General features: G+C 36.8%; 4 protein-coding genes, 1 long non-coding RNA gene, 1 other non-coding gene and 1 pseudogene across 8 annotated transcripts; 3 read left to right on the top strand and 4 right to left on the bottom strand.

Moving 5' to 3' along the window:
• The first annotated feature begins 5,629 nt into the window (after positions 1 to 5,629).
• LOC149046281 (uncharacterized) lies at positions 5,630 to 104,417 on the top strand. The gene is made up of 4 exons (XR_016186792.1): positions 5,630 to 5,776; positions 102,410 to 102,454; positions 103,462 to 103,525; positions 104,155 to 104,417. It is a non-coding gene; the product is annotated as an uncharacterized LOC149046281 (long non-coding RNA).
• On the top strand, positions 49,131 to 63,451 carry LOC149046287 (fibroblast growth factor receptor 1-like). Its single transcript, XM_089206090.1, has 16 exons — positions 49,131 to 49,530; positions 49,798 to 49,839; positions 50,945 to 51,193; positions 52,146 to 52,418; positions 54,241 to 54,522; positions 54,956 to 55,063; positions 55,436 to 55,463; positions 56,285 to 56,472; positions 57,979 to 58,095; positions 58,590 to 58,774; positions 59,021 to 59,140; positions 59,614 to 59,690; positions 60,087 to 60,127; positions 60,552 to 60,648; positions 60,990 to 61,086; positions 61,576 to 63,451. Exons 1-16 carry the CDS (start codon positions 49,434 to 49,436, stop codon positions 63,163 to 63,165), a joined length of 3,591 nt encoding a protein of 1,196 aa, XP_089062216.1. The 5' UTR covers positions 49,131 to 49,433; the 3' UTR covers positions 63,166 to 63,451.
• On the bottom strand, positions 66,020 to 69,089 carry LOC149046286 (uncharacterized). The gene has a single exon (XM_089207021.1). It carries the CDS (start codon positions 67,564 to 67,566, stop codon positions 66,517 to 66,519), a length of 1,050 nt encoding a protein of 349 aa, XP_089063147.1. The 5' UTR covers positions 67,567 to 69,089; the 3' UTR covers positions 66,020 to 66,516.
• LOC149046285 (DDB1- and CUL4-associated factor 1-like) lies at positions 69,242 to 85,206 on the bottom strand. 2 transcript variants are annotated; one of them, XM_089207015.1, is made up of 25 exons: positions 85,026 to 85,206; positions 84,075 to 84,281; positions 83,495 to 83,584; positions 82,446 to 82,525; positions 82,050 to 82,190; positions 81,749 to 81,851; positions 80,934 to 81,198; positions 80,226 to 80,368; positions 79,538 to 79,619; positions 78,966 to 79,060; positions 78,127 to 78,240; positions 77,717 to 77,859; positions 76,760 to 76,835; positions 76,515 to 76,576; positions 75,983 to 76,049; positions 74,930 to 75,001; positions 74,632 to 74,691; positions 74,112 to 74,194; positions 73,517 to 73,601; positions 72,694 to 72,927; positions 72,128 to 72,221; positions 71,494 to 71,598; positions 71,287 to 71,360; positions 69,936 to 70,016; positions 69,242 to 69,648 (listed from the first exon to the last, which is right to left on the bottom strand). In XM_089207015.1, exons 2-25 carry the CDS (start codon positions 84,186 to 84,188, stop codon positions 69,490 to 69,492), a joined length of 2,622 nt encoding a protein of 873 aa, XP_089063141.1. In that variant the 5' UTR covers positions 84,189 to 84,281; positions 85,026 to 85,206; the 3' UTR covers positions 69,242 to 69,489. The 2 variants fall into 2 exon arrangements, with proteins under 2 accessions (XP_089063141.1, XP_089063140.1); XM_089207014.1 differs by lacking the exon at positions 83,495 to 83,584 and having other exon boundaries at positions 85,026 to 85,150.
• Positions 85,630 to 89,891, bottom strand: LOC149046283 (DDB1- and CUL4-associated factor 1-like; annotated as a pseudogene). The gene is made up of 6 exons (XR_016186787.1): positions 89,828 to 89,891; positions 89,142 to 89,209; positions 88,340 to 88,593; positions 87,410 to 87,606; positions 86,714 to 86,815; positions 85,630 to 85,893 (listed from the first exon to the last, which is right to left on the bottom strand). The product of XR_016186787.1 is annotated as a DDB1- and CUL4-associated factor 1-like (transcript).
• On the top strand, positions 88,927 to 88,999 carry Trnak-uuu (transfer RNA lysine (anticodon UUU)). The gene has a single exon. It is a non-coding gene; the product is annotated as a tRNA-Lys (tRNA).
• On the bottom strand, positions 90,613 to 93,480 carry LOC149046282 (DDB1- and CUL4-associated factor 1-like). The gene is made up of 4 exons (XM_089207837.1): positions 93,459 to 93,480; positions 92,597 to 92,696; positions 91,944 to 92,020; positions 90,613 to 90,932 (listed from the first exon to the last, which is right to left on the bottom strand). Exons 1-4 carry the CDS (start codon positions 93,478 to 93,480, stop codon positions 90,718 to 90,720), a joined length of 414 nt encoding a protein of 137 aa, XP_089063963.1. The 3' UTR covers positions 90,613 to 90,717.
• Positions 104,418 to 110,409: the final 5,992 nt, after the last annotated feature.

The following is a 110,409-nucleotide window of genomic DNA, read 5'->3' as shown; positions in this document are numbered from 1 at the left end:
CTCTGATACTTGTCTTCCGAATTTTTCAAACGGTTCATTAACAGAACAAACCTGCAAAAATTTTCCCTGACATCTGAACCTTGGAATATATTGACCGATCAGCTTGACAGGTATGAAACCATCGTTTGGATTCTGCTATATTTACTCCCCTGGTCTGGGAACCAAATGATCTTTACGTAAGGATATTAAAACGGTTTTCAAATGAGGTCCGCCAAAACAAAGCAAAGTACTCATTACCAGCCACAAAATCAACAAATAGCTAATCACACAAGTAAACAGACAATTAGGCAATCGAGCAATCAGAATTATGGACAATTCCATACCGTTAAACGTGGAAGTCGTTATTGGTATTTTACTTAGTTCTCGGGGCAAGTTTTGTTTGCCAATCGCACTGCAAAGCAATGCAAAACCAAACAAATAATTCCAATCAATTTTTTGGTTTCTCCACTGTTTTCCATTCTGCTGGTAATAGGTTGGATCAACAGCTAAAGAACCTTGAGGGCGGCCGGCCAACCCCGATGGTCTCCTGACAGCAGAATGTATATTGCCTACCTCTGCGATTTGCAAGAGAAGCGTCGAGAAGACTTGCAATTATCCATGCATGTCAAGTGCTAAGAACGGTCGTTTCTCTTACAACTAATGAAGAAATATGCAGGTAATTCATTGATCTGTTTGAGTACTAACAGTCGTCGATAAGACGCCCGATTAGAGCTAACCAACATATCGTAATGAAATGATTGTGGTGTAGGCTTTCTACGGTATCATTTTGACTCATGTCGTGTTAATCATTCTTTAGATGGACAAGCCATTGCAAAACGGTTTTGTGCGCAAATCACGAACGCAACGGGGGCCATTGAACGGCTGTTCAAGGAGTACACAGGACAAAACGTTGACATGGTGGGTTGTAAATACCCCTCTATAATTGCGGTTGAAGACGCGTTAAGCATCGACAGTCCACTGTGGAGTGTACTAAACGATGATATCCAACCGCAGTCTGCTGTTCCCTATTGTTCAAAGAGGCAACTCATTGATTCGGTTCACACACGCAAAAGATGCTCAGAGGAAATAGTCAGCACCTAAGAAGAAAGGGCTCGGATGTTCAGTCATTTCGAGGGAAAGTTGAAGGTATTGGACACCTGGATGTACTTCCTTCTCGCGTTGCTCTTCGCTAGATATTCGTCTTTTTACTTATGTCTTTTCTTGTTCTCTTTCGCGTTCCTTTCACCGTATTCTGCATATTTTGGTGTCCTCTCTAACTTTTTTGGGCGTTTTTCTCGACTTGCTTTACGTAATTACTTCTTGTTTTTTTTTGGTCTCTCAGTCTCTTTCTTTTCATCCTGTTTTCACACAAAACCCTCTCTCCACAAACTTGAATCATAACAATTTCCTCTCGTTGACAAAGCTTTAGCTCTGCCGGTATTGTTGCGTTGCAAGTTGATCAGAAAATGTAAAATATTGAGAATTACTGTTCAACTTCAACCTCACCAGTTTGATTTGGCGCTCAAAACGCGGGTTGCAAATTATTTGCTTACGCGGCTTCACAGCTATCAGCCCACGTGAAGCCCTCGTGCAATGCCTAGTTGTGTGCCCGCGGTACGCTACACTGAAGCTCGACACTCGGATATGCGCACTTCATTGTCATCTGCCGGTGTTTCCTTACGCACACCTCGATGATCGAGGTCTATTACGAAGTTCTATCCACAAACATTACGCTATTGACATTGTTAATCCTCACAGTATGCAGGACGCGTGTCATATGAACTTCGTAAGAGACTTCACTCACCATGGAGTCTCTGTGGCTCGGTAGTAGAGCATCGGAGAGCAGAATCCGAAGGTCTAAAGTTCGATTCCTCATGGGAACTCAGAAGTTTTCTTTGTCCCACGCTCGTCACAAGACTAAAATCATCTTCATTTCTTAACCGAGCTCAAAACTTACCATCTCTCTTATTTCTCGCTAACTGCTTGTTTATGAAATTGCAACTCTTCGTAAGCGCTTATATGAATGCATTATGAATTCACTTGAAAAATTGTTGTAAATTAATCACACATACATATGCATGCATAGGGAGCCCTGAACGAAAAAAAATCGACATATATATGTATATAATTTATTCGCCCGTCGGGAGGTCCGTATTGGGAAAAACTGTGCCCTCCGTCTTGATTACTCAAGGAAGAGGGCACAGTTTTTCCCAATACGGACCGACCCCAGGCTGGTGAATAACATTTTACATTTTACTACATAAATGAGTCCTCACATACATTCATAAAGTAGTCTGGAACATACCAGAAGCTTACAAAAGAACTATTTTAGTAGTATTACTTAATAACTGTGTCATCAACTGCGTCACTTGATGTCAACATGAATAAGCAGTCTGGGGATTTCTAGAAGCTCATATTTACAAAAACAATTACTCATAACAATAGATTCTTGCCGAACGAAGTCGAAAGTCGCTAAATATAAGTATTCCTTTCGCGATGACAAAAACCGAAAAAAGGAAGAAGGTGCCGTTAACTTTGCATAAAGATGCATTTCTGAATCAAAAAGTCATTCTCTTTGAATGTTGACGACCTCACCTCGAATCGAGCCAGTAAGAGGGCAAGAAAATTAGGAGCTTGCAACCATCTGGAGAATTCAATTGACTTCTGAATAAACGGGTTCCTATAATTAGAAATTTATTATCACTTTGTTCCGTAATGATACTCAGTCCAACACGTTCGAAAATTCAGATCGAGAGTAATTAAGGCATCTTATGTTTATTATGAAATTTTTTATAAGACTGGTAGGCATGAAACGTTCAAGGCGTTTTAAATGAGCAAACACGTTTGACGCTGAATAATTCTGAGGAGAAACCCTAAATAAAAACATAGATAGTTATCAGATAGGTAAACACTGTTCTGTTGGGATAGAAATGGCGGGAATGACAATAACAATTGCAGTAATGACGATGATGATACATGTAAATAATAAAAATACTCATAACCATACTAATAAAATGATTCATGATAATCTCTAGATGGGTAAATTCTCGTGTAGCTTTAATGTTTCCGAATACCGTTGCTGATCGGCAAATTAGCATACTATTCTTCCTGTTGATCAAAGATTAGCATCATGACATCATTATTCTTTTGAATCAGCCAATCATGTGAGAGACCCGGAGACAGAGTGAATTGTTTGGGAGCCTTTCCTTCTTCGAAAGACCCTGGGAGAAGAGGGAGGACGAAAAATGAAAAACAGACTTCGGTGAAGTTTCTTTCTTTAATTTGCATTACCTCTATTGTAACCACCATTTACTCGCTCAAATATTTTTAGGTTTATGAAAAATCTTGTTGTAATTACAGCCCTAAATCTTTCGGGCTCTTTGGAAAGAATTTGGTTAAGTTTAAGGGAAAAGAAGTAAAATGTTATTTACCAGCCTAGGGTCGGTCCGTATTGGGAAAAACTGTGCCCTCCGTCTTGAGTCCTCCCCCCTTCTCCCACGGTCTTTCGAAGAAGGAAAGGCTCCCAAACAATGCACTCTGTCTCCGTCACCCCTATCTACCAACCTTGTGAACAAGGCGTAAGTTCATTTTGTTTTCTTAGTCTTTTGGGGTTTTTGGGTTTTTTTTTTTTTTTTGGGGGGGGGAGAGAGTGGTGCGAAGGGGAAAAGGGAGATCGATGTCATTTGACTTCCGTTATTTTTCCCTAAAGTTATCTAGTACATTATTCCATATGTTCGAGCCTTTCTACTAATCTAGCGTTTCTTCAACTGAGTGTTTTTCTATCTTTGCAAGATGTTCCCTAAACCATCGACATGCGTCACTCGGTGGGCGTTTAGATTAAACTTATCGCCAAGAGATATTGCTTTTCTTATCTTTTCATTATTATTATTCATTTTAAAAATTGTTCTCAGGGGAAGAGGGATTGGTTAGCCTTTCACTCCCAGTGGTGATCACTATGAATCTTCTTCCTATGATATCCATACATCATTCAGCAGACAGGTAATGAGAATATTCAAACTTATCAGGTAGAGGTTGTTATCTTGATCTAACATCAAATTCTTGTATCCAATTAAAAAGGAAATGTGTAGAACAAAGAGGGGAGAATTAACAGTCAGATCTTGAAAGTTAAAGGTTTAACCTCCCCCCAGCCCACCCCCGTTTGCCTATTATCTTTCCTGAGAGTAAGCCAGCCAACATATAACATCCGCACGCTCACGCGATTCTCTTCTCGAAAAAAAAATAGAAACGAAGGAAGCATTTTTGTCTTAAAACACAGTACATCATAAGAAAATAGAAACAATGAAAAAAAAGTGAAAATAAAATAAGAGACATTTTTCAATCCTGCGGTGTCCCTTTTTATCTCCAAGGTGTAGAAACAAACAGTGCCTTAGTACACATATTTATAGGAGACTATATCTGTTGGACATTTTTCTTCTCGGCGCCTGTCGGTGGAGTGAACTTTTTATCTATTTTGGCTCATTTGCATTTTGGGCGTTAAAATTTAAATTTTTTGTCGGCCGCTTGATCGCAAATAAACGCTTGCCAATTACTGATAATTGTCAAAAAATATACAAAAACGTTATAGAAAAAAGCAAGACGAATCAATATACACTTGTAAAAGCAAAAGGAGACCAAACTAAAACAAGAAACGAAAACGAAGAAAGAAAAAGCAAAAGGAAATTAGAAACTGTTGGAAATGGGATAATGTCTTGACAGCTGACAGTTGAAACAGTCTGATGACGTCACTAAACTTTGTTATCTGTAACCAGATGGCTTCAAGCTTCAAGGATCTCTCACTTGATTGGCTGATTCAAAACAATGATGATGTCATGATTCTAATCTTTGATCAACAGGAAGAATATCATGCTAATTTGCCGATCAGCAACGGTGTTCCAAAACATTAAAGCTACACGAGAATTTACCCATCTACAGATTATCATTATTCATTTTATTAGTATGGTTATTAGTATTTTTATTATTTACATGTATCATCAACTTCATTATTGCAATTGTTATTGTCATTCTCGCCATTTCTATCCCAACAGAACAGTGTTTACCTATCTGATAACTATCTATGTTTTTACGGAGGGTTTCTCCTCAGAATTATTCAGCGTCAAAGGTGTTTGCTCATTTGAAACGCCTCGAACGTTTCATGCTTAACAGTCTTATAAAAAAAATTCATGATAAACATAAGATGCCTCAATTACTCTCGATCTAAATTTTCGAACGTGTTGGATTGAGTATCAATATGGAACCAAGTGATGATAAATTTCTTATTATAGGAACCCGTTTATTCAGAAGTTAATTGAATTCTCCAGATGGTTGCAAGCTCCGAATTTTAAGAGAGAGAATGATTCTTGGATTCAGAAATACATCTTTATGCAAAGTTAACGGCACCTTCTTCCTTTTTTCGGTTTCTGTCATCGCGAAAGGAATATTTATAGGTAGCGACTTTCGACCTTGTTCGGCAAAAATCTATTGTTATGAGTAATTGTTGTTGAAAATATAAGCTTCTAGAAATCTCCAGACTGCTTATTCATGCTGACATCAAGCGAAGCCGTTGATGACGCATTTAATACGTAACACTACTAAAATAGTTCTTTTTTAAGCCTCTGGAATGTTCCGGAACACTTTGTGAATGTATATAAGGACTCATTTATGTAGTGGTAGTTGTTGTTATTGTCGGGAGTGACCGACTGTGAAAGAAGCTACACCTTGAGAGAGATCTATGGTGGAAGATTGCTAATTTCAAGAAACGTTGGAGGAAAATATGAGTTTGGCTCAGTAGCGAACTAAGGTATAGACTGTAGTGGGCTTAAGTAAGTTTATCGAGGATAATTATTGAACTGCCTCAGTCAGGAGTCACCCTTATTAAGTTTATTAGTCGTTGTTTAATAAAGTAGTTGAGTAGGACTGCAGTATTTTTCTGTCGGTAAGATTATACGGTAATACTATTCATTCTCAGAGAGACTCCTTAGAGAAAGGTATTTTTTTGGCTATTTTTGTGCCGTTTGAAACATTGAAAACACGGTTATTCTATATAAAATTCAGTTGTTACCTGCTGATGATGTGCCGTCCATAATTAATCATCGCCGATGATCATTATCTCCACTATTTGGATTTCGTTGTTAAACAATTATTTTAAAGCTTATTATTACCATTATCTTGGTATATTAAGCATTTTTGGGTCAACATATTTTTAGAGTACTTTGCTTCTGTATGTTTTATCTCTGATAAAGTGCTTGTTAAATAAGCTTTGCTTTTACAGTTCTAGATCTAAGTGGTCGTTATGCGTCACTCGGTGGACGTTTAGATTAAGTTTATTGCAAAGAGATGTTGCTTTTCTTCTCTTGTCATTATTACTATTCCTTTTAAAAATTGTTCTCAGGGGAAGTGGGATTGGTTAGCCTTTCACTCCCAGTGGTGATCACTATGGATCTTCTTCCTATGATATCCATACATAATTCAGCAGACAGGTAATGAGAATATTCAAACTTATCAGGTAGAGGTTATTATCTTGATCTAACATCAAATTCTTGTATCCAATTAAAAAGGAAATGTGTGGAACAAAGAGGGGAGAATTAACAGTCAGATCTTGAAAGTTAAAGGTTTAACCTCCCCCCAGTCATCCCTGTTTGCCTTCCTGAGAGTGAGCCAGCCAACATATTACATCCCACGCTCACGCGATTCTCTTCTTGAAGAAAAAAAAAATAAAAGAAGGAAGCACTTTTGTCTTAAAAGACCGTACATAAAAAGAAAATAGAAACAATGAAAAAAAAGTGAAAATAAAATAAGAGACATTTTTCAATCCTGCGGTGTCCCTTTTTATTTCCAAGGTGTAGAAACAAACAGTGCCTTAGTATATATATTTATAGGAGACTATATATGTTGGACATTTTTCTTCTCGGCGCCTGTCGGTGGAGTGAACTTTTTATCTATTTTGGCTCATTTGCATTTTGGGCGTTAAAATTTAAATTTTTTGTCGGCCGCTTGATCGCAAATAAACGCTTGCCAATTACTGATAGTTGTCAAAAAATATACAAAAACGTTATAGAAAAAAGCAAGACGAATCAATATACACTTGCAAAAGCAAAAGGAGACTAAACTAAAACAAGAAACGAAAACGAAGAAAGAAAAAGCAAAAGGAAATTAGAAACTGTTGGAAATGGGATAATGTCTTGACAGCTGACGGTTGAAACAGTCTGATGACGTCACTAAACTTTGTTATCTGTAACCAGATGGCTTCAAGCTTTAAGGATCTCTTACTTGATTGGTTGATTCAAAACAATGATGATGTCATGATTCTAATCTTTGACCAACAAAGAGAATATTATGCTAATTTGCCGATCAGCAACGGTATTCCAAATCATTAAAGCTACACGAGAATTTACCCTTCTATAGATTATCGTTGTTTATTTTATCGGTATGGTTATTAGTATTTTTATTATTTACATGTATCATCATCGTCATTATTGCAATTGTTATTGTTATTCTCGCCATTTCTATCCCAACAGAACAGTGCTTACCTTTCTAATAACTATCTATTTTTTACGGAGGGTTTCTCCTTAGAATTATTCAGCGGCAAAGGTGTTTGCTCATTTAAAACGCCTTGAACGTTTTATTCTTAACAGTGTTATAAAAAATTTCATAATAACCATAAGATGCCTCAGTTGCTCTCGATTTGAATTTTCTAACGTGTTGGATTGATTATCATGACAGAACCAAGTGATAATAAAATTCTAGTTATATAAACCTGTTTATTCAGAAGTTAATTGCTTTCTCCAGATGGTGGCAAGCTTATAATTTTTTTGCGCTCTGACTTGCTCTGTTCGAGGTGAGGTCATCAACTTTTAAGAGAATGATTATTGGATTCTGAAATACATCTTTATGCAAAGTTGACGGCACCGTCTTCCTTTTTTTTGGTTTTTGACATCACGGAAGGAATATTTATATTCGGCGACTTCCGACTTTGTTCGGCAGGAATCTATTCATTCTCAGAGAGACATCTTAGAGAAAGGTAATTTTTTCCAGGCAATATTTGTACCGCGTGGAACATTGAAAATTTAGTTATTCTAAATATTATATAGTTCAGTTGTTACCTGCTGATGATGTGCCGTGTATAATTGATCATCGTCGATGATCATCATCTCTATTATTTCGACTCGGTTGTTAAATAATTATTTTAAAGCTCGCTGATGGTTTTTAGTACCATACAAGTACTGATTCTAATTCTGATCGAGGCGACTTCGACGGACATAAGAGTGTTATTGTGTTAATATCATTATCTCGGTATATTTAGCATTTTGGGCCAATTTTTTTTAGAGTACTTTGCTTCTGTATGCTTTATCTCTGATAAAGTGTTTGTTAGATAAGCTTTGCTTATATAGTTCTAGATCTAGGTGGTCGTTATAGCTGAATTATATTCACACATTTACCTGTTTTCCTCTTGACAAAAAAAGGAAAAACTGCTGAAATATTTTGTCTTAAAATAGTACATTAAATAGGAAGAAAACAAGACAACATTGGAGGGAAAAAAAACCCGTGGGAGAGATCATGCAATTCTGAGTTAATCCACTTATTGTTATCAACGGACGGGAAACGCACCGCGCGCTAGAATGTATAAAAAAAAGATTTGTTGGACATTTTTCTTCACGGCACCTATCGGTTAAATTAGCTATTATATTTTGTTTAATTTACATTATTTGTTCTTGGCCGCTCGTTCTAAAGAAAACGGCTAACTACTAATAACTTAAAGAAAAATAAAAGGTAAAATGATGGTGATAATAGATAATTGATGTTCGGCATTAAAGAAAACATAATAATATTATTACTGTTTATTTATTTATTTTTTTTATTATTATTATTTTTTTTGGTATTTATTTTTTCCTTCATTTCAACAGATTAGAGTCTAATGAATAATTACAAGTAAGATAAGAGGATGGAGAAGGGCACAATATGGCAAGCTAATTAGATGCCCTTTACCTTAAATTACATTTTTTCATACAGTAAAAGGAAGCGATACAATAATATAAGATATAAGATACAAATATAAGATACAAATATAATAACTACAACAACAACAACAATAACAAGTCTTTATTTCTCACAAAAATGGAATTACAGTGAAATAAGAAAATTGATTATAATGAACAGGAAAAATAAACATAGCTGTATCATTTTGGAGCCTAGAGGCTGGGGGAACCGTTAGGTTTTCGAGCTAGCCCTCTATGAATTATTATAACTATTGCTATCATTGTTATTATTTATATGATTATTTGTTACCTTTGAATTATTGGTTGAAAGTCAATTGGTCACTGTGCTGTATCAGTAGCTTTATCAGTAGCCACATGCAGTCTCAGACTGCCTATCGTTCCTTTATCGGTGGGAGAACTTAACTAGGCAGCACAACAATCAGCGGATTGCTTATTTTCCTACCAAAAAAGGAACGATTTGACTCATTACATTCGATTTTGATTATTTTTTATCGTTTTTTTGTTTCCGCAAAGATTGTCATGAATCCCCAGGTTGTTCTGTTGCTCATGCTGGTAGCCGTCCCCAGCACATCTGCGAGTATGTTGCTACTGCCATTTTGTAATGTTTAACTTCTAGTCAACCGAGTGATTCCCTATGAAACCTTATAACCAAAAGAAGTTTAGCATGATAGATGCATTACAAATTCCAACCCTATTCTGAACAGGCTTTTCTGTATCTGAAGGAGACCTTGAAGGAGTTAACCCGTTACTCCAAATTTTGACAGAAATGATACACTAAGTACTTGTAACAACCGGTCTAAACCATTCAACGAGTCAGTTAACTTCTGAATTGTGTATGATGCAGGAAATTTAATTTGTACTCCAATCGTTTTGTGAGAGTTTCAGTAAATTGGAAGGCTTTATCTCTCATCGAGAACAAAGGGAAACTAACCTTTGCTACTGCTATCATTGTTATTATTTATATGATTATTTGTTACCTTTGAATTACTGGTTGAAACTCAGTTGGTCACTGTGCTGTATCAGTAGCTATATCAGTAGCGACATGCAGTCTCAGACTACCTATCGTTCCTGTATCGGTGGGAGAACTTAACTAGGCAGCACAACAATCGTGTTTGTTGCTATCAAGAAATTGTGTTCGGCTACGTTCGGGACGGAGTCAGACCTTCTTAGGCGCCCTCCGGAGAAAAAAATTCACACGGGCTGTTTTTAAGTAAACTTTCAGAAACTATGAATCAACGAATAGGTTATTAAATACAGAACTCGATAAAATCACAACCATAAACTGAAAAAATATAAAGTGGAAGTTGATGGTTATCAAACTTTGTCTTTGATGAAAAGTCACTGCAAAATCTCAATCGCAAAAGATCAATCACTAAAAGTAAGCTGCTCAAGTCGTGAAGTAGCCCCTAATATTCATTATATATTTTTTTCATGTGTTTCTTTTAATCATCTGCTAGTAATTTGTCCAGGCTATCTGTTTACTTGTGCAAATCAACAAAAGTGTATCCCAGAGTTTTACCGCTGCGATGGGAACACTGACTGTAGTGATGGATCAGACGAACAATGCAGTAAGTACTGATGTTGATAGGTAACTTCTACTTCTGTACATCTTCTTATTCTTTATATGGGCTTAGCGTAAAATGCTATTCTCAAAAGTAATATTAAATTGGAAGACTAACTCTCTTTTCAAAAATATAGAATAAAAAAAATACATTTTCCAAGAACCCCTCATTTGCAAGAACACCTCCAAGACGGCGAAATAAAGCTTTGACGTAAATAATATGCAGAGGTAGTTTTACAAAACTGAAATGGCTATTGGTTGAATGCCGTCACATTGGGCCATCTTTAGAATAAGAACTTTAATGGCATGAAGACGGTTCTTGTAATGGCCAAAGTCACTTCCAGATTTCTCGAGTATATTGGGTTCCCCAAGCATTAGCATATTAATTTGAAAAGAGCTTTTCTAGAAATATAGTCATGCACCCATCGGCATTGCCTTAATTAACTGTATGAATTGACCGCGAAAAGGCGAAAACGCGAACGGTCTCCAAGGGATATTAAATTGCTCATGTAGAGTTTACGAATAAATTTTTCATCTACACGTAAACTTTTGTCGCCAGTGCGCCATAACCAAAATTTCATAGAGCTTAACAATATTGTAATGATGCTAATAGACCAATTGAGTAACTTTTCCTTTTCTTTCATGTTCTACCTACGCCAATCAGCTAACGGTAAGTATCATAAATCCAAATCTATCTCTATGTCGTCTCCTTGTAATACTGCTCGGATAACCGCATTAAAGGAATGGCATATTTTGAACACGTCGCTTGTATTTATTTGATTTACATGTAACTATCGATAGAAAATCTAAGGTTGAGGATCTTTGAAGTATCAAAAAAATGATTTTAAGAGATGGATTGAAACAACAAAAACGGAACACAAACCAAGGTTAGCTGGTCACCTCCTGCTTGATAGTGAGGCTGTATAAGATATGGAGTAAAGAAACTGATTTCAGTTTATCTTTTTTTCATATATGTTTACAAAGCCTTTCTGTCAAGACAACTAAAATTCACAGATATTCAAAAACTATGAATCGACGAAAAGGTTATTAAATATAGAGCTCGATAAAATCTTAACCACAAACTGAAAAAATATAAAGTGGAAGTTGACGGTTATCAAACTTTGTCTTTGATGAAAAGTTACTACAAAATCTCTATCACAAAAGATCAATCACTAAAAGTAAGCTGCTCAAGTCGTTAAGTAGCCCTTTATATTCATTATATATTTTTGGTAAGAAATGTACAAGAAGTGCCAACGTTTTGTCACGGTTCATGCGTTTCTTTTAATCATCTGCTAGTAACTTGTCGAGACGATCAGTTTACTTGTGCAGATCAACAACAGTGTATCCACGCGTCTGTACGCTGCAATGAGTACAATAACTGTAGAGATGGATCAGACGAAGAATGCAGTAAGTACTGTGGTTGATAGGTAACTTCTACGTCTGTACATCTTCTTATTCTTTATATGGGCTTAGCGTAAAAATGCTATTCTCAAAAAGTAATATTAAATTGGAAGGCTCACTCTCGTTTCAAAAATATAGAAAAAAAGCTATATTTTCCAAGAACCCCTCATTTGCAAGAACACCTCCAAGACGGCGAAATAAAGCTTTGATGTAAATAATATGCAGAGGTAGTTTTACAAAACTGAAATGGCTATTGGTTGAATGCCGTCACATTGGGCCATCTTTAGAATAAGAACTTTAATGGCATGAAGACGGTTCTTGTAATGGCCAAAGTCACTTTAAAATCGAATGAAATAAACTGCAACTAGTTGAATGAGATAGCGGCGATTTCATATACGAGATGAACTCCTTTTGTATCTTACCGTTGGAAAAAATCAAATGCATTAATTGGGAGACCAGAAATGATGATTTGTAATTTGCGACGTAAAATGCTTCACATGATAAATTTTTAAAGCAACCATTATTACACATGCATGCAGTGAATAAACACTTCGAGATTTCTCGAGTATATTGAGTTCCCCAAGCGTTAGCATATTAATTTGAAAAAAGCTTTTCTAGAAATATAGTCATGCACCCATCGGCATTGCCTTAATTGACTGTAAGAATTGACCGCGAAAAGGCGAAAACGCGAACGGTCGCAACAGAGGGGATATTAAATTGCTAAGGTAGAGCTTATGAATAGATTTTTCTTTCTCACGTAAACATTTGTCGCCAGTGCGCCATACACAACATTTCATAGAGCTTAGCGGTACTGTAATAATACTAATAGACCAATTGAGTAACTTTTCCTTTTCTTTCATGTTTTACCTGCGCCTATCAGCTGGCCGTAAGTATCATAAATCTAAATCTATCTTTGTGTCGTCTCCTTGTAATATTGCTCGGATAACCGCATTAAAGCAATGGCATATTTTGAACACGTCGCTTGTATTAATTTGATTTACATGTAACTATCAATAGAAAATCTAAGGTTGAGGATCCATATCAAACTCATGGGGTACAAATAGTCTTAACATGAATGTGGTGACCGCGCCCACTTCAACACCCCACTCAAATCGAGTGTAATTTTCGAATGTTTTACCATCGTGCGAATTCTCGACTGAAAAAGCACTCAATGTACCTCTGAAATATTAAACTATAATATTGCGGCTTTCTATTTCGCTAATTTTCTAACTTGAAGGTAAAGTTTTTCCCTTTTTTTTTAACTTTTCTCCGAGCGGTTGCGTAAAATTAACAAGGCGTTTTTGATCAAAACACGACCGAGCGAAGGGTCTCGGGCGATATCTCTTTTACGCAGGCGCATGTTAAAAATGTACCGCCAGAATCAAAAAGAGGAACAAATTTCCTTTGTTTTGATGTGTAAAGTGTCGAACAAAAAGCAGATTTACCCTCGTCAAATGGCGTTTTAAAACAGCTGTATCTTCCTCCGTTTGATTTTTCCTCTTTTGTAAGCGCCGGTGAAAGCAGTAGGAGAGGGATCGGGAAACTCAGAAAGCGCACAAGTAAGATTTGCGAAGGTCGTGAAAGTATGAAGTCTAAATAAATACCTTTTTTAAGCTTGTTTTCTGGATTTTTCGTAAACTTCCCTGATTAATTTTTCGTTTCAGCTTACTAATCTATTCTATTTCAAAGCAATGTAAAGACGAGGACGGAGAACCATGTTCGGTCCTTTCAACAATCGTAAACAAAGTGTTTGAGCAATCAGCTATATGAGGTGTAATAATCAATAGCCGCATATCAGAAGTCTTCAGAAAGAAAGTATTCTGTCTTCAGAAAGCTGTTAAGAAAGTTAGTAATCGTGGCGGAAGGCAATTAAATGCACTTCTTAGCAAGTTGGAAACGGGCCCTCGGTATCGATTTAATATCATATCGATCTCAATATCATACAGTTTGTATCTTTCTTCCGTGGATTCGCCTTTCTAACGAGGGTGTATGTTGAGTATTCATTGCAAAGTCGCTTTGTTTTTTTTATTTCCCTCTTTGGCCTGTCCGCCATTTTGAAAATTCGTCACGGAGAGCATCCGCATTACGTGAGGTTAGTGGTTGCGTACACCTGGAACTGAGAAAAACAAATGTTCGTTGTACTGAGGAAAGAGTTTGATATGTTGAAGTATTAAAAGATGATTTCAAGAAGTGGATTGAAACAACAAAAACGGAACAAAAACGGAACAAAAACCAAAGTCAGCTGGTCACCTCTTGCTTGATAGTTAGGCTGTATGAGATATAGAGGAAAGGAACTGATCAAACATGTTCACCGATTTCAGTTTATCTTTTTTTCATATATATTTAAAAAGCCTTTCTGTCAAGACAGCTAAAATTCACGGATATTCATGATATCAAAAATAGTATAATGCCGAGTCCTTGTCTTCCTTTTTTCAAAATCAGTCTAAAAGTCAAAGAACAAAAAAATGACACAGAGAGACCAAGGGTCAGCGGCAACTCTCTCCTTTCTGTAGACGACAGAGATTAAAATTTAGAAAGGGTATCTGTGTTAGCAAGAGCTTGCGAGTTGCTCGTTTGTCTGCTTATCGGTTCAAACATATTTAGCGCAGGAGAATTTTTAGGCAAAGGCATAACCTCGGAAATAACTGTCCTACAGTTTTTGACTTCAGAGCTAAGAAGTATGTCTAAATTGTTAGGATTATTTCAGGTTTTGTTTGTTCTTTTTCTTCTCTTAAATACACAGGCTCAATATTTTGTCTTTGAATTGAAGTTATTTGTATTATAATACAGGAAGTTGTACAAACTACGAGTTCACTTGTGCTAATGGAAAGTGTCTTGGTAAATGGAATCGTTGCGATGGCACAGATAACTGTGGCGATGGTTCAGATGAACAGCACTGTCGTAAGTTTGTTATCACTGTCACCGTTGTCCAAATAGTGCAGTCGCCTTTCCTGGAGGCTGATGGCTAACTTGTCAAGTTGTGCTGTAGTAATCAGGTCGAGATACAAACAAATATTGAGAGCTGTCTCTCCGCCTTCTCTCTCTATCTCTATCTTTTCCTTTATTTAATAAATCGAATAATTAATAACAATTACTATAGCATAGACCGAATAGGCAGAATTAGGCTTGTTCTTATTGTTGTTACTACTGACAATGTGGTATGCTTTTCTTCAGTTTCCATTTCAGTTTCTTTAAAGTTACTTAGTTGTTTGTTTTTGCTATTGTTTCTGTTTTTTCCAATTGCAAATGCAATAAACAAATCCTGGTTACTACATAATTTGAGACTGTTTTCTTTTCTCTCAATGTACGAAACATTCTTATGGAAATAATAGCTCAACGTAAGTAATCTTTTGGATATTTTATTAATTTGTTAACTTTTAAGTGAAAGACAATATGTTCGCTTATTTAATCACATATTTATTCTATGTCATTTATATTTTTCTGTAATTATTTCAATGCATTGGTAATCACACTTTTATCACAGAAAAGCGTATCAGCCACCTGATTGAGGCATTCATGCTTGTGGGCGTGGAATTTTTTTAGAAAGTTTTTTTATATTTTTTTAACAAAACTAACTGTTGAAAGTCTCTAATAAACAAAAACAATTAACTAAAAAAACTCAATGTGTTTTATGTTTTCCCATTAAGTTTTGAAATGAGGATAGTTTGACGTCCTTAATTTCACGTTTCCAGGGCGAGGACCCTTGTTTCTGTATATGACGGCTTTGTTTTATTTGCCCTGGCGAACGTGCTCACAGGTCACCAAGTATTTGCAACACGACTATCAATAGCTCTTCCTTTTCAGGAGGAGAATGAAAAATAAAACAGTGCGTACCTTTGCTGTCAGGGCGTTGATATAGATCTTTTGGGAATTTTTAAAAAGTACAGGGGAGGATTAAGTCGGCTGCATCATTCACTATGATAATAAAACCTACATGTCCAAAAGAAAAGCATTTAAATATTTTGATTAAATTTCTGGCACTGTATGGGAAATATCTCATTACTCTTCCCACTTTGCTATGCTTTGTTAACGAGGGGATATGATAGCAGGTAATTTTCTTTTCTTTCCTTTCTCTATGTTTTTCATGGACTGCACTTCGGAAACATCAGGAAGTAAGTGCTACTTCAATTTCTTAATGTAGATGTTACTCCTAACATGTCACATGACCAAAAAGCTGCTAACCACTCCCATTCTGTACCCTTTCTACCAGCCGAAAACTAATAACGACAAAAGAAATGATCAGGAGGCGTTGTACTTCATCCAGAAATCGAGATTTGCGTTTCGGCCTGGAAAATAACCCATGTTTCAAGGTCACACACTGAATCCTAAACCTTAATGAATAATTTTACTTTAGCCTCCCTTCAGGACTCACTTAATTTTGCTTTTGCATTGTTTTGAACAACAGATGATTGTTAAAATTAGAAAAATAACTTTATCTCGTGACATCATATTTAACTTTGAATGCACTGGTTAGCGTGGATTTGAGTCCATTCAATGTTAAGGATTTTTTTCCCTCTTATTCTCTGCAAAGGAAATATCAAAACGTCACCATCTTAAACTTTACGAAACTTCTATTTGGTAAAGGTCTTGAAGAAAGACTTTTCCATACTTCTGTTCCACCGAAAGAAAATCAAAATCGTTTAAAAACAATATACCTTCTTTTTTTTTTCAGTTACACCACATTGCATTAAAGACGTTTCAATACTAAATGGCTTCGCTTTTCTTTCAGTTATTGATTAATGGGCCGATCAATTCAAAGCTTTAACATTCCCCCGTAAGGGAACTGTCGTTCGTGCCTGGGGTTGGGGAATGCCGTGAGCCTCGCCTGGCTGGGGTGGGAATTTGAACCGGAAGTGTCGAATAAAAGTGCTTTAACTTATAATGTGGTGTTTTAAGATAAAGAGTTCACTTTTGGGTACGAATGGCTCCGGAGAAAGGTCTACAAGGTCTAGCTTATAAGGCTCGGCAAAAGTATAGAATGTCAGGATCACTCATTTTACCTTTAAAAAAAAATTGACCATTAAGTCCAGTACTTGGGTAGGGTATTGAAACACAATTTTGGCCCCGGGGGCTGAAATTTGAACGGATCAATTTTCAAAAGTTTAAACGCCTGGGGGTTTCCCGTGGGGGATGTTGAAGCTTCAAATTAATCGATGCATAATTCATTTATTGGCTTACTTATTTTTCATCTAATCTCCCTAACTTAATTGTCATTCTGTGCTTTCTCTTCTCATGTGCGGCCTTTGTGAAATACATCAGTGTGTAAGTGATTAATTATGATTAGATTACTGAAGTTAATAATTTAGTTGTGACATCTGTTTCTGCTCCACTTTCCATAACATTCCTAAATACCGCAAACGTGCATGAGTAGCAAAACACAGGATGAGAGGATGAGGATGAGAATTTGATGTTCTAATACCAGTCGTTGTAATAGCAAAATAAATGATATATCTCGAAAACAGTTGATGAAGAATAACCGAGGCCAGCCTTCAGTCCCATATGATGATTGATGGGAAGTGTGTTAGTATTGCCTACTTTCACTATAAATGTTAGTTGAACTAAACAATTTTTATAATACTTGAATTCTGCTTATCCCTATCGTTTTCTTTGCTCTAAATATCGTCTTCGGTGGATCAAATACATGTAAATATATCAGGCGGTAAGTTAAAGCTTAGAACTAATTACTTTAAGGATAATGATACGTTGTCATCTCCGTTTGTTTGTTTTTGCTTGTTTGTTCGTTTGTTTGTTTGTTCAAGATTATTCTTATGATTAAAGCATGAATAAGCAGTTGCGTTGCGAGCACATCTGCGCCGCTGCCTTTCTTGCGTTTAGTGGACAACTAAGAACAACAGGTGCGGAAGATTTTCATAAGAGAGAGAGAGGGGGAGAGAGCGGGACGGGGGGGGTGGGGAAAGAGCGAGAGACTGAGACCATAATGTCAGCAGAAGAATGTCAGCAGAAGATAATGCATCAAATACAACTTTCAGGGAACTGGTTTTAAGTAAACAGAGTCGGAAAACTGAGAAAATTGAAATATCGATGTAGAAAGGGATGATCAAAATACAACATCGACAGTACACCAGAATATTTTTTTTTAAATTGGCATTTTCCTCTGCTCATGCTGACATTAAGGAAACTTCTAGGCAGAAAAAGAAACAAATTAGATAAAAATCAATAACTTGCAATAACTGCAAGCTTCCTCCTTATTAAGCAAAAATGCCATTGTTGACAAGTCCGCTTATAAGATCGAAAACCAATTTCTGGCAAACAACTTTGTCCCTCAATAAACAAGCGGAAAGACACGTATCAAACAGTTGCCCATAAATATTATCATATTGTTACCTATAATTGTTGGTTATTCATCCTCTAAGTCTCCAGCCCAATAAACCTTCAAAAGTGTGAAACGAGTTCTTATCCCATGTGTTTAACCTAGTTTCATTGATTAGTTTTTAACATTACTGCATTCTTTTCCTAAATTACTCTCCTCACTTAAACTAACTTTTATTGTTTCTTTTCTGCCCTGGTTACTGCTCATTACAGCATGTGAGTATGATTTTAATCGTCTATTCGAATTGTGAACTATTGAACTAAAACGATTGTTGATTTAGACACAATTTGCTGGTTTATGATTTTACTGTCTTTTCTATTCTCTTTTATTATCTTACCTGACCTTGTGACAATAAGGCGGTAAGTAACCATTATTTTTTTATTAACCCTCTTTGGCATATTTGGTTTGACCGCTTACATAAGTCAAGTAAAATTTTTATTCTTTTTTTTTTTTATTCATTCAATTTGATTTAATCGAATGCATATATATTCGTTCATCTTCACCATTGAAACATAATAAACTATAGGCGATTTTTTGTTGAAATGTAAACGTAATGTACCTAAAGTGCGGATTAATTTTTTGGAGCGTGCGCATCCCGTTTTTGGTTGTGAGTTTTATTGGTGTTTTGGCAAACAGCATAACTTTGAAAGAGGAAAAAATTACGTAAAATGTACTTATCGACCGGATGGAAGGGCCGGACAGGTAAACTTTTGGCTCGAGGTCATACTAGTGCTTATTATCCGGTCCGGCCCGACCAAACTCAGTCAATGAACATTTTACCACTTAGTGTTCGAGATTTCGAAATTTTTGTCTCAACCTAGATAGGATGTACTTGCATATAAAAGAAGGGTGCGCGGGTCCATACGGGTCATATGATGATTAAAGTTACAATACATGTCTCTAGATGAGTTTCGGGTGCAATTCAGGTAAAGCGTCCGCTTTGAAGGGTCTCAATGGGTTTAACTGTCAGCCATCAAGCAGCTTAAAGTTTGATCATCACCCGTCGAAAAAAAAAGTTCATGACAAGAGATTATATTTTCGTGCTTCGTAATCATTTCCATCTTTAACTTGGTAGTTCAATATTTAAAAATATCTTTCTAATCGATAACTTGTTGCCGGCTATGTCACGCCACGCCTTGTCTTGCTTGAAGAACCGGCGTAATTTTTTTGCGTCTCATCGGCGAACGGAGACAAGCGTTAGGTGAGCGCGAGGGAGGAGCGCAAAAAAATAAAAACCTCCCACACTTCCACTGTTCGTATCAAATTGATTAGTGAATATCATGTGATAAACGAATATCGTTCAACAAAAGCATAGCGTATCATGTTTTATGGACGAAGCTATTCGAGAAGCCCTTTGTTTAATTCCGTACAAGCCAACTGTAAAGGATAAGCAAAGGTATTGCATCGCTGATGTATTTACAAGCACATAGAGAAGTAAATTGGGAATACGAACAGAATTGAACTTAAAAAATAAGCAACAAAAACTGTAAACAATGGGATGGGATAAATGTCATTTATGAGATTTATCCTCCGAAGGTAGCGGACGCACTAGGTTTACAAAACTTGTCCACATACGCATTTGAAACACCAAAATAACTGTAAAGATTTATTTACGTTCAAATATATCACCTTCTTATAGGTTTCGCTCGCATAGAAACATGTGTTTACTTGTAACCGTCATTTCTTTGGAGAAAATGTTGCCTCGACATAAAACCATGTTTGTTGTAGTCTCCGCCAGTGTCTGGGGGAAAAATAGCTTGAAAAATTGGTATAGGTACAAGGTACAGCTGGTTTTGCCTTCCTTTTTTTGTACTCCTCCTTCCGTGCGTGACTCACTCTTCGTGTTCGCTTCCTTCTTGCCTCTGTTTGTCGGAAAAACACAGAACATTGCGCCTGTTCTGCGGGTTACAGGTGTTTTTTCGTGTATTTTTTTTTCACTCCTCCTCGAGCGTGACTCGCACTTCATGGTCGCTTCACGCTTGCCTCCGTTTGACCGAAAAACGCTGAAAAATTGCGCCTGTTCTGCAGATCCAGGCCTCCTCAATGAAACAGCGGGTTCGTGGTTTCTTCTTTCTTGTTTTTCTTCATACCAAAACAAATGGTAAAAACATACTTTTTTTTATAATGACATCATTATAGGAGGTTTTTCTCGGAGTTAGTCGAGAGTAAAAGCTGTGGAAAATCTTGCCTGATATTAATCCGAATTGGAGCGAACACAGCTTTACTGGCCTATTCTTTGGGGATGTAAGTTAGTGATTACTAAGCTAAAGTTATTAACAACACTTCACTGAACAATTGTTGTTTTCTTTCTTTCATGTCAACTGATGCTCAACAGGGTGTAAGTATCTATTTATTGTGATACGAATGTCTATCCATTCCCTGATCTTGTTGTTTAAGATCAATCCTATTTCTTTTAAAATAGGCCTTTGACTAGTAATTGCATAAAATCCAATTTGATTACTTATCATTTCTTTTAAAACTGATATGTAATTAAAATTAGATTAATCTGTGTTGTGTTTGTTACTTGTCACATAACTTTCGGGCAGCTGAGTAATTTTGTTGGAGCTAGCTTGGAAGTTACAAGAACAATAAGAAATAATAAGCTACATTATACATGAGGGTGTTCCATTTTGTTATTAAAAAAAGGAAAAGGACCCTGAGACCGGATTCCTTTTTTTTTCAATGATTCTGACATTTTTTAAAATATTTTAATTCCAATCATAACCTCCCAAGCTATTCTTCATTCTCAAAATGTTTTTCGTGTTTTTTTTTTTCACTCCTCCTCTCGCGCGTGACTCGCCCTCGCGCTCGCTTCGTGCTTGCCTCCGTTTGACCGAGAAACGCTGAAAAGGCTCGCCTGTTCTGCAGATCTAAGCCTCCTCAATTAAACAACAGGTTCATGGTTTCCTCTTTCTTGTCTTTCTTCATATCAGAACGGATGGTACAAACAAACTTTTTTTTTATAACGACAACAACATTCAGATAAGGAGGTTTTTCTCGGAGTTAGTCGAGAGTAAAAGCTGTGGAAAACCTTGTCTGATAATAATCCAAATTGAAACGAACACAGCCTTATTGGCCTTTTCTCTGGGGATCTAAGTTTATAATTACTATGCTAAAATTATTAATAACACTTCACTGAACACAATTGTTGTTTTCTTTCTTACATGTCAACTGATGCTCAACAGGGTGTAAGTATCTATTTATTGTGCTACGTATGTTTATCCATTCCCTGATCTTGTTGTTTAAGATCAATCCTATTTCTTTTAAAATAGGCCTTTGACTAGTATTTGCATAAAATCCAATTTGATTACTTATCATTTTTTTAAAACTGATATGTAATTAAAATTAGATTAATCGGTGTTGTGTTTGTTACTTGTCACATAACTTTCGGGCAGCTGAGTAATTTTGTTGGAGCTAGCTTGGAAGTAACAAGAACAATAAGAAATAATAAGCTACATTTTACATGAGGGTGTTCCATTTTGTTATTAAAAAAAGGAAAAGGGCCCTGAGACCGGATTCCTTTTTTTTTAATGATTCTGGCATTTTTAAAGTATTTTAATTCCAATCATATCTTCCCAAGCTATTCACTATTCTTAAAATGTTTTTGGTGGTTTTTCTATTTTGGTGTGCATAGGGGTACAGGTGTGTTTTCGTGGTTTTTTTTTTAACTCCTCCTCTCGCGCGTGACTCGAACTCGCGCTCGCTTCGCGCTTGCCTCCGTTTGACCGAAAAACGCTGAAAAATTGCGCCTGTTCTGCAGATCCAGGCCTCCTCAATGAAACTAAGGATTCATGGTTTCCTCTTTCTTGTCTTTCTTCATATCAAAACAATGCTCAAAACAAACTTTTTTATAACGACATCAACATTTAGATAATGAGGTTTTTCTCGTAGTTAGTCGAGAGTAAAAGCTGTGAAAAATATTGCCTGAAAATAATCTGAATTGGAACGAACACAGCTTTACTGGCCTTTTTCCTGGGGATGTAAGTTAATGATTACTTAGCTAAAGTTATTAACAACACTTCACTGAACAACTGTTTGTTTTCTTTCTTTCATGTCAACTGATGCTCAACAGTCAGTAAGTATCTATTTATTGTGCTACGTATGTTTATCCATTCCCTGATCTTGTTGTTTAAGATCAATCCTATTTCTTTTAAAATAGGCCTTTGACTAGTATTTGCATAAAATCCAATTTGATTACTTATCATTTTTTTAAAACTGATATGTAATTTAAATTAGATTAATCTGTGTTGTGTTTGTTACTTGTCACATAACTTACGGGCAGCTGAGTAATTTTGTTGGAGCTAGCTTGGAAGTTACAAGAACAATAAGAAATAATAAGCTACATTTTACATGAGGGTGTTCCATTTTGTTATTAAAAAAAGGAAAAGGGCCCTGAGACCGGATTCCTTTTTTTTTCAATGATTCTGGCATTTTTAAAGTATTTTAATTCCAATCATATCTTCCCAAGCTATTCACTATTCTTAAAATGTTTTTGGTGGTTTTTCTATCTTGGTGTGCATAGGGGTACAGGTGTGTTTTCGTGGTTTTTTTTTTCACTCCTCCTCTAGCGCGTGACTCGACCTCGCGCTTGCTTCGCGCTTGCCTCCGTTTGACCGAAAAACGCTGAAAAATTGCGCCTGTTCTGCAGATCCAGGCCTCTTCAATGAAACTAAGGATTCGTGGTTTCCCCTTTCTTGTCTTTCTTCATATCAAAACAAATGCTCAAAACAAACTTTTTTTATAATGACATCAACATTTAGATAATGAGGTTTTTCTCGAAGTTAGTCGAGAGTATAAGCTGTGAAAAATATTGCCTGAAAATAATCTGAATTGGAACGAAAACAGCTCTACTTGCCTTTTTCCAGGGGATGTAAGTTAATGATTACTGAGCTAAAATTATTAACAACACTTCACTGAACAATTGTTGTTTTCTTTCTTTCATGTCAACTGATGCTCAACAGTCGGTAAGTATCTATTTATTAAGCTACGTATGTTTATCCATTCCCTGATCTTGTTGTTTAAGATCAATCTTATTTCTTTTAAAATAGGCCTTTGACTGGTATTTGCATAAACTCCAATTTGAATACTTATCATTTTTTTTAAACTGATATGTAATTAAAATTAGATTAATCTTACATTGTGTTCGTCACTTGTCACATAACTTTCGGGCAGCCGAGTAATTTTGTTGGAGCTAGCTTGGAAGTTACAAGAACAATAAGAAATAATAAGCTACATTTTACAGGAGGGTGTTCCATTTTGTTATTAAAAAAAGGAAAAGGGCCCTGAGACCGGATTCCTTTTTTTTCAATGATTCTGGCATTTTTAAAGTATTTTAATTCCAATCATATCTTCCCAAGCTATTCACTATTCTTAAAATGTTTTTGGTGGTTTTTCTATCTTGGTGTGCATAGGGGTACAGGTGTGTTTTCGTGGTTTTTTTTTCACTCCTCCTCTAGCGCGTGACTCGCCCTCGCGCTCGCCTCGCCTTGCCCCGTTTGACCGAAAAACGCTGAAAAATTACGCCTGTTCTGCAGATCCACGCCTCCTCAATGAAACTAAGGGTTCATGGTTTCCCCTTTCTTGTCTTTCTTCATATCAAAACAAATGGTCAAAACAAACTTTTTTTATAACGACATCAACATTTAGATAAAGAGGCTTTTCGGTAAGTAAGTCGAGAGTAAAAGCTGTGGAAAATATTGCCTGATAATAATCCGAATTGGAACGAAAACAGCTTTACTGGCCTTTTTTCTGGGGATGTAAGTTAATGATTACTAAGCAAAAGTTATTAACAACACTTTACCGAACAATTGTTGTTTTCTTTCTTTCATCTCATCTGATGATCAACAGACGGTAGGTATCTACTTATTGTGGTACGTATGTTTATCCATTCCCTGATCTTGTTGTTTAAGATCAATCTTATTTCTTTTAAAATAGGCCTTTGACTGGTATTTGCATAAACTCCAATTTGAATACTTATCATTTTTTTTAAACTGATATGTAATTAAAATTAGATTAATCTTACATTGTGTTCGTCACTTGTCACATAACTTTCGGGCAGCCGAGTAATTGTGTTGGAGCTAGCTTGGAAGTTACAAGAACAATAAGAAATAATAAGCTACATTTTACAGGAGGGTGTTCCATTTTGTTTTTAAAACAAGGAGAAGGGCCCTGAGACCGGATTCCTTTTTTTTTCAATGATTCTGACATTTTTAAAAATATTTTAATTCTTATCATAACCTCCCTAGCTATTCACTATTCTCAAAATGTTTTTGGTGGTTTTTCTATCTTGGTGTGCATAAGGGAACAGGGGTTTTTTTTTTCACTCCTCCTCTTGCGCGTGACTCGCTCTCGCGCTCGCTTCGCGCTTGCCTCCGTTTGACCAAAAAACGCTGAAAAATTACGCCTGTTCTGCAGATCCAGGCCTCCTCAATGAAAATAAGGGTTCATGCTTTCCTCTTTCTTGTCTTTTTTCTTATCACAAGAAATGGTCAAAACAAACTTTTTTTTATAACGATATCAATATTTAGATAAAGAGGTTTTTCTGCAAGTTAGTCGAGAGTAAAAGCTGTGGAAATTATTGCCTGATAATAATCCGAATTGGAACGAACACAGCTTTCCTGGCCTTTTTCCTTGGGATGTAAGTCAATGATTACTAAGCTAAAATTATTAGCCACACTTCACTGAACAATTGTTGTTTTCTTTCTTTCATGTCAACTGATGCTCAACAGACGGTAAGTATCTACTTATTGTGCTATGCATGTTTATCCATTCCCTGATCTTGTTGTTTAAGATCAATCTTATTTCTTTTAAAATAGGCCTTTGACTAGTATTTGCATAAAATCCAATTTGGATACTTATTATTTTTTTTTATACTGATATGTAATTAAAATTAGATTAGCCTTACGTTGTGTTCATCAAGAACAATAAGAAATAATAAGCTGCATGTTAGATGATGGTGTTCCATTTTGCTATTAAAAAAAGGAAAAGGACCCTGAGACCGGATTCCTTTTTTTTTTTTCAATGATTCTGACATTTTTAAAAATATTTTAATTCTAATCATAACCTCCCTAGCTACTCACTATTCTCAAAATGGTTTTGGTGGTTTTTCTATCTCGGTGTGCATAGGGGTACAGGTGTGTTTTCGTAGTTGTGTTTTTCACTCTTCTTCTCGCACGTGACTCGCTCTCGCGTTCGCTTCGCACTTGCCTCCGTTTGACCGAAAAACGCTGAAAAATTACGCCTGTTCTGCAGATCCAGGCCTCCTCAATGAAACTAAGGGTTCATGCTTTCCTCTTTCTTGTCTTTCTTCATATCAAAACAAATGGTCAAAACAAACTTTTTTTAAAAACGACATCAACATTTAGATAATGAGGTTATTCCCGAAGTTTGCCGAGAGTAAATGCTGTGGAAAATATTGCCTGAAAATAATCCGAATTGGAACGAACACAGCTTTCCTGGCCTTTTTCCTGGGGATGTAACTTAATGATTACTAAGCTAAAATTATAAACAACACTTCACTGAACAATTGTTGTTTTCTTTCTTTCATGTCAACTGATGCTCAACAGTGCGTAAGTATCTACTCATTCTACCACGTATGCTTATCCATTCCCTGATCTTGTTGTTTAAGATCAATCCTATTTCTTTTAAAATAGGCCTTTGACTGGTATTTGTATAAAATCCAATTTGAGTACTCATCATTTTTTTTTTTAAATGATATGTTATTCAAATTAGATTAATCTTACGTTATGTTTGTCACTTCTCACATAACTTTTGGGCAGCCGAGTAATTTTGTTGGAGCTAGCTTGGAAGTTACAAGAACAATAAGAAATAATAAGCTACATTTTACATGAGGGTGTTCCATTTTGTTATTAAAAAAAGGAAAAGGGCCCTGAGACCGGATTCCTTTTTTTTTTTCAATGATTCTGACATTTCTTAAGATATTTTAATTCTAATCATTGTCTTTCTTCATATCAAAACCGGTGGTAAAAGCAAACTTTTCTTTAAAATAGACATCAAGATTCAAATAAGGTGGCTTTTCTCGAATTTAGTCGAGAGTTAATCCTTTGGAAAATATTGCCAGATAATAATCCGAATTGGAACGAACACAGCTCTCCTGGCCTTTTTCTTGGGGATGTAAGGTAATGATTACTAAGCTAAAATTATTAACAACACTTCACTGAACAATTGTTGTTTTCTTTTTTTCATGTCAACTGATGCTCAACAGGGAGTAAGTATCTATTTATTGTGCTACGTATGTTTATCCATTCCCTGATCTTGTTGTTTAAGATCAATCCTATTTCTTTTAAAATAGGCCTTTGACTAATATTTGCATAAAATCCAATTTGAATACTTATCATTTTTTTAAAAATGATATGTTATTTTCATGAGATTAATCTTACGTTGTGTTCGTCACTTGTCACATAACTTTCGGGCAGCCGAGTAATTTTGTTGGAGCTAGCTTGGAAGTTACAAGAACAATATGAAATAATAAGCTACCTTTTACATGAGGGTGTTCCATTTTGTTATTAAAAAAAGGAAAAGGGCCCTGAGACCGGATTCTTTTTTTTTTAAAATGATTCTGACATCTTTTTAAGTAATTAAATTCTAATCATAACCTCCCTAGCTATTCTCTATTTTCAAAATGTTTTTGGTGGTTTTTCTATGTAGGTGTGCATAGGAATACAGGTGTTTTGTGTTTTTTTTTTTCACTCCTCCTCTCGCGCGTGACTCACACTCCCGCTCGCTTCGCGCTTGCCTCCGTTTGACCGAAAAACGCTGAAAAATTACGCCTGTTCTGCAGATCCACGCCTCCTCAATGAAACTAATGGTTCATGCTTTCCTCTTTCTTGTCTTTCTTCATATCAATACAAATGGTCAAAACAAACTTTTTTTAATAACGACATCAACATTTAGATAAAGAGGTTATTCCCGAAGTTAGTCGAGAGTAAAAGCTGTGGAAAATATTGCCTGATAATAATCCGAATTGGAACGAACACAGCTTTACTGGCCTTTTTCCTGGGGATGTAAGTTTATGGTTACTAAGCTAAAATTATAAACAACACTTCACTGAACAATTGTTGTTTTCTTTCTTTCATGTCAACTGATGCTCAACAGCGCGTAAGTATCTACTTATTGCACTACGTATGTTTATCCATTCCCTGATCTTGTTGTTTAAGAACAATCCTATTTCTTTTAAAATAGGCCTTTGACTGGTATTTGCATAAAATCCAATTTGAATACTTATCATTTTTTTTTTAAATGATATGTTATTCAAATTAAATTAATCTTACGAATGGTGAAACAGAGAATTAACTCTGAAGTGTAAATTAAAGTGCTATTTAACACATTCATAAATTAATCTTACGTTGTGTTGGTCACTTGTCACATAACTTTCGGGCAGCTGCGTAATTTTGTTGGAGCTAGCTTGGAAGTTACAAGAACAATAAGAAATAATAAGCTACATTTTACAGGAGGGTGTTCTATTTTGTTTTTGAAGCAAGGAGAAGGGCCCTGAGACCGGATTCCTTTTTTTTCAATGATTCTAACATTTTTTTAAGTAATTTAATTCTAATCATAACCTCCCTAGCTATTCACCATTCTCAAAATGTTTTTGGTGGTTTTTCTATCTTGGTGTGCATAGGGGTACAGGTGTGTTTTCGTAGCTGTATTTTTCACTCCTCCTCTCGCGCGTGACTCGCTTTCGCGGCCGCTTCGCGCTTGCCTCCGTTTGACCGATAAACGCCAAAAAAGTGCGCCTGTTCTGCAGATCCAGGCCTCCTCAATGAAACTAAGGGTTCATGGTTTCCTCTTTCTTGTCTTTCTTCATATCAAAACGGATGGTAGAAACAAACTTTTCTTTTAAATAGATATTAAGATTCAAATAAGGAGGCTTTTCTCGAAGTTAGTCGAGAGTAAATGCTGTGGAAAATATTGCCTGATAATAATCCGAATTGGAACGGAACACAGATTTCCTGGCCTTTTTCCTGGGGATGTAGGGTAATGATTACTAAGCTAAAATTGTTAGCAGCACTTCACTGAAGAATTTTTTTTTCTTTCTTTCATGTCAACTGATGCTCAACAGGGTGTAAGTATCTACTTATTGTGCTACGTATGTTTATCCATTCCCTGATCTTTTAAGATCAATCCTATTTCTTTTAAAATAGGCCTTTGACTAATATTTGCATAAAATCCAATTTGAATGCTTATCATTTTTTTTAAAAATGATATGTTAATCCAATTTGATTAATCTTACGTTGTGTTCGTCATTTGTCACATAACTTTCGGGCAGCCGAGTAATTTTGTTGGAGCTAGCTTAGAAGTTACAAGAACAATAAGAAATAATAAGCTACATTTTACAAGAGGGTGTTCCATTTTGTTTTTAAAACAAGAAGGGCCCTGATTAATTTAAGTAATTTAATTTGAGTAATTTAATTCTAATCATAATCTCTCTAGCTATTCACTATTCTTAAAATGTTTTTGGTGGTTTTTCTATCTTGGTGTGCATAGGGGTACAAGTGTGTTTTCGTAGTTGTATTTTTCACTCCTCGTCTCGCGCGTGACTCGCTCTCCCGCCCGCTTCGCGCTTGCCTCCGTTTGACCGAAAAACGCTAAAAAAAGGGACCTGTTTTGCAGATCCAGGCCTCCTCAATGAAAGTAAGGGTTCATGCTTTTCTCTCTCTTGTCTTTGTTCTTATCAAAAGAAATGTTCAAAACAAACTATAACGATATCAACATTTAGATAAAGAGGTTTTTCTGGAAGTTAGTCGAGAGTAAAAGCTGTGGAAAATATTGCCTGATAATAATCCAAATTGGAACGAACACAGCTTTCTTGGCCTTTTTCCTTGGGATGTAAGTCAATGATTACTAAGCTAAAATTATTAACAACACTTTACTGAACAATTGTTGTTTTCTTTCTTTCATGTCAATTGATGCTCAACAGCGAGTAAGTATCTACTTATTGTGCTACGTATGTTTATCCATTCCCTGATCTTGTTGTTTTTCAATCCTATTTCTTTTAAAATAGGCCTTTGACTAGTATTTGCATAAAATCCAATTTGATTACTTATCATTTTTTTTAAAACTGATATGTAATAAAAATTAGATTAATCTTACGTTGTCACTTGTCACATAACTTTCTGGCAGCTGAGTAATTTTGTTGGAGCTAGCTTGGAAGAAAGAACAATAAGAAACAATAAGCTACATTTTACATGAGGGTGTTCCATTTTGTTATTAAAAAAAAAAAAAAAAGGGAAAAGGGCCCTGAGAGCGGATTCCTTTTTTTTTCAATGATTCTGACATTTTTTAAAGTATGGTAATTCTAATCATAACCTCAGAGTCCCTGGCTATTCACTATTCTCAAAATGTTTTCGTGGTTTTTCTATCTTGGTGTGCATAGGGGTACAGGTGTTATGTCGTGTTTTTTATATTTGCACTCCTCCTCTCGCGCGTGACTCACGCTCGCGCTCGCTTGGCGCTTGCCTCCGTTTGGCCGCAAAACGCTGAAAAATTGCGCCTGTTCTGCAGATCCAGGCTTTCTCAATGAAACTAAGGGTTCATGGTTTCCTCTTTCTTGTCTTTCTTCACATCACGACGGATGGTTAAAACTAGACCGTAACGCAGCTTTCCTGGTTCCCTCACGAAAAAGTGATATATTCACTCATTTAGATTTGGAGATTATTTAGACAACTAACTGAGGATCATAATTGTGAAGAAAAAAAATTATCCATTCATCGATCTTGCTGTTCAGTTCAATTCAAGGTTTTAATGGGCAAAGTTTGAGGTCTTAGACCGCTCTTAGAGAGATCGCTACTTAAATGTTTCCCCTCTCCCCCCTCCCCCCCCCCCCGCCTCCTAAGAAAGAAAACATACAAACAAATTAACAAACCTATAGGTCCTTTCTCACTTTAGAAATAAGAAAATAGCTAACGGTTTATTTCATAATTTTGATCTTTTAAGGAGCAGGTGTATTACACCTTAGTACCAAATGAAGGAGATAATTAATTGAGTGTAAACACTATAAAATCAAAAAAAAAAAAAAAACGAGCAAGACTCGCAATAAAGCAAGATAGCATTAATTTACTTTTGAATCTTTTCTTTCATTTCACCTGATGCTCAACAGTGTGTAAGTATCTATTTATTGTGTTACGTACGTTTATCCACTCGTTGATCTTGCTGTTCAGCTCCAATTCAATTTTATCTAAAATAGGCATTTGGTTAGTATGTTCTTAGAGTTTAACTTGGATATATACATTTTAATTACTTGATTTGAAGAACCTGACGCTACACAAACTTATCAGTGTGAAAGAACCCATTTATTGTTCTACTCAATTTTATTTCATACTTGGTCTTGCTGTAAGTTGAGCTCAATCCAACTAAATTTCTTTTCCTCCGAGCCATGTCTTCAGAAATTTGAATGTATAGATATAAAATTGAATTTCATTGACTTTCTGTACCGTTTTTCACTTGTGATGTTACATTTAGTTGAGCAAAAGAAAATTGCTGAGCATATCAAGGAATTCTTTGCAATGAAGTCTTTAAATAAAGGTTTTAGTTAATCATTATGCAATGTTTCACTGATAAGTCATTAAGCTATGTTATGATTAATAATAGAGTAGTAACACCTACAAATGGCTCTTATCACTTAAATTTGTATCATTAATGAATCATTTTAAAGTTTTCCCAATCAATGAAACTATTGGCAGCTTTATTAAAACAACGAAGCGTACTTCTCAAATGCGGGAAACTAGGTAACTCTAAGAATAGGCCGTGTTGTTCTAAATGGTGGACAAGAAACTTTCATTCGTTAAAATTTAGATAAAGCGGTAGTTAGAAAAATGTATTAGCTCATAAGCTTTTGCATTCAATACTAACAATATTTTCTTCTATCATTATTTCTCTCTATTTTCCAAAATGAAATTAATCTCCAGGCTGTAAGTACCCACCATTTTAATTATATACGCGTATCACAGACATTCTGACTAACGTACATGTCAAAAATGTTTTAAAGTAAGCTGTAACCTTGAAACACTAATTCTGCTTCTTTTATTTCCTTTTTCTCCCTCAATCTTACCGGATCGATCAAGGGGGTAAGTGGTTTAACGTTCATTATCAAAACGAGTTTTTATCGATAACACTTTTTATTCGGGCGCTCCGTGATAGGGTCGGTTCATTTAGAAATCGCTGTCAAGAACATTAAGGAACAAGCGTGAGTGCAAGAATTTCACATTTAGGGTTCAAGAACCACTTGAGTAACGTGTGAAATTACTGTGCTGTGTAGAAGGGATAACTCTTTCACATACCTTCCACACGTTTTTCACTTGCCTTATGCAAGTTATACATGTGCAATAAATGATGGTAATAGGACTGAGTAGAGTTCAATTCGGTCTGTAACCATACATGTGATTATAACAATCGGACGACCGCGCAGTGGGAGTTGCATTTGTTCATTACGAGTATGATTACAGATAGATTGGACGACTTGAGGTCCTGTTATCAATTAACCAGAACTACGACAAAACTTGAGAAGGAAAATAGACATCAGTTGTACATTTTCATTAAAAAAAAAACAACTATTAACTCGGCGAAATGCGCGACAACATCGCTTACTGTCCACTTACACAGGCACAACGTATCTACTGTCCTATTACACTGTCCAATTACAGGCATGACACGTACACTGTCCTATTAGTGCTCTAATCGGTCTGGTGATAACCAATTACGTTCGAGAATTTTGGTATAATTTTGTGTGAAGATAGTGATCATAACTCCCCGTTACGAGCGCCTGAGTACACGCACAAATGCGTCTAGTGGGGTAACCTCCTTTTTAGAGGTTAAGAGAGTGAGACTGATAAGAACTGTGTCATCTGAATTGAAAAAGTACGGGGTGGAAATGGTATTAAAGTAAACTGTTTGGAAATGGGATCAGAATATCCCCCTCCCTAATACTAATACTAATCTAAGTTGTGTAAATTATCACTGGTTTTAATTTCTGGCATTCCGCAAAAAATATACATATTTCAATATTTCACATAATGATTATTCTTGATACACTCTCGGCCGTCTGGACATCAGGGAATAACACAATTTTTAATGCGAGCACTGTAATTCCTTAAAAATTCGTAGGCACTAAATAGGACGCTAAGGGTATTTAGATTATTCTTGAAGTGCACGAAATTGTTTTGCGTAAATATTTAGCTTATCATATGTATAAACCAATCCCGATTAGAAGAGAAATTTCGGAAAACTTAAAACTCAGTTTTTTCGGGCCCTAAAGTGCTCTTATTTTGGCTTAAAAGTATTCCTTGGTAACGAATTAGCGGGTCATGACGTAGAAAACTGTAAAAACTCTCCGTTGACACTTACACTCTTACATCTCTTATAATTTTGTATCGGTGAGCGTTGAAATACTCTTTAAGTAATGTTCGATAGCTGTCTACCTACCTTCAGGAAGCTCTACCGAGAGTTGTCATACATCGCACTCAAGTAATAAAGAAGAAATGGACGTTGCGACTACGGTTCAGCTCTACCAAGGAGAACCGCGTGCATCAAACGCAGATTTCGATGAAGACTGACAAAGACGATTTCTCGCCTGTGGTGTTCAAGTCAAGATTAGACCAAAAAAATCCCGTTATTCAGTGTTTAGTTTGTTGCTTTTGTGTTTTGTTTCTTATGGCGAAATCTATGGAAAGAATGGCTATCTTTGTTCGTTCCTGTTGCCTCAAATTTTATTTCTTCGAATTAAGTGCGGCGAAGGTTCCCCTTGGTCGGTGCTATAGGGTTTCGTTCCCGTGGAGTAATTCCCTTAGCTAACCAAAAGCTAACTTTTGACGAAAGAATCAGCTGTATCGTGAAGTACGACTATTTTTGGCCGAGAAGTCACCGGGCAGTCTCACAGCAAGTTACTCCTTTCCTCGTACATTGCAAAGGCAGAGGCGATCGTTGTCGAGCCGGTCAAATGGAAAACGAGTGCGTTTAGAGTCATCTGATTCAAGTTCATCTCAAAAAGGGATTTCAATGGAGAAAACATCGACTTTCACACAGCATTAGGATTCGCTACCATTTAATTCAATAATATTTGTGTTTCTTTATTTATTTTGTTGCAGTGCTATTATCTCAATGAAATTGCTCTTGTTGAGAATTTTCTTTTTTGAGGGCAGGGGGGAATTGATGGCTCGTGGAATAGATTTTTGGAAACCTAGGTTAGGAGAATACACGGCCCCTTCGAGCTTGTGTTTATGCCAGTATCTGCTAGAGCTTTCGCACCTTTCAGGCAACAGGATAACGGTTAGCTCAGGAAAGAGCTTGACCTTTATTACAAATAAGATGTTTCTGTTATTGAGATACGATGGAAACTGCAATTGGTAGGGTTTTCATATGATAAGGAAAGCGCAAATGTAGTCATGTGGAAAGACAAGGAGTATGAGTACATCTCAAGCGCGTGAAATAAACAACATTAAGGAGCTCACCGTTCTCCGCTCGCGAAATGTCAGCCGAAAAGAATGTTTAATCGTGTACGGTGTGGGAACAGGCCCCTTAATCAGCGCTCTCTTAAGCTGAATTCATTGGTTATCTTCCTGTGATTTGACCAGTGATATGTGTCGTAACAACCGTCTTCGAAGCCGGTACGGAGGATAAGGCCGATCGGCGATCGAAGATCGAAACGCGTCCATTTTGGCCTTACAGCTACATCCTTTGGAAAGTATTGTATGGAAATACCCACTGTATGTGTATTGTTATTGTAGCTAACATCATTTGGTGCTTCAGCCGCGCAGTACGTTCGCCCTTTCTTCTAGATTTCTCCTTCCTCCACCATAGTTGCCGACGTGTCTTTACAGTTTTCTACGTCACAGCTGTGATGGTAGCATAAACGTTTTGGCAGCGCGCTTAATGGAGACACTTTTTGACCGCCAAATGGTACCTCCAATGCGCAAAAAAACTGTTCAAGGAGAACTTACTAGGCAGTAATTATTTTAAACAGCTATCAACCAGAAAATAAAAAAAAATCGTGTCATAGGCACTTTAAGGTCAATTTCATCAAAATGATTTGCCTAGTGGAGTCCTTCACTTAGTTTATCTCGTTGATTTTCCTCATTTAGTAATTTTAGTACCTCTTTCGCACTAATTAGCCTCCTTGGAAATATTTCTTCCTACAGCTCGTCTGAATGCCTGCCATGTTGATAAATACGTTTTAGATTATCTCTAAGGACTACTCGATAATGATAAATTTCTCTTGATAGTTGTAAGTGTACTCAGCATGTCATAAAATATCGAAATTGTTTCAATTTGCACAATGATAAAACCAAAAGGTGCCCCTTGGCAGCTGAAAATTTTTTGGTGGGCTAAAATTAATCAAATGACCACAATTTTTTTATGTTGGCTTTTTGGTAACGGTTAAATTATGAATTCGTTTTCTTTAGCAACAGTAACAATTTACGATCCTCACTGCATATCATATTTGTTAGTGTCTTTCTTATTGTTATGGTTCCGAATCAGGCGAAAATATTAAGCAAGCAATAAAATAAACAGTATTTTTAAGCAGAAAGTAACTTCGTCAAAATATTTCTTGTCATCTTTTTTCTCCTTCGAAATCTGCGTTGGACTACAGCACGTAAGTAAATAAAGTATTTCACTTTTTCCATTACTTTTGAGTCTCTCCGTCTGAGAATTCCAGCTCATTACTCGATTACAAGCGTTCTCCAGTAAGCAGCACAATTTGACTCCACGCTTGGTGTGGGAGCAGTACGGGTTTGGGATATAGAATTGATTCAGTTGATCTTTTTAATAATAAATAATTTCTTCGTCCCTGTGAAGTCAATGTCCAATATCAGTTTCACCGACTCTAATGCATTTTAGCCTTTTCAGTAATAAAATTACGTTGAGCCCTTCGTGATGAATCCAATGAGTTGAATTAAATGCCAAGGCGTTGTTTTTCATTTTTGTGTATGTGAAGTTGGCAAAACTTGATATTCGTCATTTTTCTATTTTTTTTTCTCGAAGTGGGTGGCACAGTCTAAGCATCCAAGGCGATTTTATTCTCCCTTTTCCTCGTAATTTGAAAAAATATTAGAAGGAATTATTTCTGCCTTAGTTTTTTGCTGTTGTTGTTTTTGTTTATTTATTCATTCTTTTTTGTTTTCTTTCTTGTACTTTCATGTAAATGATGGAATGATTAGGAAAGGGTAAGTGCCAATCATTAGCAGTGTTAATATAATTTCGAAGTGAAGCTGATGTCCAGTCTTGAGATGCTTTGTACAAAATAAGTTATTTGAACTCGACGGTTCGTCATGTTTCTCTTTTATTTCTCGAGGTGGGTGGTACAGTCTTATGCGTCCAAGAAGATTTCATTCTCACTTTTTCTAGGATATTGAGTGAATTATTAGGAATTCCGATTCAGTTAGTTTGCTTTGTTTCTATTTATCTATTCTTTTTTTTCTCATTCCTGTACAACCATGAACAACACTTTACCGAACAATTGTTGTTTCCTTTCTTTCATCTCATCTGATGCTCAACAGACGGTAGGTATCTACTTATTGTGGTACGTATGTTTATCCATTCCCTGATCTTGTTGTTTAAGATCAATCTTATTTCTTTTAAAATAGGCCTTTGACTGGTATTTGCATAAACTCCAATTTGAATACTTATCATTTTTTTTAAACTGATATGTAATTAAAATTAGATTAATCTTACATTGTGTTCGTCACTTGTCACATAACTTTCGGGCAGCCGAGTAATTGTGTTGGAGCTAGCTTGGAAGTTACAAGAACAATAAGAAATAATAAGCTACATTTTACAGGAGGGTGTTCCATTTTGTTTTTAAAACAAGGAGAAGTGCCCTGAGACCGGATTCCTTTTTTTTTAATGATTCTGACATTTTTAAAAATATTTTAATTCTTATCATAACCTCCCTAGCTATTCACTATTCTCAAAATGTTTTTGGTGGTTTTTCTATCTTGGTGTGCATAAGGGAACAGGGGTTTTTTTTTTCACTCCTCCTCTTGCGCGTGACTCGCCCTCGCGCTCGCTTCGCGCTTGCCTCCGTTTGACCGAAAAACGCTGAAAAATTACGCCTGTTCTGCAGATCCAGGCCTCCTCAATGAAAATAAGGGTTCATGCTTTCCCCTTTCTTGTCTTTTTTCTTATCACAAGAAATGGTCAAAACAAACTTTTTTTTATAACGATATCAACATTTAGATAAAGAGGTTTTTCTGCAAGTTAGTCGAGAGTAAAAGCTGTGGAAAATATTGCCTGATAATAATCCGAATTGGAACGAACACAGCTTTCCTGGCCTTTTTCCTTGGGATGTAAGTCAATGATTACTAAGCTAAAATTATTAACAACACTTCACTGAACAATTGTTGTTTTCTTTCTTTCATGTCAACTGATGCTCAACAGGGGGTAGGTATCTACTTATTGTGCTATGTATGCTTATCCATTCCCTGATCTTGTTGTTTAAGATCAATCCTATTTCTTTTAAAATAGGCCTTTGACTAGTATTTGCATAAAATCCAATTTGAATACTTATTTTTTTTTAACTGATATGTAATTAAAATTAGATTAATCTTACGTTGTGTTCGTCACTTGTCACATAACTTTCGGGCAGCCGAGTAATTTTGTCGGAGCTAGCTTGGAAGTTACAAGAACAATAAGAAATAATAAGCTGCATTTTACATGATGGTGTTCCAATTTGCTATTAAAAAAAGGAAAAGGACCCTGAGACCGGATTCCTTTTTTTTTTTTCAATGATTCTGACATTTTTTAAAATATTTTAATTCTAATCATAACCTGCCTAGCTACTCACTATTCTCAAAATGATTTTGGTGGTTTTTCTATCTTGGTGTGCATAGGGGTACAGGTGTGTTTTCGTAGTTGTGTTTTTCACTCCTCCTCTCACGCGTGACTCGCTCTCGCGCTCGCTTCGCACTTGCCTCCGTTTGACCGAAAAACGCTGAAAAATTACGCCTGTTCTGCAGATCCAGGCCTCCTCAATGAAACTAAGGGTTCATGCTTTACCCTTTCTTGTCTTTCTTCATATCAAAACAAATGGTCAAAACAAACTTTTTTTAAAAACGACATCAACATTTAGATAATGAGGTTATTCCCGAAGTTTGCCGAGAGTAAATGCTGTGGAAAATATTGCCTGAAAATAATCCGAATTGGAACGAACACAGCTTTCCTGGCCTTTTTCCTGGGGATGTAACTTAATGATTACTAAGCTAAAATTATAAACAACACTTCACTGAACAATTGTTGTTTTCTTTCTTTCATGTCAACTGATGCTCAACAGTGCGTAAGTATCTACTTATTGTACTACGTATGTTTATCCATTCCCTGATCTTGTTGTTTAAGATCAATCCTATTTCTTTTAAAATAGGCCTTTGACTGGTATTTGTATAAAATCCAATTTGAGTACTTATCATTTTTTTTTTAAATGATATGTTATTCAAATTAGATTAATCTTACGTTATGTTTGTCACTTCTCACATAACTTTCGGGCAGCCAAGTAATTTTGTTGGAGCTAGCTTGGAAGTTACAAGAACAATAAGAAATAATAAGCTACATTTTACAGGAGGGTGTTCCATTTTGTTATTAAAAAGAAAGGAAAAGGGCCCTGAGACCGGATTCCTTTTTTTTTTCAATGATTCTGACATTTTTTAAAATATTTTAAATCTAATCATTGTCTTTCTTCATATCAAAACGGATGGTAAAAACAAACTTTTCTTTTAAATAGACATCAAGATTCAAATAAGGAGGCTTTTCTCGAAGTTAGTCGAGAGTAAATCGTGTGGAAAATATTGCCAGATAATAATCCGAATTGGATCGAAACAGCTCTCCTGGCCTTTTTCTTGGGGATGTAGGGTAATGTTTACTAAGCTAAAATTATTAACAACACTTCACTGAACAATTGTTGTTTTCTTTCTTTCATGTCAACTGATGCTCAACAGGGAGTAAGTATCTACTTATTGTGCTACGTATGTTTATCCATTCCCTGATCTTGTTGTTTAAGATCAATCCTATTTCTTTTAAAATAGGTCTTTGACTAATATTTGCATAAAATCCAATTTGAATACTTATTATTTTTTTAAAAATGATATGTAATTAAAATTAGATTAATCTTACGTTATGTTCGTCACTTGCCACATAACTTTCGGGCAGCTGAGTAATTTTGTTGGAGCTAGCTTGGAAGTTACAAGAACAATAAGAAATAATAAGCTACATTTTACATGAGGGTGTTCCATTTTGTTATTAAAAAAAGGAAAAAGGCCCTGAGACCGGATTCCTTTTTTTTAAAATGATTCTGACATCTTTTTAAGTAATTAAATTCTAATCATAACCTCCCTAGCTATTCACTATTCTTAAAATGTTTTTGGTGGTTTTTCTATCTTGGTGTGCATAGGGGTACAGGTGTTTTGTTTTTTTGTTTTTTTTCACTCTTCCTCTCATGCGTGACTCGCTCTCGCGCTCGTCTCGCGCTTGCCTCCGTTTGACCGAAAAACGCTGAAAAATTACGCCTGTTCTGCAGATCCAGGCCTCCTCAATGAAACTAATGGTTCATGCTTTCCTCTTTCTTGTCTTTTTTCTTGGAGCTAGCTTGGAAGTTACAAGAACAATAAGAAATAATAAGCTACATTTTACATGAGGGTGTTCCATTTTGTTATTAAAAAAAGGAAAAGGGCCCTGAGACCGGATACCTTTTTTTTTTCAATGATTCTGACATTTTTTAAAATATTTTAATTCTAATCATAACCTCCCTAGCTATTCACTATTCTTAAAATGTTTTTGGTGGTTTTTCTATCTTGGTGTGCATAGGGGTACAGGTGTGTTTTCGTAGTTGCATTTTTCACTCCTCCTCTCGCGCGTGACTCGACCTCGCGCCCGCTTCGCGCTTGCCTCCGTTTGACCGAAAAACGCTAAAAAAGTGCGCCTGTTTTGCAGATCCAGGCCTCCTCAATGAAACTAAGGGTTCATGCTTTCCTCTTTCCAGTCTTTGTTCTTATCAGAAGAAATGGTCAAAACAAACTATAACGATATCAACATTTAGATAAAGAGGTTTTTCTGGAAGTTAGTCGAGAGTGAAAGCTGTGGAAAATATTGCCTGATAATAATCCGAATTGGAACGAACACAGCTTTCCTGGCCTTTTTCCTTGGGATGTAAGTCAATGATTACTAAGCTAAAATTATTAACAACACTTCACTGAACAATTGTTGTTTTCTTTCTTTCATGTCAATTGATGCTCAACAGCGAGTAAGTATCTACTTATTGTGCTACGTATGTTTATCCATTCCCTGATCTTGTGGTTTTTTAATCCTATTTCTTTTAAAATAGGCCTTTGACTAGTATTTGCATAAAATCCAATTTGATTACTTATCATTTTTTTTAAAACTGATATGTAATAAAAATTAGATTAATCTTACGTTGTGTTTGTCACTTGTCAAATAACTTTCTGGCAGCTGAGTAATTTTGTTGGAGCTAGCTTGGAAGAAAGAACAATAAGAAACAATAACCTACATTTTACATGAGGGTGTTCCATTTTGTTATTAAAAAAAAAAAAAAAAGGAAAAGGGCCCTGAGAGCGGATTCCTTTTTTTTCAATGATTGTGACATTTTTCAAAGTATTGTAATTCTAATCATAAGCTCGGAGTCCCTAGCTATATTCTCAAAATGTTTTCATGGTTTTTCTATCTTAATGTGTGCATAGGGGTAGAGGTGTTTTGTGGTGTTTTTTATATTTGCACTTCTCCTCTCGCGCGTAACTCACGCTCGCGCTCGCTTCGCGCTTGCCTCCGTTTGGCCGCGAAACGCTGAAAAATTGCGCCTGTTCTGCAGATCCAGGCTTTCTCAATGAAACTAAGGGTTCATGGTTTCCTCTTTCTTGTCTTTCTTCACATCACGACGGATGGTTAAAACTAGACCGTAACGCAGCTTTCCTGGTTCCCTCACGAAAAGTGATATATTCACTCATTTAGATTTGGAGATTATTTAGACAACTAACTGAGGATCATAATTGTGAAAAAAAAAAATTATCCATTCATCGATCTTGCTGTTCAGTTCAATTCAAGGTTTTAATGGGAGTGAAAGCAACGTTTAGATGAACAACTATTATTTCCTTTCTCACGATGTTGTCACTGCGACTATCTGTTAGCGAATTGATCTGCTACAGTGAAAGTATTTAGATCTCCAAGCTAAAGAGGTCCGCGATCTGACCTGGTGCTAGTGCCACGAAGTTGTGTACTAGGGTCGTTCTCCAGTTCCTGTAAAGCTATTTGTACAGCTGCCTCTATCGAAAAGTTTGTCAACAGTTCCATAGATCCCGAAACGTATAATTGTGCTTATTTTGGAGCCATTTTATAACTGCGGCAACAGTCACAGCAGAAACACTGTCGGACTATCTCTTGCAAGATCTGTATTTTGAAAGGAAAATGGCTGAGTTCAGTGAGCCCTGGGCAATTTAGTCTTTGTTTCGCTTTTTTACCTTCCACCTTCCGTTTCTTTTTCCTTTTTATTTGATTGAGGGTACCACGTCTCAATTATTAAAGAGTGCTTTGCGATAAAAAACACATAAATAGTGAGATATATCTTCTTCGTGTTTTGTTTGATAATTCTTTGTTAGAAACTAATTGTAGTTTTTGTTTTAGAGTGTTTACTTTCTTAATTGGTTTTCTTCTTTTTCCTTTTAATCTGGTGCATTCAAATCAGAGTGTAAGTAACGTTTTCGTTGTCTAATAGTTTTATCTTGTCATCAATAAAGATAATGGCTTATGTCTAAGTAAATTAGTATAAATGGTTTCTATTACATTTAAATTGCGCGAGACAAGTGGAATATCTAGATTGACACTGCTCAACAAGTGAAATGAGGCACGAGATTTTTTTGCCTGTTCGTGATTGATAATTGAGTTTCATTGACTACTTGTAGTTTGTGGTTGATACATACTTTAGTGCTTTTATTTTCTTTAATATTTTTTTCTTCATTTTGGTTTTAATCTGGTGCAATATCCCTCATTTGACAAATCAGAAAGAAAGTAATCTTTTCTTTGCTTAATAGTTATTAATTGAAATAATTGTTACTGACTAAACAACATTGCTACAAACAAGTCGAGTCGAGTAATTGTATTTAGAAAAGAGTAAATATTTCAAGGTTTTTACCATTCATTACGTAAGAAACAATTCAAGTTGTGTTTACTTTGTTGCTCTCACAGTAGCACAGACACAGACAATGTTAAACATTATGCTAAAAAGTATACGTTTTGATTGCTATCATGCAACTTACTTCACAAACATCCGAAGATTAAAATTTCCTTTTTTGGGGTTGTATTTAATGATGATAGGTATTTATCAAATTGCGTTTGTACTCTAGTGTACTTACTTCCTTTTCTTTCTTTCTGCATTTTCCTTTAAATCTTCCGCATTGACCCAACTTTGGGAAATTAGGGAGTAAGTAACATTTTCATTCCTTCTAAATAGCTATTAGTTAAGATAATGTTTTCTACAGGATTGGAATTGCTTGAGGCAAGTTGAATATCTACGTTGATATTCAATGTAATTAACAAGTGAAATATAGTGCCGAATTTGCTCTCTGCCTGTTCGTAACTACTAGTTGAGTTTCATTGACTAATTGTAATTCGTGTTCTAGTTTTTTTACTGTCTCTCTAATTTTCGCGAAAAAAAATTTTTGCGACATTTTCTGACCAGTTCAGATCTTCTTTTCAGTGAGTTGAAATTTGAGGTGCTTAAGACGCATAGTTTCTTCTCGTGACCATTAAAAGAAAGCGCAGTTCGAACTGTTACTGAATTTTTTAATTTGAAACTTGAGTGTTAAATTCTGCTCGCGCAGAAAATTTCACAGTTTGATGATCGCTTAGTATGTAAAAACCAGTTACAATTCACCTTATCTAGAATTTATATTTCGCTTAGCTTAGAGTACTTCAGGGTGAGTTAAACAACCTACCCACAGCAAGTTCAATCTTTTAGTTATAAAAGTAGAAAACCACTCACGTAGAAAAGTTTCATTTTGTAGCGGTATTTGCCTTTTTCCTTTTGCGATCATTGGCCTTTCGGTACATTGAATATCTAAGCAACTCATAAACTAGGTCATACAATACAGTGAAAGATATCTGGGTTTTATTAATTAAATTTAGTCTTTGTTTCGCTTTTTTACTTTCCATTTTCCGTTTCTTTTTCCCTTTTATTTGATTGAGGGTACCACGTCTCAATTATTATAGAGCACTTTGCGATACAAAACACATAAATAGTGAGATATATCTTCTTCGTGTTGCATTTGATAATTCTATGTTATAAACTAATTGTGGTTTTTGCTTTAGAGTGTTTACTCTCTTAATTGGTTTTCTTCACTTTCTTTTTAAACTGGTGCATTGGCCTTCACTTGTCAAATCAGTTGGTGAGTACCGTTTTCGTTGTGTAATAATTTTCTCTTGTCATTAATAAAGATAATGGTTAATGTCTAAGTAAATCGGTGTTCATGGCTTCTATTACATTTAAATTGCGCGAGACAAGTGGAATATCTAGATTGACACTGCTCAACAAGTGAAATGAGGCACGAGATTTGCCTGCCTGTTCGTAATTGATAATTGAGTTTCATTGACTACTTGTAGTTTGTGGTTGATACATACTTTAGTGCTTTTATTTTCTTTAATATTTTTTTCTTCATTTTGGTTTTAATCTGGTGCAATATCCCCATTTGACAAATCAGAAAGAAAGTAATCTTTTCTTTGCTTAATAGTTATTAATTGAAATAACTGTTACTGACTAAACAACATTGCTACAAACAAGTCGAGTCGAATAATTGTATTTCGAAAAGAGTAAATATTTCAAGGTTTTTACCATTCATTACATTGAGAAAAAATTAAAGTTGTGTTTACTTTGTTGCTCTCACAGTAGCACAGACACAGACAGTGTTAAACATTATGCAAAAAAGTTTAAGTTTTGATTACTATAATGCACTTTACTTCACAAAACATCGGAAGATTAAAATTTCCTTTTTTGAGGGTTGTATTTAGTGATTATAGGTATTTATCAAATTGCGTTTGTACTCTAGTGTACTTACTTCCTTTTCTTTCTTTCTGCATTTTCCTTTAAATCTTGCGTATTGACCCAACTTTGGGAAATTAGACGGTAAGTAACATTTTCATTCCTCTTAAATAGCTATTAGTTAAGATAATGTTTTCTATAGGATTGGAATTACTTGAGGCAAGTTGAATATTTAGATTGATATTCAATGTAATTAACAAGTGAAATGTAGTGCCGAATTTGCTCTCTGCCTGTTCGTAACTGCTAATTGAGTTTCATTGACTAATTGTAATCCGTTTTCTAGTTTGTTTACTGTCTCTTTAATTTTCGCGAAAAAAACTGTGCGACATTTTCTGACCAGTTCAGATATTCTTTTCAGTAAGTTGAAATTTGGGGTGCTTAAGACGCATAGTTTATTCTCGTGATCAGTAAAAGAAAGCGTAGTTCGAACCGTCACTGAATTTTTTAATTTGAAACTTGAGTGTTAAATTCTGCTCGCGCAGAAAATTCCATAGTCTAATGATTGCTTAGTATGTGAAAATCCAGTTACAATTCACCTTATCTAGAATTTATAGTTTGCTTAGCATATCTTTGCTTAGAGCATTTCAGGGTGAATTAAACAACCTACGCACAGCATTTTCAATCTTTTAGTTAGAAAAGTAGAAAATCACTCACGCAGGAAAGTTTCATTCTGTAGTGGTATTTGCCTTTTTCCCTTTGCGATCATTAGCCTTTCAGTACGTTGAATCTCTAAGCAACCCATAAACTAGGTCATACATTACGGTAAAAGAAAACAAAATTCTATAATTGATAGAATTTTGTTTTCTTTCACCATATCAAGTATCTGAAAGTATCAGTTTGTTGCCTTAACATTATTATTTTGTATGAAACCCTTAAATTAAGCTAACAATTTATTTCTGTTGCTGTTGCTCTTTCCTCTGTAAAATCATGGATCGTGGACAATTTAGTGGGTAAGAAATTATTTTAGTTCATACGTAGATCATATTATTAAGCAAAATGTCGAAAAAAGTGAAAATTAAACAACCCTTCTCGAAGCCCTTTTCTTTTATTCTGTTCAATTCAAAATGCTTTGACTCTCTTACCTTCGCGAGGTATATCAAACATTATTATAAGTTCTTTTTCCTTTAAAAGTTAGTTAGTATTTGTTGTTATCTTTTGCTTCCTTTTTTAGCAGCGAAAGCAGTATCACTTTATTATTTTATTATAGAACATCAATCGTTTTCGCATACCTCAAAGTGGTTCATTTGTTGGTGTCCGCATGCGATTATAAAACCAATTATTATATCTTGTGTCCAGCTTATAACCTCTCGTGTCTGCAAGATTACAATCTCTTGATGTCCGAAAGTATGCTCAAAGGCATAAATTAATTCGCATTAATTGATTTTAGCATATGGCCCGCCTGGCCCCCCCTCGTGCAATTCCATAGAAAAGCTGACGTAGGAGGGGCCGGACGGGTTGATGTGAAATGCCTGGTAACTTAACAGGCTCGAGGCAATACTTTAAAATCAAAATTTTAGGAAGAGAGAAGCAGCCTGGCAACCTAAGTATTCCATTTTGTTTCTTTAGCTAATAGTTTTATTGTAGAATTTTTAAGCTTTTGAAACCATCTTGAAGGAAAGCAGAACAGCTTTACGGGCCCGTTAAGTTACCAGAACCCCGAGAAACGGGCTCCCGGTCTGGAAAAAGCCGCCCGGCCCTTATGCACTTGGGCAAAAAATATTAAAATGAAAAACATTGTCCGCTTTTGTGGCTAAAAATGAGTGACAGCAGAGAGTACAAATGGAAACAAATGCTACGTTTTCCGATGAAATGTGAGTTTCCTGTTCTAACTCGAAAACAGAAAGGAAAAGTATTAATTGTAGAATAGTTTTTGTGGTTATTCCGCGCGCGCCGGTTTATCGCGTGGTATTTAAGAAAAAAAAAATCAAAAATTCCAACACTAAAAAGTCATACAATAAAATGCGTAATGACTGAGTTAGGTCGGGCTGGATGGGAAATATTTGACTTTCGATCGTGGCTCTCGGACCTCTGTGCTATGCTCGGTCCGTACGTCATGACCTCGAGCCAAATACTTTCCCGTCCGGCCCTCCCACTCAGTCAATTAGTACACAGTATCTCACAACGGCTTTAAACTGATAGTAAATTTCAGTTGATTCATTTTCTCTTCTTCTCCATCGGGTTCACCAACGTCTCATTGACATAACAGATCGTAAGTAGCTTTTTCTTTACCTTTCCTCATTTTTACATTTCTAACAAACTAGGTACTATTCGACAGTCATCATGTGTTAGACTCCCTTCTGAGTAATCATCATTTTTGCGAAAGAGTAGATTTGTAAAAGGAAACGCTTTACCTACAATGAACCGGTATAGTTTTCTCCCCAATCATCATTTTTGATTGCGGCCAAGAGTTATATTTTGCAAAATGTCTTTTTTACAATTGCTGGGTGACAGCATGTTAAAGACTGTTATACGGTCAGACTTCCCCATTGAATGCCAACATGTTAACCATTTGAAATACCCAACCGGTGTGGCAAGTGTAATAAGACACGTAGTCATACTACCGGCTATTCCATTAAAAAGACGCTTTTACTTCACGATACCAAACTGAAGGACAATGTAGGCAATAACAAATGTGCCTCACTAACTAGCATATCTCTTTTTCTTATTTCCTACCTTAACGGGCAAACAGATCGTAAGTATGTTTTCTTTTTACAGTTATTTGGCGGATTTCACATGTCTTTTCACTACTACAGTAACAGTCATGTAACATATTTGTATCACTGTCGCTTACTTTTGTAATAATGAAAGCTACAATTTTCGTTTTATTAATATTATTATTATGATCATCAATAAACATGGCATTCTGATATTCGCCTTGCTTCCTAAGTTATGGTTGGAAACTTGTTGAAACCGTTTTGAATTAGGCTCTTGTGGAAATATTTATTCAGTGTGAACCATAAGTAGATAAGGATTCGATTTTGATTCAGTGGCTCAGTTTACGAAAAGATTTAATGTTATCTGTAGTAGACTGTGAAATTGAGGTGTTAGTTACTTGAAACTAATTATGAGAATTAAAGTCATAATCATGAAAATGGTTTCACATCAGAACTATTTGTTGAGCAGAGGTCTTAGCCGACTGATTAATGAATATCAACTCTCTTAGCAGTTAATTACTTTCATTTTATTTATTTTTCTGTTCTTGATGTATTTTTTTTTTGTTATTCCTTGGCCTTGGCAATTGTGGAAAACGATTAGAACGTAAGTACATGTTTCTCTGTCATTTAAAGCATATCTATTTGCATGGCACCTTCACAGTGCGTATACGTTAACATATTTCACTAAAGTACAGGTGATAAACGAAAGAAAAAGTGCATAGCACTTCTCAATAAACAAATGAATGTTTTGAGAAACAGATGCACGTTTTAATTTTATTTCTTTTATAACTTTTATTCACATGCCACTTCTGCAATCGCTCAGCTGGTAAGTTGAATTTAGTTTATCTCGCGCAATTCTTATTCTTGATAATCATGCTCAAGACAATTATATTTTCCTTTAGTGCCTAAGATCCTATTTACAACCGGTCCGCGTATGAATTGTTTACTCTTTTCGGAGTGCATGTCGATTAAGTGTTGTAAAAACAGAGTTAGGTTATCATCACAGCGAAGCAGAACAACGAAAAATCATTGGAGCCTCAATAATCTCATGTTCAAAGCAAACATTTGGCATCCAGAACTGGAAAACACACGAGAGCATGTGAAATCAAATTTGCTGAGAAGCTGTAGTGCAGGACGAGGCGTAGCAAAACTCCGATGTTATGAAGGAGTACTTCTGAAATCCCCATCGAAAATCGCTTTCTCTCACAATAATACAGTTTCAACCCATGAAATTTACGCTGACATCCATGTCATCATTGTGTTTTAAGTCTACTTTTATGCTTTATTTTGAATTTTGAGCTCAACTCGTGCTTTCGGTACAATTTTATTAGTAAAGACTTCCATAACTGGCCCCTCATCCTGTGATCTGCTGGTTACAGCTGACAAGGAACATTCAATTTAGCAATGCTAACTTTCTCCACTTCCTGATCGCGACTGAATCTCGTACAAGACCGCAAACAAAAAAAATTAACGGCGTCTACCATAGGATCATTATAAGGCCTGATAAACGCGGAACAGAAGTAAAACAAAGTTTAACACTAGTAATTGAAGGGCTGGTCATACCACGCATAAAATCAGTCAAACCCTTAACGCGAAACCGGCGTGAACGAGGTTAAACAGAAATTTAGAAATGCAACCCATCCTTGATAATTTTCTCTTAAGTTTCTGGAGATTCTTTTTCTAACATCACGTTCTTCTCTGGGAAATGTAAATTTAGGCGTTAATACTCGCTTTCCATTTGTTGAGAAAGTACTGGAACCTAATTCCTTTCCTAAGGAAAAAGGGGGGGGGGGGAGGTAGAACTTTACGATGAATTGTTATTTCATAACTTAAGCTATGTTATTTAGATCATTAACTGTTCCTCCTTTCTTATCTTATCTTTTCTGTCTAGCCAAAAGGGAAGGTAACTATCAATATCATCCGTTCCTATAGATAAATAACTCTCCTGTGGCTTAATATACATTATTGACTCTCTGCACCGGCTGATTACTGATCAGCAAATTACAATCGTAAATAGCAAAGAATTATCTAAGTGTATATCAGTGACAGTTAATGATAGCTGTTAATGTTATAATGTTACTATCCAAACGATTTTACCGATATGGACAGTATTAGTATAAAATCAATACCTAAGTTCTGTAATAAATGATATTTGTATAATAAGAATACATGAAAGTCATATATTTGTACTGCGTAAAATACATTTTAAGCAAATGAAGATCATCGCAGTATACTCACTTACTGCGATGATCTTCATTTGCTTAAAATGTATTTTCCGCAGTACAAATATATGACTTTCATGTATTCTTATCACACCTTCTCCATCTACGGGTATATAACGAACTCACAATTGACCAGCTCCCAGTTGGCTTGATAGCTTAGTTGGTTAGAGCGCTGCACCGGTATCGCAGAGGTCATGGGTTCGATTCCCGTTCAGGCCTGAAGTTTTTCTCAGGCCTTATTTCTCAACTGCTTAAGTTGAGTATATACTGCGATGATCTTCATTTGCTTAAAAAGATATTTGTATAATTATCATCAGATAACAGTCACATGTGGCTGATTGTTTGTTTGATGTAACAAGTTATCGATTTCAATGTAATATATTGACGTACCAAACAAACTGGTTTGTTCAAATAAACAAATGAATAGATAAATGGATTAACAGCTTTTCAAAATTGTTTTTCTCTTTCACGGCGTTCTTTCCGGATCCATAAGCGGGTGAGTGCGACGAGTTCAGTTTGTTTGTTAACCTTATGATGTGTTAGTCAAGTATTCCAAGGCTATATTGAGCCACTAATTTACTCATCGAATGTGAATCTTTCTTTTCATGTTCACCTAACATCCTCATCCTAACTGATATAACAGATTGTAAGTAGCCATGCTTGAACTATCATTTATCAGTAGGCAGGATAAAGGGTCGATAAAGATGGTTGAACAAATAAATGGATCTCAATAGAGGGATTCAGACAGGATACTCTTCTCTGTTGATCAGAGGATGTGTGGACAAAGATGTTGCATAGAAATAAAACTTTTAATTGTTACAACAATTGAATTTCAACGTTTCAGGCCTCTGCCATATACTGGTGGAACTTTTACAGAAAAGTTGAAAATTAAAAATTGAAAACGTTAAAATCCTAGTTTGTTTGTTTTTTTTTTAACATTTTTGCACATTCATCCATTTGAGCAATAGAAAACAGTGTTACTCTCCCTGGCTTATAACATGATAAATCCTTGACAGATGTTGAGACAACACCAATGATGCTTTTAAATAGGGAACTGTAAGTTGGGGTGATTTATAAGCTTCAAGCCATCAATCTTTTTAACTTGGAGATGTTAGTTCGATTTCCCCTTTGGAAATTAGAAACTGAGAATATCGACGATAATAATTAGGTATTTTGGTATCCTTTATGGCAAGCAGCAGATTAATGCAGCAAAGGAAGTAAAGAGCATAGGTAGAGTGATAATATAACATATGACTCTTTGCGCACAACTTATTGTTTTCAAAGGTTGTATGGCGTGGTCGTCTTGGAGTGTCTGCAAAGAGTGCAACGAGTACCGGGAAAGATTCGGTAAGTGACAAGAGGGAGTTTTGGTGAATTTGTGACACACAAGTGCAATGGCGGGTTTTCGCCATTGTTTTACAACTTCGAAAAACTATGCAGCATTTATAAACTTTTATTCAAATGGATAAACTCTTATGTATAGATTGTAATGATAGTTAGGCAGGAACCTTCACCAGTTATTTTCAAGGGATTTTTTCTTTAAAATAAATAAGATGACTTAATCTCCAACCGTTTATTACTTTTAAAAGATTATTTGGATAACCTTACTTCTAGAATTTAACTGCTCAAGAACTCGGGAATCACGGCCTTGTAAATGTAAGTGGTTTTATGTATGAGGAGAAAGTCAAGGATTCATGCTGCACTGATATCCTTCAACTGTCCTTTAATTAAACGTCAAACTCTTTATTTAATATACTTTGGTTTTACCAACAGGGTTGGTAATTTAGATTGGCCACCGTAAAAAGTATCAAAGCTGACCTTTAGAGCGTTAGCTCTGACGAAGCGCTAACGGTCGAAACGTTGGCTAAGAAAATCTTTACGGTGGCCATCTTACATTTTCAACTTAGTTGATAAGACCCAAGAGCCGTGACCCATGGAAGCTTACCCCCCGTTTTCTCTGTAAAAAAAAAACATGATTCGCACTTAATTAAAAACATTTTATTTTTTCTGCCGGAGTTTAGACGCTATATTTATATTTTGTCACAAACAACAAAGGCAATTTTTCCTTAGTAAAAAAAGAAAGATCATTACAGTTTCATGTAGAACAGGCGTGATTTTCGTGAGCGGGTGCTAAGTATTTTTCCTTGGTGAAAATCATGGTTGCAAGCTTTGATTTTTACAGCAGGGGAGAGCTGGGGAGAGAAAGACAGTTGCAATAAGATTGTAAACGACGATTAAAAAGAAGTAGAGGGGGAGGGGATGGGGATCAAGTTTTATATAAATTATTATTTTTCTTCTTAAAATTAAAAAGGTCCTCCTGAAATAAATTCTTGGCGAGAGAAGTCTGTCAAATTAAATTCAACACTTCAAATTCAATGTTTCGTGAGGGGTTTTCCTAAACCAGAGGTGAAGTGGACAAAAGATGGAAAGTTAGTTAATACCAGGAACATGCTCACGATTAATCGAGTGACTTATGGCGATGCTGGTCAATACACATGCAGCGCTAAAAATAGTGAAGGAAAAAATGAAGCAGCTTTTCATATTACAGTCACAGTAAAACGTTGACTTACTTTTGTTTCTTTCAGTTTCTATTCTCATTTTCTAATTTTTTTCATACTTTCACCTTTTTTGAATTGTACTTTTGTTGTTGTACTAATGTTGTTTCCTTCAGTTGCTCTTCTTATTTTCTGAGGTTTTTTTTTTCTTCTTTTTTGTCATACCTTCACCTTTTTTGAATTGTACTTTTGAATTCTATGCTCAGGTCCTCCTGAAATTAATCCTGAGCTCAAGAATCAGTCGGTTGCCTATAACTCGTCGCTTCAGTTCATTTGCTCTCTAAGCGGTTTCCCTACACCTGAGATACTCTGGACTAAGGATGGGGTGAATCTCGGTAACAACAACACTCTTACGATTCGCCAAGCGAGATTTGAAGACTCTGGTCAATACACCTGCAGCGCCAACAACAGCGAAGGAAGCAAAAACTCAACTTTCTGGATCGAAGTGGTGGGAGGTACGGTTCTTATTTACATATTGAAAGAACTTGAGTCGATAATCAATTTAGATATCTTTGGTTGGATGAGGATAAAATCTTTTCTATGATACCATATGCAATTTAAGGACTTGAAACCCCAAAAGTTTCAAAATTGATTAAAAATATTAAAAAAAGGACTTAATTGATAATAACATTTAAAGAGCGAAAACATGCCGACTTATATGACAAATGACAAATGTAAATGAATTTCGTGATCAGACACATGTAATTAATTTTTGGGCAGTTTAAAACTGATTGTCTTTTGGAGCGTCGAGCAATTTTGACTTTATAGATATCACCATATTTTGTCACGGCATTTATCATAAAAGTCCGTTTAAATTTTTGAATTACCTTTCTTTCTGCTTCTTAAATAACAATGGCTGACAAGTCATGATTTCATGTACATTTTTAGAAGTGCAAAAATGTCAAATTGGCTATCAGTGCATTATTATTTAAGTATTTATTACTGAAGTTGGAAAGCGAAACATCCATGTAAACTTTTCATTGATGCAAACCTTTTAACCATTACTATTTGGCTATTCTTCAAAGTAAATGTGTAGTTTGAACTTAGAGAAACTGGTACTCTTGACCATAATGTTGATATTACACCTAACAACCAGTAAGAAAAGAATGAATAAATCAATAAATAGGTAGCTAAGTTGTTAACTCCTGGGTTGTTGCTAAAATAGGAAATCTTTTAAGGAAATGAAAGAATGTTTTGATGTCACATTGGGCTGACTTATACCTTCCTATATCAAAAGTGAAGAAAACTAATTTCAAAATAACCTTGGATTAAAAATAGACTTGGCAATAATGTAATTTGTTTTTATTTTCAAACTAGTTCATTTCGGGTTGGATAAGGAAGGGGGCAGAGGGGGTTGAAATGAACAATGCGGCCCTTTGTTGAGCTTGGTGATCTTTTTACTTCAAGTCTCTCCTCAGATCATTGAGCCTCCGAAAAACAAATTTCTTACGGAAGGATACTCCGTAAACCTTGGTTGCGTAGCCTCAGGTATTCCAACACCAACTTTCGTCTGGACTTTTAATAATGGTGACCTGCCATCTGGTATCAATCAAACCGATTACGAAGGAGAATCATTTCTAGTTTCGCCAAGAGTCACCGAAGGGATGAATGGGACTTACAAGTGTACAGCAAAAAACAAAGCAAATACAACTAGTTCCTCAGCAACACTGCGTGTTTATGGTGAGTTCAGTTGTAATGCTATTGATGATGATGATGATGATGATGATAATGATGACGACGACGATAATGATGACGATGATGATGATAATGAAGAAGAGAAATAGAGAAAGAGTAGATTGAGACATTCAAGTGAACTTGTAAGTCCAAGGGCAATAGCGACGGAGAAAAGGAATAGCGCGAAGAAAATTTAGGCAAGCTGAGCCCAATTGTAGTAAGGCGGATAGTGAAACGTAAAGCGTTATCCACCAGATAGAGTTTTATCCAGTGGATGGTGTTATCTACCCTTCGAACGACCGGGGCCTGATCTTCAAAAAACGGTTGATATGAATGCTTAATACTAATGTCCTTGGATCTTTATGATTACAAACGCAAAGAACTGCGTAGATCTGGGTAGGAAAGTAACGCTAAGGAAAAATTACAAGTGGTGGCGCTATAGAGAGTTGATTGATTCGAAATACTTGACTATATGCAATGCACTCCCAAACTGGAAAAATCTAAATAGACTTTCGAGATGGAGAGATTCAGAATCTCAGAAGAGAGCAAAAAGGAAGCGAGACGCAAAAGCCAATTTTACATACGACACATAATTGGCGTTCTCTACATTGAACAAGGAAACTAGAACAGACGGAAATACTTAAAACGAAGACGCTTCCACCCGTGACCGAAATCGGAGGTCGAATAGCGATTACGCGTTCGAAAGAATTCCTCCACAAAGTTGATTTATGGCTTTTGTAACTCGTAACGAGACTTAGCTAATGAGGATGGAGAATATCACAGATTTAGGATTTACGGATTTACACGCTGAAAAGGCACGAAATAAGTTGTTATTCGTAAGCTGGTCCAAGAAGCCGGGAACCAATCAAATGGCACGTATCGCTTTTTTACTTGTGAGGAAAACGATACATCTAATCGGGAAGTATTGTGCTTTTTGACGCGCGGAGCGTACCAACGTCATTCTAATTAATCCTTTTATGGAATAGTTCCGCTTTTCAAACCACTCGTAAATTATAAAAATCCGCTCTCAGGACTGTTTAACGAGTCAAACTACTTTCAAACGATGACTGACGAACTTCTGTGAAGAATCATGCGGAACACAAGGAAAACAGCGAGTCGGTTTGTACCAGAAATCTCACTCGTTCACTGCGCACACCTGTTCGATTTCCGATATTACCAACTCGTGCGTAAAATATATATACGGACAGACTTTTCATGAAGTATTCTCTATCGATTGAATTGTCATAAGAGGTCTTGATTCTAATTGCGTTCATGATTTCCACAATTTATCCACGGAAATTTAACCGCGTCAGCTTGAGAAAATGTAGTAAGTCCACTCTCCTCAGGAAGTGATGAAAACGACCTAATGAGGTTGTTGTGGACCTGTAGAATTTAGACGGACGATCATCTACTTGAAATCAGACCAGCTACCATACTGGTGGAAAAAAAAAACTTCGTATTGCAGGACTCACTTGCTGTGTTGATACAAGGGCGGAGAAAAAAGAACACGAGAAGATGGAACATTATCAAGACCTTGATTTAGAATTTCAGCGGAGGACCTGGGCGATTGAAATAGTAACCAGGAAATTTAAAACATAAAGGCTTCAAGCTTGTTCTGAAACTCTTTCGAAACTCACTACGAAACACTTTTCTTACTTTTTTTCCATCTAAAGCAACATATTCGAAGCATTCCCATAAAAGGTCACATTTGACTCGTTTCGTTTCCACGTTTTGTTTGTTTTGTTTTGTTATATGGAGTGTTTATAATGCAGTTGTATTTTTTAATGAGACACAAGCATTCTAATGAATTGTCCCTTTTCCAATGCAGGAAAAGCCTCTGCTCAAATTGTTCCAGAGACAGACATAACAGTCACCAAAGGAGAAACACTCACATTGACCTGCAAAGTCAACGAAGAAACAATAAGCATAAGGTGGACAAAAGGTGGAGAAACAATAACAGAAAGAGCAATTATAGATACACGATTAGATGAAAAAAAGAGTAAGCTGGCTCTTACTGAATTTGGGGAAGAGGACAATGGCGAATATTCTTGTGAAGCAAGTAACAAGCCAGGAACTGTGGCTCGCTCTGTTGTGACAGTAAATGTCAAAGGTAAGTTGTTTAAGCAACCGAATATAATTCCAGTAAATAACTATGTAATTACACGTCCGCCTTCTATGTTCATCAGAAACCTCTTCCAGTGGTTTTTTAGTCTTCTGGAAACTAGAAACTTGAAAGGAATTTGAAAAAAATGTTTCAAAACGAGTTTGAAACAGTAGCAGTATATTATACATATTCTGTAATTCTTTCACCAATCTTTCTCTTTCTATCTACCTGTTTTTTGTAAATTAACATATCTGCGTCTGTTTTTCAAAAGTTTATTCCCGGCCACCCAACGCAAGCAATGAACAACGTAAATTTTTGGACCAAAAAAAAATTAGCTCTCTATTTGGATAATTGGTGATATTAATTTTTATTTTTAATGCCAACTTCCAAATTCCTTTCCTACTAAGCTTCTTCAATTATTATATCTCGGGAAATTCAGAGGCTCCCTCCAGCAGCTCACTGGAGTGGTACTACATTGGGGGACCTTTGGCCGCTGTCGTTTTTCTACTGGCGGTCACTTCATACATTAAAAAACGCCGTGAGACAGGTAAAATGTTACCATACGAAAATAAGATGTCTTCATATGGTAGATTGAGATTGTGGCTTTAATACGTCAGTGTTTGGAGCACGAAGGAGCCTTTTTAAGCAGGTCATATGGTGCATTTCCAGCACTGATTTTGAAGGTCCCTTACAGTCCCGGCAAAGCCCATTACTAATCAAATTACAAAAAGGTTACAAATTATATGAAAGTGATCACCATGATAACCCACCTTATTCCTTCTCCTGTTGTTTGACAACAGAGTCAAATATAAGTTACACGTGGTTTCTGAGTCGCAAGCTTTAATTTAGTTAATGATGTCATTCTTACTCACAACGAAGCGATTTCATTCATCTGTTTCCACATATCCTTTGACAAAAGCCCCACCTGAGGTGCCACCTAGGCTGCGGTAAGTGAATTCCCTTTTTAATGCTCAATGTCTGAACGTGTGGTTATTTCCGAAGTTTCTAACTCTTGAATAAGTCTCAGTTGAGTAGTGATAAGCGCCACTGCTGAGTAAATACGTCTTTTTTTTTCTGTTCGGACTGACTATGTTCACCATTAAGAGCACACTGGCCAAAGTAAAAGGTTTTTTATTTCGAACCAGCAGCAGTTTTCGAAGCCGTTCTTATCAAATGGCAGTCAAATGTTTCCTAACATCCTGTCTGTTTTGGATTCGTTCGTCCTTCACTTGTTTTGACATCTTGTTTAGTATCTCTTTTTTTGTTACCAGTATGCCAGGTTGTGGGTGACGTACTTTTAAAGAAGAAGAGAAGCTTTGACCCTTAGTCACTCTTTGTTACAGAAACTACAGTTGAAATACACTCGGAGTCTTGTAGGCCGATTTATAATAATATTACTCGATGTATCGATTGTGGACAATACTTCGGATGGTTTTAATTAGTATTTCATTTCTTGCGTAGGAGGCACGATATTTATATGACGTAAAATGCCCAAAAACACTGTCGGCGCTAAGTTTATTCATTAAAATCTCCTCTCTGGGTCGATGCGTTCAGTAAATTAGTATCTAAATTTCACCTCTTTCAATAATTTTTTCATTGGCAAGTGATAATTTTCTGAAGCACCCGGAAATAAAAACGAAAAGCAAAAAATTAAAGTGAAAATATAGAGGATATATTTACCACGTTACGTTAAACCAGATTCAAAGAAGGAAAAGATAGATAGGTAACACAGATAGTTAAAGTCTTGTTTTCATCTGCAATTATTCAGTGAAGGGGACGATGAAGTTGAGATGGATCAGCTGAACGTAAACACAGATGGATGGGAGATTGCAGTTGACCGCCTGATCCTTCGCGAGCATATTGGCAGAGGGGCATTCGGTTCAGTGTGGCGAGCGCTACTGGGTCGTTCTCGAGGCAGACCTGGAAATCGCACGGTTGCTGCGAAATGTTTCCTACGTAAGTACTTACTTATAAAGCTTGATTAAACTATCCTTTATTAATTTTTTGAGTAATATATCTTAATAAAGGGCATTCACTTAGAATATGCTTTATTAATGTACTTGATACATAACATGGATAGCTTAAAAACTGTGCGCCGTTAAAATGATTTACCAGCTGGCATGTCAAATTGTTAGCAGATGGTTCCCCGGGCGATCGGTTGTTAAGTCTTTTGTCATACAACGCTACTACCATACAACAGAACACGAATATCATTTGAAGTATTAGAAGCTATGGAGAAAAATGAAAATTTATTGGTTAAATTGCATTCAAGCGAATAAAAGCGGAAAATACCATAATACTGAAAATGTCACTCCGTCGTGTATTTTGTAAAATTGCTCGCTTAGAAACTTTTGATGGGAAATAATGTCATGTGACCTCAAAGAAACCTGGAGAGGGTGAGTCTGGCGCAAAAAGCTCAGAGCCATTTGCCAGTCTAGTGGTGATAGTATGATCTTCTTCCGCTGGAAAAGCGGAACGTCAAAATGCAATAGAACTTGTATGAAGCGGTCACCTTGTAATAAGCGGTCGGTTTTCAAAGTATGGAAACTTTCCTCCTTTGCTTATAGTGCTTTTTTATATCAAGCAGTCGTGGTCACCCTTTACTAAGTCCCAACAGCCTATTTTTAATGTTCCTTACCTGTATTGAACGGTCACTAAAGCAGAAGTACTCAAATAAAATTAAGAATAATCTTTCAAGTAAAATTGAATCCAGGTTTATCTCCCGAAATCAATGTTAGTAATATTTTTGAGCGAGGTTGTGTATGTTAAGTGGTCCGTGATGGCATAGAGTGGCGTTTTTAAACTTTTATCAGTAGTAGCCCTATTCCGTGGAACCTATGTTAAACGGTCAATCATTTCCCGTGCGTGACCGCTAAATACAGGTTCGACTGTAACAAGCTTATAGAGTCAAACGAATTTAGAATAATTCTGGAAATGCTAACGAATTATTGTAGTTTTTAGTAAGATAAAAGCAAGGATTATGTACCATATGAACGGTAGGAAACAAGAAGGCGCAAACCGAGCATATCTTTAATAAAAATTGTCTCAAATATCTATTCGACCGACTATTAGGTATTATAACAGGTGCAATTTCTAGGCTTAATTGCGTCTCTACTTTTGTAAGTTGTCTGTAAACAATTGCGCGGTTCAATGAGCTTGCCTAGCTAACAACAATGCTCGAGATGTGCAGCGTTTTCTTAGCAAATAATTTTTTCAACGAGGATGAATCTACTTTTGAAATTTCATGTTCAATACAATTGAACAAGACGACTAACTGACATTTTTGTGACAAGTATGGATTATATGGGGTTTAGAAAACTAACTTTTTTTTATGTAGACCAAATTTATTAGAAGATGCGCTGGTAATATAGCACTTAGTATACAAAAATGTTTACCACATAATTGTGTCTCTCTTGACATGCAAAGTTTGTTTGTTTATCTAATTTTTGTGTGGTTTCCCAGCAATCTCCGGACAGAAAGGAAGGAAGGCCCTGCTGAGAGAGATCGAGTTATTAAAACTCTTTGGAAGGGAGGGCCATGAAAATGTTGTTAAGTTCATTGGTTGTGTTACAGTTGGAGGTAATCAGCTATTTTTATGAATATAATCAGCTAATTCACAGTAACAATAAAGACATATCCGACGTCAACCAGTATTGCTTAGATGGTGTACTAACTCAAGGGTTATTTCCATTTTTTGTTTAATCTAAAGAAATTTACTTCGCACTGTATGTAGGCCATTTTACTTGGAAGATTTAAGCTCTAAAATTTACACGCTAATTGTGATAATAGTTTTAACTTACGATGGGAAGTTTCTGTCTATTTATCTGCCATCCCTATTTTTCTGCCTTTCTGTTTATCTGTCTGTCTGTCCATCTCTCTGTGTGTCTGTCTGTATTTCTGTATCTGCTGTATGTGTCCATCCGCTTTCTATCTGCGTTTTTTCCTCTTTGACTTTCCCTCTCTTTCTTAGATATAACCAAATGTATAAGTAGATAAAGCATGTACAATTTAAACACATTTTGCAGCTTCTGCACTGCTTGCCATATAATAATTTTCTTGTTTTTCCCTCTTAGCTCAGCCAATACTTATCATGGAGTACCTGTGGCGAGGTGACTTGCTGGGCTATCTCAGAAAATCCAGGGGGGTTTTCGACCAATACCATCATGGGGTCGGAGGGGTCGACCACTTGACAACATATGACATGGTGCTGTTTGCTAAACAGATCGCACATGGCATGACTTTTCTCGCGTCCAGAGGGGTAAGTGCTCAAACTCTTTCTGGTCAGTATGTGATCCTGCATGTGTTTAAATGGCGTAACTTGCAAATCGTCAAAAGAATATTCTGTACAGCTAAAAAGATCCAGCACATTAGAATGACTATTTCACAGAGAAATGGTTTGACATTAGCATGATGTTAAACTTTCTACCTATATTTTATTTTTTATTTTATGTAGTTTATAAAAGTCCCTTTGGCAGATCATATCATTTTTTGTTTTCGATTTCAGATAATTCATCGCGATCTTGCAGCTCGTAACATCCTTCTTGATGAGCATCGTGTCTGCAAGTTGACTGACTTTGGGCTCTCTTATCAAGATTTCAAATACGGCCCAGGAAATGCCAAAAGGGTAATTTTCAGAATTTTTTCATCATTTAGTCAATTGGTTTTGGGGCTGCGGGTATGGAAGATAAAAATGTGAAGAATTAAAATATTACTGTCCTCACAAACCTTCCTTTTCAGTTATACAGTTTTACTGCAAAACACATTTCTCTTCAATGGGAAGCCGTTCTAAGCGTATCGAAACTTTCACAGAAAAAAAAAATTGTACCTATGGAGTGAACACAGGAAATAAGAAAGCTGGAAGAGATATCCTTCTCTGAATAGCAAAGATACAAAATCGAAAGGCAAAGAAACAGGAGATTTAAAGAAAAAGGAGTGTGTGAATTGTTTTCATAGAATTTGTACAAAGGTGTCTACTGCTCTTGACATTATCGTAAGTCCTCATATCACGGTTTTAATCTTATATGCAAAATATTTTAGAAGTTGTATACAAGGCTCTTTAGATGTCAGATGTCTATAGTATTTTGGTTACTCATCCAGGGATGTATCCCAATCAAATGGACTGCACCCGAGATTCTCTTTGGACACGTGGAACAACTGTCAACCAAAAGCGATGTGTACGTACTGTATTGGTTATTATCAACATATATTCCAAGAGTGAACATTTTTACGATTCTACTTTAACTTAGCGAGGAAAACTAGAATATTCAGTGCTCTATTGATTAGAGGGTCATTAAGAAACGTCAAGCTGGGAAACAGCTGAGGTTACAGCTGTAGTATGAGACTTTACATGAATATTAAGTTTAACGAGCAATATCCAAAATCTGATTAGGATAAGAACAGACGGATGAAAGGATGAGTGGATAATCAAACAAATAAATATGGCGTTTTCTGTTAAGGAGGTTGCTTATATATGTTCTGATGGCATGTTTTTAAACATCCCAAGTATCTGAGTGATTATAATCTTTCTACCCCAGTTGAGATATATGGTCATCCTTCTATTTCTTTGACAGGTGGTCCTACGGCATCGTCCTGTATGAAATCTTCACTGTCGGTACTTAACTTGTTTGTTACTTTACATTCAGGAAATATACCTGCCGAGATTGCACGCACAATTACTAATTGATGAGTGATACCGAGCGAACAAAAGACCATTGTACGATAGAGAAGTTGAAGCAGTACTCAATGTGGCTGATAAATAAAATTATGACGATGCATAACAACTTGACATAAAACTTAAGTTTAAGTAGAACTGAAAGTATTTAGTACATTATTGAAAAACCTTAAATCCATCGCTACACTTAAATTTGTTTTTTTTACAGTACTCTATCATCTGATGTAAAATCGAAATCTATTTCAGCAATTAATTGTCGTTTTCACAGAAGAATCATTTCGATCGCCCCGAGAGGAATGAAAGTGATTACAACAAAAAGAGTGTGCTTTTTTGGCGAACAGAAAAAAACATTATTTTTCCACAGGAGGCATTCCTTACGAAGGATGGTCTCAATCCACGACAATGAAAAAAATCGAAGAAGGTTATCGTCTGCCAAAGCCTGAACATATCGACGACAGTTTGTAAGTGTTGCTTCCTCTGTGTGGAATGTTATATAAGTCAAAAGCAACATCGATTGCTGCTGTGGTCAGGTGTTTTTGATACTCTTGGTCTGAATAAGAAGTCTTCCTAAGAAATTAATCTTATCTTGTCAATACAAAAATTTAAATGAAAAGTTGTTGAGTCCGAATAAAGAATACGGTAGGTTTTTCATCACAGAATTCGTTTGAGCTGCAATGTAATGAGATAAACTTAGCATTTCAGTTATTTTTGTAACTAGTTGTGGTTTCTCAACTTTGCTACTTGCAATATTAGTGCCTATCGCGGAATTACTGTGATCATATGTCCCTGTGTTTTTCTATAGATACGCGGTGATGTTAAACTGCTGGAAATACGAAAGCGGCAGCCGGCCACACTTTGTGAAACTCTACCAAACAATGGATACATATATTAAAACAAAGGTTTGCCATACAGCGTCTAATTCAGGATATACTTCAGCAATTGAAATTGGTACCCTACTAAGTCAATTGAGAATTTCTTTTCACGTCAATGTGATGTCAAAACGCATTAACTACCCAGCCGCTAACAATTTGTGAATTCAGTTTCATCATGAGCCAATGTTACTTTTAAACATATGCAAGTGTGGTTACGTCATGTCAGTCTGGATCATCCTTATTTTCCCTCTGTTGTCTACACACAAGAAAGAACGGAACAGATCTTAAAATTACACTTTTGGAAAACTTTGACAGAAAGGAAGACCTTACCCGAATTTTTTCCTATCAATTCATGCAAGTACTAATGGTTCTTGTCTTTGTGACCGATATCTGATCTGCTATTTTTTTCTTTTTAGTGACTCATTTTTGGAATTTCTTTGTTAAATTTTTGAAATTCATTCGTTCAAGATTTTTTAACTCATGCAGTTCTTGATTACCTTCTAATCTTTTTCATAGACATATGTAGATATCTTTGACGATGACAAGTATGATGAGGATAAGTACAACTTTGTCGATGACCGTGGAGCTGTTGCAAACCCAGAAGATGCAGGACCGGACGAGCTAGGAGCAGCTGCAGCAAATCCCATCTGTGGAGTGGGTGAACACGGTGCTATGGCACATCCCTTTCTGGTTGCAATGGACGATGGCGCTACAGCTTTCCCTTTTGGAATTAACGTAGGAGACGAAGGAGCACCTGCAACAGATCCCGACCGTGAAGTGGGTGAACACGGTGCTACGGCACATTCCTTTGTCATTGCAATAGACGATGGTGCTCAAGCTTTCCCTTTCGCTATCAACGGACAAGATACAGAGGCAGCTGCAGCAAATCTCGCCCATGAAGTGGGTAAGCACGGTGATGCTGCACATTCCTTTGTGGTTGCAATTGACGATGGTGCTACAGCTTTCCCCTTCGCTATTAACTTGCAAGACAAAGGGGCAGCTGCAGCAAATCTCGCCCATGAAGTGGGTAAGCACGGTGCCACTGCAAATCCCTTTGTGGTTGCAATTGACGATAGTCCTACAGCCTTCCCCTTCGCTATTAACTTACAAGACAAAGAGGCAGCCGCAGGAAATCTCGCCCGTGAAGTGGGTAAGCACGGTGCTACGGCACATCCCTCTATGGTTGAAATTGACGATGGTGCTTCAGCTTTCCCTCTCAGAATCAAAGTAGAAGAAGAAGGTTGCGCAGCATACCCTTTTGAGAGTGATAAGAAAGATATGGATGCCCAAGCGTACCCTTTGGAGAGTGATACTTTACCATATCTTAGCAAGAACGAGGAAGAAGATGTTGATGACTCCGAGTGCCCTCTTGCGATTGAGGAAGAAGAAATTGATGACTACGAGTGCCCTCTTGCGATTGAGGAAGAAGAAATTGATCCTTTACCATCCTCCCTAGTGATGGACCAAAATGGTCTAGATGCTTCAGTATGTCCCCTTGTGACTGACGAAGAAAATTCTGATTCTTTAGCATGCCCCCTAATGGGTGAGGAAGAAGATTCCAATGACTCAGCATGCTCCCCTGTAACTGGGGAAGAAGATTTCGAAGCCACAGGAAGCCTATCTGTCACTGAAAAAGAAGATCCTAACTCTTTAGCACGCTCCGCAAATGAGGTGAACAAACCTGATACCTCACCATTCCCTTGTGTGATGGAGGAAGAAGATCTTGATTCTTTCGAATACAATCCCCTGATCGAAAAAGAAGGCCACAGTGATTCCGTTTTCCCTCCAGATATTCAAATTGATGACGAAGAAGGTGTAACAAGTGAACCTGAAAGTAACGTTGGTTATGAAGGTGCTGTAGCAGTTCAATCTGAAAAGGAGGCAGTAGAAGAAGAACCTGAGACTTGCCAACTAAAGTACACGAAGGATGAACAAGACGATCTTGGAAACTATATGGACGACCAAAGTGATGCTGTAGACCTTCTTGACGGGGAGGCTGGCGTACAAGAGTATGATGGTGATCAACTTACTGCTGCAGATAAAGACGAAACTGGAAGTGACGAAGACGAGGAGTCATCTGAAGTAACTCCTCTTGTGCAGGACTGAGGCTTAATAGTAGAATTGCTGAACCTCCAAGGTTGTAGTCTTATAACACTCTGTGGTAATTTGTAGTTTAGATTTCGAGAACTTCAGCCTCAATATTTCATAGCTTTTGATTTTAAGATGTAGTTTCTATCGTACTTTTGCTTTATTAATGCTTTGGTAGTGATGATAACCATTTTCATAGTTTATAAATGGAGGTAAGATGGAATTTTCTTGGAAAAAAAAAACTTGTTTATTTACTTCACTTTTGCATTTCTTAGTTTACCGTTTATTCGCTTGGTGCACTTGTCAGTGCTTTGTTGTTGTTATTTACTGTAGCCTGATAGAGACAAGAAAAAAAAAAGAGAAAAAGAAATTGCCGTTAAGATAATTTTTATAACTGATCTAGTCAGAAATTTTGCGTAAATTTGTGAGTATTGTTCCTAGTATAAGTAATATTTCTTAAATTTTTTGTAAGTGCACTGAAGAGAAGAACAATAATGGACATGTTGATCTCTCCCAAGTCACAATGAATATTTACCCTGTTAGGAATAATTAAATTGTTGTAAAGCACTCTCTAAATGCTTCAGTAAACTTATATAAGCTAAACTCGTTTTGCTTACTCCATTCGTTGCAGCAAAATTGCTGGTTCGGATCAGACCACTTTAAGTAAAACAAAGGCATATGCGCAGAAAATGTCATTAATAAGAGTAGAGACAAAAGGGAGAAAAAGGGTGGGGCGAGGAAATCTAACTGTACATCTGATGGACACAATAAACTGAAATGACATTTAGGCTCCTTCAAAACACAGTCGAGCCAATATAACAATGGATTCTCATTCAATCATTTTTCAATTTTGTTTTTGCCACGAACACTTACATATAAAGCTAACATTGCCTAACCTATTACTTCAACTTTCATCGTGGGGAGAACTGTGCTGATTTTTTTAGAGAAACAAGCAACTGTGGTTATTTTCTTACTGTTTTTCGTTGTGTTTCTTGATATGAGCAAGGCCTTTGCCAAGATCAACGATGGCATTTCGGTGCGGCTTAGTTCATCATTAATCCATCTGATAGACAACAAGTAATGCTCATAAATTCTGAGTTCTCTGACCCTCTGGTCTTTGAATCCAGAGTGCCAGCAGCGGTTGTTACATGACTTGTCTTATTCAGAATATATGTAAATGACTTTTCATATGCCCCTCAATCTTGTTTTACTGAATATTATTGGATGATGCTAAACTTCAGATTTCTTTCCCAGTTCAAGGCTGGGCGAAGACAATAATTTTTTTCTGAGACGTGGAGTGTCCTTTAAATTAAAGTGAAGTAAAACCACGATCGTCGATAAAAGATCAGTAGGGACTCTGACGTCGATCTACACAATTTTGGTTCATGTCTTTTATCTCGGTATTTGTCTATTTGGCTGTTGAGGATACGTTGTAGGAAGTATTTATTGTTTAGATAGGGTTTCGAAATTTTTGTACACGAAATTAAATTTAAGTATGTTTTTATTTGAACCTCCCGAAAATCTGACATATTTCGACCCACTCAAAATGAATATAAAGAACCCAAAAGTAATCACTAAAACGTAACTTCGCTCATCCTTCTCCATTCACCTCCACGGGAATTGCGCCCAAAAAAGTTGAGACTGTTTCAGGAATAAATTAATCAAAATCATCTTTTTGCATCATTTTATCTCATAGTATTAAAGTATACACTAAAACAAATAGTCATTTAAGTGCGGTGGCAAGAGGTGGGTGTTTACATCTCCGCTTCGCAGCTTGGTAAATATCCACCTCTAGTTAAATCTACCTCGGTGAAGAGTTAAGAAATAATAAACATTTGATAAATTTCCAGTGTAGCGATTAGCATCGATAATGCAAACATTTCAGAAAAGACAACATTGGAAAATGAATCATTTTTCTATCCATATCTTGTAAAATTAATGTCAATAAAGGAAATATAAATAAATTTGAAAGGTCTTGGCTGACCACCAAACACCAGCACACGCACAACAATAACTAAATTGTGTCAATAATCATATATTATTACCCTTGGTGTTATCAAAACAAGCAGGCTGACATATCTGTCAACCAAAAACGGTCTATTTATGCGACTAAGAATAAAGTATTTGAAAGCCTGATGACTCAATTTGCTAGTCTCTGGCTAAATACTATAACAGGTACTGATAAGTAAATACGTAATACCTCTTGAAAACCGTCAGGAGACGGATTGTGCCTTTCTGTGTGAGCGTAACCGGTTTTCATGACTAAGCTATTGAGTCATTCATCACGCCCTTAAAACCAAGACTATTGCCGAAATGGCCTAGAGTATATTCTAGAGCTCGTGTGAATGATTTATTCGTGATATATCATTACACATTCCACGCTTTGTTTTTGGAAGCAGATGTAAACTGTTTGTGGAAAAAAAAATTTTGTTGAACATTGATAAGGGCTGAGACGCGCGCTTGTGTTTTCATCATAAAGTTAAAGTTCAAGAGAACTTAAAGTTTGGCTAAATCTCATTTTTTATTATTCTCGAATTTACTAATACCAAAATATAAGCCATTTAATTACCAATCAGCCATTTTTGTGGCTTCCTCAATTTGAGAGATGTTTAATTTAGTCTTATTTGATATTCAAGCATGACGCATTTTAAAATAAAGGTTAGACATATTCATCTTGAGGTTTTTCCTCCTGATTGTGGGGAAAAGTCAGCTGAAAGAGGCCAAAAATGCAAAAGAAAGCAGTGGTTCACTGTGAATGAATGTATAGAGAAGTCAGCAATAAGTGAGGCGGCGAATAAGGAAAAGAAAATAACAACCTTACTTGTTTAAAAGCGCCGCCGGCAATAGGACTAAAGGGGCCGCACAAATGTACGGGGTAGACTCTTTTAAGGTTTTATTCGACAAAGTTGCTTCGCACTTCGCTGAAAACGGTTTGTTTAGTCAATATGCGAGTTATTAGATTTACGCATGAGAGAACAGGGCACATCGAGCAAAGACAAGTCCACAATTAATGTTTATTTATTAATTTTGTTTATGCATGGGCGATCTTTAAATAAATATTAGAAACCCGTCCAAAATAGATGGAAAGAATCAATTCTCAATCAATATCTCATTGTATTTCATGGCAAAAAAAAGAGACTAATTGATGTTATGTCTTCCTCTTCTTATTATTCTCCTTCCTGTAAAGAGAAAATGGGAAAAAAAAAAGAAATTTGTATTCCTCCTCATATTGCAATAGAGTTTTCGACTCTGTAAGTGCAATTGCTTGTCAGCATTCAATGATTCCTTATTGATTAATATAAAAATTCGCAAAAAATTATTTCTTTAAGGACACGGAAGTTTTTCCACATAAATGCAGGCGACCTCGAATCACGAACAACAACAAAACGCCCTGGCTGTGTCCTTTACTGCCTTTCTCACTTCTGTGATTTCCCAACAGTAAAGAAAGGGATTCAGAGATGAGTTCAGATAAACTAAAGTTTTCGTAAAGAGCCACAGAGCATGAATTGCTGATCCACTAAGTACTGTATGTCTCAATATCGACACAATTATAAAAGGGGTGTAGCATGCCACTAAAGCCAACTGCACCCAAAATATGCTGGAAACTGTTTTCTGATATCGTTTGATGTTTAGTTGAACTCTTTCGTTTAATCTTTGTTTTGATGAATCTTTTGCTGTCCATGCACGTACTCTTCCCCTTCCTGTACCGTTTACTCCTGCTCCTTCTTCTGTGGCTGCTCTTGTCCCCGTTATTGCGCCTGCTTCATCTTTTCCTGCTCCTATATCTTCTCCTGCATTTGACCGTCCTTCGCCAGGGTTGTCTTCTACTTCAGCCTGGTACCGCTGTAATCTCAGGTGGATCTTTACGTAGCAAAACACGGAAGTAATCAGAGATACCACAACGGCCACAAAAACAACAATCTCCGAAACCGTTTGACTCCAGACACGAACCAATCCGCATAAAACAGCAATTATCCAGCATAAAAGTATAACAGCTTGAGTTCGCTTTAGTGTCACAACTTGTCTGTATCTCAGCCTCAAAAACACAACAAGAAGTCTGTCAACACTGATGGCTGTTGATATCAGTACAGTCAGTCCAAACAAAACATAGTTGGATATACAAACAACCTCTTCGACGTAATACACAATATCTATGTCGGTGTTACCAAGATCAATGTAAAGAAATAAAACAGTCACGAACAGAGGTTGTGAAAAAAGACCCACACAAAGATCGGTAGCGGCTAGACATTCAAACAAGACCTTTGCAGCGGGATGCAAAGAGGACACTTTATAAAATGTTAATAGAAGCAGAGCATTACCAAGAGATGCAATGAAGGAGAGGACAATGTTGAAAGCGAAGAGAAATGCTACTACTCCAATTGGTAATTGTGAAGATAACTGGCTAGTGAGGGTCGCCATTGGCGCTCACGTTTAGACTTGTGGTTCTGTCTTTCCCTCTTTTGGCAGCAAATGAACGTTTATTAGGCGATCCGTATTCGATATAAGAGTATTATTTTTTTGTTGAGAATTTTAACAGTTTCTATTGGATAAAAAATTCCTCCTGTTGTCTGATTTTCCGATGACAAATGTCACAGCTATAATTAGACTTGTTTTTAACTCTTTCGTGTTTTATTCATATTCTTTGAATTTTCATCATGTTTAGTAAGCAGGTGCCACATTTATTTAACATACTAAATGACGTAGAATCTGTGAATTATTTTTCGCCAATACTTTGTAGAGCTTTCTCAACAAGTCAGCTTTTCTTTTCAGTTCCTGACCCATGTGTGTCTTTGCCCTTCTTAGCTATGCTCGTTTTGTTTTTAAGGTAACATATTTGTGGTTCTTTTATAAGCAAGTGCTTTTTAGATGAAAAAATTTGCATAATATACTTATGTTAAGAAACATTGTGGTGAATTCGCATAAATAAAGACATCATTGAGCTACAAACAACAACAAAACGCTCTGATTGTCTTCTTTACTGCAATTCTCACTTCTCTGAAAAATTAATTATTTTGCCACGAGTGTGTTCCCTAAATTCAGAATTCATTAGCCAGAGCCAATCTACCGGCTCGTCAGGATATGTCAGTGAGTAGAGGTACTCTTTAACTTGGCGAAAAACATAGGCGCAAGGCTAAAAAATATTCGTGAAAATCTTAGCTCGATATTACTTTTTCCTCTGAATGGATTCGATTAGGGTTTAAGTTTAAATGAGAAAACACAACTTTAAAATTAATTAAATTTGCTTTGAAACGAGTTGGGTGTGGTGTGCGGAAAAAAAGTGTTACCACCGCAAATAGCCAGCTGAAAAGAAACAATTACCTCCATGCTTCTTTTGAAGTAAAAATGAAGAAATAAGCCACACGAAATATTGGAAAATCACCGTAAAAAAAGAAAACAAAATGGTATTGACCGAAAACCCTTCAACTCTGTTTTTCTTGAATATAGAAAATCCCCGTCTGCAGTTGAAAGTCTTACATGGCTAGAGAGACTTAAACATCACCACCTGCTCATTTCGGAAACTAGATTCGTTCTTTGGATGTTCAGTGTGGTGTTCAAGAGGAGAGTTCTCAACGCCTTTAGCAATGAAAGAGTGGTAACTGCTATAAAATAACATGGAGAACCTAACGGAAAATACAAACCAAACAAGAATTAATCAATTTCGTTGCTTCTCGGGCGTATATGATCGAAGTCTTATTATGTTTGTTTCGTTATTGATCTTATAATTTCCATTGCAGCCATTGTGGGAAATGGTCTCATTCTTTTCCCTCTCTACAAGATTTCTTCCCTTCATCAACGATCAAAATGTTTGTTCAGTAATCTTGCATGCACTGATATCACTGTTGGACTCAGTTTCCAGCCGTTTCATCTCCCTTACATAATTTCCCAAGAACACTCTGCAATTTGTTACCATGGCTCGCTCATCAACCGAACCTTGGGGGTTATTTTCTGTGGCGTCTCTGTCCTCACACTGATTGCAATAAGTACAGACAGACTTTTAGCTGTTTCACCAAGGTTAAGATATCGAGAAGTGGTAACTCTGTGGCGAGTAGTCCTTTGCTGGCTTTTTTTGCATTACAAGAGGAATAACAAACCATTCTATCCTTCCTATTTATTTGATAATCAGTAACATAGGTGTAATTTTTTCGATGATGACTTCTACTTTCTACTACATAGCATTTTACATAAAAAAAACTCCACCGTCAAGAAGCTCAACTCCAAGCTTAAATTATCATTCCCAAATTGTGTGATACAAATACATTTTTCAAAGATAAAAACATAGCAGAATGACGTGCTCATTGTTGAGTTGAATTAACTGAAAGATGGAAACTTAAAAGCCGCGCTTCAAAAAATTGCAATATCACTGTCATCATCCGAATCATCATCGCCAGATATCGTGATTTCAATTTCGTCGTCATCATCATCATCGTCATCGTCATCATCATCATTTTCATCATCATCGTCATCGACATCGTCATCTTCCTCGCCACCTTCGTCGGATTCCTAAGAGAAAAAAGGCATGGAGTCGTTATTTTATTGACCTACATCAAACACGTGTTGCACTAAGTGACGTGTTTTTTAATTATGTTCCAGAAGTAATTTAAAGTTCATCTCTGCTTTAGTGCCAGGGGGCGCTATAGTCCACAACCTAACTAAGTGCAGGATTTTTTATGCAAATAAGGCACGAACCAATCACATAACCGAATCCGCCTCCAAGATGGCGGTTTCACTTCTCTTTGATTGGTCCGTTCCTGCGAATATTGATGCGAAAGTCCTTAAGATTCTCATACCTGCTCGTCCTCGTCATCAGCCCTACGCAGCCGCCCGACTTCGTACACCCGGCAAACGCTTTCGTCGGTGCTGGCCTGATTCTAAAAGAGAACGTTACCGAATTTATGATATGAAATAATTCACGTGAACTGTTATGACATGATGACCAGATCTTTACGATGATAGTTTCCAACTTATGCAATCATGAAATGACAAGTAAAGCCAGTCAGATGGTTCGCATTGCCAAAGTTTCTCCCACTTGTCGTGGTATGAGGTAGTTGGGATAACTGCTACCTCTTGAGCTTGCAGTGCAGGCGTTATATTAGGGCGAGTTAACGTTAAGAAGTTCGCGATCGATTATTTCTCCGGCCATGTTTGACTAAGAGTTTGAGTGGAAAGTGGAAGGAGGGGGCAGTGAAAGGCGAAAAGAAGCTTGCTCGAAGAGGCTGTTAAAAAGCGAAACACCCCATGACTAATTGTGCCTCACCGCATTTTCGGAATTGAGCAAGTAACCGTAACCACAAGAAAAAGAAAAAAGAAGAAAAAAAAAAACGTAGAGCGGATGAGTGAAACTGTGAGGCAGCTTTTTTTCAGCGCAGAGACAAATGGCTTCGACGTAACCTTTTCCGAGGACACAGATATGAGCTGATGTTCGCTGCATCCTATGTTTTTTGAGTGTAGCTTCCGTTAATCCCTTTGACGATGTTTCTTCCATTTGATCGTAAACAATACTTTGAAGCAGACACACTTCTGCACTCGAAGGTTTGTTTTATAATTAGTTTTAAAGCTAACCAGCATCTTAAATAGAAAGCTTTTCCTAAAAAAACCAGTGGGTAACACTGCCAGCAGATCTTTTCCAGTGACCAACACTGCCAGCAGATCTTTTCCAGTGACCAGTGTGGAAATTAAGACTTTTTGCTACCCTCGCAATGCGCGAGACACTCCATGTTCTGATGAACACTTGAGAGATTCCCTCAATCTGTCTACAGCCGCTTCCTGCTCTAAAAAATTCGGTTTTTCTAGGCAGCTTCCTCGTGAATGAAATCGGAATTGTCAACTACGCCTTCGAAAGAGTTCACCCTCTTTTGTTTTTCCCGCAAGATAATCATGAAGCAGTTTGGCTAGTAATTGACAAGTAGAGCTAAACCGCACCAATCGGCTCAGGTCTTACGATCAAGATAAATTGAATTTAATGTTTCATAGAAATCACAAGAATCCTCTTACCTCTGAAGAAGTGTCGGAGAAGAGGGAGAAAGAAGGAGAAGAGAGGAAGTTAAGCAGGAGCGGGAGAGGAAGAGGATGGGAATGAAAGAAGAAGGATGGAAGGGAGGAAAACAAAACAAGGCAGAGGTTTCCGATTTTTAAGCTTACCTCAATAACGGCTACAAAGCTGTCAGTTGTATCGGTACGCAAATCAAATATTGTCTTCTTAACGTCGATTGTAGCTGTTTGAAAGCAATTGAAATTTCCAACATCATTTTCTCACTCATTTCGTAAACGTCAAGATATTTCAAATTAACTGATAACGAGCGCCAAACAAAATTTCTATTTAAATTTGTAGCAAGCCATCCTGCTCACCTATTGGTTGATAATCTGTTGCGTCAAAGGTCCTGAACGAGGTCTCGTACGGTCCAAGGAGCCTGGAAGCTAGCGGTATTTCCAAAGGATCTGAAAGATGTTTTACTATAAAATACATGAAGAACAAATACCGCTCCCTTCAGTCCAGAATTCATTTTTTTTTTCATTTTTTGAGATATCAGAGGCTACGAGGGACTTTTCCCTGAGGGCCCAGTCATGTAAAGGGCGGATAACGCTATCCGACGGATAGAGTTTTATCTAATGGATAGCGCTATCCAACCTTCGAAAGACTGGAGCCGGAAGTTTTAGGGTTATGAGTGGAATAAAAGAGCTAGAGCTCTTTCACTTTTCCAAACACCGCAAAAGTTGCTAAATAATTGATGAAAAGTTGAAAAATTTCCTTACGCAATTTTGGATGTCTATAAACTGCTAAAAACCTATGGAACCATAATCCCGGGTGAATATTCCGTGCTCTCAATTTGAATTTGAATATCGAGATGACCTATAGATCGCAACTAAAGGCTCACGACTTGGACGCACTAAAACCTCAATGTCGGGTCTGGTTTCCTTCGTGAAAAATTAATAAAGTATTAACAAATTTGAGAAGTGCGTAAACAAGTAAACATGAAATTACCCCCATACATGACGTCACCACTGTTATTGAAGATCACGTGACATTGATCTAGTGAAGGACATGTGTCCAGTAAATGGAAAGAGCGAAGATCCCACTGTTTTTAGCGTCAAGGATTATTGGCAAAGCAAAAGGCACACGGTTTATTTGAAATGAGTTGCTTTGGACATTCTAAGAGGTTAGTGTCACAAGAAACAGTAGTGCTTCGTCAGTTGTGAGGGCGGGCAAATAAGATAGTTTGGTTTTATCGACTAGGTTGATGATGTAAATTGGCCAGCAAATCACCAAGGATATTCAGAAGTAAGTTTATACTTCGTGGATCAGTCAGGTGACTGTGTATTGCTTCACGAAAACGCTCAAGATGAGGAAACAATAAACTTTTCTTATGAAATAATAGTCCTTGATATCTATCTCTCTCCCAATTCACTGTCAAAGTAAGAAGAAGGAGGTAGAGTGATTTTTCGAGATCCGTGAAAGGCCGACGTTGTGTTCCCTTATTTTCGTGAATCTGGACTCACTGCTTTACAGTATAGCATTGGCTCGTTCTTTAAAAACGAAAAAAAGGATACAATCTCTGAATTGATGATAATCTCCAGCCCGGAGGGATGAAAAACGCCGCTGACAAAGTTGTTAAACTTGTCAAACTTGTGTATAACCCGTTTGCCTTTGACATCCCATAATACACCGTCGTTCAGTACCAGGTCGTCCGTGGGATTAAAGGAGGCGAGGTTCTTTGAGTAGTTGTTAGTGTTGTTGGAATCGTGCAGAGTTAGTACCCGCTGACCTGTCGCAGTGTCGTAAATCTGATGGTGGAATATAATCTAGTGAATAATATCATCACACTCTAACTGCATTCTAATGCTCGTTGTTATCGAGAAAGAAAAAGGGGGGTTTTGGCACAGAAGTACCACAAGCAATAAAAGACAAAAAAAGAAAAAAAAAACCTGAATTAAATACAAAATAAATAAATCTCGAGTTCGGCGCCTTAAAGTTTGACTAATGTTTCAAAAGACGCATTTCAACTGAGTGACGCGAAAGAAAAACCAAAGTTATTTGTGAAGCATATCAAAATAACAAATCAAAAAATTATCAAACACAGCCAAGAGGCCTCAGAACAAGTAAACTGAGGCGGAGAAAGCTGATCTTGGCCATGAAGTCTGGGCAAAAAATTCCTCTTGAAAGTCCGTGTATTCGAGACAAAAAACGATCTCGCACAAACTTGGGCGAAATTAGCGATTCTATCATCCTTGCTGTCCCGTGTTCACGCACTAGCAATTTCGCTGATCTATTTTTCCTTTTGTAAATGTCCTAAATGAACAGCGACAATTGGTCAAACTGAGGCTACTCGCGATGTATTTGGAATTGAAAATGCATCACATGTCTTGAACTCACATGCGCAGTAGCGTCGTGTGTGCCAATAATTCTGTCTTCTGATAAATTACTAAACTTTACCCAAGTGTCCTCGCTAAATGGATGTCTGAGCCAAAGAGAAACAAATATAATTATAAAGTAAATAGCACTTTTTATCAAATAGAGAGATAAATGTAACGACGAAACATTACAGTTCGCCTACTGTCACCGTGTCATTAACACCAATCCGATTACAGGATACGAGCCATGATATACACCTAAATTATTTCCCATTTTGCTTGTTTTATCTTGAGCGTTGATTGCCGCAGGTGAATTAAGTTGGAGTCATTGCTCGTCTCCTGTAATTTATGAAATTAGTTTGTCTAAGTGTCTTTTGTAAAAGTTGTAGCTCTGAAAGAACAATGTAAAACTTTTTTTTGTATTTCAGCGATCCTCAAGTCAATAAAAATTAATGGTAAATATAGTAAAGTATGTGTCTGTTTTATGTTTCTGCGACAAACATTGTAGTTTGTTAAAGGTGAGATACAAATAAACCAAGCAGAGACACAAACAAGGACGTGCCTATCAGATGCACTAGTGGTACGAATCAAACAGGTTTTCAAGTTCAAAGACTTACTTCATTTCGAAAACATCTCCAAATGACCAAAGGGCACAGGGAGGTAAAGCAGACGAAGATGACGTCAATAAAAGTTCGCGGTCCTAAAAATTGAAGAATGAAGTACAGAAAGACAATTTCAGTGATAAATGAATTCGTGAACACAACCTGAAAGGGTCACATAAGCCTTAGAAAGGTTCATAACGTTGTGAAACGCCCTGCAAAACTGATGAATAAAGAGGGTTGATTGGTTTCAGCGAAAGATATGGAAACTAAACAGTTAACAAGAAGACTGGATTTGACCGAACGTTGAGTAATTTAAAAGCAATAGCGGAGCTGCCTTGTTTGTGTGGATGTGGAACGAAATCCAACATCGAACATAACTTGTTACCATTTGACTGTTGTTGGGTTGGGGAAGGGAGGTGTGGGTGCGCCTCCCAAAAAAACGTGAAAAACATTAATGAAACTTTGACCTGTTCGAAGTAGAAAGAAAGGTATTTTTAACTATATGAGGAGGGAAACTTCCATGTTGTACTCTTACTTTTGAACATTGGCACATGGAAATTGCTCTGTCTGCGCTACAGAGATAAGTCGCCTCTTCCTGCAAAAGATCATTTTTTAAAAATAAATACGTAAAATAAAAATGAACATGAATAATCATGCACTGAACGGTTTGAATCCAAAAAAGAACAACAAAAACAAAAAAAAAGAAGGAATAGGTATGATACAACTGACAACTTAACTTGTCACAATCAACGACTGATTCATACACATATAGCTATTTCAAGAAAAATTTGGCGTTTGACTTGAAATCAAAAGGTGTAAATTAAGTTTTGTACCTGTCCAGTCATTAAGTTGTATTCCTTCAACTCGCCTATTTGTGTTCCAAGTAAAACAGACTTGCCATCGGGCTGAGGAGAAAAAGTAAAAACTTAGGTACTACGTTTACATGACCTCATAAAAGCCACTGCTTTTTTTTTAACTATAGTAAGGATAATTCTTACGGGTAGAAAAAAAAAAAAAAAGAAAAAAAAGGAAACACAAAATCATAATTTCCATTTTACTACGAATCAGCCAAATGTAAACGACACCAAGAACAGTGACCAGCGTCTAATTTCTCTTTACAATATCACTCCTTGAATCAAACATTATGATCACGTGAATAACAGTGACCAGCGTCTAATTTCTCTTTACAATATCACTCCTTGAATCAAACATTAGGATCACGAGAATAAAGAAAATGATCACCAAATAAGAAGCTCTTGATTTTTTAAACAAATTCTCTTTGTCAGCACCTTAGGGATTACATAGAGAACAGTAAGGAGAATATGCATACTGATGTTAGCATGTAAAGGGTCAAGCCCTGAAGATACATTTTTGAGGAGTAAATTTGATGCCTGAAGAAGTATTACGGTTCGTTCATCGTAAAAAAAAATTTAAAAAAATTGGTTATCAGTTTCAATTGGTTTTTATTTCCTTCACCTTAGGAACCAGTCTTTATTTATCACTTGGGGGGAGAGGTAGGTAAATTTTTGGGGATCCCACGGTTTTTAGGGGGGAGCGGAGGGGGATCAGTCGTCTCTAACAGAGCTTAGAGGAACAACTATAGAATTGACTGCAGGTGGGATCATTACGATACTGCAGAACTTTAAGGGGGGATCAGGTGAATTTTATGGTGAAACAAAAAGAAGACTCCGATCCCCCGCCCCACTCCCCTGGAGGAAAATTGACAGGCCCCTTCTTAAGTTTACTTCAACTGCTTCGTGTTTGCCAAATTTAGCCAACCAGGATCTTTTCTATCCTTGGGAGTGGTTAGTCCTCGATATCACTTGCTCCTCTTAGCAGTTATAGATCTTAAAAATCACATTGAATGTGGTAACAGAGAGACTTACTGCAAAACATGCACATGTAAAGAAGCTGTTTTCTTCAGTATCGCGAATGGCCCTGAGCGGTTTAAATCTAATGGAGAAAAACACAGTTAGACACAACCGAGAACTAAACTTAACACAATCAAAGACTAATTGTGAAACTTCGTCGGTAAAATGCGTCAGAATTCTGTAGAGGAACATCATCTTGAACATTATCTTGAGCAAACTTAGCATATTCGAATCGTTTCCTTGAGTCCAAACCTATCTGCTAATAAAACTGAAAATAAAAGACTTCAAAAGGAGATCAACTAGTGTCACGTCCTTGCACATGATAAACTCCACTTCTTTTGGTCGACGCGAAGGCGATAAGCCGGCGCTTTTGAAAAACACGAAAAATCCACTCTGTTCAGAGATTATGGAAACCTCAGTCACCTGTGTTCAAAAATACCGTTTATGTGTGGACAGGGGTCTGAGAATCAGGTTACAATGATTCTGTTAAGAGAACATTAAGAATTTCTAATAAAGCGATACGAAGTACAAATAAGGCATCTCCTACCTTCCGTACACAAACCGTCTGTTTAGTCTGGCGCCGTTAAATCCGCCATGACGCGGAATCACCTTCAGGTGGGAGAACATTTTTCAAGATTGAGTACAGATAAATGTTGAGTGAGACCACTCTATAATAAGAGCTGACACGAGTATCAGAACGACCTATTAAGATGATGAGATAAGTGTTTCCTTTGTCCGCCACCGTGGCAAAATAGTTTTGTTTAAAGCTAAGAACAATAGCAATATACATACTTCTCTTCGCTTTAACCTCGTCGTCATGTTCGATGGTGCGTAATATCTGTACTTTGGTTCAGGGCATTTGTGGGGTCTGACGATAGACAAATCGGAATAAGTTGATTGTTCACAGTTTTGAGTTTTCTTAGACATCTGCAATTGTGGCGTATGATTCGATAAACAGCCCTATTTTAAGTATAGATTTATAAACACTCTGGAATTTTTTAATTGGAAGAGAGGAGATGCATTATGTGCAGTTTTTCAAAAATAATTCTACAAGATGCCACATTTATAACTCTTGTTATAAATGTTAAAAACAGCTTTAAATAAACGGGCAAACACTCGGAGAAACAGTAAAAAAATAAATAAATAAATAAAAAGAAACAAATAAATAACAAACAGTAAGGGAGTGTGAAAAAAAACCAAGCAAAACAAGAGAAAGTCTATTTGTCTAGTGACCTAGAAAACCTTGTAGGCAAGAAATAATTCTTACTCACCTACCGGTCTACCAGGAGGAGCTTAGGGTTTCACAAACCTTTTATATAAGTAGCTACCGTTAAAGAGATAGGCGGTGGTGATTACTTAGGGTCGTACAAAATTCGTAAAAAATCTCAAAGAGGTAATTTGGTATTGTAAGTCGAGTTGGTCACCACTTCAGTCAACGTTAGCCCTTCGTCATCGCTCTAACGAAGGGCTAACGCTCGAAACGTTAAATTCGGAACTATAAACGGTGGCTAATTTACGTTATCAACTCAGTTTATAATACCAAATTACCTTCTTAAAAACTCCAAACAACAAAGCACCACAGTTCTTTAGAAACTTTCCACCTTTAAAATCGTAACAGGAGGCACTACGATACCATATTTAAGCGAGAGTGAAATGCGCATAAGAAACTCTTAATGAAACTACTGGCAATCCTCCAAACAAGCCGAAATACTTTTTCAAGTGTTTTTGGCTCTGGCATACATGACTTACCGTATTAAGGAGAATGGAGGGCCAGCGGACACAGGATTGTTGCACTGCGCATGCTGTTCGCGAAGATACCGCGTCACGATCATGTCCAACGTAGGAGGTGACGGTGGGCGTGCAGGGCGAGAGAGATCGGCAGGTAGAAGCCGCTGACCAAAACAAACATGCAGACAAAGAAATCGATCGACGTATCATAAACAATATTGTAACACAAAACATTAATAAAATAATAATATCGTAATAATCAACAAATTATTATCCTTTTCGACAAATAAATTTACACGAGATTAAAAAAATACTTTTTCCATGAATTTCTTTGTTCTTATGGCAGGGGTAGGATAAGTACACGCCAAAATTATGATCAGCATTCAGATAAAGTTATCCTGACCGCTCAATCATCTAAACATTGTTATTACCTTTCCTGTTGGTGTTCCAGGGTCGTTGAATCGGTACCGCGTCAGGGATGGAGTCCCGGGAGTGCTAACACCAGAGGAGGCCGTAGAAAGGCTTGAGGAGTGATTGAATCGTACCTGTGTACAGTGACAGACAGAGTGACTGTTAGAGTAATTGACTGACTGCCTGACAGAGACGGAGCAACTGACAGACTGACAAACAAACTAACTAACTGACGGGCTGATTGACTGACAGACTAATAAAGGGGGCAGGTTTCTAAAGAAGCGCTGTGGTGCTGCGTCGGTGGGAGAGTATAACAAGGTAATTCAGTATTACCACCTGCGTTGATAACGTAAAATAGCCACTGTAAAGAGATTAAAAGCTGACGTTTCGGGCGTTAACCCTACATCAGTCGCTCTGACGAAAAGCTAACGCTCGAAATGTCAGCTTTACCCTTTATGGTGGCCAATTTACGTTATCAACTCAGTTGATAATACTTAATTGACCGACAGACTGTCAAACGGATGGGCTGATTGACTGACTGACTGGCTGACAGATTGACAAGCTCAATCACTTACTAACGGCTGACTAACTGATGGACTGGTGGACTAAGGAACGGAATGATGAACTGAAGGACAGATTGGCTGACTTAATTTGTCGGTTCTTTTCCTGTAAAGGAATTTTACAAAGGAATTTCAGAAAAAAAAGACAAATTTGGTCATTTTCATCATAACCCGTTCACGCAGACTCGTGCCATTATTACATGACTTTAGAAAATGCGATCGTGATCGTATTTTCCTCATGAATCAAGGGACCTTGTGATCACAGAATACACTTAATAACGACAACACGCACCACATACTTTCCTATTAGTAGGCGTATAAAGCAGATTTGATTCAGGTTTTGGGTCAGGTAGATTGGCTTCTCTCCGTAAAACCTCTGCAGTCTCATGAAGTCCTGGTCCAAAACAACCACACCTTTGATTAACAAATGAGCCACACACCCTCAAGACTAGAACAAATTTAATTCGAGTGTCCAAAGTAATTTGGGACGCTTCGCTTTTGCTCTACTAAGGGCTGTTATTGATCTAGAAAACTTACGCCACCTTAACCAATCAGATTCAAAACTAAAACCAGTTGCGATTTTGTCGCCCGCGTTTTCCCGCGCTTCAGAAGGTTGCTTGTTTTTACTTTAAATTCTTATTGGCTCCACGTGATATTTTTCTTCGTTCTGATTGGTTGTTTTGATTGCTTTACGACACTCAAAATAAGAAGCAGAGACTTAACAACAAAGATTATTCCTATTAAATTATAGAAATAATCCAGCTCTGCATAATTGTTGGACTGTCGGATGACTTGGGACTTTCGTTTCGTTTCGTGATTCCGCCCCTTGACCTGATTTTCTCTTAATGCTCCTCGACGCTCCACAACAAACCTTGGGTTGTGAGGTGACTGTGAACCAGTTGTAAAAGCTCTTTTGCCGGATATGAAATATGAGTCTGCGCAACAACATCAGCCTAAGAAAGTAAAGGCTGATATTTAGTTATTGGGCTGTACAGGGTTTGAAAGTGTCCTACTTAAGAGAACATCGAAATAAGTAAGAAAACCGACCCCACAGAAGCTATTGGGTAAGAGAAGTAAAAGGACAATTCAAACTCTAAAACTGTTAAATTTACATATGATTTCTTACTGGGCTGTTCTGATAATGCTCTAGAAAGCATTAATTTCTTAATTTCCTCTTAACTTAAAAGTATTTAGATGAAAACCGATAGTGTGACTATCTTACCTATGATCAAATGTTTTCTTTTGGGAGGGGATAGCAGGGAAACTGAGGATGTCCCTCCTCCCCTCCTCTGAAAAACAGAGAAAGCCTGAAGGCAGTCTCGATGACCATCCATTTTTAAACAAGAAATACAAAGAAGTAGATTCTGATAAATTCTTCAAATCAAAATCATCGATTGTTCATTATTAAGCAAAACTTTAATAATCGAAATTAGACTTTACCGTACGTTTGCCGTTCAAACAAAATTTAATAAGCAGTAAACTATCGAGTAAAGACGCTGTTGAAGGTCTCCGCCCTCCCCTGTTTGAGACGACAGCTTGTGTCAATTTCAAGTTCATACCTTGTTTATTCTAGACAGGGACGGGACTGCGGAGGACGTAGCCAGAGATTTACCAGTGACTCTTTCAAGTAGCTCGGCAGCATATTTGCAGAAAAGGGCGTGGTCAGAAGCATTATCCTCAATGATCGGCTCTCGCATCAAAACTGTCAACAAATTCAAGACAAACGACATTGAGTCAACGTAAATGAAAGAAATGAAATGATGTTTTAGAAGGTCAACATGGCTGTAAATAGGTCAAGATAGCTGGATATTTGGTGAGCTCTTTTTGGCGCTTTTGTGGACTGAGACGAAGAGTCTTGAAGTAGACAAAAGCTCTTGACTGATTAAGTTGTTCAATGAAGGAATTACTACATAGCAAAATTATTCTGCTTATATAAGAATCAAGAATGACTTGTTTTCTTTTAAGCGCTGGAAAAGAAAGTCATCGGTGATGGTGAGTGCTCGTTTTACATTTGAAAAAGTGTTTTGACCGTCCTCTATCGCTTTTTACGACTTCTTTATCGACGTTGGCTAAACATTACAAACTTTGTAAGTCTTCGCAACGCAACCTTTTATCTTGCGCGAAATGAAAGCGTGATATCCCAAGCGGATAAGAGCTAAGGTAGCCTATCAGAACACAGGACTCGCTTCATCTTGCCTACGGGCACGCCCAGCTGTATAATATGGTTGGATGAGTGTGAAGAAAGCACCGCGCAGTGCAATACTCACTTTGTAACTGGCCGCTGTTAAACAGCTGTAGTTTTCCAATGACTTGCCTAATCTTGTCGCTCCTCGATAAACCACATAGCGCTTTACAAGCTAGAGCACGGATACAATCTGCATCAACCAATGGCGTTTTCACCATCAGTAAGGAGAGCAGAACCTTGATGCCATTACTGGCCCTGACACATCCCCACATCTTGGATAAGATGTCGTCGCTGCTTTTAAAAGCCGGCTTGGACTTCGACTGAAATTTTGCAACAGCTCCGCTAATCTGCAAACAATGAAGACAAAAGTAATCATCGCGGTGACGCCAAACACTACTTAAGCAGTTGAAAAAAAAACTGAAAAAAATCAGGCATGTACCATAGTTAAACGGAAAACTGGAAAAAAAGAACAACGCACTCGGCCTAGCAGCTTAAAGCCTTAAACACTAAATACTTTTAAATTCAGCAAATATTCCTAACGTTTGAGCAGCAATTCTTTCATGAACTTTAATCAGCCTAAGACTGGGAGGAGAGCAGCGTTGAGGAATGGGAGGGAGGGGGTTGAGGAACCGCGGAGAGGTAAACAAAGATTATTGTGTTGACTCCGATATTGACTCAACTTTAAGCGACTTTATCATTACCAAGTCAGTTACAAAATGAAGAATTTTCGCCTGCTCTACCAACAAACTACGCCTGTAACTCTGTTTCCTATTTGTTTTTGCTTGTTTGTTTTTGTTGTTGTTGTTTTTTTTCTGTCGCGAGAAAACTTTGAGAAAACTTTGAGAAAACTCATGCGGGAGGGAGGGAACTCAATCGAAACGCGCACAAACCACTTACCCTGACTCGAGGACCGCACACACAGTTACAAATGACGTGGAGAGCGGCTTTCTGTACCTCAGAGTCATTGAGTAAACTCCCTTCAGCGCAACGCAGCAAAAGCCTAGAAAAAAAAAATTTCTTAATATGACTGAATAGAGAGTATATAAGCCTTCTGGCCTCTTGCTATCAAATTTTTTCACGTGTCATTAAAATAAAGTGACTAAGAACATTTCTACTCCTTGTGATGATCACGAAGGACTTTTGATGGGAATTTTTCGAGTCTTCACGTCTAAATTAATTCTCTTCCCGTAGATCATACCTCATTCCTTTCTGTTGTTCTCCTGACGGAAGTTGCACTTCTTCACACAGCGCCATCTGAGCCTTAGGACCGACTGTCAACACAAACAGCATCTCTAAAGCAAGGCGGGTCACGTCGGCTGCTAATCGGATGGCGTCCGCTCTTGAATGGAGCAAAGAAAAATTGTAATATCTTAAGTCGACAATACTAAAAAGCTTCTTGTACCTTTTTGAAGGCAGTAGAAAATCATTACATCTAATGTTCTGCTAAATGAATTATCAAAAACTTCAATTCCTTGAGTTGAAACGATTTCCGAGAATTTCAAAGTCCAGTAACACAGTCCTACAAGCAGACCTTTCCTGATTTTCCTGGACTCGTACAAACTCTGGAGAAATGATAGCAAAACCAATGACTTACCTATTACTGGTCACTCCCCAGTCTGATGATAGGGAGATCAACTGAAGCAGCAGGGTGAAGCCTTGAAGTCTGTTCATCATCTTTAGGAGAAAAAGAAAACATGTTACATTATAGCGAACTTGAGCAATCAGGAAGGCAACGTCGAGGAAGACGTCGACTGAAATGATGAATTTTTACTTTTGGTTAGAATTTCGCGAGTGGCTGGATGTGTTTATCGTCTCTTACGGGGCCACAACTTCAGCATAACATATGTAAGCAGGGTTGAGTTCCAAATGTAAGTTTTACTAATTTGCAATCGGTGTTTCCGTTCTCAGACCACGCAACGTTGGGTGATTTCACGTTTTTGTTTTGCAGAGAGCATCTACGGAGATGTACAAAGTTCTAAAACGCACGTGCTAAGCAATTAGATCTTTTGTTTGGCCGCGTCCTCGTTTCAGGCCGTTGTGGTGTGCTACAAATCCCTAATAAAAACGAGAAAACGTGTGCATTCTGACACCGTAAAGAAGACAGTTTACTCTAGTTATAGGTAAATTGGCAAGGTGTGTCTATGCTTATGAACACTGGTGAATAAAATGAAAAAATAAAAACAAGAACAAAACAAGAAATGAACAAACACACAAATGAATGAAATTACTTCTCCACTCTATTCCTGAGAGCGAACCGTATATGTAAACTAGGAAACTTATGAATATAATAATAGTAATAACAATTATGATGATGATGACAATAATAATAACAATGACAATAATAATAATAATAATAATAATAATAATAATAACAATAATAATATTAAAACCGAAGAGAATAACGACTAACAACAACAAAGCAATGGAAGTAGGTGTCATGGTGTCCATCGAGGAGTTTCATAAGCTACGAGTTTGAAGCTGGACATTGTATCATGTCCCTGTGAAAAATACTATAACACTCTACATAGGAGTTCAATGCTACTATGTGCCCTCCACTTAATAAACCAAGATACGCCTCTGCGAAATAATCAACCACGACCATGTGACGTTTTTTTTTCTTTTGCGTTATTTCTCAGTTATTACCTCAACAGGCTCCCAACGCAGTGTTGTTGGAGCATACTCTAACATCAACTGGCAGTTCTCCATTACACTGCTGTGAGACAGAGATGCAGCCTGAAAGAGAACAGTTGCTTATCAATATCAGTTGAACAAGATGATGCTTCGTCATCGCTCTGACGAAGGCTAACGCTCGAAACGTCAGCTTTTTTACCCTTTACGGTGGCTAATTTACGTTTTCAACCCAGTTGTTAACACTAAATTACCTGCTATACTCTCCCACCGACGCAGCACCACAGTTTCTTTAGAAACTTACCCCTTTATTCAAAAACAGTATCTTCTGCGTAAATATTTAAGACGATTTGGAGTGTTTGTTAGGCGAGGTTCATAAACTTTCATGGTAAAAGTGAAAATTTACAAGGATGGGATTAAATGTTAAGCAGAATACTGCCAAAAACCTTTTCCAGGTTTAAGTTAACTTCCAACCTCTCTGAACTAAAACAGCCGAGCAGGCGTAGTCCTTTCACATAACATAACATACTGAATTTGCCCATCTGACGATATACAAATTTTCTCCTAGAATTAGGGAGTAGGCTTGGAAATTCACCTTATACGCTGGAACTGGAACAGGTGGTGTTCCACCCTCGTTCCTTGCAATAGATCTCCTCAGCGCATCTGCCCTGATGTGAAGATGGGCATCAAAGTATCTCCGTAGAGCCATGCAAGTATGTTTCGCTGTCTGCCTGCTGCCAAACACCTCATCATCACTCAGTAGTTCTGCCTCGTCGGGACGAAGGATTGAAAGCGTACTTAGCTGCCATAAAAAGGTTAAACAAAAAAAATATTCTTTTAGAATGGTTTGCAGCCAGTAATATTCGTTGTTTTCAAGATGGAAACGCAAGTGGAATAGGACCGTAAAATGGCTTGAAAAAATTTAAACGAGACTGCGCAGTCTGGAAAATGCAAACACGGCGTGCACTAAAAATACTTGTTAATTCATAGCGGTCGGCATGTCTCTAAACTACATTTCAAAAGTAACAAACCGTGATTTTTTGAAGTGGAGGTGGCTGGCTATTGGTGGATATTCACTGAGTCTCGAAGCCGCGAGGTGAATATCCACCGCCAGCCATCGACACTAAGGTGAATATTTGTTTTAGTATATACTTAAAGAGCAAGATAATACAGCAAAAAAGGAATGATTTAACTCATTTATTCCCGCGATGATTGCAATATTTCCGTGCGCAAATCACGCGCGAGTTTCTTGGAGGTGAACAGTAACGGATATTCGGAGTTTGAGTAGCCAATCAGAATGGGCCTTCAACGTTATCCACTATTTTATTAATTATTTACCTTAGTCGTTCTTTTATTTCTTTACGTATTGCAAAATATTTCGAATGAGTGTTATTAAGAGAAATTGCTACTCCTACGAGAACGGAAAGGTCACAGAACAAATAGACCTCGTGGTGTGATCCTACTCCAGGCGATTGAACTACACGATCCACGTTTCTCTGGGTTCCAAACCGTGTCGTGTAATAAAGAAATAAAACTGACTAATTACCTGGTTCACAAGCTTCCGCAGACCATCATTACTGTCGAACAATTCCAGCACTGCTCGAAATGAACACGTGAGCGAGAAAAAGAGAGTTGCGTGACATCTGCCAGAGTCGTGAGAACATTCTAGAAGCCACAATGCATACTTGACCAGGTCACTCAGCACAGGGTTTGGTAGGAGGGACACCTGAAACAAGTTGTTTGAAACAGTTACGGAGGTTCCGTCGACATGTTCTGTTTGTTAATTTCATGATCCTCTGGCCCATGTAGAAAAAAGAGCACCAAGAATTTAATTATTCGAAGTTTTTGTGGAATTAAGAGTAGTTTTGTAGGGTAACATTTTTTGAGTGATTATTTCTGTTTCTCATCTTTATCTTTTTCTATCTCCTTGCCTGCGATTCTCTTTATCCATTTGACCAGTTTTTCTTTAATTCCTTTTTTATCTCTCTACCTGTGGGTTATATGCTAGACATAAATAAGCTTTTTTTTTTTAGGGGGGGGGGAGATTGATGAAAAATAAGCAGAGATGTGTTATTCAATTCATTGTTATTTCATGTTTAACGGAATGATACTCGTTACCTCTTTCTTTTAGAAAATACTGGTCTGCTCATAACTCACCGATCATTGGTAAGTTAAATCTGCACTAAATAATGCATTTCTTACAACTACAAATCAGAAAACTTCAAACATTTTTTTAAATTGGAAAAATGTCTTATCCTCTCCATGGCGTCCTCATTGTAAGCGAGATAATACAGACACATAGAACATCCTGTAGCAGCCACAGATGGGCGAGGCACTTCTAGTAACCGCTGGACACCGTTATGAGTCACAAATTCTGTGGCAAACTTTTTATGACAAAGAAGGGATGCCAAATACTAAAACGACAATAAAAGGAAATTGCTTTTAAATTCTGAGGCTTTTTTTTTGTCAGATCTCAGTCGGTACAATGCATTATTGTCTTAACCTTTAACTTTCACGAGTGACCAAGACAGAATTTCTCCTTACAATATCAATACAATATTAATACAATATTAATACAATATCAACCAGATAAGTAAAGAGAATAGAGAAAATTATCCATTGGGGCAGGATTAGCTGATCCAATACTAAATTATCCGAACTAACATTATAAGAATTCTGTGGTTGACAGTAAGGAGAATTACAAATTTGATCTGGGAGTTGAAGAGTTAAAGTAGTGTTTTTCAAGAGGGATGAATGTGGTAGAGTGTCTAAAGGTTCGTTTTATACAAAAGACAGAATTGGAGTCGAATTGTTCATTAGTTGTAGGAGTGCCAGCGACCCAGAGAAAATTGAGAGTCGGAGTCGTAAGTGGAGCCAAAAGCTTGACGAAATCGGAGTCGGAATATTCCGAACAATTTCTTTTCTTCCGATTCCACTAATAACTCTAACGATTATGATCCGGCGAAAACTCGATTTTCTGAATCACAGACAATTCCATTTCTTAACTGAGCTAACCGATGGCTGAAAGCTCCAGCAATTTATTTTTCAAATGTCATTAGCGAAGGAGTCATAAGTGGAATCAGTATTTTGCTTCTGATTCTATCGGTTTGATTTTCACAGGATTATATCGCTTTACGCTTTTTGTAAGTATACCGGCGAGGGTGAAAACCAACCATAACTGCATGAAATTCTAGACGTACTACACAAAGCATGACGTTACTCCCTCCTTCCTACCTTGAGGGCTTCAAAGACAAGTTGTAGGTCCACCTGGCCTTTAAATATAATGTAGTGCATTACAAGATCCAGGGCTTTAGATTCAAACACTGTCGGCAACAGCTGAATTGAAATGTTCAAAGAAAAATGTGTCAAGATAAATCAATGGCCATGCAATGCTCCAGGCTCTGCTACGACTGTTTTAGTTGCCATAGCAACTGATAAAATTTGCTACGGCTCAACTAGAACCTCTTCATTCAGAGCTGAGTGCATTTACTTTTGACCAAGACCAATGCATGTCCCTTCATCCAACAAATATTTCTTACTCGCGCCAATTAGTTAAAACGCCTCACGATCAAAAATCCTTGACCCGAGTGAATTATCGTCTGACCAAGGCCAATTTATGTCCCTTCATCCAAAAAGTATTTCTTGCTTGCGTACGTTCAGTTAAAGCGCATCAGATGATCAAGAATTCTTGATCCGAGTGTGTTATCTTCTGACCAAGGCCAATGTATGTCCCTTCCTCCAAAAAATAATTTTTGCTCGCACACGACTAGTTAAAACGGTCCAAACTCAAATTTTCAAGTTGTGTGACATTTCCAATTTATCCTTGATTCAGAGCCCTTTTCCCACAAGCTTCCCACATACTTCAGTGGAGAGACTCTCTCTGTTCTTCATATATCATTAAATGCTCAAGTGCCTAATTACAGCACATACCTCCTGATATTCCCCCAAGGGAGTCAGATACTGTAGAATTAGTCTCTGCTGCATGCCAAGAGTCAGGGGGGAGAGGGAAAAGGACATAGGGACTATGTGGTACCCTCCCTTAGGTGCACAAATTACATTTCCAGTGGAACGGAAACCCTTGCTTGTTTTAACTAGCAATGGATGTTTAGCTTGTAGACAACTTTTGCCTGAAACAAAATAAAAATATTTACAAATTTTAAGGAAACTGAGTTAACTTGTGCAGGGCAAACCTACTTGGCATACTTCCTCCTCCCCCTTATCCCCCCTCCCCCCCCCCCTTCAAACAAAGTTTTTGGTGTCAAACTTCCATAGATGATCATTAAACATTTTAGTCCTTGATAACAATCGTTTAACTGATCATTTTATTATCAAAATCTTCCATTTGCTGACAGACAAGCCTCCTCCTTGTGTTTCACACAAAAAGTCCTCTGAAACGACATATGGTTACTGTTTACCAAAATTTGAGTCAGTTTGTTGTTGGAAACTCAAAATCTTTCTTTTTTTTTTTGGCTGGAAATTTATGCTGAAATATATGATAAGATTAAATATCAAACATTTATCAAAACTTATTTATTAAGGGCAAAAGTAGACTGAAAGAACTCTACAAGATCTCAAGGCATTTTAGGTCTCACATCGTAAGTTTGCATGAAAGCTCCCAGCGTATACCTGGCAATTCACTACAGACTACCCACTGGAGCTCCTACCGGTGGCAGGGTCTTATTGAAAGCATTGCCTTGGCTGTCAAAGTGAAAACCCAAAGGAGAATAATTGAGCCTTCAAGTTACAAACAAGTCATACCACTCAGTTTGAAAAGACAGTTAAATCAACTTGAAGTTGCTAGGAGATTGAACTCACTGACAGAGGGACAATCAGAGTTACAATACTCAAAAGTGAACTAACCCTTTCCATTGTAGCTATTCCACTTCTCCATTACACAAACTGGATAATTCGCCATTCTGTGGCGCAGTGCATGATGGTCCTGGCTCAGCAAGATTCACTTTCTTTATCTTGTTACTCACACTGTTACTGTTTTCACTCTTGTTCCTGTTTGTCTTTGCTTTCAGGATAATCCTGTTTGACAGGTCTGTCACAGCGGGCTGTGTAAGGTCTGACAAGTCCTTTAAAATGTGCAGCCGTCGCAGCATAGAGGGAACCTAAACGTGTGAAATTCAACATTTAATCCTCAGCTTATAGTTAACAAGATTTTTTCAAACAAAAAACGCAATGACTGACAATTCCTGAGATGTGAAAAGCCAACTTTGCACTTAGACGTTTGAAATGCAAATGCTGTTAACCACAAAGCTAAAAACAAAAAACCCTCAGCACCCTAACATCAATACTCATATCCTTCATACTGTTCTCTTGCATTTCTTAAGGTGCTGACAAGGAGAATTTAGCTTCTTTAACAGGTGATTTCCTTTACTCTTGTAACCTTAGTGGTCACTCTTAAAAATTGCTATATCCAACATATTGACCAGCTCCCTGTTGGCTTGTTAGCTCAGCTGGTAGAGCGCTGCACCTTTATCGCAGAGGTCATGGGTTCAAATCCCATACGGGCCTGAACATTTTTTTCAGGTCTTATTTCAACTACTAGTTCAGTGGTGTTCTTGGCTGCGAGGATCTCCTATACTTATTTCTTCACCACAGTGCAACTATATGAATTTCATATATCTAAAATCAAATTATTGCTATACTGACTTACCAAGGTGGAGTTTTCTTCTCTGAATACTGCAGCAATATCCTGGCTCTCCATGGCAAATGCTAAAAGACCTGTTAATAAATGATAATTATCATTTGAAGTGATACCTGATACTTGAAATTAAAAATAAATTAAAATGCAACTGCAGCAATACACATAAAAAATGAACCAAAAGGAATATTAGAATCCTCAATCAAACCATGACTATCTATATCTTAACTCTTTACACCCTAACATCAGTATGCATATTCTCCATACTGTTCTCTATACATTTCTCAATGCACTGACAAGGAAAATTTGTTAAACAATCAAGAGGTTCCTCAGTTGCTTATCATTTCCTTTGTTCTCGCGATCTTAATGTATGATTCAGGGTTGATATTGAAAGAAGAAATTAGATGCTAGTCACTCTCAAGGGTTAACCTAATGTAAATAACCTTGGATCACCAAACTAAAACACCCTTCTACTTGCACCCAGTTTATAAAGGTGTAAACAAAATTGAGTAAGTTCAGAAACTCAGAAGCTGTACAGGAATTAGGTGAATATAATTTTCCCAAGGAGAGCACTAAATGCTAAATATTTAGTCAATTCAATTTTCTTTTTTTTTCCTTTTGTTTTTGGTATGGCAACCAAAATGTTCAAAGCCTGAAGTACTGTGAAAAGTAAGACCAGTAAACTATGCTATAAATACCTGTAGCATATGATCTCAGGGGTTCTGAGGCTTCTCTGGCCCACTTGCATAAACGATTAAGCATTGCTAATCCTACATGTACATGGTTGACATTAAATTTATTGATAGGAAATATGTAGAGAAAGATGTTTTTTGTCATTTCACAAGTGCGGGACAAAGAAAAAAAGAAAAGGAAAAGAGATCTTATTTGTTGTGGCTCAGTGGTAGAGCATTGGACCCCAGAATCTGAAGGTATAAGGTTCAATTCAACCTAGGGACTCAGAATCTTTTTTTTTTGTCACACGCTTGTGACAAGACAAAAAACATCTTTCTCTATTTCTTTAGTGAGCTTAAACCTTAAAATCTCTCTTGTTCTGTTTAAGAAATATGTAGTTATGAATTAAGGAACAATGAAAGTGGATCTGAAAAGTTTGCATTTTTTTAAAGTTTTTTTGCACTAAAGTGAGGTGACTGAGAGCAACAAATAAGATCTCTTTTCCTTTTCTGTTTTTCATGATGTAACTACATGAAATTCATGTTTTTTTATCTATAATTTGATGAAATAGCAATTGTATGAGTTAATTCTGAGTATTTTTTCTGGAAAGGACAAGGGGTGCCATGCCACAGAAACTGGACACATTGATCTGGATTTTTACATAGAACTCAAGCTGAAGAAAGAAAGTCACATCTTAAGATTACTAAGTTAAACCCTTTAACTCCCAGAAGTGATTAACAGATAACTTCTCCCCATAATATCCATGCATTATCCAGCCAAAGGTTATGAGAATACTCAGACTTATCAGGTAGAAGTTGTCATCTTGATTTAACACCAAATTCTCATAACTAATTCACAAGGAAGTGTGTTGCAGCTAGAGCAGAGAATTAACAATCAGATCTTAGGAGTTAAAGGATTAAGAATACCTTTCTAAACTTACCATATCCTGAAAAACCGCAGCACTTTCCAGCCCAGGCATGGCATTTAACAACACTCTGGCTGCAGTGCAGTTCAGATTAAACTGTTCCACAGTGCTCATGATATAGGAGTTTACTAGTTTGTCCATAAATTCATCATTTCTGAACAGTGTCTTCAAAAGATGGCCTAATGCACAGTCTGGGTCAGCTCTACCTGAAATGTTCATGATGGAGAAAACAAGAGCTGATTTTATTTTGAATAATTTAAAACAATCACGACCTCTTATTGACTGAGAGCAAGATCTGCACTGTTAAAATTACAGACCAAGTTTTTATCCCTTGGGACATACATCTGAGCCAAAAAAAAAAGGTTCTGTCACTTAAGAGTATGGACTGAGAAAATGAGGCTCATAAGATTTTTAATAATCAGGGTCCAATAAAAGGAGAAGATTCTAATTAAAGCCAAAATTTAAAATTTTTCAGGCTGTTCATTGAAATACAACCCACTAAATTGACCAATCATTGTGCATGTACTAACTGAGAAAAATTTATAATAAAGTAATTAATTTCATTCACAGCCAGGCTATATCAGTTTGACCACATGAGGCCATCACTGTGACATGGGCAATTCTCACACCAAGCCTCATCTAAGTTCTAGTGTTTTCTTGTGACTCAAGTAAGTAGATAAGTACAGTGCCTCTTTAACACAGTAAGTCTAGTGAAGATTCCACTGGGAACAAAAAGAAGAATTGACATTGAATAAGAAGCAAGAACAACACTTCTCATCCATGAAAGTTTGAATTACTGCTGTTTGTCATGTGTTATCGTTCTTTTTCATGCAGAGTGTGTCTTGGACCTGTTTCATTATTGGCAGGCCTTGGTTCTCTTCAATATACATATTGTTTCTTATCGGCTTGCAGTTAATGGAAGAGGTTTACACAACAAACACTCTGACAAAGGGCTAATGCTTGAAATGTTTTGAAACTCTTTACGGTGGCCAATTAACATTATCAACTCAGTTAATAAAACCAAATTATCTTGTTAAACTCCACCACTGATGCAGCATCACAGTTTTTTCAAAGAAACTTACCCCCTTTAGGTCTGGCTATCCTTCCTAGTATCTGAGAATACCTTACACTACATTACCTAGTGTATTTGTAATAAATGTTATAATGTATAAAACACAAATAGTGTGTAATGTGAAAAGGTAGCTTTGCACTTTTACCTGGATGCCAATCATCAAAAGGATCTGGATCTAGTTTATGATATGCCTCATTCTCACATTCCACAAGCTCTGCTATCCTGCATGAGTGATTTTAAAATGTAAAATACTTTTGAATCTACTTTTTGCCAAATTGTTTGTTCACTTTTTGTAGAGCCCAATATGAACAATGTTACTGATCTTACAGTTCCAGTAAGTAGTCATACACAATGAGTGTGTATCACACAATTATCACGGCCAAGGCTTGAAACTAAAAACTCCCCTCCAGAATCTAGCACACAAATCATTCGTCCATTGTCTTTCCCATTTATTTTCTACCTTTCCATGCTATGTTTTATACGTTCTGAGAGAGGAAAAGGAATTTTTTTCGGTGTGTAATGACTGCGAAATGCTAACCCAACAACAGTTTTATCACTGGCAGACCACCATGAGCCTCGCTAGGTGGAAGGTATCTGTTGACATGTAAGATGAACTGGAGAAACCAGTCAATCATTGTGTAATTCATAATAATAATAATTTCAAAGCATATTAACGAATGAAACCAATTGCATTGAGGCAGCTACTTGAAAGCTTTCAGAGGTTATTACCGTCTTTTTTTTTGTTTGATTTTTTTGCAAATTTAAAAAAAGATACTACTTCTAATACACTTCACCAACCTTTGTAGAGTTTTAACGGGTGATAGATTATTCTGATCTTCCTTTCGCCAAGTATCCAAAAGGGTACTGAGTTCAGAGGTGCTACAAATAGACAATTTACCTCAACGTGCAGAGTTTCGAAGATCGAAAAGCCCGCCATTTTGATCCGAAAGATATGATACAAGATTACATGGTCTTCCTCTTCAAAAGTGATGTCACTTTTCTCGGCATAATTACTCTGATATTGCTGCGAGTGATTTTGTTGACTGTGTCAAGATCAGATGTAATTCCTGTGTGTAAACTATATTTACGACGAAGTTTAGTCACATGGCGAGTTCCAACACAACACGCGCCAAGTCCCAGGCTATTATCAAATTTCGCGTGGAATGCCTGGTTGTTATTGACCTCTAACCAGTCTTTTTTATCTTGCAACTCGGTCGGCTGTGATCTTACTTGGAATGGTTCACCTTTAACGACCAAAAATAATCATGACAAATGAATGACCTCCATTGTATTTTGCCCCACTTAACTTTTGATTATAGTTTGATAAATTTTTGAAGTGCTTAAGAGGAAATTAGAGTACCACAACTGAAGTTCAGAAAGGTACACACAAGTTACTTAAACAGTTTATGTCATGAGTCTACGTTTTCTTCTTTGAAGGCTCATCACCAGATGATTACTTGGACAAGTTGAGGCAGTTTTTCTGTGTAGGGTATGGAGTAGCATGGGGATCTGGTTTTCATACAATGTTTACCCCAATTGTCGTTTCTGAATTTTACAGTAAATGTCTTACTTTTTTGGTCCATCACTTTCTGTCATTTGTCCTGACTTTCTCTGATACTTGTCTTCTGAATTTTTCAAACGGTTCATTAACATAACAAACCTGCAAAAATTTTCCCCGGCATCTGAACCTTGGAATATATTGACCGATCAGCTTGACAGGTATGAAACCATCGTTTGGATTCTGCTATATTTACTCCCCTGGTCTGGGAACCAAATGATCTTTACGTAAGTATATTAAAACGGTTTTCAAATGAGGTCCGCCAAAACAAAGCAAAGTACTCATTACCAGCCACAAAATCAACAAATAGCTAATCACTCAAGTAAACAGACAATCAGGCAATCGAGCAATCAGAAGTATGGACAATTCCATACCGTTAAACGTGGAAGTCGTTATTGGTATTTTACTTGGTTCTCGGGGCAAGTTTTGTTTGCCAATCGCACTGCAAAGCAATTCAAAACCAAACAAATAATTCCAATCAATTTTTTTGTTTCTCCACTGTTTTCCTTTCTGCTGGTAATAGGTTGGATCAACAGCTAAAGAACCTTGAGGGCGGCCGGCCAACCCCGATGGTCTCCTGACAGCAGAATGCATATTGCCTACCTCTGCGATTTGCAAGAGAAGCGTCGAGAAGACTTGCAATTATCCATGCATGTCAAGTGCTAAGAACGGTCGTTTCTCTTACAACTAATGAAGGAATATGCAGGTAATTCATTGATATGTTTGAGTGCTAACAGTCGTCGATAAGACGCCCGATTAGAGCTAACCAACATATCGTAATGAAATGATTGTAGTGTAGCCTTTCATTTTTTTTTTTCCGTATCATTTTGACTCATGTCGTGTTAATCATTCTTTAGATGGACAAGCCATTGCAAAACGGTTTTGTGTGCAAATCACGAAGGCAACGGGAGCCATTAAACGGCTGTTCAAGGAGTACACAGGACAAAACGTTGACATGGTGGATTGTAAATACCCCTCCATAATTGCGGTTGAAGACCCGTTAAGCATCGACAGTCCACTGTGGAGTGTACTAAACGATGATATCCAACCGAAGTCTGCTGTTCCCTATTGTTCAAAGAGGCAACTCATTGATTCGGTTCACACACGCAAAAGATGCTCAGAGGAAATAGCCAGCACCAAAGAAGAAATGGCTCGGATGTTCAGTCATTTCGAGGGAAAGTTGAAGGTATTGGACACCTGGATGTACTTCCTTCTCGCGTTGCTCTTCGCTAGATATTCGTCTTTTTACTTATGTCTTTTCTTGTTCTCTTTCGCGTTCCTTTCACCGTATTCTGCATATTTTGGTGTCCTCTCTAACTTTTTTGGGCGTTTTTCTCGACTTGCTTTACGTAATTACTTCTTGTCTTTTTTTGGTCTCTCAGTCTCTTTCTTTTCATCCTGTTTTCACGCAAATCCCTCTCTCCACAAACTTGAATCATAACAATTTCCTCTCGTTGGCAAAGCTTTAGCTCTGCCGGTATTGTTGCTTTGCGAGTTGATCAGAAAATGTAAAATACTGAGAATTACTGTTCAACTTCAACCTCACCAGTTTGATTTGGCGCTCAAAACGCGGGTTGCAAATTATTTGCTTACACAGCTTCACAGCTATTAGCCCACGTGAAGCCCTCGTGCAATGCCTAGTTGTGTGCCCGCGGTACGCTACACTGAAGCTCGACACTCGGGTATGCGCACTTCATTGTCATGTGCCGGTGTTTTCTTGCGCACACCTCGATGAGCGAGGTCTATTACGAAGTTCTATCCACAAACATTACGCTATTGACATTGTTAATCCTCACAGTATGCAGGACGCGTGTCATATGAACTTCGTAAGAGACTTCACTCACCATGGAGTCTCTGTGGCTCAGTAGTAGAGCATCGGAGAGCAGAATCCGAAGGTCTGAAGTTGGATTCCTCATGGGGACTCAGAAGTTTTCTTTGTCCCACGCTCGTCACAGGACTAAAATCATCTTCATTTCTTAACCGAGCTCAAAACTTACCATCTCTCTTATTTCTCGCTAACTGCTTGTTTATGAAATTGCAACTCTTCGTAAGCGCTTATATGAATGCATTATGAATTCACTCGAAAAATTTTTGTAAATTAATCACACATACATATGCATGCATAGGGAGCCCTCAACGAAAAAAATCTACATATATATGTATATAATTTATTCGCCCGTCGGGAGGTCCGTATTGGGAAAAACTGTGCCCTCTGCCTTGAGTACTCAAGACTCAAGAAAGAGGGCACAGTTTTTCCCAATACGGACCGACCCCAGGCTGGTGAATAACATTTTACATTTTACTACATAAATGAGTCCTCACATACATTCATAAAGTAGTCTGGAACATACCAGAAGCTTACAAAAGAACTATTTTAGTAGTATTACTTAATAACTGTGTCATCAACTGCGTCACTTGATGTCAACATGAATAAGCAGTCTGGGGATTTCTAGAAGCTTATATTTACAATAACAATTACTCATAACAATAGATTCTTGCCGAACGAAGTCGAAAGTCGCTAAATATAAGTATTCCTTTCGCGATGACAAAAACCGAAAAAAGGAAGAAGGTGCCGTTAACTTTGCATAAAGATGCATTTCTGAATCAAAAAGTCATTCTCTTTGAATGTTGACGACCTCACCTCGAATCGAGCCAGTAAGAGGGCAAGAAAATTAGGAGCTTGCAACCATCTGGAGAATTCAATTAACTTCTGAATAAACGGGTTCCTATAATTAGAAATTTATTATCACTTTGTTCCGTAATGATACTCAATCCAACACGTTCGAAAATTCAGATCGAGAGTAATTGAGGCATTTTATGTTTATTATGAAATTTTTTTATAAGACTGGTAGGCATGAAACGTTCAAGGCGTTTCAAATGAGCAAACACCTTTGACGCTGAATAATTCTGAGGAGAAACCCTCCGTAAAAACATAGATAGTTATCAGATAGGTAAACACTGTTCTGTTGGGATAGAAATGGCGAGAATGACAATAACAATTGCAATAATGATGATACATTTAAATAATAAAAATACTTATAACCATACTAATAAAATGATTCATGATAATCTCTAGATGGGTAAATTCTCGTGTAGCTTTAATGTTTCCGAATACCGTTGCTGATCGGAAAATTAGCATAATATTCTTCCTGTTGATCAAAGATTACCATCATGACATCATTATTCTTTTGAATCAGCCAATCATGTGAGAGACCCGGAGACAGAGTGAATTGTTTGGGAGCCTTTCCTTCTTCGAAAGACCCTGGGAGAAGAGGGAGGACGAAAAATGAAAAACAGACTTCGGTGAAGTTTCTTTCTTTAATTTGCATTACCTCTATTTTAACCACCATTTACTCGCTCAAATATTTTTAGGTCTATGGAAGATCTTGTTGTAGTTACAGCCTTAAATCTTTCGGGTTCTTTGGAAAGAATTTGGCTAAGTTTAAGGGAAAAGAAATAAAATGTTATTCACCAGCCTAGGGTTGGTCCGTATTGGGAAAAACTGTGCCCCCCGTCTTGAGTCCTCCCCCTTCTCCCACGGTCTTTCGAAGAAGGAAAGGCTCCCAAACAATGCACTCTGTCTCCGTCACCCCTATCTACCAACCTTGTTAACAAGGCGTAAGTTCATTTTGTTTTCTTAGTTTTTGGGGTTTTTTGGTTTTTTTTGGTGGGGTGGGGGGAGAGTGGTGCGAAGGGGAAAAGGGGGATCGATGTCATTTGACTTCCGTTATTTTTCCCTAAAGTTATCTATTACATTATTCGATATGTGCGAGCCTTTCTACTAATCCAGTGTTTCTTCAATTGAGTGTTTTTCTATCTTTGCAAGATGTTCCGTAAACCATCGACAAGCGTCACTCGGTGGGCGTTTAGATTAAACTTATCGTCAAGAGATATTGTTTTTCTTATCTTTTCATAATTATTATTCCTTTTAAAAATTGTTCTCAGGGGAAGTGGGATTGGTTAGCCTTTCACTCCCAGTGGTGATCACTATGAATCTTCTTCCTATGGTATCCATACATAATTCAGCAGACAGGTGATGAGAATATTCAAACTTATCAGGTAGAGGTTGTTATCTTGATCTAACATCAAATTCTTGTATCCAATTAAAAAGCAAATGTGTAGCACAAAGAGGGAGAATTAACAATCAGATCTTGAAAGTTAAAGGTTTAACCTCCCCCCAGCCCACCCCTGTTTGCCTATTATCTTTCCTGAGAGTAAGCCAGCCAACATATAACATCCGCACGCTCACGCGATTCTCTTCTCGAAAAAAAAATAGAAACGAAGGAAGCATTTTTGTCTTAAAACACAGTACATCATAAGAAAATAGAAACAATGAAAAAAAAGTGAAAATAAAATAAGAGACATTTTTCAATCCTGCGGTGTCCCTTTTTATCTCCAAGGTGTAGAAACAAACAGTGCCTTAGTACACATATTTATAGGAGACTATATCTGTTGGACATTTTTAACTCGTGAATTGCGCGCATGCGCAAGAGCGAGTTATAGATACGATGTGGGGAATGGCATTCGCTCGCTCGCTCGCTCGCTCGATTGGTCGATTCCTGTAAACTTTTTTCAGATTTTAGGCTTTTGAGTGCATTTGATAGTTTTTGGCGAGCAATAAACAGACGAAATGGCGACCTTTGTTGCTAAGAATTGTGGTGGAATGAAAAAGAAGCCAATGATAATCTTAAAATAGTTTTTTTTTTCGTTTTAGTTTCAACAAGCGGCGCCAGCGACTGGCAGGCATGCAAGGATTCACACTGAAATAACAGAACAATCTTCCTTGAACTTGAAAACAATGCGAAGATTCATTGAAAATATCACTCACTACGAAGCGCTCGGAATTTACAGATGTATAAAAGCTTTTTCTGTTATAGCGTGAGATTGAGGACAAAATTGATCATTACATTTCGTCGCGTGTGTTTTTCCTGTGTGAAGCAACAAAAGATGCCGGCGACTGACGAAATAACAAGTTAACACGAAAATCAAATAACACCTAAACAAACAATTTTAGCTACCGATTTTCAGTGAATTTTTAAAGAACAATTTTCTTTTAAGTTTCAAGACAATTTGAAGATTCAACATACCTACAACGTACTAAAATGCGAAAGTTACACACCACAAAATTGATAAACAGGCCTGAAATGAAATTCTATCTTGTTATTGATTATACGTTGCCTAGCACGTGACTTAAATCTACCCAGGCGGAGATCCAAAATGAGGGTGGCAGGCTTGGTTTAGTTATATCACTCAAAACTCGTTTCCGTTTGTCTCATTTGATAAAGAGGGAATCGTTAATGTTTTCATTAAGACAGTATTGCCTTGATTTTCTAATATTTACAACGAAAGACAGTAAATTTCACTTTTCACCCACATTTGCTTCCAACCTTTTCTTTTGAGCCAGAAACAAAAATGATAGACGTTTAAAACACATGACATCATCCACCTTGTCAAATGTAATAGCATGATCATTTCAATTGTAATGCCTTCTTATCCTAACGTTACTTTGTTTCTTTGCTACATTAGCGAACACTGAACTACTGCTCGTACTCTAGATATGACAATCAACCACAAAATTCCCTAAACCAGATAACATTAAACATAATCTAAAAAATCATGTATCAATTCACGAGTTTGCACACAGAGCACTTTGATTCTTCTCGGCGCCTGTCGGTGGAGTGAACTTTTTATCTATTTTGGCTCATTTGCATTTTGGGCGTTAAAATTTAAATTTTTTGTCGGCCGCTTGATCGCAAATAAACGCTTGCCAATTACTGATAATTGTCAAAAAATATACAAAAACGTTATAGAAAAAAGCAAGACGAATCAATATACACTTGCAAAAGCAAAAGGAGACCAAACTAAAACAAGAAACGAAAACGAAGAAAGAAAAAGCAAAAGGAAATTAGAAACTGTTGGAAATGGGATAATGTCTTGACAGCTGACGGTTGAAACAGTCTGATGACGTCACTAAACTTTGTTATCTGTAACCAGATGGCTTCAAGCTTCAAGGATCTCTCACTTGATTGACTGATTCAAAACAATAATGCTGTCATGATTCTAATCTTTGATCAACAGGAAGAATATCATGCTAATTTGCCGATCAGCAACGGTGTTCCAAAACATTAAAGCTACACGAGAATTTACCCATCTACAGATTATCATTATTCATTTTATCAGTATGGTTATTAGTATTTTTATTATTTACATGTATCATCATCGTCATTATTGCAATTGTTATTGTCATTCTCGCCATTTCTATCCCAACAGAACAGTGTTTACCCATCTGATAACTATCTATGTTTTTACGGAGGGTTTCTCCTCAGAATTATTCAGCGTCAAAGGTGTTTGCTCATTTGAAACGCCTCGAACGTTTCATGCTCAACAGTCTTATAAAAAAAATTCATAATAAACATAAGATGCCTCAATTACTCTCGATCTGAATTTTCGAACGTGTTGGATTGAGTATCAATATGGAACCAAGTGATAATAAATTTCTAATTATAGGAACCCGTTTATTCAGAAGTTAATTGAATTCTCCAGATGGTTGCAAGCTCCGAATTCTAAGAGAGAGAATGATTCTTGGATTCAGAAATACATCTTTATGCAAAGTTAACGGCACCTTCTTCCTTTCTTCGGTTTTTGTCATCGCGAAAGGAATATTTATAGGTAGCGACTTAAGTAAGTAAGTTTATCGAGGATAATTATTGAACTGCCTCAGTCAGGAGTCACACTTATTAAGTTTATTAGTCGTTGTTTAATAAAGTAGTTGAGTAGGACTGCAGTATTTTTCTGTCGGTAAGATTATACAGTAATACTATTCATTCTCAGAGAGACTCCTTAGAGAAAGGTATTTTTTTTTTGGCTATTTTTGTACCGTTTGGAACATTGAAAACATGGTTATTCTATATATAATTCAGTTGTTACCTGCTGATGATGTGCCGTCCATAATTAATCATCGCCAATGATCATTATCTCCACTATTTCGATTTCGTTGTTAAACAATTATTTTAAAGATTATTATTACCATTATCTTGGTATATTAAGCACTTTTGGGTCAACATATTTTTAGAGCACTTTGCTTCTGTATGTTTTATCTCTGATAAAGTGCTTGTTAAATAAGCTTTGCTTTTACAGTTCTAGATCTAAGTGGTCGCTATAGCTGATTCTTATCTTTTATCAACAAAGGGAATATTATGCTAATTTTCCGATCAGCAACGGTATTCGAAAACATTAAAGCTACATGAGAATTTACCCCTCTATAGATTATCGTTGTCTATTTTATCAGTATGGTTATTAGTATTTTTATTATTTACATGTATCATCATCGTCATTATTTCAATTGTTATTGTTGTTCTCGCCTTTTCTATCCCAACAGAGCAGTGTTCACCTATCTCATGACTATCTATCTTTTACGGAGGGTTTCTCCTCAGAATTATTCGCGTCAAAGCTGTTTGCTCATTTAAAACGCCTTGAACGTTTTATTCTTAACAGTGTTATAAAAAATTTCATAATAACCATAAGATGCCTCAGTTGCTCTCGATCTGAATTTTCTAATGTGTTGGATTGATTATCATGACGGAACCAAGTGATAATAAAATTCTAGTTATATAAACCTGTTTATTCAGAAGTTAATTGCATTCTCCAGATGGTTGCAAGCTTATAATTTTCTTGCCCTCTTACTTGTTCTGTTCGAGGTGAGGTCATCAACATTTAAAGAGAATGATTATTGGATTCTGAAATACATCTTTATGCAAAGTTAACGGCACCGTCTTCCTTTTTTTTTGGTTTTTGACATCACGGAAGGAATATTTATATTCGGCGACTTTCGACTTTGTTCGGCAGGAATCTATTCATTCTCAGAGAAACATCTTAGAGAAAGGTAATTTTTTCTAGGCTATTTTTGTACCGTGTGGAACATTGAAAACATGGTTATTCTAAATATTATATAATTCAGTTGTTACCTGCTGATGATGTGCCGTGTATAATTGATCATCGCCGATGATCATCATCTCTATTATTTCGACTCGGTTGTTAAATAATTATTTTAAAGCTCGCTGATGGTTTTTAGTACCATACAAGTACTGATTCTAATTCTGGTCGGGGTGACTTCGACGGACATAAGAGTGTTGTTGTGTTAATATCATTATCTCGGTATATTTAGCATTTTGGGCCAATTTTTTTTAGATTACTTTGCTTCTGTATGCTTTATCTCTGATAAAGTGCTTGTTAAATAAGCTTTGCTTATATAGTTCTAGATCTAAGTGATCGTTATAGCTGAATTATATTCGCACATTTACCAATTTTCCTCTTGACAAGGAAAGGAAAAACTGCTGAAATATTTTTTCTTAAAATAGTACATTAAATAGGAAGAAAACAAGACAACATTGGAGGGGGAAAAAATTTTATTATTTACTTATTGTTATCAACGGACGGGAAATGCACCGCGCGCTAGAATGTATAAAAAAAAGATTTGTTGGACATTTTTCTTCACAGCACCTATCGGTTAAATTAGCTATTTCATTTTGGTTAATTTTTATGTTATTTGTTCTTGGCCGCTCATTCTAAAGAAAACGGCTAACTAATAATAACTTAAAGGCTATTATCATTTTCTTTTCTTCAAAGGCAACACTTAATTTTTTCTCCTTCTCAAGAAAACGTTCTTTTTCCCGCGAGTAACTATCTATTTTCTCGGAGGGTTTCCCTCTGAAACACCTTGCATCGAAGGTAATTGCTCATTTGAAACGCGTTGAACTTTTGATGCTGAACAGTGCAGTGCTCTATCAAATTTCATATCAAGAAGTCTCGGTTTTTATCGAATTCAGTTTCTTTTACCTTGTTGGAATGAGTATCTGTAAGGAGCAGATTGGTGATAAAATTCTCGTTAAGCTTGCCTATTCAGAAGTCACTTCAAGTGGCTTCAGGAATGCTGTGACGAACAAGTAACACAGTTAATCAAAATGTATTTATGAATAATGAAATTTCTATTCTTTAGTTTTTCTCAGTTTGATACGAACTCCAATTTCTTAATTGATTATGTTTTACTTTTTCAGATTGTACAAGCGTTTTGAGTCAGATCACTGCCAAGTGCAAGAAAGGTAAAGTGTTTGTTTTTTTGCTCCCTTACAAGTTTATTAGAAATGCCACAATATTATTATACAGGTGTAAGTGACCAGAAATTACAATACAACAAAATAAAATACCGAAAAAAAAAAAAGAAAAAGAACAGTCATATTTTTATCATAAGACAGACATATCTAACACGATAACTCTCATGGACGTTTTCATAATTACTTTGCCCATTTCGTGCTAGCAGCCGGCGCTTTTACAGTACCATCTCTTTTTTCTACAACTCAATGCCACTCAAAGCACAGGTAGAGCAATGAATAACAAAGGCCCATACGGGAAGGATATACGCGTATCTATGCGAGTATGTCGACGTATGTCGCTTGATACGTGCGCGTGGTACTTCTATACAATGTCCCCTTATCTTTGAACTGCACTGTGTATATCACAACATATCATTGTTGCTAATGCCAACATAAAATCTTCATTCTCAGTTCTAATGGTGAAATATCAAATTGCACAACAGGTTTTCAAACGCAATTTCGATCGTTTCTCAATACCTTGTGACCATAGTAGCATCATTATCATCATTATCGTTATTATAATTACTACAACAACAACAACAAGTCTTTATTTCTCACAAAAATGAAATTACAATGAAATAAGAAAAATTATTATAGTGAACAGGAAAAATAAACATAGTTGTATCATTTTGGAGCCTAAAGGCTGCAGGAACCGTTAGGTTTTCGAGCTGGCCCTCTATGAATTATTATCACTATTGCTATCATTGTTATTATTTATATGATTATTTGTTTCCTTTGAATTATTGGTTGAAAGTCAACTGATCACTGTGCTGTGTCAGTAGCTATATCAGTAGCCACATGCAGTCTCAGACTGCCTATTGTTCCTTTATCGGTGGGTGAACTTAACTAGGCAGCACAACAATCAGCGGATTGCTTACTTTCCTACCGAAAAAGGAACGATTTGACCCATTACATTCGATTTTGATTATTTTTACCCTTTTTTTGTTTCCAAAAAGATGGTCATGAATCCCCAGGTTGTTCTACTACTCATGCTGGTAGCCGTCCCCTGCACATCTGCGAGTATGTTGCTACTGCCATTTTGTAATATTTAACTTCTAGTCAGCCGAGTAATTCCCTATGAAACCTTATAACCAAAAGAAGTTTAGCATGATAGACGCATTACAAATTCCAACCCTATTCTGAAAAGGCTTTTCTGTATCTAAAGGAGACCTTGGAGATGTAGGCAATTTGCACTCCAATCGTTTCGTGAGAGTTTCAGTAACTTGGAAGGCTTTATCTCTCATCGAGAACAAAGGGAAACTAACCTCAGGAGTTTGTTACCATCAACAAATTGTACTTCTCGGGACAGAGTCAGACCTTCTTAGGCGCCATCCGGAGAAAAAATTCGCACGGGCTGTTTTTAAGTAAACTTAAGAAACTATGAATCGACGAATAGGTTATTAAATACAGAATTAAATAAAATCATAACGATAAACTGAAAAAATATAACGTGGACGTTGATGGTTATCAAACTTTGTCTTTGATGAAAAGTCACTGCAAAATGTCAATCACAAAAGATCAATCACTAAAAGTAAGCTGCTCAAGTCGTGAAGTAGCCCTTAATATTCATTATATATTTTTGGTAAAAAATGTACAAGAAGTGCCAACGTTTTGTCACGGTTCATGCGTTTCTTTTCATCATCTGCTAGTAACTTGTCGAGGCGATAAGACTGCTTGTGCAAATAAACAAAAGTGTATCTACGCGTCTAGACGTTGCGATGGGATCACTGACTGTAGAGATCGATCAGACGAACAATGCAGTAAGTACTGTGGTTGATAGGTAACTTCTACTTCTGTACATCTTCTTATTCTTTAGATGGGCTTAGCGTAAAAATGCTATTTTCAAAAAGTAATATTAAATTGGAAGGCTAACTCTCTTTTCAAAAATATAGAAAAAAAGCTATATTTTCCAAGAACCCCTCATTTGCAAGAACACCTCCAAGACAGCGAAATAAAGCTGTGACGTAAATCATATGCAGAGGTAGTTTTACAAAACTGAACTGGCTATTGGTTGAATGCCGTCACATTGGGCCATCTTTAGATTAGGAACTTTAATGGCATGAAGACGGTTCTTGTGATGGCCAAAGTCTCTTTAAAATCGAATGAAATTAACTGCAGCTAGTTGAATGAGATAGCGGCGATTTCACATACGAGATGAACTCCTTTTGTATCTTACCGTTGGACAAAATCAAATGCATTAATTGAGAGACCAGAAATGGTGATTTGTACTTTGCAACGTAAAATGCTCCATATGATAAATTTTTAAAGCAACCATTATTACGCATGCATGCAGTGAATGAACACTTCGAGATTTCCCGAGTATATTGAGTTCTCCAAGCGTTAGCATATTAATTTGAAAAAAGCTTTTCTAGAAATATAGTCATGCACCCATCGGCATTGCCTTAATTGACTGTATTAACTGACCGCGAAAAGGTGAAAACGCGGACGGTCGCAACAAAGGGGATATTAAATTGCTAATGTAGAGCTTACGAACAAATTTTTCTTTTACACGTAAACTTTTGTCGCCAGTGCGCCATAACCAAAATTTCATAGAGCTTAATAGTATTGTAATGATACTAATAGACCAATTGAGTAACTTTTCCTTTTCTTTCATGTTTACCTGCGCCAATCAGCTGGCAGTAAGTATCATAAATCTAAATCTATCTTTGTGTCGTCTCCTTGTAATATTGCTCAGATAACCACATTAAAGGAATGGCATATTTTGAACACATCGCTTGTATTTATTTGATTTACATGTAACTATCAATAGAAAATCTAAGGTTGAGGATCTTTGAAGTATTAAAAAATGATTTCAAGGGGCGGATTGAAACAACAAAAGCGGAACAAAAACTAAAGTTAGCCGGTCACCTCCTGCTTGAGAGGGAGGCTGTATGAGATATGGAGGAAAGAAACTAATCAAACATGTTCATCTATTTCAGTTTATTTTTGTTCCATATACATTTACAAAGCCTTTCCGTCAAGACAGCTGAAATTCACGGATATTCATGATATCAAAAATAGTATAATGCCGAGTCCTCGTCTCTTCCTTTTTTCAAAATCAGTGTAAAAGTCAAAAGAAGAAAAAAATGACACAGAGAGACTAAGGGTCAGCGGCAACTTTCTCCTTTCTGAAGACGACAGGTATTGAAATTTACCAAGGGAATCTGTGGTAGCAAGAGCTTGCGAGTTGCTCGTTTGTGTGCTTATCGGTTCAAACATATTTAGCAGAGGAGAATTTTGAGGCAAACTCACAACCTCTATTTTTGACTCGAGAGCTAAGAAGTATGTCTAAGTTGTTTGGATTATTTCAGGTTTTGTTTGTTTTCTCCCTTTTCTTACATACACAGGCTCAATATTTTATGTCTTTGAATTGAAATAATTTGTATTATCATACAGGAAAGTGTGCAAACTACGAGTTCACTTGTGCAAATGGAGATTGTCTTGCTAAACACAAACGTTGCGATGGGAAAAGTAACTGTGGTGATAATTCAGATGAACAGCAGTGCCGTAAGTCTGTTATCGCTGTAACTGTTGTCCTAATACTGCAGTCACCTTTCCTGTAGGCTAATGGTTAACTATTCAAGTTGTGCTGTAGTAATCAGGTCGAGATACAAACAAATATTGAGAGCTTTTTCTTCGCCTTCTCTCTCTATCTCTATATTTTCCTTTATTTAATAATAAATCGAATAATTAACAACAATAACTATAACATAGACCGAATAGGCAGAATTAGGCTTGTTCTTACTTATGTTTCTACTGACAATGTAGTATGTTTTTCTTCAGTTTCCATTTCAGTTTTTTTAAAGTTACTCAGTTGTTTGTTGTTGCTATTGTTTCTGTTTTTTCAACTGCAAATGCAATAAACAAATCCTGGTTACTACATAATTTGAGATTGTTTTCTTTTCTCTCAATGTACGAAACGTTCTCATGGAAATATTAACTCGACGTAAGTGTTCTTTTGGATATTTCATTAATTTCTTAACTTTTAAGTCAAAAACAATATGTTCAGTATTAGCTTATTTAATCACCTATTTATTCTATGTCATTTATATTTGTCTGTAATTATTTCAGTGCATTGGTAATCACACTTTTGTCAAAGAAAAGCGTAGCAGCCACCTGATTGAGGCATTCATGCTTGTGGGCGTGGAATTTTTTTAGAAAGTTTTTTTGTAACAAAACTAACTATTGAAAGTCTCGAATATACAAAAACTTAACCAAATAAAACTCAATGTGTTTTATGTTGTCACATAAGTTTTGAAATGAGGATAGTTCGACGCCCTTAATTTCACGTTTTCATGGCGAGGCCCCCTGTTTTTGTATATAATGTCTTTGTTTTATTTGCCCTGGCGAAAGGGATAACAATCTGCTCACAGGTCACTAAGTTTTTGCAACACGACTTACAATAGCTCTTCCTTTTCAGGAGGAGAATGAAAAATAAAACAGTGCGCACCTTTGCTGTCAGGGCGTTGATATTGATCTTTAGGGTATTTTTAAAAAGTACAGGGGAGGATTAAGTCAGCTGCATCATTCACTATGATAATAAAAACTGCATGTCCAAAAGAAAAGCATTTAAATATTTTGATTAAATTTCTGGCACTGTATAGGAAATATCTCATTACTCTTCCCACTTTTCTATGCTTTGTTAACGAGGGGATGTGAGAGCCGGTGATTTTCTTTTCTTTTCTTTCTCTATGTTTTTCATGGACTGCACTTCGGAAACATCAGGAAGTAAGTGCTACTTCAATTTCTTAATGTAGATGTTACTCCTAACATGTCACATGACCAAAAAGCTGCTAACCACTCCCATTCTGTACCCTTTCCACCAGCTGGAAACTAATAACGACAAGAGAAAAGATCAGGAGGCGTTGTACTTCATTCAGAAATCGAGATTTGCGTTTCGGCCTGGAAAATAACCCATGTTTCAAGGTCACACACTGAATCCTAAACCTTAATGAATAATTTTACTTTAGCCTCCCTTCAGGACTCACTTAATTTTGCTTTTGCATTGTTTTGAACAACAGATGATTGTTAAAATTAGAAAAATAGCTTTATCTTGTGACATCATATTTAACTTTGAATGCACTGGTTAGCGTGGATTTGAGTCCATTCAATGTTAAGGATTTTTTTTCCCTCTTATTCTCTGCAAAGGAAATATCAAAGCGTCACCATCTTAAACCTTACGAAACTTCTATTTGGTAAAGGTCTTAAAGAAAGACTTCTCCATACTTCTGTTCCACCGAAAGAAAATCAAAATCGTTTAAAAAAAATATACCTTCTTTTTTTTTCAGTTACACCACATTGCATTAAAAACGTTTCAATACTAAATGGCTTCGCTTTTCTTTCAGTTATTGATTGATGGGCCGATCAATTTAAAGCTTTAACATTCCCCCGTAGGGGAACTGTCGTTCGTGCCTGGGGTTGGGGAATGCCGTGAGCCTCGCCTGGCTGGGGTGGGAATTTGAACCGGAAGTGTCGAATAAAAGTGCTTTAACTTATAATGTGGTGTTTTAAGATAAAGAGTTCACTTTTGGGTACGAATGGCTCCGGAGAAAGGTCTACAAGGTCTAGCTTATAAGGCTCGGCAAATGTATAGAATGTCAGGATCACTCATTTTACCTTTAAAAAAAATTGACCATTAAGTCCAGTACTTGGGTAGGGTATTGAAACACAATTTTGGCCCCGGGGGCTGAAATTTGAACGGATCAATTTTCAAAAGTTTAAACGCCTGGGGGTTTCCCGTGGGGGATGTTGAAGCTTCAAATTAATCGATGCATAATTCATTTATTGGCTTACTTATTTTTCATCTAATCTCCCTAACTTAATTGTCATTCTGTGCTTTCTCTTCTCATGTGCGGCCTTTGTGAAATACACCAGCGTGTAAGTGATTTTTGATTAGATTACTGAAGTTAATAATTTAGTTGTGACATCTGTTTCTGCTCCACTTTCCATAACATTCCTAAATACCGCAAACGTGCATGAGTAGCAAAACACAGGATGAGAGGATGAGGATGAGAATTTGATGTTCTAATACCAGTCGTTGTAATAGCAAAATAAATGATATATCTCGAAAACAGTTGATGAAGAATAACCGAGGCCAGCCATCAGTCCCATATGATGATTGATGGGAAGTGTGTTAGTATTGCCTACTTTCACTATAAATGTTAGTTGAACTAAACAATTTTTTATAATACTTGAATTCTGCTTATCCCTACCGTTTTCTTTGCTCTCAATATCGTCTTCGGTGGATCAAATACATGTAAATACATCAGGCGGTAAGTTAAAGCTTAGAACTAATTACTTTAAGGATAATGATACGTTGTCATCTCCATTTGTTTGTTTTTGCTTGTTTGTTCGTTTGTTTGTTTGTTCAAGATTATTCTTATGACTAAAGCATGAATAAGCAGTTGCGTTGCGAGCACATCTGCGCCGCTGCCTTTCTTGCGTTTAGTGGACAACGAAGAACAACAGGTGCGGAAGATTTTCATAAGAGAGAGAGAGGGGGAGAGAGGGGAAGAGAGGGGAACGGGGGAAGGGGGAGAGAGCGAGAGACTGAGACCATAATGTCAGCAGAAGAATGTCAGCAGAAGATAATGCATCAAATACAACTTTCAGGGAACTGGTTTTAAGTAAACAGAGTCGGAAAACTGAGAAAATTGAAATATCGAAAGGGATGATCAAAATACAACATCGACAGTACACCAGAATATTTTTTTTAAATTGGCATTTTCCTCTGCTCATGCTGACATTAAGGAAACTTCTAAGCAGAAAAAGAAACAAATTAGATAAAAATCTGGCAATAACTGCAAGCTTCCTCCCCATTAAGCAAAACTACCATTGTTGACAAGTGCGCTTATAAGATCGAAAACCAATTTCTGGCAAACAACTTTGTCCCTCAATAAACAAGCGGAAAGACACGTATCAAACAGTTGCCCATAAATATTACCATATTGTTACCTTTAATTGTTGGTCATTCATCCTCTAAGTCTCCAGCCCAATAAACCTTCAAAAGTGTGAAACGAGTTCTTGTCCCATGTGTTTAACCTAGTTTCATTGATTAGTTTTTAACATTACTGCATTCTTTTCCTAAATTTCTCTCCTCACTTAAACTAACTTTTTCGTTTCTTTTCTGCCCCTGGTTACTGCTCAATACAGCATGTGAGTATGATTTTAATCATCTATTCGAATTGTGAACTGTTGAACTAAAACGATTGTTGATTTAGACACAATTTGCTGATTTATGATTTTACCGTCTTTTCTATTCTCTTTTATGATCTTGCCTGACCTTGTGACAATAAGGCGGTAAGTAACCATTATTTTTTATTAACCCTCTTTGGCATATTTGGTTTGACCGCTTACATAAGTCAAGTAAAATGTTTATTCTTTTTTTTTATTCATTCAATTTGATTTAATCGAATGCATATATCTTCGTTCATCTTCACTATTGAAACATAATAAAATATGGGCGATTTTTTGTTGAAATGTAAAGGTAATGTACCTAAAGTGCGGATTAATTTTTTGGAGCGTGCGCATCCCGTTTTTGGTTGTGAGTTTTATTGGTGTTTTGGCAAACAGCATAACTTTGAAAGAGGAAAAAATTACGTAAAATGTACTTATCGACTGGATGGAAGGGCCGGACAGGTAAACTTTTGGCTCGAGGTCATACTAGTGCTTATTATGCGGTCCGGCCCGACCAAACTCAGTCAATGAACATTTTACCACATAGTGTTCGAGATTTCGAAATTTTTGTCTCAACCTAGATAGGATGTACTTGCATATAAAAGAAAGGTGCGCGGGTCCATACGGGTCATATGATGATTAAAGTTACAATACATGTCTCTAGATGAGTTTCGGGTGCAATTCAGGTAAAGCGTCCGCTTTGAAGGGTCTCAATGGGTTTAACTGTC

The sequence above is a fragment of the Pocillopora damicornis genome, chromosome 5, assembly GCF_964200805.1.
Source record: "Pocillopora damicornis chromosome 5, jaPocDami1.2, whole genome shotgun sequence".
Classification (NCBI taxonomy): domain Eukaryota; kingdom Metazoa; phylum Cnidaria; class Anthozoa; order Scleractinia; family Pocilloporidae; genus Pocillopora; species Pocillopora damicornis.
The sequence above is the reverse complement of the archived record's forward strand: the minus strand, read 5'-3'. Positions and strand labels throughout refer to the sequence as shown.

Excerpts from the sequence above, each read along its gene's own strand:
- LOC149046285 (XM_089207015.1), bottom strand. The coding sequence starts at position 84,188 with ATGGCTCTACGGAGATACTTTGATGCCCATCTTCACATCAGGGCAGAT. Across the intron at positions 77,860-78,126 it reads CTGGAACACCAACAGGAAAG|CGGCTTCTACCTGCCGATCT; the intron begins GTAATAACAATG and ends TGTTTTGGTCAG. Across the intron at positions 76,050-76,514 it reads AGACGGTTTGTGTACGGAAG|ATTTAAACCGCTCAGGGCCA; the intron begins GTAGGAGATGCC and ends TTTCTCCATTAG.
- LOC149046287 (XM_089206090.1), top strand. The coding sequence starts at position 49,434 with ATGACTCTTTGCGCACAACTTATTGTTTTCAAAGGTTGTATGGCGTGG. Across the intron at positions 49,531-49,797 it reads CGAGTACCGGGAAAGATTCG|AATTTAACTGCTCAAGAACT; the intron begins GTAAGTGACAAG and ends CCTTACTTCTAG. Across the intron at positions 60,649-60,989 it reads GAACATATCGACGACAGTTT|ATACGCGGTGATGTTAAACT; the intron begins GTAAGTGTTGCT and ends GTTTTTCTATAG.
- LOC149046282 (XM_089207837.1), bottom strand. The coding sequence starts at position 93,480 with ATGCCGGGGAAAATTTTTGCAG. Across the intron at positions 92,697-93,458 it reads GCCGGGGAAAATTTTTGCAG|GTAAATTGTCTATTTGTAGC; the intron begins GTTTGTTATGTT and ends CTGCACGTTGAG. Across the intron at positions 90,933-91,943 it reads TTTTGATGATTGGCATCCAG|GTAGAGCTGACCCAGACTGT; the intron begins GTAAAAGTGCAA and ends TGAACATTTCAG.
- LOC149046286 (XM_089207021.1), bottom strand. The coding sequence starts at position 67,566 with ATGGCGACCCTCACTAGCCAGTTATCTTCACAATTACCAATTGGAGTA.